The following is a 144,179-nucleotide window of genomic DNA, read 5'->3' as shown; positions in this document are numbered from 1 at the left end:
GTTTTATTTGCTGTAAACCGTTTTTTTTCTGCATTTTGGCCTCAGTCCAAAACTAAAAGTGATAATTACAATGAACGTATTCATTAAGACTTATGCATAAATGAGTCAGGTTCGAATGAACATGTTATTGGCTGGGAGATAGGTGGAATGGGAGCAGTGGCTGTGGAGACTGCATGGGGAGTACAATGATAATCCCCAGTCATCATCACTCTTTCTGACAGATAGAATTAAATCTAATGCATAACAAGGAAACAGCCAACATTTGGGAGGTGCAATGCTGAATGACAGTGTGAACTAAAAGGATAATATTAAATGTGATAAATTGAATTATATTGTATATACAAGCCATTTAATCATTGGGAATACAGATTGAGTAAGGTCACCGGACCTAAAACATTAACTCTGATTTCTCTTTACAGATACTGCCAGACCTGTTGAGCTTGCCCTTAAGTTCTGTTTTTTTTTGTTTGAGATTGATCATATTGTTCATATCTGGCAGGATACTTACAATTAAAAGCAGCCGCTAAAAACAAAATGTGGAGGGCTATGGGGACAGTAAAGGAGACTAACAGTAGCGATATATTCATTCCAAGCTGGAAGAGACAATGGGCTGAGTTTCCCCCACTTCTGCTGTAAATAATTCTGTGATATGAAACCAAAGCCTTTGCAGAAGTGGTAAACAAGCTAGTTCAACGAAGGTCACAGAGTGCTCCACCATCAATAACCTATTCCTATTACCTTATGAAATGTCAGCTGCCTCTAAAATGTCTTTTCAAACAAAGTGGAGTTCCTGAGATTTGCAGGATAATCAGAAAAATATTCTTTTTTCCTTTGACTCTTAAAGAAGAAACAGATTTCGGCCGTGACACAGACACACCAACTATAATAGGAACAGAAAAGGGCTACATTGTCCATATGTAACCGAATTCAGCATGTAGCCCTGTCAAGAAACATGAAATATAGTGATACGAAACATGAAATGCAAACAGAGAATGATGGTAGAAGCGCAACAGATGAGGAAGTATCTGCAGAGAGAAACAGAGTTAACATATCGAATATGATGTGACACTGCTCTGAAAAAGTCATATTGAAATCAAAGGTAATTCTGTGTATCTCTGCTCAGAGGGTGCCAGACCTGCTGAGTTTCCCTCTATCGATTACTTTTTCTTTCTGAACTGTGACAAATTGACTGATCTGAACGATATAAGCAAAGCTGCTATCTCAGTTGAATCTCGAGGATTTTATATGGACATTAAATAAGAAATTACAAAGTTCCTATGTTTAACAGAGCTCTAAATATCCATGATGTGTTGTATTGCGATACAAAAACATTGTGAGATATTGTTGAAACAAAAACCGACGTTGCTGCAAAGGATCTGCAGCTTTTGTGCAGAGAAATCAGAGTTAACGTTTCTAGTTCAGTGGCCCTTCCTCAGAACGGATGGTAGCCCTTAAAAGTTGATTAATATACAGAAGAGACTGAATAGCTGTTAACGGAGACTGTTAGTAGCTAACAATAGGGGATGATGATTTGGAGATACCGGTGTTGGACTGGAGTGTACAAAGTTAAAAATCACATAAGACCAGGTTATAGTCCAACAAGTTTAATTGGAAGCACACTAGCTTTCGGAGTGACGCTCCTTCATCAGGTGATTGATCAAGGAGCTAGTGTGCTTCCAATTAAACCTGCTGGACTATAACCTGGTGTTGTGTGATTTTTAACTTTGTACACCCGAGTCCAACACCGGCATCTCCAAATCATGACTACTATCGACACCACTAACTGCCGGCTTAAAGTGGAGAGGATCTCCAAGAAGATTACACATATCGATACAGACATCCATTTTCTACAGGAATGCAGGCAAGCAGGAAAGATCCCGAAATGATTACGGATCACGAACCCACTTAGGTCGACCTACAACACAGACTATGCAGAGAGACTTTGCCACCACACCACTCGTAAACTTCTCAATCATCTCATGCACCAACTCTGCAGCAGGCGCCACAACCTTAAAATTCAGATGGAGTCCACACTCTCAGCCTGCACACAGGATACATCAGTACAATTACGTGACATTGCCAAACAGACAAGGCGACAAAACTACACCACGTACATGCACGCCAAGAACAAAAAACTGGAGAAGCTTGGCATTCTTACCAGTAATAGCAAAGCCCGCCCTGGAACCAGAGTAGACAACATTATCACTGCGTGGAAGTCTATTGTCAACGTATTGGACCAGACCCTATGACCGGAAGAGATTGAAGCCCTGAGTAGGGGTCTCAACTTCTGCCCCACCACCAAAATGGACCGATTGGTTCTGGCAGCAGACACAGAGGAGTTCATCAGATGAATGAGACTCCAGGAATTCTTTCAAGGTGCCAGCAGTGATCCCACTGAGCCCACTGATGAACTTGAACAGTCATCACAGGGATCTGTAGAGGAGCGACCAAAGAACCTCAACGGAGGGCCGCTGCCCTGGGCTTGACATGTATGCTCAAACTGTCAGGGAATATATAAATGCCAGATTCATCAGCCGTACCCACAAGGTAGAGCAAAACATCACCCGTTCACAATGCAATGCCAACCAGGCTCTCAAAACCAATGACAACATTGTCATCAAACCAGCAGATAAAGGAGGAGCCATTGTCATTCAGAATAGAACAGATTACTGCAAGGAAGTGTACCGACAACTTAGACAATCACCTGATGAAGGAGCGTCGCTCCGAAAGCTAGTGTGCTTCCAATTAAACCTGTTGGACTATAACCTGGTGTTGTGTGATTTTTAACTTAATAGGGGGTGAGTAATTGAAGGCTATGTGAGAACTAGGCCTGGTGTATGTGTAGGGTGTATTGAGGAGTTCAGTCCCTAAAATTATTGAACATTATTTTGAGTCTGAAGGGCTGCAGGGTCCACCCGGGGAAAATGAGGTGTTGTCCTTCCAGCTTGCGATGAAATGTCCTGGAACACTGCAGCAAGTCTGACGCAGAGATATTGACCAGGGAGCAGGATGGGGTATTAAACTGGCAGGAATCTGGAAATTCAGGGTCTTTGGTATAGGTACATCTTGGTTATTCTGTGAAGTGGTCACCCAGTCTACTTTTAGCTTCCCCAATGAAGAGCAGACCACAATGTGAGCAGCAAATGTCGTAGACCGGATTGTGGGGAATGTTGCTGCTTCACCTGGAAGGTATGTTTGGGCCCTTGAATTGTGACGAGGGATGAGGTAAAGTGTTACACCTCCGGCAGGGGAATGTGAAGTATACCTGTGGTGGAGTGGGGGGGTGGGTGGATGTGTGGGTAGTGAATAATGAGCGGACCAGGGTGTCCTGGAGGAAATGGTCACTTCAGAAGGCAGAAAAGAAAGAGGAATAAATATGTGTCTGGTGGTGGCATCTCGCTGGAGGTGGGGGAAAATGCAGACTGATGATCTTCTGCATGTGAATGCTGCTGGGATGGTCGGTAAGGACCAGGAGAACTCTAATACTGTTACAGGAGGGAGGAGAGAGGGTGAGGGTAGAATCGCAGCAAGTGGGTCAGAACTAGTTGGGGGCCTTATCGACAACAGTGCTGGGGAATTCTCGGTTGAGGAAGAAGGTGGACATTTCAGAGGCCACATTTCTGAAGTTGACATCATCAGAAGCACTGTGGTGGAGACGGAGGATCTGGGGGAATGGAATGGAGCCTTTGTAAGAAACACGGTGTGAGAATATATACTCCAGGTAGCTGTGGGAGTCGGTGTGTTAATACTGGATATCAGTGACCAGTCTATCCCCAGAAATGGAAGCAGAGGTGTCAAGGAAAGGAAGGGAGGAGTCAGAGATAGAGCTTGTGAAATTGAGGGAGGGGTGCAAATTGGAAACGAAACCTTTTCAATTTCTGGACAAGAGAGAGGTGCAGCAGCTATGATATCATCTACGTATCGGAGAAAGTGTTGTGGATGGGAGGTGGAAAGAACTGGAACAAGGAATGGTCTACGTACCCCATGAAGGAACAGGTATAACTTGAGCCCACATATGTATCCATGTGCACCCCTCTGTGTGGCAGGAGCTGGCAGAAGCAATGGGTTGCCCAGGCAGTTCTGTTTATGGATTTTCAGGAGAAGATAAAAGCGAGCCCTGCTATCAGAGGACCATCACCTTTGGGGCGAGTGGGTGGGAATCTCCAGATGAAATGTCGTCAGATTTAGTTCATAAAATGGCCTGATGTGCCATGGAAAGGTTATAGACCACCAGTTGATATGTGGAGTTATCTGAGAGCTGGAAATCAGCCTCTGAAATGGAGAAGTGAGTCCACCACCCTTATCGACACAGGCTGAATAACACAGTCAGGGTTGGATCAAAGCATACAGCGTACAGTATGTTCAGAGGGTGATAGGTTGGATAAAGTGAGGTGGATGCAGAGAAATTAAGACAACGACTGGAAGTTCTCAATGAACAGATTGAGTTCAAGTAAACGCCAGTGGAATGTGCCCAGGTGGACGGACAGTGTTGGAGCTGGGTGAAGGGTCTGTGGGATGGGGAGTGGACTCTTGTCCAAAGAAATGGACACCGAGGAGAACACGGTGGAAGAGGAGTTCAACATTATGTCGTTCCTGAAATTCATTAAAGTGGGGGCACAGCGGGATAAAGCTGAGACTTTTGCTGAGTACAGAACATTCAGCATTAGAGCGTGGAAGTTTAGCAGGAATATTGAATACACAACAAGAGGTGGACTTTTGAGAGGGGATGGACTCAGATGAAATGCAAGAAGGAGAGATTCAGATGTGCATCATCTAGGTCCCCAAATGTGAGAAATGTGAAAAGGAGACGGGGTGGACTCAGAGCGCAGGGCATGGGTGGGGTGGCGTGTTCCAGAGGCTCATAGGCATCTCTAAGTTACTCCATCTTGTGGGCCTCATATATCTGGCGAACATGGCAAATGAGCTGGAGAATGAAGTAGAATTGGAGAATGTTGCAGCCTTGAGCCAATGTGATGAGATGCTGTTGGACAGAGAAAATGTTGATCTCAGTGGCACTGACATCGTACGATCAGTCCTCAGAAAGTAACTGATTGAAAATAATCGGAATCATTATCTTATTATAAACTTCTGATTTTATTGGGGTGACACTCAACCAGCAACGTCTTACTGTTCTGAGAATTTAGACCAAACTGTGAAAACAGATTTGTCTTCATGTTATTAATAAGACAAATCCATCCATGGTTTTGGAAGGCACTAGCAAAGGCTGAGTTTATTTGTCATTCCCAACAGCTCGAGGGAAGGTGTCATTTTTCAATGAGGAAATTACCAGCACAGAATTTCGTCTGATTCCCATTAACCACAGTTTGCTGAGGGGTAATGATGCTACGTGAGATAAATATTGCTTTCATGCGAGGGAAATTACTCTGATCTCACTTCAAATGACATTGGAAAATGAGTTAAAATGGTAAAGAGCAAAATGATCGAACATGGCTTTTTGAACAATATGGTCACTGTCCTCACAACGTTTTAGGAAAAACTGATGCATGGACGTCTGATTCTGAGGAGAGGTTTGTCCTATGTGTGATGAGGCTGTTTGCTTAAGCGCTGTGACACAGAGACAGACAAAAAGTTCCATTCTGGATGGGGAACAGAACCATCCTTTTCATTTTGTATTGGACAGTGACAGACATACACTATTGTCTGTTCCTCTTGGACATTGATCATCCCAATCTCATTGTTGACAGATGACCAATCGCAGCACGAAACTAGCAGTTCCCATCTCCCTAGTTGGAAAGCAAAAAGGGCAAGTGATGGCCAGTGGAAGTGAGAGTAACTAGGGAACTGGTGTAACTTACAGTGGGAATGGGAGAAGAAAGATGTGAAGAGATATCATCCGTGGAAGGGTATGTAGCATCAGAAGGGGTAATGCAAGGGAGGTAGGAGTGTGAAAAAAGAGTAGGAAGGCGGAGGAAGAATGCCTAATGAAGTTTTAGTGACTGAGAAAAACTTTCTTTCGCAAAAGTGAGGTTGGGTGAAAAAACATCACTGTTCAGGAAAATTGGGATCTGGTACCATTGAAAATTATGATTTGATGTATTTCTTTTTCTATCACTTGATTCTTGTTCAGATTGCACATTCACTTTGTATTTCTGCATCTCCATCAAAATCAGATGAAATGTATTTTTTTCCCTGGTATGGTGTCTCAACATGTTTGATTTTTTTAACAGTATGTATTTGCTTCCAATTCAAGGTAGACATGAGAATATGATTTGAACTCCTGCAGTTTGTCCATAACGTAGAAGTGAATTGAGTATTTATCCTCATCACATTAGCTGATTCAAGCAATGAGTTTGCGTCCATCCTGCAGATGAAAAATTCTTCAGTTCTGACTATTATTACAAAGAACAGTGCCACACAAAAGGCGAATGTTCCACCGCAAGGTGCCAAACCATTGTTCATTCTAAATTAGGTACACACTTTATGAATAAGACATGCTGAGGGGCAGAGTTTAAAAGGTGAATTCAACTCTATGTTGAAAGTGCAATTTGCAGCTCCCTCATGATAGGTATTAACTACATCACTTTGTAAATTCCCAAAAATAAGAATAGCAACTGACTGGAATTCTTAATTCTTCTACTGTGAATAACATCTGGAGAATAGGAAGGAAATCAAGATTTGTTTGTGATATTCATAAATGATGATGGTGAGAATGTGGAAGATGGGGGCAGTGGAATGATAACTAATGTTGGGGATGACACAAAGATTAGCTGGGTGGTTCACAGTGAGGAGGAAATGGTTAGGCTACAGGACGATATAAACAGATGATTTCTATATCCAGATTAATGGCCGATGAAGTTTAACACTGATAAATGTGAGATGATGCACATCTGAATTAACAAGACAAATGAGTACTCAGACTTTGAAGGGCGAGGGATAGCTTTACTCCTTTTTTCATTGCAGTAGGGAAGGTTGAGGAGGAAACCTGGTACAGGTGTACAAGAGCATAACGGGAATGGAGATGATGAACAGACAGCAAATGGTTCCCTTACTCGAAAGGTCAAAACCAAAGGGATACATACTTAAATTGAAAGGCAGGGGATTCAGAGAGGATTTGTGAGTGTGTTTTGAACTGAGAGGGTGGCACAGACATAGAATATAAAATCCCTACTGTGCGAACTTAGGCTCTTTTGCCCGAAAATCCACACTGACCCTTCAAAGACTAACCTACCCAAACATTTTCCTCCTATATTTACCAATGACTAATGCACCTAACCTACACATCCCTGAACACTATTGGCAATTAAGCATGGCCAATTCACCTGAGATGCACATCATCGTATTGTGGGAAGGAACTGGATTACCTCAAGGAAACCACGCAGACACAGGGAGAATGCACAAAATCCATACAGGCAGTCACCCGAGGCTGGAATCAAACCTGGGTCCCCAGCGCTCTCAGGCAAAATTGCTAATCACGAATCTGCCATTCTGCCCCTGGTGACATGTGTCTGGAGTGCATTCCCTCGGTGGGTGATTGAGCAGGTAATCTCACAAACTGTCTAAAAACCCTTTGGATATGCACTTGGTGGTGCAGGCTCGCATTTTCATTCAATGATTCTATGTGGTGGCAGCCATGAGCACTCTGATGTAATCTGAAGCAATAGCTAATGGCAGTTCCTGGTTTGTTCCATTGACTGTACTCAATAAGTGAGCCTCCAGTGAAGTGCTGGTGTTATCATCCACTTTCTATTCGAGTGTTTTGGTTTCCTTGAATTGGGATTGTAATTTCCTGTGTCGATGATGTAATTTCCGGCCCTTTTTCTCAGAGAGTGGTACATGGAGTCAAACTTGATATGTTTGTTTTTGTAGTTCCGGTTGGAATGCCGTGCGTCTAGGAATTCTTGTGCTTGTCTTTGTTTGGCCTGTCCTAGAATGATAATGCAGACCGAGTCAAAGTTACTCGAAAACAAGTATACTATTTTGGATTGTTGGGGCCGATGACCGTTCAGGGGAAAGCAGCAGTAGACAGGTTGGTCGTACTACCACTGGCTCTGGGGCACAGCGGGAAAGAATAAAAGTAAACAGGACGTTAAAGATAGGAGGGTCGATTGTTTGAGGGACAGATCGGAGATTCTGTGGCCACAGACGGGAATCCAGGATGGTGGGTTACTTCCCAGGTGCTAGGGTCCAGGATATCTACAAGTGGCTGCAGAACATTCTCAAGGGGGAGGGGGAGGAGCCAGAAACCATTATGCACGTTGACACAAATAATACCCGTAGAAATAGGGACGAGGCTCTGCAGTGTGATTTCAGAGAGCTAGGAGAAACATTTTTTAAAAAGAAACCTTGACAGTGGTAAGCTCCTGAGAGGGAGATTACCGTCAGAAACTTGCACTGGAGGGAGCACCAATATCTTGGCAGCCAGATTTGCTAGTGTTACAAGGGAGTGCTTAAATTAGATTGGCAGGGGGTGGTATCCTCAGGAGCAGGGAGGAAATTGCGAGGCTGGAAGGAGATACAGTAATCAGAAATCTGTAAGATTAGGCTGGAAAACGACAGAGAGAAAGTCCTGCCTTTTGGATTAAATTTCATCTATTTCAATTCAAGGCGGCCTACAGGTAAGGCCAATGGACTCAGGGCATGGATAGGTAGGTGGGAATGGTACATTATAGCCATTACAGAAACATGGCTAAGTGATGGATAGGACTGACAGCTTAATGTACCAGGGTAAATGTGCTTTAAACAGAGATGACAGAAGGAGGAGATGGGAGTTGCACATCTGATTAAGGGGAGTACAACAGCAGTAATCAGAGATAAAATAACTGATGGATCACCCAGTGAGGCTTTGGTGGAGGTAAGAAATAGGAAGGGGATGGTGACGTCATTGGGGTTGTACTATAGGCCCCCAAATAGTCAACAAGAATAAGAGTAACAAATATGCAGGGAGAAAGGGGAGACCTGCAGGAGCAATAGGGTTATCATAATAGGGGATTTTAATTTTTCCAACATAGACTGGAACTGCCTGAGCGTTAAGGGATTGATGAGATAGAATCTGTAAATGCGTCAGGAAAGTTTCCTCAAGCAGTGTATAGAGTGTCCAACTTTGGAAGTGGCAAAACTCAAACTTTTCTCAGGAAATAGGGCAGGACAGGTGACTGAGTTAATACTGGGGAGCACTTTGGGACCAGTAACCATAATTCTATTAATTTTCAAATAGTTATGGGGAAAGACAAAACTGGTCCTCAGATTCATGTTCGAACTTGGGGCGTGGCTCAGGTCCAGGAAGCTGGGATCAAGGGAATCCCTGGAGATATATAAGAGATACAGGAGTTTACTGAAGAAGGAAATCAGTAGGGTGAAAAGGGGGCAAGAAAGAGCCTTGGCGGAGAAGATTAGAATAAATCCAAAAAGGTTCTTTAAAAATATTAAAAGAAAAAGCAATAGCTACAGTGAAAATAGGACCCCTCGAAGATCAAAGTGGACAAGTACGTGTGAAACTATTAGAGATGGGTGAAGTCCTCAATGAATATTTCTACACTATATTTACCGTGGAGAAATACATGAATACTTGGGAACTTGAGGAAGTTAGTAGTGATATCTCAGCGACAACCAATATCATAGTAGAGAAGATTTTGGACGCAATTGCTCTTTCATGCATTGTAGTCCTCGACTCTCTGATGTGTCAAAATCCATTGACACCCACTCGCACCCACCAAACATTTCAGTGATGTAGCCTCCCCTAACTGTCTAGTCCCAACCCTCACTATCCTCTGAGAGAAGGAAACACGTCCCACACATATACCTTGGCCAATTGACATGAACAAAAGATATGAACATACAATCAGAGTGATTGTCCCTGATATCATGGCAGTAATTGACTGAGCAAGGTGTCAAGGAGACTGAACAAAATTGAACTTGATCGAAATCAGTTGTAAAGTCCCCACTGGTTGGATCATTCAGAACACAATGGGGCGGGTGGACATCAATCCTCTCAGTCCCTAGATATCTCTGTGGACAATCGTAGGATAGCTTCTTCGGCACAAACATCGTCAGATGCTAGATCAATGTCTTTCACTCTATCATACGATCTGAGGTGGGGATGTTCTGTGAAGATTATATAATTTTCAGAACAATGAGTCACCTCCTCGGGTATGAAAGTATCAAATCTGACCAACATTCAAGCTTGTGCTGTTAATATATAGGTAACATTAATCAAAAGCACTGCTGGGCACGAAACATTTCCACGGTTAAAAAGAAGGAACCCTTACAGCAACTCTAGCTGCTTTAACAATAATATAAGAAAGCCATTCAGCCCATCAAAACTATTGGATAAAAACAGGTGCAACGCATTCCCTCTCTCCTGCCTATTCCACAAGAAGACAATTAAAAAAAATACAGAAGCTATTGGAATCCAAAATAGACACGCAGGAGACTGGAAGTACAGAATAATCAAGGCAGCGTCAAGACGTTGAGAAGTCAACACCTAGGATATAACCCTTCATCAGGACTGGGGTTAGGAGTAAAGGGGTCTATAGATAAAGGGGCGGGTGAAGGAGGAGGAGGCAGAGTGGCGAGATGGGCATAAATGAACACAGATAAAGTGTATTAGCCGGTTGGTGATGGGGGGACTGAATCCAGTTGGTAGCTGGATCAAGTGTTGATCAGAGGAAGGCAAGGAGGACAAGGCCTGGGAAGGGAATCGTAGGATTAGAAGGAAGGTTATTTGAAATTGGAGAATTCAATGTTGAGTCCCCGGGGTGTAGGCTGCACAAGTGACATATGAGGTCTTGTTCCTCCAGTTTTTGGTTTGGTTCATTGTGGCAATGGAGGAGGCCAAGGATGGCCATGTCAGAAAGGGATTGGCGGGGGTTGGGGGGAGAGAATTGAAATACGAAGTGATTGGGAGGTCAGATCAGCCCTTAGAAGCCTGACTGCAACACTCTCAAATCATTCACTTCATTTACATTTGGTCTTCCTGATGCAGTGAGACCACATCGGGTGCATCAGATGCAGGAAACTAGATTTGGATCCCACCACCTGGCACATCTCCCACAAGACTGTCCCCTTCGTTATCGTGCAACACTCCCCACCAATCTCCCCCATAACCCCAGGTACCTTCTCCTGCAACCGCAAAAGATGCATCAACTGCTGGCACACCATCTCCTCCACCTCCTTATAGGGCTTCAATCAGTACTTGCTGGTTAGACAGAGGTTCACCTGCCTCTCTTCCAACCGAGTTTACTGCATCAGATGCTCCCGATGTGGTCTTTTCTACATTGGGGAGACCGAACATAAACTAAGTGCACATTTCACCGAGCATCACAGCCGGGCCTGCAGGGGCCAACCTGACCTCCCAGTCACCGCCCGTTTGAATTCCCCTTCCCACTCCCTTTCCGACATAATCACCCCTGGCCTCCTCTGTTGCCTTGGTGAGGCAGACCGCAAATTGGAGGAACAACTGCTCATCTGCCTGGCAATCCTACCACCTGGAAGATGTAACATTGAGTTCTCTAGTTTGAAGTAACCTTACTACCCATCTCCTTACTCCATTTTCTTCCCATACTCCTCCCTTCCATTCCATCTAACGACTCCGCCATCCAGCTCCCAACTGGATTCTTCCCTCCCATCGCCCAACCAGGTTGCATCCATCACCTGTGTCCACGTAGCCGTACCTCACCATCCCGCTGCTCTCCCGATCCCAACCACTCCCTTTCCTCTTCATCTGCAGCTCCCACTACCTCCCACTCCCAGTCCTGAAGAACTGTTTTACCTTAAATTTTTACTTTCATACCTCATGATGCTGCCTGGCTTGCTGTGTTCTTCCCTCCCCCTGTTTGTCTCCTATAATTTAGGAAGATAGAGTCGAGTCAGCACAACATGCTGGTAGGCAGGAACCATGGGTTAAAACAAGGTAAAAACAATGACTGCAGATGCTGAAAATCAAATACTGGATTAGTGGTGCTGGAAGAGCACAGCAGTTCAGGCAGCATCCAACGAGCAGCGAAATCAACGTTTCGGGCAAAAGCCCTTCATCAGGAATAAAGGCAGTGAGCCTGAAGCGTGAAGAGATAAGCTAGAGGAGGGTGGGGGTGGGGAGAGAGTAGCATAGAGTACAATGGGTGAGTGGGGGAGGAGATGAAGGTGATAGGTCAGGGAGGGGAGGGTGGAGTGGATAGGTGGAAAAGAAGATAGGCAGGTCGGACAAGTCAAGGAGACAGTAACTGAGCTGGAAGTTTGAAACTAGGATGAGGTGGGGGAAGGGGAAATGAGGAAGCTGTTGAAGTCCACATTGATGCCCTGGGGTTGAAGTGTTCCGAGGCGGAAGATGAGGTGTTCTTCCTCCAGGCGTCGGGTGGTGAGGGAGCGGCGGTGAAGGAGGCCCAGGACCTCCATGTCCTCGGCAGAGTGGGAGTGGGAGTTGAAATGTTGGGCCACGGGGCGGTTTGGTTGATTGGTGCGGGTGTCTCGGAGATGTTGCCTAAAGTGCTCTGCTAGGAGGCGCCCAGTCTCCCCAATGTAGAGGAGACCACATCGGGAGCAACGGATACAATAAATGATATAGGTGGATGTGCAGGTGAAACTTTGATGGATGTGGAAGGCTCCTTTAGGGCCTTGGATAGAGGTGAGGGAGGAGGTGTGGGCACAGGATTTACAGTTCCTGCGGTGGCACGGGAAAGTGCCAGAATTGGAGGGTGGGTCGTAGGGGGGTGTGGACCTGACCAGGTAGTCACGGAGGGAACGGTCTTTGCGGAAGGCGGAAAGTGGTGGGGAGGGAAATATATCCCTGGTGGTGGGGTCTTTTTGGAGGTGGCGGAAATGTCGGTGGATGATTTGGTTGATGCGAAGGTTTGTAGGGTGGAAGGTGAGCACCAGGGGCGTTCTGTCCTTGTTACGGTTGGAGGGGTGGGGTCTGAGGGCGGAGGTGCAGGATGTGGACGAGATGCGTTGGAGGGCATCTTTAACCACGTGGGAAGGGAAATTGCGGTCTCTAAAGAAGGAGGCCATCTGGTGTGTCCTATGGTGGAACTGGTCCTCCTGGGAGCAGATACGGTGGAGGCGGAGAAATTGGGAATACGGGATGGCATTTTTGCAAGAGATAGGGTGGGAAGAGGTGTAATCCAGGTAGCTGTGGGAATCGGTGGGTTTGTAAAAAATGTCAGTGTCAAGTCGGTCGTCACTAATGGAGATGGAGAGGTCCAGGAAGGGGAGCGAGGTGTCAGAGATAGTCCAGGTAAATTTAAGGTCAGGGTGGAATGTGTTGGTGAAGTTGATGAATAGCTCAACCTCCTCACGGGAGCACGAGGTGGCGCCAATGCAGTCATCAATGTAGCGGAGGAAGAGGTGGGGAGTGGTGCCGGTGTAATTACGGAAGATCAACTGTTCGACATAGCCAACAAAGAGACAGGCATAGCTGGGGCTCATACGTGTGCCCATGGCTACGCCTTTGGTCTGGAGGAAGTGGGAGGATTCAAAGGAGAAATTGTTAAGGGTGAGGACCAGTTCGGCCAAACGAATGAGAGTGTCAGTGGAAGGGTACTGTTGGGGACGTCTGGTGAGGAAAAAACAGAGTGCTTGGAGGCCCTGGTCATGGCGAATGGAGGTGTAGAGGGATTGGATATCCATGGTGAAGATAAGGCGTTGGGGGCCAGGGAAACGGAAGTCTTGGAGGAGGTGGAGGGCGTGGGTGATGTCTCGAACGTATATGGGGAGTTCCTGGACTAGAGGGGATAGGACAGTGTCAAGGTAGGTAGAGATGAGTTCAGTGGGGCAGGAGCATGCTGAGACAATGGGTCGGCCAGGGTGGTCAGGCTCGTGGACCTTGGGAAGGAGGTAGAACCGGGCAGTGCGGGGTTCCCGGACTATGAGGTTGGAAGCTGTGGGTGGGAGAGCTCCTGAGGTGATGAGGTTCTGTATGGTCTGGGAGATGATGGGTTGGTGATGGGGGGTGGGGTCATGGTCGAGGGAGCAGTTGCCCCCGTTTCACCACAGCAACTGATGCCCGAGCCCGATTCTACCATTTAAGGGTGCGCTACTCTAATTCTCCCATTTACTGTTGCCATGCACCAATTCTCTAATTTAGCTCCACTGTGCTCCAGGTCTCTCATTTACGGATGGCCCGCACCAAATCTCCAATTCAGTGTTGGTTAGCACCATTCCCCTCAATTACAGAAGCCCACTCAGTGTTGCCTCACTCAAATCCCCATACTGACTTATGCCCTCGCCCAATTTAGGGGTGCCGTACACTAAGTCTGCCAAAAAGATATTGTCCTGCCCCAATTCTCCCATTTAGTGCAACACAGCATAACTCACCCATTTCGTGCTGAACTGCACTAATTCACCCAGTATCTGATGCCCTGTTGCAAATTCTCACATTTCGATAAGTCCTTTCCCAATTGTTTCCATTTTGTAGTTCCTTCCAATGATTCTCCAATTTCGTGGAGAGCTGCCAGGATTCTTAAATTTAGGTGTGGACAAGTTGGATCGAAGGGTCTGTTTCCGTTCTGTACATCTCTAAGGCTGTAATTACTGCTCCACTTCCCTGCACCAATTCTCCCATTTCCCAATCCTGCACTAATTCGGGAATTTCACCAACTCACCTATTGAGGTTATCCTGCCCCAGTCCTCCCACTTAGAATTTAATGGCACCTGCATGAATTCTCCAATTATTGTTGTCCTACATCAATTCCTCACATTTAGTTGTTCCCTGATACACATCTTCCACGTACGGGTGATCTGCTGATTTTTTTTATCATTTAGTGATGCACTGAACTGAATATCCAATTTACCGATGCTTGCAACATTTCTTCTTTTTATTGATTCCCTGGACCCTATTCCCCAATTTCAAAATGCTTTGCTTGAATTTTCTAATATATTGACATTCCCACCACTTTTCCAATGTAATGGCACCGTGCACCGAATCTCCCATTTATTGATTCACATCAAATCTCCCATTTACACATATCCCTGTACTAATTCTTCCATTTACTGGTGCCCGAGCCCGATTCTACCATTTAAGGGTGCGCAACTCTAATTCTCCCATTTACTGTTGCCATGCACCCACTCTCTAATTTACCTCCACTGTGCACCAAGTCTCCCATTCAGTATTTCTCTGCAACAATTCTCTCATTTAGTAACCAGCTGCCAGAATTCTCTAATCTTGGCGATCCCTGCATCAAATCTCCTAATTACTGATCCTACACATATCTTCCCTTTAGTGGTGAACAGCACCAACTCCCCCATTTCGTGGTGCACTGCATTGATTCTAGACCCTTAATCCTTTGCAACATTTGTCCTATTTACTGATTCACTGCCCGTGTTCTCCCATTTGCTCCAATTCTCGAAGTTATCAGCACCCTGCACCAGGTCTCTCATTTACTGATACCCCACACCAATTCTTCAATTCAGTGTTGCTGAGCACCACTTTCCCCAATTACTGAAGTCCTGAACCAGTTCTCCTCACAGTGCTGCCTTGCACAATCATCATATTGACTGAGAACGTCGAACGTTTTTTGGGTGCCCTACTCTAAATCTCCCATCAAGTATTGTCCTACCCGAATTCTCCCATTTAGTGTTACACTGCACCAATTCTTCCATGAAGGTCCTCAATAGGTTAAAAAGGCAAGGTGATTGCCCTGTGGTGGGGGAGTCCTGAAGCAGATGGTACATGTTAACGTTGAGAGGGGAAACATAAAAGGGACCTAAGAGGAACATTTTTCATGCAGAGGGCCCTGTGTGCATGAGCTGCCAGAGGAAGTAGTGGAGGCTGGTCCAATTACATTTTAATAAGACCTTGCCCAATTCTCCCGTTAAGTTGTTCCTTGCAATGGTTCAATTTAGTGGAGTTCTGCCAGAATTCTTAAATTGTGGCATGGACAAGTTAGACCGAACGATCTTTTTCTGTGTTGTAAATCTCTATGATTGTATGACTCTATTTATGGTGATTTCCCCCGTTTCCCTATCCTGCACAAATCCTGGAAGTGCACCAACTCTCCCATTGAGTGTTGTCCTGCCCCCGTTCTCCCACTTCGAATTTAATGGCATCTGAACGAATTCTCCAATTATTGGCAACCTGCATTTTTTTTTATTTGATGGTGCACTGAACTGAATCTCCGATTAACTGATGCTTGCAACAACAATTCTTCTTATTGATTTCCTGCCCCTATTTCCCAATTTAGACATGCTCTGCTCTAATTCTCTCATATATTGACACTCACACCAGTTTTCCAATGTAATGGCGCTGTACACCGAATCTCCCATTTATTGTTTCCCACCAAATCTCCCATTTACTCATACCCCTGTACTAATTCTTCCACTTACTGATGCCCTAGCCCGATTCTACCATTTAGCAGGATCCTCAGCTTTGGTAAGTGTGACTAGACCACGAAACCAGAAGGAACAGAAAGCCAATCAAGTGAGAGAACCTAAAAGCAATGGAGTTGTCATAGGGAGATCACAGGAAGAGACACCTTTTCCTACAGCGACGAACCTAAGACCAGGAGGCAGTGTTTCCTCCCCTTTGCTGGGTTTCAGGAAATATGGTCAGAGCTGAAGCTGGGTTTGCAATGGGACAGGCAGGATACCATTTTACTGACCATGTAGGTGTGAACAACATACAAGGGTCTGCCTCGTCGCTCTCAGGAACTCACTGTTTAACTAAGAAGCTGACCCACTGGATTAATATCTGTGTGCAGTGTTAATTATCACAGAGCCAATCAGATCAGGGAGCTCCCTTGGTGCCTTGCAGACTGCTGTGGGAGAAATGGGTTCTTGTTCCCTTCTCACAGATGCTGCCTGACCTGCTGAGGTTAGATTTCAGATCCCCAGGAACAGCACGGTGTTTCCCTTTATGTATTTTCTTTCTCCTTACTCAATGGGTCATTTGTGATGCTTCAGATCCCACATGTTTTCTATTTCCCCCTTCAGCAGATCTTGTCACAGTAAAAGACCTGTGCACATGAACACCAAGATAACTCTATCCATGTTCACATTTCACACTCTGTAGTTCGGTCGAGTTTGTCTCTCTTTAGCCTTTTATACCAAACTCCATCACATCGGGCTTCAGTCTGTTCATTTCCCTCCACAACCTTCTGCTATTTCCTGGAGACATTATTATTCACCTGCCTGTACAAACAATCCTGTTGGCTGGTATCATCGTCAGTATCATCTCCAAATCCAAGTTAGATGACAAAGAAAATATTGATTGTCTTTTCTTTCTGGATAATAAATGACCATCTGTATCATTCGTAGAGAAAGAACAACAGGATTAAAATATTCATCCTTACAGTAAAAAAACAAGTTGGATTTTAATTCTGCTGTTTGCAACTTGCAGCAATTTATGATCACTCAGCATTTTTCCGTCCTAGCACATTAATTCTCCATGGTGAGCTGGAGCCATTTATTACAATAGCTTCAGTTTTTATCCAGCCCCTTATGTAATAAGTTGTGAACCAGTTTGGACGGCCTTACCTTCATTGATCTTTGATTTTATTCCATCACATTTGTTGAATTTTATTTCCACCTGACTCTCCTTATACAGAGCCACCCTCTCCAGTTGGGTTTGTGTTGTTCTGCTCCAGGTATATTCCAAGTGTAAACAGCACCGGTGGCAAACTGACCCGCCTGTTGGTATCAGGAATAGATTGGTGTCATATTTTCAAACTCGTATGTTGGGGCAGTAGAATTACCCTTTGGGGAGAGAACTGGCTCGAAGGTAGAAGACAGAAAGTGGTGGGGAGAGTTGCTTTTCAGACTGGAGGCCTGTGACCAGCGGTGTGCCCCAAGGATCGGTGCTGGGTCCACTGTTGTTTTGTCATTTTATATAAATGATTTGGATGTGAACATAGGACGAATGGTTAGTAAGTTTGCAGATGACAGTAAATTTGGAGGTGTGGAGGAAAGTGAAGATGGTTACCTCAGAGTACAATGGGATCTTGATCAGATGGGCCAATGGGCCGAGGAGTGGCAGATGGAGATTAATTTAGATAAATGTGAGGTGCTGCATTTTGGAAAGGCAAAAGAGAGCAGGACATTTACACTGAATGGACAAGGTACTGGGGTGTTGGTAAACAAATAGATCTGGAGTGTAGCATCATAGATCGTTGAAGGTGTACTGATATTTCGATAGGATAGCGAAGAAAGTGTTTGTCATTTTTGTCTTTATTGCTCAGTTAATTGTGTAAAGGAGTTGGGAGGTCATGTTGCAGTATTGGTTCAGCCCCTTTTGCTACATAATGTGCAATTCTGGACTCGCTCCTAAAAGAAGGGTGTTGTGAAACTTTAAAGGATTCAGAAAAGATTTACAAGGATGTTGCCAAGGTTGGAGGGTGTGTGCTGGAGGTTAAGACTGTATAGATTGAGGCTATTATCCCTGGAGCGTCAGTGGCTGAGGGGTAACCTTATAGAGGTTCACAAAATCATGAAGGACCCTCAATAGGGTAAAAAGGCAAGGTGATTTCCCTGTGGTGGGGGAGTCTAGAAGCAGATGGCATGTGTTAAAGATGAGAGGGGAAACATAAAAGGGACCTAAGGGGAACATTTTTCAAGCAGAGGGCACTGTATCCATGAGCGGCCCGAGGAAGTAGTGGAGGCTGGTACAATTACAACATTTAAAAGGTATCTGGGTGGGTGTAGGAATTAAAAAGGGTTCAGAGGAACATGGGCCAAATTAGAACATAGAACATAGAACATAGAACAATACAGCACAGAACAGGCCCTTCGGCCCACGATGTTGTGCCGAAATTCTATCCTAGATTAAGCACCCATCCATGTACCTATCCAAATGCCGCTTAAAGGTCGCCAATGAATCTGACTCTACCACTCCCACGGGCAGCGCATTCCATGCCCCCACCACTCTCTGGGTGAAGAACCCACCCCTGACATCTCCCCTATACCTTCCACCCTTCACCTTAAATTTATGTCCCCTTGTAACACTCTGTTGTACCCAGGGAAAAAGTTCTGACAAATAGGATGGGATTGACATCGGATATCAGTTCAGCATGGATGTGTTGGACTGAATGATTTGTTTCTGAGCTTATATTGCTCTGAGTTGGTTTAGCTCCGGATTGTAGCTCTATGAAGCAAAAATAAAGTATGGTACAGAGTTAGACCGAGAAATCCTGCTGATCTCATCAGGTTTATCCTGTTTTCCTGATCCTTTTCCTTCAATCTATGCATTTTTCCGATCCTCATGCAGAATTCCTGGAGCTCTGTAACTGGCCTGGAACAATGTGTTGAAACTCCTATTGCAGTCCACACGAGGTACCTTTCCCACTGCCCTGCTCCCACGGCCTGCAATGCTGCAGACTGAGCAGACAACCCGAAGCACAATGATGAGCTCCTTCTGGCCCACGGCCCTCCTTCTCACTGAATGAAGACAATCACCAGAAGCAGAATCCAGCTCTTGTTGGAGCCTTGAATACCTGACTCTGTCTCACTGAGTGAAGATTGGACAAAGAAACAGAAATGAAATCAACTTCCTATCTGCATTGTGTCACTCTTTAAGATCTCTGTGTGTCTGAGTTCAGGTCATTTGATTGGAGACTGTGGATAGTGGGTCCCCAGTGAAATGGAAAGAATGGTGGAGGAGCTCACTGAGGGACATTTCTCAAAGTGAGAGTCAGAAAGATGGTATTCCGCATTGGAAGGGTTTAAGGGGAATTGATGGTTCAGAAAAACGTTATAGTGATGTTTGTAAAACTTAGGAACTCTGAGTGTTTTGTGGCTGGAGTTTATTTTATCCTTGTGTAGATTTGACACATTAATCCTCCCTCCCCACCACTACAGAAGCTGTTGGGACTGTTCAGTGTTTCCAGCGTCTTCTGTAATTATTTCAGGTTCCTGACAGGAGCAGTTCTCACTTTTCGAACAAAACAAACCCATCCTTGTGGTGCAACCAATATTTCAATAAGAAATGGGAAGCAGCAGAGGGGAAAGCTTCCGAGATGCCGAGCAATGCTGCCCGGTTCCACACTGTAATTCACAGGAACCATCACCAGGATATCAAGGAGCAATCTGACAGATCCGTTTTACCACAGAATGAAAGATTTATTAGATGACATTACAGTGTGGAAACAGGCCCTTCGGCTCAACAAGTCCACACCGACCCGCCGAACTGCAACCCACCCATACCCCTAACCTAACACTACGGGCAATTTAGCATGGCCAATTCACCTGACCTGCACATCTTTGGACTGTGGGAGGAAACCGGAGCACCGGGAGGAAACCCACGCAGACACGGGGAGAATGTGCAAACTCCACACAGTTAATCGCCTGAAGCGGGAATTGAACCCGGGTCTCCGCCGCTGCGAGGCAGCAGTGCTAACCACTGTGCCACCGTGCCACCCATCCGAGGGCCTTACCTTTAAAAGGCTGTTTACAAACCACAACACTGTAATGGCCGGGAATCGAACCCGGATCAACTGCTTGGAATGCAGCTCTGCTCCCCACTATCCCACCATCACCCTGCTCCCAGCTCCCTCCCCATTCCCAAACACACTTAACAAGGCCGTGATCATCACCAACTGGATTGGGTCTGAAATCCAAACAAGAAATTGCTGGGGAAGCTCAGCAGGTCTGACAGCACCAGAATCAGAAACCTTCAGTTCTGAAGACCAATCCCTGGATCCGAAAGGTTCCCTCCCCACAGATGCTGCCAGACCTGCTGAGTTTCCCCAGCAATTTCTGTGCTGTCTCTCAGATCTGCAGCATCTGCAGTTCTTTGTTGGAAACAAAGCAAATGTTGAGCCACCGAAGGGGATATTGGGTCAGGTGATAGTCTCCCTCATCCATAGAGGCAGATGGGAAGGAGCATGGAATCATAGAGTCCCATCATGCAGCCCACCAAGACACCCCCCCCCAACTCCCACCACCTACCCTATCCCTGTAACCCCGCGTTCCCATGGCTAATCCACCTCACCTACACATCTCTGTGTACTACAGATAGTTGACCATGGCCAACCCACCCTAACCTGCACGTGTCTGGACTGTGGGAGGAAACCGGAGAACCAAGAGGGAACCCACACAGACCCGGGGAGAATGTAGAAACCCCACACAGACAGTCTTCAATCAGACAGGGATCTGGGGAATTGGAGAGGTTTAGAGAGGGAGTTCAGGCGGTTAGACTGGTGTGTGAATGATGGGCCGAACAGCCTGATCTCAGTGCTGTAAACACTCTACAGTAACATGCCTCCCTACATGCAGCATTCATCACAGTTTGTATTGTGTTTTAATCCGTCCTGTTATTGACCTTATTCTGAATGAAATGGATGGAGAGGGGTTGTTTGTGCATTCAGTCAGATCTGTGTATTGGTGGGTCAGGAGCATCATACCCAATAACAACAGGGGGAGGGCGGTTTGAATTCCTGCCCCTTTCAGATCCCATTGCAACCTGCCATTTCCTCATGGATTTCATTTGGTTTAAGATGTTTTATTGTTTACACCACCGCAACATATTGATGCCCTTCTGTGCGTGTTATGAATTTGGACAGAGCGATCCCTCTTTTCTCTGTGAACAAACGGAATATCAAGGAGTCGGATTGGGGAATGTATCCTCTCACAGAAACAGGAACAGGGAGATGTCATTCCCTCTGAAATAAACACAGTCCATGCTGAGAAATCTGATAAGGTCAGGCAGCATCTATAGGGAGAAGGGAAAGGTTAACCCGTGTGTTATGAGGGTGGGGGGATTCAGCAGACCGGAAGGAAGTTAGAAAAGTAATGATTTCTGAGCAATTGGAATGGGGGGAAACGCTGAAGAAAGAATGAGATGGTTTGAAATAGGGTGAGGGCTGCAGAGATTTAATGATAAACGGTTTCATGGAAACAAATCCAAAGGGATTGGGAGTTGTTTCAGTAAACATCTAAGATCTCAGGAAATGTGAGCAAGAGGAGGCTATACAGCCTGTTTAAACTGTTCAGTCTGTTCTGGCAGTCAATCCAATCAGAGCTGGTTTGAGATTTCAAATCCGGTTTCCTATCCACTCCCCATATTCCGTGACTCACTGAGACCCCGGCAATCTGTCTATTCCAATCTGAAATGTACTCAGTGAGGGAGCATCCACAATCCTCAGGGAGAGAGAAAATTAAAGACTCAGAGGCCTTAGAGTGAAGCGCTGTCTCCTCATCTTAGTCCCAAATAACCTGCCCCTTACCCTGAGAGGGTGGCAATCAAACCCGAATGAACTGCGGATGCTGTAACATTAACGCTGATTTCTCTGCACAGATGCTGCCTGACCTGCTGAGCTTTTCCAGCAACTCCTGAGACTATGTTATTGTGTTTCAGATTCCCAGACCCACAGGATTAATTTCTCAGCATCTCCCCTCTCAAGCATCTTCACAATCTGAGACACTGAAATGAAATCGTCTTTCTATTTTCTAGAATATAGACCCTATTTATTCAGATACTCAGCCCTGGAGCACACGGGTCCCAAATACTGAGCTTTATTGTTGTGGTTCTGTTCGCCGAGTTGGGAATTTGTGTTGCAGACATTTCGTCCCCTGACTAGGGGACACCCTCAGTGCTTGGGAGCCTCCTGTGAAGCGCTTCGGTGATGTTTCCTCCAGCCTTTATCGTGGTTTGAATCTGCTGCTTCCGGTTGTTAGTTCCAGCTGTCCGCTGCAGTGGTCGGTATATTGGGTCCAGGTCGATGTGATTATTGAATGAATCTGTGGATGAGTGCCATGCCTCTAGGAATTCCCCGGCCGTTCTCTGTTTGGCTTGTCCGAAAATAGTTGTGTTGCCCCAGTCGAACTCACGTTGCTTGTCATTGCGTGTGTGGCTACTAAGGATAGCTGGTCGTGTCGTTTTGTGGGTAGTTGGTGTTCATGGATGCGGATCGTTAGCTGTCTTCCTGTTTGTCCTATGTCGTGTTTTGTGCAGTCCTTGCATGGGATTTTGTACACTACATTGGTTTTGCTCATGCTGGGTATCGGGTCCTTCATTCTGGTGAGTTGTTGTCTGAGAATGGCTGTTGGTTTGTGTGCTGTTATGAGTCCTAGTGGTCGCAGTAGTCTGGCTGTCAGTTCAGAAATTCTCTTGATGTATGGTAGTATGGATTTGGGTTGTGGCATGTCCTCATTCCGTTGTCTTTCCCTTAGGCATCTGTTGATGAAATTGCGGGGGTATCCGTATTTGGCGAATACATTGTATAGGTGTTCTTCTTCCTCTTTTTGCAGTTCTGGTGTACTGCAGTGTGTTGTGGCCCTTTTGAATAGTGTCTTGATGCAACTTATTTTGTGTGTGTTGGGGTGGTTGCTTACGTAGTTTAGGACTTGGTCTGTGTGTGTGGCTTTCCTGTAAACCTTTGTGGTGAATTCTCTGTTCGGTGTTCTCTGTACCATCACGTCTAGGAATGGGAGTTGGTTGTCCTTTTCTTCCTCTCTAGTGAATCGGATTCCTGTGAGTGTGGTGTTGATGATCCGGTGTGTGTTCTCTATTTCTGTGTTTTTAATGATTACAAAGGTGGCATCTACATATCTGACCCAGAGTTTGGGTTGAATTTGTGGTAAGACTGTTTGTTCTAATCTTTGCATTACAGCTTCTGCTATGAGTCCAGAGATGGGTGAGCCCATGGGTGTGCCGTTGATTTGTTCATATATTTGGTTCTTGAATGTGGTGTGTTGTCAGGCACAGGTCCAGTAGTTTGAGTATACCGTCTTTGTTGATAGTTTCACCGTCTTGTTGTCTGTTCTCTATGTCCAGCAGGTTGGCTATTGTTTCTCTGGCTAGGGGTTTGTCGGTAGAGGTGAACAGTGCCGTTACATCGAATGAGACCATAGTTTCTTCCTTGTCTATGTGTATATTTCTGAGGATGTCCAAGAATTCCTGTGTCGATTGTGTAGATTGTCTGGTTCCGCTGATCAGGTGTTTCAGTTTCTGCTGTAATTCTTTAGCCAGTTTGTGTGATGGTGTCCCTGGTAGTGATACTATGGGTCTGAGTGGGATGTCTGGTTTGTGCACTTTAGATAGTCCATAGAATCTGGGGGTGTTGTTGCTTTCAGGTTTCATTCTCTGTCGGTCAAACCTGGTTATCTGTCCGTTTTATTTGTAGGTTCCTCAGTGCGTTGTTTATCCTATTGATGGGCTGTGGGGTGGGGTCAAACTCCCTCTTTTGGTAGGTGTTGTGCTTTTTGGATGTAGTCTGCTTTGTCCAGGGTGACGAACACCAACTCGCCACGAAACGAGACGACCAGCTATCCTCAGTAGCTACACATGCAGATGACAACCAACATCAATTCGACTAGGACAACGCTACTAGTATAGGATAAGCCAAACAGCGAACAACCAGGGAATTCCTAGAGGCATGGCACTCATCCACAGATTCAATCAATAAGCACATCGACCTGGACCCAATATACCGGCCACGACAGCGGTTAGCTCGAACTGACAACGGGAAGCGGCAGATTCAAATCACGACAAATGCCGGAGGAAAGATCACAGAAGTGCTTCACAGGAGGCTCCCAAGCACTGAGGATCTCACCTAGAGAGGGGGCAAAGTCTGCAACACAAATTCCCAGTTCGGCAAACAGACCCCAGCAGATTAGATGAGATTCCCTACAGTGTGGAAACAGGCCCTTTAGTCCAACCAGCCCACACCGACCCCCCGAAGAGTAACCCACCCAGACCCATTTCCCTCTGACTAAACACTATGGATAATTTACCAAGGCCAATTCACCGAACCTGCACATTTTTGGACTGTGGGAAAAAGCCGGAGCACCCGGAAGAAACCCACACAAACATGGGGAGAATGTGCAAACTCCACACAGACAGTCGCCTGAGGCTGGAATTGAACCTGGGACCCTGGTGTTAACCACTGAGACACCTTGCCGCCCAAATTCTGGTGCTGTCAGACCTGCTGAGATCCCCCAGCAATTTCTTGTTTGGATTTCAGCGCCGATCCAGTTGGTGATGATCACGGACTTGTTAAGTGTGTTTGGGAATGGGGAGGGGGCTGGGAGCAGGGTGATGGTGGGATAGTCGGGAGTATAGCTGCCTTCCAAGCAGCTGACCCAGGTTCTATTCCCGGCCATCGCAGTGTTGTGGTTTCTAAGTCGACTTTTAAAGGTAAATTACCAGGATGGAACCGGGTCGGTCAGATTGCTCCATGCTTTTCCAGGCGATGGATCCTGTGAATTACAGTGTGGAACCGGGCAAAATTGCTCGGCATCTCGGAAGCTTTCCCCTCTGCTGCTTCCCATTTCTTATTGAAATATTGGGTACAGCACAAAGATGGGTTTGTTTTGTTTGAAAAGTGCGAGACTGCTCCCGTCAGGAACCTGAACAAATTACAGAAGCTGCTGGAAACACTGAACAGTTCCAACAGCTTCTGTAGTGGTGGGGAGGGAGGGTTAATGTGTCAAATCTATACAAGGAGAAAATAAACTCCAGCCACAAAACAGAGTTCCTAAGTTTTACAAACATCCGTATGTCATTATTCTGAGCAATCAATTCCCCTTAAACACTTCCAATGTGGAATACCATCTTTCTGATTCTCACTTTGAGAGATGTCCCTCAGTGAGCTCCTCCACCAATCTTTCCATTTCACTGGGGACCCACTATCCACAGTCTCCAATCAAATGACCTGAACTCAGACACACAGAGATCTTAAAGAGTGACACAATGCAGATAGGAAGTTGATTTCATTTCTGTTTCTGAGTCCAATCTTCACTCAGTGAGACAGAGTCAGGTATTCAAGGCTCCAACAAGAGCTGGATTCTGTTTCTGGTGATTGTCTTCATTCAGTGAGAAGGAGGGCCGTGGGCCAGAAGGAGCTCATCATTGTGCTTCGGGTTGTCTGCTCAGTCTGCAGCATTGCGGGCCGTGGGAGCAGGGCAGTGGGAAAGGTACCTCGTGTGGACTGCAATAGGACTTTCAACACATTGTTCCAGACCAGTTACAGAGCTCCAGGAATTCTGCATGAGGATCGGTAAAATGCATTGATTGAAGGAGGAGGATCAGGAAAACAAGATAAAGCTGATGGGATCAGCAGGATTTCTCGGTCAAACTCTGTACCATACTTTATTTTCTGCTTTATAAATCTACAATCCGGAGCTCAACCCACTCAGAGCATATAAGCACAGAAACAAATCGTTCAGTCCAACACATCCATGCTGAACTGATAGCCGATGTAAATCTCATCCTATTTGTCAGAATTTGGCCCATGTTCCTCTGAACCCGTTTTAATTTCTACACCCACCCAGATACCTTTTAAATGTTGTAATTGTACCAGCCTCCACTACTTCCTCTGGCAGCTCATGCACACAGTGCCCTCTGCATGAAAAATGTTCCCCTTAGGTCCCTTTTATGTTTCCCCTCTCAACTTTAACACATGCCATCTGCTTCTGGACTCCCCCACCACAGGGAAATCACCTTGTCTTTTTACCCTTTTGAGGGTCCTTCATGGTTTTGTGAACCTCTATAAGGTTACCCCTCAGCTACTGACGCTCCAGGGAGAATAACCTCAACCTATACAGTCTTAACCTCCAGCACAAACCCTCCAACCTTGGCAACATCCATGTAAACCTTTTCTGCACCCATTAAACTTTCACAACATCCTTCTTTAGGAGGGAGTACAGAATTGCACGATATACCAAAAGTGGCTGAACCAATACTGCAACATCACCTCCCCACTGCTTTACACAATTAACTGAGCAATAAAGACAAAAACGACAAACGCTTTCTTCACTATCCTATCGCAATTTTAGTCCACCTTCAATGCTCTATGATGCTACACTCCAGGTATATTTGTTTAGCATCATCCCTAGTACCTTGTCATTCAGTATATATGTCCTGCTCTCTTTTGCCTTTCCAAAATGCAGCACCTCACATTTATCTAAATTAATATCCAACTGCCACTCCTCGGCCCATTGGCCCATCTGATCAAGATCACATTGTCCTCTGAGATAACCATCTTCACTGTCCTCCACACCTCCAAATTTACTGTCATCTGCAAACTTACTAACCATTCGTCCTATGGTCACATCCAAATCATTTATATAAATGACAAAACAACAGTGGACCCAGCACTGATCCTTGTGACACACCGCTGGTCACAGGCCTCCAGTCTGAAAAGCAACCCTCCCCCACCACCCTCTGTCTTCTACCTTCGAGCCAGTTCTCTACCCAAAGGGTAATTGTACTGCCCCAACATACAAGTTTGACAATATGACACCAGTCTCAAAAGTACAACAAGAATCTATTCCTGATGACAACAGGTGGATCAGTTTGCCACCGGTGCTGTTTACACTTGGAATATACCTGGACCAGAACAACACAAACCCAACTGGAGAGGGTGGCTCTGTATTAGGAGAGTCAGGGTGGAGTTAAAATTCAACAAATGTGATGAAATAAAATCAAAGATTAATGAAGGTAAGGCCCTCCAATCTGTTTCACAAATTATTACATGAGAGGCTGGATAAAAACTGAAGCTATTGTAATAAATGACTCAGGTTCACCATGGAGAATTAATGTGCTTGGACAGAAAAATGCTGAGAGTTCATAAATTACTGCAACTTGCAAATAGCAGAATTAAAATCCAATTATTTTTTTTACTGCAAGGCTGAATATTTTAATCATGTTGTATTATATATATAAAAATGATACAGACGGTTATTTATTATCGAGAAAGAAAATACAATCAATATTTTCTTTGTCATCTAACTTGGATTTGGAGAAGATACTGTGGATGATACCAGCCAACAGGATTGTTTTGTACAGACAGGTGAATAATAATGACTCCAGGAAATAGCGGAAGGTTGTGGAGGGAAATGAACAGACTGAAGCCGCTGTGATGGAGTTTGGGATAAAAGGCTAAAGGGAGACAAACTCGACCAAACTACAGAGTGTGAAATGTGAACATGGATAGAGTTACCTTGGTGTTCATGTGCACAGGTCTTTTACTGTGACAAGATCTGCTGAAGGGGGAAATAGAAAACATGTGGGATTTTAAGCATCACAAATGACCCATTGAGTAAGGAGAAAGAAAATACATAAAGGGAAACCCCGTGCTGTTCCTGGGGATCTGAAATCTAACCTCAGCAGGTCAGGCAGCATCTGTGAGAAGGGAACCAGAATCCATTTCTCCCACAGCAGTCTACAAGGCACCAAGGGAGCTCCCTGATCTGATTGGCCCTGTGCTAATTAACACTGCACACAGATATTAATCCAGTGGGTCAGCTTCTTAGTTAAACAGTGAGTTCCTGAGAGTGACGAGGCAGACCCTTGTGTGTTGTTCACACCTACATGGTCAGTAACATGGTATCCTGCCCGTCCCATTGCAAACCCAGCTTCAGCTCTGACCATATTTCCTGAAACCCAGCATGGGGAGGAAATACTGCCTCCTGGTCTTAGGTTCTTCGCTGTAGGAAAAGGGGTCACTTCCTGTGATCTCCCTCTGACAACTCCATTGCTTTTAGTTTCTCTCACTTGGTTAGCTTTCTGTTTCTTCTGGTTTCATGGTCTAGTCACACTTCCCAAAGCTGAGGCTCCTGCTAAATGGTAGAATCGGGCTAGGGCATCAGTCAATGGGAGAATTAACCAGGGGTATGAGTAAATGGGGGATTTGGTTGGAAACAATAAATGGGAGATTCGGTGTACAGCGCCATTACATTGGAAAACTGGTGTGAGTGTCAATATATGAGAGAATTGGAGCAGAGCATGTCTAAATTGGGAAATAGGGGCAGGAAATCAATAAGAAGAATTGTTGTTGCAAGCATCAGTTAATCGGAGATTCAGTTCAGTGCACCATCAAATTAAAAAAAATTGCAGGTTGCCAATAATTGGAGAATTCATTCAGGTGCTATTAAATTCGAAGTGGGAGAACGGGGGCAGGATAACACTCAATGGGAGAGTTGGTGCAGTTCCAGGATTTGTGCAGGATAGGGAAACGGGGGAAATCACCATAAATAGAGTCATACAATCATAGAGATTTACAACACAGAAAAAGATCTTTCGGTCTAACTTGTCCATGCCACAATTTAAGAATTCTGGCAGCACTCCACTAAATTGAACCATTGCAAGGAACAACTTAACGGGAGAATTGGGCAAGGTCTTATCAAAATGTAATTGGACCAGCCTCCACGACTTCCTCTGGCAGCTAATACACACAGTGCCCTCTGCATGAAAAATGTTCCTCTTAGGTCCCTTTTATGTTTCCCCTCTCAACGTTAACATGTACCATCTGCTTCAGGACTCCCCCACCACAGGGAAATCACCTTGCCTTTTTAACCTATTGAAGACCTTCATGGAAGAATTGGTGCAGTGTAACACTAAATGGGAGAATTCGGGCAGGGCAATACTTGATGGGAGATTTAGAGTAGGGCACCCAAAAAGCGTTCAACGTTCTCAGTCAATATGATGATTGTGCAAGGCAGCACTGTGAGGAGAACTGGTTCAGGACTTCAGTAATTGGGGAAAGTGGTGCTCAGCAACACGGAATTGGAGAATTAGTGTGGGGTATCAGTAAGTGAGAGACCTGGTGCAGGGTGCTGATAACTTCGAGAATTGGAGCAAATGGGAGAACACGGGCAGTGAATGAGTAAATAGGACAAATGTTTGAAAGGATTAGTGGTCTAGAATCAATGCAGTGCACCACGAAATGGGGGAGTTGGTGCAGTTCACCACTAAAGGGAAGATATGTGTAGGATCAGTAATTCGGGGATTTGATGCAGGGATCGCCAAGATTAGAGAATTCTGGCAGCTGGTTACTAAATGAGAGAATTGTTGCAGTGAAATCCTGAATGCGAGACTTGGTGCACAGTGGAGCTAAATTCGAGAGTGGGTGCATGGCAACAGGAAATGGGAGAATTAGAGTAGCGCACCCTTAAATGGTAGAATCAGCTAGGGCATCAGGAAATAGAAGAATTAGTACAGGGATATGTGTAACAGGGAGATTTGGGGGGAATCAATAAATGGGAGATTCGGTGCACGGTGCCATTACATTGGAAAAGTGGTGTGAATGTCAATATATTAGAAAATTCAAGCAAAGCATTTTGAAATTGGGGAATAGGGTCCAGGGAATCAATAAAAAGAAATGTTGCAAGCATCGGTAAATTGGAGAGTCTGTTCAGTGCATCACTAAATGATAAAAAAAATCAGCAGGTCACCCGTACGTGGAAGATGTGTATCAGGGAACAGGTAAATGGAAGGAATTGATGTAGGTAAACTATAATTGGAGAATTCATGCAGGTGCCATTAAATTCTAAGTGGGAGGACTGGGGCAGGATAACCTCAACGGGTGAGTTGGTGAAATTCCCGAATTAGTGCAGGATTGGGAAATGGGAGAATTGGTGCAGGGAAGCGGAGCACTAATTACAGCCTTAGAGATGTACAGCACGGAAACAGACCCTTCGATCCAACTTGTCCACGCCTAAATTTAAGAATCCTGGCAGCTCTCCACGAAATTGGAGAATCATTGGAAGGAACTACAAAATGGAAACAATTGGGAAAGGACTTATCGAAATGTGAGAATTTGCAACGGGGCATCAGATACTGGGTGAATTAGTGCAGTTCAGCACTAAATGGGTGCGTTATGCTGTGTTGCACTAAATGGGAGAATTGGGGCAGGACAATATCTTTTGGGAGACTTAGTGTACCACACCCCTAAATTGGGCGAGGGCATCAGTCAGTATGGGGATTGGAGTGAGGCAACACTGAGTGGGCTTCAGTAATTGAGGGTAATGGTGCTAACCAACACTGAATTGGAGATTTGGTGCTGGCCATCTGTAAATGAGAGACCTGGAGCACAGTGGAGCTAAATTAGAGAATTGGTGCATGGCAACAGTAAATGGGAGAATTAGAGTAGCGCACCCTTAAATGGTAGAATCGGGCTCGGGCATCAGTTGCTGTGGTGAAACGGTGGGCAATCACGGTGTGAAACGTTGTTCTAGCTCTCTGGTTTCCTTCATTCCTGTCCTGGTCAGGGAGGCTGGGGATTGGTCCTCTCCATCAGATGGAGGGACCAGCGCATTGTTGACCCAATTTCATCAAGAATGGAATTGGTCATCTTCACTTCTCATGGTTCATTGTTGTTCTGTTTTGTTGTATGTTACTTGATCACTTTCTGGGACTTGACAATGCATTCAAGCTCCAGTCTGTTTGGAAGCACGGTTTGGAATTGTCTCGCTGCAGTACATGACATAGACGACTCGCACTACCTCAAAGTCAGCATGCCAGTGTGTCTGGCAATGGTTCCACCTTTTCTGTTTTGCTTCAGTCCCACGCTAAGAGCTGTCAGTTTTTAGATTCGCTGGAGTGCTGAGGGGGTAACACAATTTGTGTGGTATTTTTCTTCAGGCCAAACTCACCCTCCAGGAAAAATAGCCCAACGCGCTGAGTAACAAACAGAATGCGTTTTTAGCAAATGGTCTATTCAAGCTGGTGTCAGCTTCTGGAGCGTCTCAGAGTTGCCAAGCACGGAAACAGACCCTGCTATCTAACTTGCCACTGCTAAACAGATAACCGAAATTAATCTAAACAATATTTGCCAAAATTTGTCCCTTATCTCTCCGAACCCTTTCAGCTGCCTTTGAAATGTTGTGAGCGCACCAGTCTCTGACACTAAATATGACAATTCATTCTGTACACACGGAAATGTCTGTGTTCAAAACAAGTGTCCCTCATATCCCCTTTAAATGTTACTGTTCTCACATTCAACCAATGTTATCTCGCTTTGAACTCATGTGCCTTGTGAAAAATTACTCCCTGACTCTTTTCTCTGTCCGTCTGCCTCATGTCTTTATAAAATTCTGTAAGGCCATTCCTCAGCCCTGAAGCTCCAGGGAAAACTGTCGAAGACAATTCAGCTTCGTGCTATTGTCCAAACAGTGCAAACCTTGGAAACCCTTTCAAATACTTTCGAAATTGCACCACGTTCGTTTCTGAATGTGTGATCTGTTCGTGCCTGAAGTGAAGCGACGCTGAAACACGAGTAATGAGAATTTTGATAGTCACGTTCTGTAAGACAGCGTGGCCGTGTGATCTACGGCTTTGGATTTACGTTTCAATCTCTATCGAATCGCAGGTTCGAATCCCACCGCTACCAGGGTCACCGCTGTTTTGCTGCAGGCACATGAACGTTGAAGGCCCTGTACCTTTTAGTTGTTGTGTTTGCAGCTGCCCAGGCCTCTGATCCAGACTGACTCTGAAAACAGTGTGAGTCCTTGCAGTCCAAGCCTCCTCAACCCCTCTGCTTTCGGATATATGCATGGCCAGTTTCTGTGTCTCAAATAGTCAGCTCATTTGTCTGAAAGTTTGGTGGTTCGAGCCCGCCCTTCGCACTGAGCCTCAATTATTTCAGTTCAAGCATTGAGACCAACCATGTCCCGAGACTGCAACCACGAGAACTCACCCGAGTCTGCAGCTGGATGTGGCCCCAATCTCTCCAAGGCCCCGCTGCCAACAGAAAGCGGCTACTGCAGCTTCAATCAGCGGCTTCCTGCTCAGCCCTGGGACCCAGTACATGGAAAATCCTTCCCCAGGAACGGCTCTTCCCGTGTGAAAGAGACAACCATTCCACTTTTAATTGGAAACGGCTTCAGAGGATTGTTCCTGGTCTTGGAACGTTTCATAAACAAAAATCCTGTCTCGCAAATAAGAAGTGGGAAAAGTTGTTGGCAGGAAGAATAGAGAAAGCCTGGACTGTGAGGACTCTGTCTCGATATCCGAAAGCAGAGTGGTTGAGGAGAGTCCGACAGCAAGGACTCACACTGTTTTCAGACTCAGTCGGAATGAGTTGACCTGAGCAGCGGCAAACACAACAACGAAAACGCAGACGGCCTGCAGAGGATCTGCTATGCTCAGCTGCTTGCAGCGGAGCAACCGCTGGTAGCGGTGGGATTCGAACCCACGACTCCATAGAGACTGGAGCTTAAATCCAGCGACTTAGACCACTCGGCCACGCTACCACGAAGGCGCCGAGCGCCAAAATCTCATTACTAGCGTTATAGCATCGCTTCACTTCAGTCACGAACAGATCGCGCATTCAGGAACGAGCGTGGAACAATTTCGAAAATATTTGAAAGGGTTTCCAAGGTTTGCACTGTTTGGACAATAGCACGAAGCTGAATTGGCTTCGATAGTTTTCCCTGGAGCTTCAGGGCTGAGGAATGGCCTTACAGAATTTTATAAAGACATGAGGCAGACGGACAGAGAAAAGAGTCAGGGAGTAATTTTTCTCAAGGCGCATGAGTTCAAAGTGAGATAACATTGGTTTAATGTGAGAACAGTAACATTTAAAGGGGATGTGAGGGACACTTGTTTTGAACACAGACATTTCCGTGTGTACAGAATGAATTGTCATATTTAGTGTCAGAGACTGGTGCGCTCACAACATTTCAAAGGCATCTGAAAGGGTTCGGAGAGATAAGGGACAAATTTTGGCAAATATGGTTAGATTAATTTCGGCTATTTGTTTAGCAGTGGCAAGTTAGATAACAGGGTCTGTTTCCGTGCTTGGCAACTCTGAGACGCTCCAGAAGCTGACACCAGTTTGAATAGACCATTTGCTAAACAAAACGCGTGCTGATTGTTACTCAGCGCGTTTGGCTATTTTTCCTGGAAGGTGGAGTTTGGCCTGAAGAAAAATCCACACAAATTGTGTTACCCCCTCAGCACTCCAGCGAATCCAAAAACTGACAGCTCTTAGCGTGGAACAGAAGCAAAACAGAAAAGGCGGAACCATTGCCAGACACACTGGCATGCTGACTTTACGGAGTGCGAGTCGTCTATGTCATGTACTGCAGCGAGACAATTCCAAACCGTGCTTCCAAACAGACTGGAGCTTGAATGCATTGTCAAGTCCCAGAAAGTGCTCAAGTAACATACAACAAAACAGAACAACAATGAACCATGAGAAGTGAAGATGACCAATTCCATTCTTGATGAAATTGGGTCAACAATGCGCTGGTACCTCCATCTGATGGAGAGGACCAATCCCCAGCCTCCCTGACCAGGACAGGAATGAAGGAAACCAGAGAGCTAGAACAACGTTTCACACCGTGATTGCCCACCGTTTCACCACAGCAACAAAAACCGGCGAGCAGATTCAGTGTAGGATCTGGTTTCACATCAGCAATGAAATATCAATCCCCACTCACTTTCAGGGAAAACGGTGCCCACCGTAAATTGTCTGGAATATGAATCCCCAGCACAGTCTGTTTGGGCCCCGGGTTATACTGCTGTACAGACTTTCATATGGACAAAGTCCTTTTCAAAGGGAGTGTTAGTGACTGTCCATACGACAATGGCAGCTGTTGCCCTCACTCTCACTGCCGTTCCTGGCCGTGTACGGGTTGGTATCCTCACCTTGGTCCTGGGGGTTCAGGGTACAATAATCTGCTGCAGAAAACCGGAGCGTTTAGGATCAGAAAGATGTGGAGTCCGTGTGCCTCCTGGAGTTGGTGTTGGAATGTTTGGCGGAGCTGGGAAGATGGTTTGCAGCATTTTCCTCACATTTCTGGGTGACATCCTCAGGGCTGCAGAGTCTGTTGTGAAGCGCTGCTGTCCTGGGGCAGTTGGAATTGATTTGGTTTCATTCCTGCTGCTTCCGGTTTTTGGGGTAAAGACTGGGTCCAGATGAATCTGTTTATTGATGGAATCCGCGGATGATTGCCCTGCTTCGAGAAATTCTCTGTCTGCCTTCTGTTTGCCCTGTCCTATTACTATTGTGCTGTTCTCACCAAACCTTGCCGTCTGGACGGATTGCTACTCGGGACAGCTGGTCCGTGACAATTCGGGACTGTCACACAATTTCTTTGCCAAGAATGGATATCCCCACGATTTCATTCCCAGATATCTGGCACACGAAATTCGCAACGAGGATATGCCACCAGGCAATTTGAAGAACAGGCACCCCTTTATAAAAATAAATTGCTGGGAACTGACAGTCAGACTCCTCTGAACACACTGGGTTACAACAGACACATAAACCGACAGCCTCACTCAGACAAAACTCCCCAGAACACAACACCCAATACCCATCATGTACAAACCTGGTTGTGTAGATTCCACGCAGCGACTGCATGAAACACTATATCGGAGAAACAGGCCGACAACGAGCGAGCTGCATTCACAAAGTTCAACTAACCCATAAACTCCACGGACGGCTGTTCCTTGGAGCTGTCCACAGGGCACTGAGTGTCTCGGATTCCGGGGCTTGGAACTTGGATCACATGACCGTCTGTGACACTGGTTACTTCCGGGTGTGACGTCACTCCTGATGGAACACATGGAACTCCCTATTGCTCATTGAGAAATACATCCAACATAGCAGCGCAGAGAAATATTTCTGTTGTGTTTCTGGTGCTGATCCTGACATGTCCTCTAGTGCTGAGCTTATTCTGTGTTGCCTGATGGATCGGTGCGTGTTTCCGTGATCGGATTGTGGGCAGTCATCTGCGGTTTAGCTGCAATAACGTGCGTTGGACACCCAGGTCCGCCTGTCTCTATTTTGTTTTTCACATATTATGCACCATTGCAACACAGTAAAGTATCAATTAATATTGGGAGATGGCATACAGAGGCGTGTGAAATGCAGAGGTTTTAGTGACACTTGTACAATGGTTAGAGATTACCTTCATTCCGGAGATAAGGATGCAGAATGTGTTTTGGAAGAGATTAGGAAGAGTGAGGAAAGAACTCACCGGCAGATGCAGTTTACAAGCCCACTCGCAGTAACCACAATGTGAAATAAAATGTACAAGAAATAAACACTGTGTGTGAGTGATAAAAGATAGCAATAAACATGGGTGGGTTTAATTCCCCGCTCCCACCCCCGGTTCCATTGTAAAGGAAGTTTGGAGAACAATAATCAATAAATCACATATGTCCCGTATAACAACGAGAGCCATATCTTGGCCATCGATTACTTTACAGGTGACTTAGTCTCTGTCTTTTCTTGGAAACCATCTCTTTCATTGTGAGCATCAGAAAAGGCCATGTATTTTTGCCAGAAAACAAATGTTTCATATTTGTTTCATATCTAAGAACACTCAAATCAACAGCTCCCTTGGTCAACTCTACCGCCCACTTTAGCAAAGAAATCTGGCAAATTGACAGTTTGATTTTCCTTTCAATAAATAATTGTGACTCCGTGTGTCTGCAGTCATCTCTTCCTAACTTTGTGCTTTCCTTCGTTTACAGTGGGGTTTAGCATCTTCCAACTGACAGCAAAGATATTAGAGCAGTTGGAAGCATTTTCGCCTATCAAGTCGGCGGGTTTTCAATGAGATCACGGGCTGATTTGTTTAATCCTCAACTCCCCTTCTCAGCCTTATCTCCCTGGCCCTTTTATGCGAATTGACTAAATGTCTGTCTATCTCAGCCGTCAAAATACCTAGCCTTGAGGGCCCTCTGTTGGAAAGAATTCCACTGATTTGCTACCCTCTCATAGAGAGAATATCCTCCCCATCAGAGTCTTCAATGTTTGACCCCTTCCGCTGTGATGAGGCCCTCTAGTCCCACATTATCCTGGGTGTAAATCAGAGCAGAATGAACCCCTGAAGGTAGATCTACACTCTCTACTGCCAGCTGTGAGTATTTGAAAACATTTCATACTTTGATACCTGATGAACCAATTAGAGCTGATTTTTCACATTAGATTTGCCCATGGAGAGTCTTCTTCAAGAGCACTACAATGGCTGTAATTCAGCTGGCGGTGTAAGTGCTAGTCAAACACAAGGACACTCGGTGCACTGCTGTGTTTATGAAGCTCTCTGCACATGAAAATGGATCCTTCCCATCCCCTTTACCTCTCATCAATGTGGGTGTCATTCAACTTGATCTCCCAGCATCCTCCTCCGTTCTGAACCAAGAGAGGGTGACAGTGAATACTGGAGTCATGCAGCGGACGGGACAAGCCAAATACTGGTGTTTCAGGTTACAACTCTCCATTCTAGAAGAGATATTAAGCCACTTGTACGCAAGGGTATTCGGGGCCGAGTAATTAAGGCAATGGGTTATTAATCCATTAATGTGACCCCACGCAGGGTCAAATCCTGCCGATTCCATCTTGAACAACTTCCTGTCGGGCACATTCTCGCTCAGACTTCAGAAATCGCATGTCAGCAAAGCCAGGCCAGTTATTTGATTAGACAGAGGCTGGTCGAGTTCCTAATCAGAAATATACCACACTCCAACCGTTCTTTCTGTTTCTCTTTTCACAGATACTGCTAGACCCATCGAGCTCCTGCGGTATTCTGTGAATGTACTGCACAGAAGTGCTGCTTTTCATTCGATTCCTTTAATCCCAGTCCCTCTGTTCACTGCCTCTGGTCAGGGGTAACACTTGGTCCTGCTCGTCAAAGTGCCCATGCCCACGGTTCCCACTCCCATCATTATAAACAGCCGCAGGAAATTGCCGGTTAACCATCTTTACTCCAAAGAGAAACTCACCAGCCTTGGGAATCTCTCCACAAAACGGGACTTCTCATCCCTGGACACGGTGTAAGACAGAGGATTGTGAAGAGATTTTGGGAAAATATCGTCAGTTGGCAGGTGCACAAATGTTAAAGGCGCATCCCTTATAACACAGTTTCCAGCTTTGTGAATCTTCGGGAACTCTTTGGGAAATGGAATCAGAGGAGAATGAAGAAGGGTGAACTGTCGGGCTGAGCAGAAACAGTCAAGACACCTTCCACTCCTTGAAGAGGACGCCACATAAATTGATCGGAGACATTGAAAGAATTCTCGTTCCTGTACATGAGGAATACAAATCTCATCTGGACTCTAGATCAATGAAATAACTCGGGACCACACAAGACACTGGGAGGCTCGAAGGGAGATGGTCCCGGTTGGAGGAGAGCTGGTTCCCAGTGTCATGGGTGTGTCTGTAGTGGTTGGGATCAGACTGTTCCCATGTCGCCATAATGAATGTCCCAGTCCAAATTCTGGCAAAGTAAAACTGATAGAGGACAGTTGGCGTTCTGGGAAGGGTAGACTGAAGTGGGAAGTCAGTCACAGCCTGCTTTAGAGGATCGTGCAAGGTGTTAGGTTAGAAGTTTCACCGCATTCGACTGTTAAATAAAAGGTTCCTGGTTCAAGAGCCCCCAGGGCAACAGCGATGGTTGTTCTTGCTGCATCTGTTTTGGATGCTGCACAGTTTCGTGTGTCGAGTGGGGTCAGGAAAATGTTCTCCAAACGGAACCCTTTCGTGTGAGGAACCACAAAGAAGTTTCTGCATTGCTTTAATGGTTCATGTAAAGAACTGTGGATTCTTGGAATCTGAAGCAAAAACAGAAGCTGCTGTCGAATCTAACAGGTTTGGCAGGGCCTGTGGGAGATTACCGAGTTCTGATGAAGTTTAGAAATGTTGTCTCTGATTTTCTCTGCATAGATGCTGTAAGATCTGCTGAGTTTCTCATTCAATTCCTGTTCTTGGTTTTAAATGAATGTCCGTTCCTTCTATCAGGATGATACAACCAGACCCACCATGGGCCAACATTTAACGCTTTTACAAACTGTGAAGTGATTGGATTCAAACCAACCCGATAATGATTCACTCTTTCTCAGCTCCACAATGAGAGACACCTGGAAAATGAAGAGAACAGTGTGGTTCTGTAATTGTCGATGCGTGTTTAAGGCAATGGACTTGAAATTCATTTAGCTTTACCCTCACAGCCTGGAATCCTACCGGTTGCGATTCAGTAATGTCAACAAATAAAAAGGGAGATTTCACCCTATCTTCATCTTTCACATACAAAACACAGGAGACAGGAAAAAAGACATTTCAGACAGGTTGGGAATGGAGGCAATCTCCAACCCTCTGTCTTTCAGGGTACAACACGCAGAAATCCCCAAAGAAAGTTGAGAAACTATGAATTGAACAATTCCATCCCAACTTTGTTGGAGCGACGACTCAACCGTTGGAAAACGAGATGAAAACAGTCAGGGGCCAGTCTTCGACTGGTGCAGACTTGATGGCCCGAAGGGCCTTTTCTGTGCTGCAGACCTCTTTGACCACCTGCGGTGAGCTGGTCGGAGAAACTGGCGGATGTGAAGCATATGGAACGGGACTAATCCTGAGCCCTCTGTTTGTTTCCATCTGTGGGTAAATATGAGGTGGATTTCCTCGGCGGTGATACAACATAATGTGACCATGTCCAACTTCAGTCCCATTGTTGGGTCATTTAAGGTCACAGGGAGAATCCCATTTAGATTCGCCCTGGTAACATCAGAAACGCAGGTTTATGGGAACTGGGACTAGAATAGATGGAAGTCCAATGACCCGCACTGCAGATGGGCCGAAAGGTCATTTCCACGCTGTAAAAATCGGAAGAAAGGGAGAAACTAATCTGCAGCTAAAATGATCACAGATGAAAAGACAAAAGAGGTTTCATGATGAAAACACACAGTGCCTTTTCTTTTTGCTTTCCCTGTTCGCCTCCTGGTGAGGATTCAGTTTTCTCACTGTTGCAGCAAGTGGAGTTTTCCTCGTACCATTAATCGTGGGGACAGCCTTCCCGAAGCAGGGAATTAGATTAGCTTACTTACAGTGTGGAAACAGGCCCTTCGGCCCAACAAGTCCACACCGCCCCGCCGAAGCGTAACCCACCCATACCCCTACATCTACCCCTTACCTAACACTACGGGCAATTTAGCCTGGCCAATTCACCTGACCTGCACATCTTTGGAATGTGGGAGGAAACCGGAGCACCCGGAGGAAACCCATGCAGACACGGGGAGAACGTGCAAACTCCGCACAGAGAGTCGCCTGAGGCGGGAATTGAACCCGGGTCTCTGGCGCTGTGAGGAATGAAGTATGGAGCTGACGATTGATCAAGTGTTGTCCCATACTTACTGCTGAGTAACTTTAAACAAAGCACTGCGAATGCAGGAAACCTGAATCAGAAACGGAAATTGACAGAGAAACTCGGCAGACTTGGCAGCATCTGTGGAGAGAAACAGGTTTAATGTTTTAGATCGATGGAACCAGACTAGTTATGTATTTTATTGTTTTAATGCCAGAGTAATTGTCAGTTTACTTCGCAAATCAGCATATTTATCAGAATATTATATTAGCCGAGAAATGTCAACTTTCTGAATGTCAACCGACCTTTCCGGGTGTAATGCTGATTCTGTTGCCTTGAGCTGGTGAAACACAGACCTTAAATTGTTCTTTTTTATTCCACTTTCTGTCAGTGAGCACCCATTTTAAATGGAGAGTTTCTATTTTCAGGGTCTCCCTTAATATGCGTCTCTACTCGTCTATCATTTCCTCTGTGTATCCGCCTCACTCTCTTCCACATGCTCCCACTCTCTGTCTATCAATATCCCTTATTTTCCATTTCTGCTCTTTGAAAAGTCTGACATTCGGAGATAGTTTGAGAGTAGACCTACTGACGGGCTTTCCCCGCCCCTGGGTAGAGTGTGTAGAACTGTCCTCACATTCTCCGGGTAGAGTCTATGTCACTGAGGCCTGTGGTAAGGTGACATTTCTTCACTCAAAATATGATGAGCTTTTACAATTCTTAATAGAATTCATAATCCACCAAACAAAAACACTTTCACCCCAATTATACGATTGAAGTGAAGTCTTTGCTTCAATTGAACGAATGAATGGTGACAGCAGAAAAGGAGGGGTATCATCTTGCAGTGTGTGTGCCATTGCCACAACATTGCTGGGATATCTGCAGTGTCTCCTGCCTCACCTCGTTATTCCCAACAAAGTGAGAAGGAGGGACAATAAAAGTGGAATTTAAAAGATAGAGCGTTGACTGGTGGGGCCACAGGAGGCGGTAGGACGTGGGAACATGAAATCCCAATGGGCTGAGCGCAAACACCAGAAGGATTCTGAGCCTTCTCTTTCGGTGTGGTGGATCAACAAAATGGCATTTACGGGATGGTTAAGTAACGAACCATCAATATACAGGACATGCAACGCCAGGATTTGACACCGTCCTCGTCTGGTTATTACCAGGCGCTTTAACTAATTAATCCACGGAGACAGCGCAGACACTGCTCTTCAAATCCCGATCTGCAGTTCATTAACTATTCAATCAGCGTAACTCGGACATTTGTTTCGGGTTGAAAGTTACTCAGTGAGAATTTAAATCAGCTTCCTCTTATACAGAAAAGAATAGTTCACAGCTGGACATTCCCCAGTGAAAATGCACAGAAAGAGGCAATCTCTTCTTGCATTGGGTTCAAACTGATCCCTCCATCTTCATTAAACTGACAGGATAAAGAGGATGTGTTCATCCTCCTGGAGCCCATGAACTGCGTTAATATGTACAGAGGGAATATCACCCCAAGAGAACAGGGTCATTGTGGTGAATGGATCAGGAGTGTTGTGTGAGTCAGTACAAACAGTGGGCAGTATAGGCTGATCTTTTAGTTCTAACATTGAGCCTTGCTCCACCAGCTCCTCTCTCACTTACTGATTCAAGCCTTCCAGTCGTATTCACCTTTCATTTTATTTCAATCACCCCGCTCCACGGAATCACTTCTCTCGATCACTTGCAGGTGTCCACCTTGAAACCGTCGGGGTCGCACGGTGGATCAGTGGTTAACACTGCAGCTCACAGCACTAGGGTCTCAAGTTCAACTCCAGCCTCCGGCCACTGTCTGTATGGAGTTTGCACATTCTCCCCGTGACTGCGTGGGCTTCGTTCCGCAGTTCAAAGATGTGTAGTTTAGGGTGAATTGGTCATGTTGAATTGCCAAAAGTATTTGGTGCATAATGGGTCTGGGTGGGTTATTGTCTGGAGGGACAGTGATGGGCTGAAGGGTCTGTTTCCACGCGATAGTGAATCTAATGACCCTGTTCGAAACTCGATGAGATAGGAATCACTGTCCATCCCTATTTACTCCAGAGATTGAGATGTTGAGTTATTTTACAGAACCCTGGAAGAACTCAAGGTACAGCCATGATACTGTTAGGGAGGGAGTTCCAGGATCTAGACCCAAAAGCACTGTATGAGCAGCGAGATATTTCCAACTCAGAAAGGCGAGTTCAGAGATGGGTGATTTGTGGTTACAGTTCTCTCATGTATCTATTGCTATTGTCCTTTTAGATAGATGTAAACAATCACTGGGTTGGTCTGGGTCGGTGTTCTGTGAGGAAGCAGGAGTTAGTGTTCAATCAGATAACTCGCAAGAAGATAAAAAAAATTTCATTTCCTGAGTGGGAATTGTATCCCGGTCTGGGCAGTACAAACTCAGACTCCGAACCAGTGACCCTACTGAAGCTGGCAGTAACACTTGTGACCTGATCTGTCCAGAATCTGTGCATGATCTTCACGTCATCATCTTCTTCAGCAGCAATGTTTCTCTCTCTAAGTTTCCAAACAATTCATATTGCTGCCCTGGTTTCAATGTAAAGAAAGCGGAACTGTGCTAACCTGATTTACTGCAGGAAGGTACAGAACAGTTTGATACTAACAGCGGCTCGTTTTGAGGCGTTGATCTGCGGTGATGGGGCGGCCCCAATAAAGCCTTTGTTCAAATCGTCTGATTCCAAATTCCTTGTTGGAAATGACCAGAGGATTCTCGCTGAATTTGTTCAGGATCTTGACTGGAATTGACACTAAATCCAAGTATGAAAGTACATGTCAGTGGAGTGCATCATAAGATAGCGTAGTGAATGTGAATAAAATGCTGGAGACGTCCAGCAGAAGAACAGGAGACACAGAAGCAGGTACCTGAGGACAAATGTATTTGCTTTGCCATTGACGGGCCGTGTTACACAAAGTGGATTATCTTTGCTGGTTGATCACCTTATGAATGTTATTTCCCAGATCTCCATGTTTACATCACATACGGAAAGGTGTCCAGCGTGTGTGTGTGTGTGCATCCGGATAGTGAAACAATAGATAAAACATCTGACTTTGAATCAGACGATTGTAGGTTTACATCCTACATGTCTCGAGTGTAACGTGTTAGTTCAGCCAATTGTATGTTGTAAGTTGCTATTTTCTTAGGTTCTTTCGAGCTGCAGGGATTGGATCAGTGTGTATTCAAATGGAATGTTGCTTTTGGTTCCATTACAGCTCAATGTCAGACAGGTGTATGGCTGGTCCTGTTTTGTCAGGTTCTGAGGATCTGAATGGTTTGGATCAGTGTGATGTCGAATTTAAAACTTGCATTTAGGTCTATTGTCCATTTTAAATTCCAGTTCAGCTCAACATCTCTCATTGCCTGTCAAACTGGCGAGTGTTCCATCTAAAGCTGCCTTTGTCAGAGAAGCTTTTTTGTGGACCAGAGAAGCACAAGGAGCTGGTATGATCCTGAGACCTCTGTTCCTCTCGGGATATGTTTCTGTGTGTCTCCCTCTGTGGGTGAAAATGAGGTTCAGGTCCTCAAGGTGGTTACAACACAGTGTGACCATGTCAGACCTCAGTCCCATTGTCGTGTAAACGCGTTTAAGTTCACAGTGAGAATCGCATTGATATTTGCTCTGGAAACATCACGACACATAACATTTTGAGCCAAAACTAGAAACTGGGACTGGAATACATGGATGCCTGATGAGCTGCAATGTACGATGGGCCGAACGGTCTCTTCCCACTCTGTGAAAGCTCGAAGGCAAGGAGGACCTAATCTGCAGCAAGACTAATCAGAAATGAAAAGGCAAAAGTGTTTTCATTCTGAACAAAAGCAAGGCTGCCTTCTGCCTTCCCTTGTAGTCTAATAGCTAGCTTTTGGCGCTCTCGCCGCCGTGACACGGGTTCTATTCCCGGTCAAGGAATGCGTGCTTTGTTCTGCACACACATCGTGGTAAGAATATTTCTGACCACTTTTCCAAAACTGGCAGAAAATCGCTTTTGTGTCAAGCGTTTTAAAGTTGAACAGAAAACCAAGAGATGCAGATGTTGGATATCTGAACCAAAAACAAGAATTGACGTGCAAACTGAATAGTCCTGGCAACATCTGTGGGGAGAAACAGAGACAATGATTCACAACGACAGAACCAGGTTAGTTCTTCATTTCTAGACCACAATGCTGGGATAATGGTCAGTTTTATCGGTCGAATTAAGATAGTTATCAAAATCCTTTTTTTTGCCAATTAGCAGCCATGTCGACCTGAGAATTGGTTTGTTCAGTGTCTCCCTCAAGATGGGTCTCTAATTTTCTGTCTTTATCTCTGTGTATCTCCCTCACTCTTTATCATATTCTTTGACCCTTTATTTGCCAATATCCCTCATTCCCCATTCCAACTCTATGAAAAGCCTGACGTTCTGGGATAGTTGGAGAAAGGAGCTTCTGAGAGGTTTCCTGGAACCTGGCAGGAGTCTGTAAAACTTGGCTCACATTCTACGGATAATACGTCTGCCACTTGGATGTGATACGTGGAGCTATTTCTTCCTCAAAATATTGTAACCCTTTCGAAATTAAAGTTGCATTCCTTATCCAATTGGAAAAAAAAACCTACCACTATAGGAGAACATGGAAGATTTGATAGAAAAACTCAGTAGGACAGTGGAGAGAAACAGAGTTAATGCTTCATATCGGCAGAGCGAGGTTACTTCGACATTTCTGGATTATATTTTTGGTAAAATGATCAGTTTTCGCTGTCAGGATATTTACCAAAATCTTTCATGAGTTTATAACCGTCAATGTTGAAAATTCAAAATGACTTTGTTGGCTGTAAGAATCCTTCCGTTGCCCGGAGCTGGTGAAAGGCTGTGCTTAATAGTTACCTTTTTATTCCTATTTGTTTCTGTCAGTCAGCAGCCATGTCGATTGGAGAATTGGTCCTTTCAGTATCTCCCTCAATATGTGTCTCCATATTTCTTTCTTTCTCTGTGAATGTACCTGACCCTCTTTCATATTCTCGGACTCTCGGTCTGTCCATATTCCTCATTTCCCATTTCTGCTCTTTGAAAAGTCTGACATTCGGAGACAAATTGAGAGTGGACCAGCTAACAGGCTTTCTGTCCCCTCGGTAGGATGTGTGGGATTGGGCTCACATTCTCCGAATAATGTGTCTGGCACTTATGCCTGAGGTGAGGAGTCATTCCTTCCTCCAAATATTATGATCCTTTCGAGTTCAAAATGGACTTCATAATCCACAAGAAAAGAAACCGCAATCACAGTGCAAACCACAACGACAGGCGTGCAATGAAGAATTTCCTATTGGTGTGAAATGAATGAACGTTGACAGCAGAGAATTAGGGTGAACAGCCTGCGCCATTACTGCAACATTCACCGGCGAGTCTGCCATGTCTCCTGGCTCACCTCGTTATTCCCAACAAACTGGAAATGAACGGGGCGTAATAACAGGCTATGTGGGCGGCACGGTGGCACAGTGGTTAGCACTGCTGCCTCACAGCGCCAGAGATCCGGGTTCAATTCTCGCTTCAGGCGACTAACTGTGTGGAGTTTGCACGTTCTCCCCGTGTCTGCGTGGGTTTCCTCCGGGTGCTCCGGTTTCCTCCCACAGTCCAAAGATGTGCAGGTCAGGTGAATTGGCCATGCTAAATTGGCCGTAGTTTTAGGTAAGGGGAAGATGTAGGGGTATGGGTGGGTTACGCTTCGGCGGGGCGGTGTGGACTTGTTGGGCCGAAGGGCCTGTTTCCACACTGTAAGTAATCTCATCTAATCTAAAAGGAGGAGTAGAAGCAGAAGTTCTTGTCAAACACAGGAAGGAAAGTCCAGATTGAATTAATAGTTCGGAAGAAACAATATCCCCTGGAGGAACTAAACCAGGGAGCAGACCAGGATCACCAAAACAGGCTGACACTCAAACAGGACGCATGGTTGAATGATGAGCAACACTGACTTGGGAGATGTTGAAACAACCATGCATTTGGTAAAATACACAGGCACCACTACGATTTGACATCTTGGTGGGCTGTTCATGATGTGGGCAAGTTCACAAACTGAGGCACGGCACCACACCACAAGTGGTTTTCTCATCACAATTCCTTAACCAATTGATAACAGGAACTCGGAATTGTGTTTTCTGTATTAATGTTCCTCAGTGAGAATTGCATTCAGCCCCCACTTTTGCAAAGACAGTTTATGGCTGAACGTTCTGCACTGAAATTGTACAGAAAAAGACAATCTCCTCTTCCATTGGCTTCAAACTGATATGTTCAACTGTTTAAACTGATAGGATAAAGAGAATGTATTCATCCTCTCGGGGCCCATTAACTCTGTTAATATACACAGGGAGCCTCACAAAAAGAGGAACAGGGTCATTGTGCTAAACTGACCTGAACTGCGTGTGAGTTAGTGTCAACAATATGGAGTAAAGATTTGGAGGTGCCGGTGTTGGACTGGGGTGGACAAAATTAAATAATCACACAACATCAGGTTAGAGTCCAACAGGTTTATTTGATAGTACTAGCTTTTGTAGCGCTGTTCCTTCATGGAGCATAACATCATACGACACAGAATTTATTGTAAAGGATTACAGGGTGATGCCACTGAAATGACATATTTAAAAGTAGAAGTGCACTGTCTTTTCAGTTTGTATACTTTTAGAAATATCATGTTAGATTTTGGAAACGATATGTAAAAATTGCTAACTTCCCAGGTAAATCTTTAACAATAGATGCCCACTCAGCTCAGATTCAGCCTTGAAGGTGTGAGGTTGAAATCTGCCTGTGTCCCAATGTTCTGTCGTGGTAGAAGCTGGGGGCACCCGGCCTCATGGCTTTCAAGATGTATTTGATATCGGCAGTGTGGTTCACACATCGGGTCCCATTGCCTAATCTGGTGGGACATCCTGGTGTGTTGGCTGTGTGTACCTTCGGTAGGTAGTAGAAGTCTCCTGTATGAGATGTACGTGGTATGAGGTTGATGGAACTCTGAAAGAGTGCATTTCAGAGATTAGAGCAGAGTGGTGCTGGAAAAGCACAGCAGGTCAGGCAGCATCCGAGGAGCAGGAAAATCGATGTTTTGGGCAAATGTCATTCATTAGGATTTGGAGGTGACGAGCACAGAAACAGACCCTCCATTCCAGCTCGTCCCTGCTGACCAGATAACCGAAATTAATCTAGCTATATTTACCAACATTTGTCCCTAAACCCTCCAAACCATCCCTGTTTACATCCCATCCAGATGCCATTGAAATACAAACATATAGATGTACTGCATGGAAACAGACCCATTTTTTGATTGCACCAAATAAAGCAGCAGGAGCAGCGACACTGCTTCCTCCTGTATTATAGAAAATAAAGGAGCTGGAGCAGCGTCACCGCTTCCTCCTGTATTATAGAAAATAAAGGAGCCGGAGAAGCGTCACTGCTTCCTCCTGTATTCTAGAAAATGAAGGAGCTGGAGCAGCGTCACTGCTTCCTCCTGTATTATAGAAAATAAAGGAGCTGGAGCATAGTCACTGCTTCCTCCTGTATTATAGAAAATAAAGGAACTGGAGCAGGGTCACTGCTTCCTCCTGTATTATAGAAAATAAAGGAGCCGGAGCAGCGTCACTGCTTCGTCCTGTATTATAGAAATTATAAGGAGCTGAAGCAGAGTCACTGCTTCCTCCTGTATTACAGAAAATAAAGGAGCTGGAGCAGCGTCACTGCTTCCTCCTGTATTATAGAAAATAAAGGAGCTGGAGCAGCATCACTGCTTCCTCCTGTATTATAGAAAATAAAGGAGCCGGTGCAGCGTCACTGCTTCCTCCGGTATTATAGAAAATAAAGGAGCTGGAGCAGCGTCACTGCTTCCTCCGGTATTATAGAAATTAAAGGAGCTGGAGCAGCGTCACTGCTTCCTCCTGTATTATAGAAAATAAAGGAGCTGGAGCAGCGTCACTGCTTCTTCCTGTTTTATAGAAAATAAAGGAGTTGGAGCAACGTCTCTGCTTCCTCCTGTATTATAGAAAATAAAGGAGCTGGAGCAGCGTCTCTGCTTCCTCCTGTATTATAGATAATAAAGGAGCTGGAGCAGCGTCGCTGCTTCCTCCTGTATTATAGAAAATAAAGGAGCTGGAGCATCGTCACTGCTTCCTCCAGTATTATAGAAAATAAAGGAGCTGGAGCATCGTCACTGCTTCCTCCTGTGTTATAGAAAATAAAGGAGCTGGAGCAGCGTCGCTGCTTCCTCCTGTATTATCGAAAATAAAGGTGCTGGAGCAGCGTCACTGCTTCCTCCTGTATTATAGAAAATAAAGGAGCTGGAGCAGCGTCTCTGCTTCCTCCTGTATTATAGAAAATAAAGGAGCTGGAGCAACGTCACTGTTTCCTCCTGTATTATAGAAAATAAAGGAGCTGGAGCAGCGTCACTGTTTCCTCCTGTATTATAGAAAATACAGGAGCTGGAGCAGATCCCTGCTTCCTCCTGTATTATAGAAAATAAAGGAGCCGGAGCAGCGTCACTGCTTCGTCCTGTATTATAGAAATTAAAGGAGCTGAAGCAGAGTCACTGCTTCCTCCTGTATTTTAGAAAATAAAGGAGCTGGAGCAGCGTCACTGCTTCCTCCTGTATTATAGAAAATAAAGGAGCTGGAGCAGCGTCACTGCTTCCTCCTGTATTATAGAAATTAAAGGAGCTGGAGCAGCGTCACTGCTTCCTCCTGTATTATAGAAAATAAAGGAGCTGGAGCAGCGTCACTGCTACCTTCTGTATTATAGAAAACAAAGGAGCTGGAGCAGCGTCACTGCTTCTTCCTGTATTATAGAAAATAAAGGAGTTGGAGCAACGTCTCTGCTTCCCCTTGTATGAAAGAAAATAACTGAGCTGGAGTAGCGTCACTGCTTCCTCCTGTATTATGGAAAGTAAAGGAGCTGGAGCAGCGTCACTGCTTCCTCCTGTATTATAGAAAATAAAGGAGCTGGAGCAGCGTCACTGCTTCCTCCTGTATTATGGAAAATAAAGGAGCTGGAGCAGCGTCACTGCTTCCTCCTGTATTATAGAAAATAAAGGAGCTGGAGCAGCGTCACTGCTTCCTCTTGTATTATAAAAATAAAGGAGCTGGAGCAGCGTCACTGCTTCCTCCAGTATTATAGAAAATAAATTAACTGGAGCGGAGTCACTGCTTCCTCCTGATTTATAGAAAATAAAGGAGCTGGAGCAGCGTCACTGCTTCCTCCTGTATTGTAGAAAATAAAGGAGCTGGAGCAGCGTCTCTGCTTCCTCCTGAATTATAGACAATAAAGGAGCTGGAGCAGCGTCACTGCTTCCTCCTGTATTATAGAAAATAAGGGAGCTGGAGCAGCGTCACTGCTTCCTCCTGTATTATAGAAAATAAAGGAGCCGGAGAAGCGTCACTGCTTCCTCCTGTATTCTAGAAAATGAAGGAGCTGGAGCAGCGTCACTGCTTCCTCCTGTATTATAGAAAATAAAGGAGCTGGAGCAGCGTCACCGCTTCCTCCTGTATTACAGAAAATAAAGGAGCCGGAGAAGCGTCACTGCTTCCTCCTGTATTCTAGAAAATGAAGGAGCTGGAGCAGCGTCACTGCTTCCTCCTGTATTATAGAAAATAAAGGTGCTGGAGCAGAGTCACCGCTTCCTCTTGTATTATAGAAAATAAAGGAGCTGGAGCATAGTCACTGCTTCCTCATGTATTATAGAAAATAAAGGAACTGAAGCAGGGTCACTGCTACCTTCTGTGTTATAGAAAATAAAGGAGCTGGAGCAGCGTCACTGCTTCTTCCTGTATTATAGAAAATAAAGGAGTTGGAGCAACGTCTCTGCTTCCCTTGTGTTATAGAAAATAACGGAGCTGGAGCAGCGTCACTGCTTTCTTCAGTATTAGAGAAAATATAGGAGCTGGAGCATCGTCACTGCTTCCTCCTGTATTATAGAAAATAAAGGAGCTGGAGCAGCGTCACTGCTTCCTCCTGTATTATAGAAAATTAAGGAGCTGGAGCAGCGTCACTGCTTCCTCCTGTATTATAGAAAATAAAGGAGCTGGAGCAGCGTCACTGCTTCCTCCTGTATTATAGAAAATAAAGGAGCTGGAGCAGCGTCACTGCTTCCTCCTGTATTATAGAAAATATAGGAGCTGGAGCAGCGTCTCTGCTTCCTGCTGTATTATAGAAAATAAAGGAGCCCGAGCAGCGTCACTGCTTCGTCCTGTATTATAGAAATTAAAGGAGCTGAAGCAGAGTCACTGCTTCCTCCTGTATTACAGAAAATAAAGGAGCTGGAGCAGCGTCACTGCTTCCTCCTGTATTATAGAAAATAAAGGAGCTGAAGCAGCGTCACTGCTTCCTGCTGTATTATCGAAAATAAAGGAGCTGGAGCAGCGTCTCTGCTTCCTCCTGTATTATAGAAAATAAAGGAGCTGGAGCAGCGTCTTAGCTTACTCCTGTATTATAGACAATAAAGGAGCTGGAGCAGCGTCACTGTTTCCTCCTGTATTATAGAAAATAAAGGAGCTGGAGCATAGTCACTGCTTCCTCCTGTATTACAGGAAATAAAGGAGCTGGAGCAGCGTCACTGCTTCCTCCTGTATTATAGAAAATAAAGGAGCTGGAGCAGCGTCTCTGCTTCCTCCTGTATTATAGAAAATATAGGAGCTGAAGCAGAGTCACTGCTTCCTCCTGTATACAGAAAATAAAGGAGCTGGAGCAGCGTCACTGCTTCCTCCTGTATTATAGAAAATAAAGCAGCTGGAGCAGAGTCACTGCTTCCTCCTGTATTATAGAAAATAAAGGAGCTGGAGCAGCGTCTCTGCTTCCTCCTGTATTATAGAAAATAAAGGAGCCCGAGCAGCGTCATAGCTTCGTCCTGTATTATAGAAATTAAAGGAGCTGAAGCAGAGTCACTGCTTCCTCCTGTATTACAGAAAATAAAGGAGCTGGAGCAGCGTCACTGCTTCCTCCTGTATTATAGAAAATAAAGGAGCTGGAGCAGCGTCTCTGCTTCCTCCTGTATTATAGAAAATAAAGGAGCTGAAGCAGAGTCACTGCTTCCTCCTGTATTACAGAAAATAAAGGAGCTGGAGCAGCGTCACTGCTTCCTCCTGTATTATAGAAAATAAAGGAGCTGGAGCAGCGTCTCTGCTTCCTCCTGTATTATAGAAAATAAAGGAGCTGGAGCAGCGTCTCTGCTTCCTCCTGTATTATAGACAATAAAGGAGCTGAAGCAGAGTCACTGCTTCCTCCTGTATTACAGAAAATAAAGGAGCTGGAGCAGCGTCACTGCTTCCTCCTGTATTATAGAAAATAAAGGAGCTCGAGCAGCGTCTCTGCTTCCTCCTGTATTATAGAAAATATAGGAGCTGAAGCAGAGTCACTGCTTCCTCCTGTATTACAGAAAATAAAGGAGCTGGAGCAGCGTCACTGCTTCCTCCTGTATTATAGAAAATAAAGGAGCTGGAGCAGAGTCACTGCTTCCTCCTGTATTATAGAAAATAAAGGAGCTGGAGCAGCGTCACTGCTTCCTCCTGTATTATAGAAAATAAAGGAGCTGGAGCATCGTCACTGCTTCCTCCAGTATTATAGAAAAAAAAAGGAGCTGGAGCATCGTCACTGCTTCCTCCAGTATTATAGAAAATAAAGGAGCTGGAGCATCGTCACTGCTTCCGCCTGTATTATAGAAAATAAAGGAGCTGGTGCAGCGTCTCTGCTTCCTCCTGTATTGTAGAAAATAAAGGAGCTGGAGCAGCGTCACTGCTTCCTCCTGTATTACAGAAAATAAAGGAGCTGGAGCAGCGTCACTGCTTCCTCCTGTATTATAGAAAATAAAGGAGCTGGAGCAGCGTCACTGCTTCCTCCGGTATTATAGAAATTAAAGGAGCTGGAGCAGCGTCACTGCTTCCTCCTGTATTATAGAAAATAAAGGAGCTGGAGCAGCGTCACTGCTACCTTCTGTATTATAGAAAACAAAGGAGCTGGAGCAGCGTCACTGCTTCTTCCTGTATTATAGAAAATAAAGGAGTTGGAGCAACGTCTCTGCTTCCCCTTGTATGAAAGAAAATAACTGAGCTGGAGTAGCGTCACTGCTTCCTCCTGTATTATAGAAAATAAAGGAGCTGGAGCAGCGTCACTGCTTCCTCCTGTATTATGGAAAATAAAGGAGCTGGAGCAGCGTCACTGCTTCTCTCTGTATTATAGAAAATAAAAGAGCTGGAGCAGCGTCACCGCTTCCTCCTGTATTATAGAAAATAAAGGAGCCGGAGAAGCGTCACTGCTTCCTCCTGTATTCTAGAAAATGAAGGAGCTGGAGCAGCGTCACTGCTTCGTCCTGTATTATAAAAATAAAGGAGCTGGAGCAGCGTCACTGCTTCCTCCTGTATTACAGAAAATAAAGGAGCTGGAGCAGCGTCACTGCTTCCTCCTGTATTATAGAAAATAAAGGAGCTGGAGCAGCGTCACTGCTTCCTCCGGTATTATAGAAATTAAAGGAGCTGGAGCAGCGTCACTGCTTCCTCCTGATTTATAGAAAATAAAGGAGCTGGAGCAGCGTCACTGCTTCCGACTGTATTATAGAAAATAAAGGAGCTGGAGCAGCGTCTCTGCTTCCTCCTGTATTATAGACAATAAAGGAGCGGGAGCAGCGTCACTGCTTCCTCCTGTATTATAGAAAATAAAGGAGCCGGAGAAGCGTCACTGCTTCCTCCTGTATTCTAGAAAATGAAGGAGCTGGAGCAGCGTCACTGCTTCCTCCTGTATTATAGAAAATAAAGGAGCTGGAGCAGCGTCACTGCTTCCTCTTGAATTATAGAAAATAAATTAGCTGGAGCAGCGTCTCTGCTTCCTCCTGTATTATAGAAAGTAAAGGAGCCGGAGCAGCCTCACTGCTTCGTCCTGCATTATAGAAATTAAAGGAGCTGAAGCAGAGTCACTGCTTCCTCCTGTATTTCAGAAAATAAAGGAGCTGGAGCAGCGTCACTGCTTCCTCCTGTATTATAGAAAATAAAGGAGCTGGAGCAGCGTCACTGCTTCCTCCGGTATTATAGAAATTAAAGGAGCTGGAGCAGCGTCACTGCTTCCTCCTGTATTATAGAAAATAAAGGAGCTGGAGCAGCGTCACTGCAACCTTCTGTATTATAGAAAACAAAGGAGCTGGAGCAGCGTCACTGCTTCTTCCTGTATTATAGAAAATAAAGGAGTTGGAGCAACGTCTCTGCTTCCACTTGTATGAAAGAAAATAACTGAGCTGGAGTAGCGTCACTGCTTCCTCCTGTATTATAGAAAATAAAGGAGCTGGAGCAGCGTCACTACTTCCTCCTGTATTATCGAAAATAAAGGAGCCGGAGCAGCGTCACTGCTTCCTCCTGAATTATGGAAAATAAAGGAGCTGGAGCAGCGTCACTGCTTCTCTCTGTATTATAGAAAATAAAAGAGCTGGAGCAGCGTCACTGCTTCCTCCTGTATTATAGAAAATAAAGGAGCTGGAGCAGCGTCACTGCTTCCTCTTGTATTATAGAAAATAAAGGAGCTGGAGCAGCGTCTCTGCTTCCTCCTGTATTATAGACAATAAAGGAGCTGGAGCAGCGTCTCTGCTTCCTCCTGTATTATAGAAAATAAGGAGCTGGAGCAGCGTCTCTGCTTCCTCCTGTATTATAGACAATAAAGGAGCTGAAGCAGAGTCACTGCTTCCTCCTGTGTTACAGAAAATAAAGGAGCTGGAGCAGCGTCACTGCTTCCTCCTGTATTATAGAAAATAAAGGAGCTGGAGCAGCGTCTCTGCTTCCTCCTGTATTATAGAAAATATAGGAGCTGAAGCAGAGTCACTGCTTCCTCCTGTATTACAGAAAATAAAGGAGCTGGAGCAGCGTCACTGCCTCCTCCTGTATTATAGAAATTAAAGGAGCTGGAGCAGCGTCACTGATTCCTCCTGATTTATAGAAAATAAAGGAGCTGGAGCAGCGTCACTGATTCCTCCTGTATTATAGACAATAAAGGAGCGGGAGCAGCGTCACTGCTTCCTCCTGTATTATAGAAAATAAAGGAGCTGGAGCAGCGTCTCTGCTTCCTCCTGTATTATAGACAATAAAGGAGCGGGAGCAGCGTCTCTGCTTCCTCCTGTATTATAGAAAATAAAGGAGCTGAAGCAGAGTCACTGCTTCCTCCTGTATTACAAAAAATAAAGGAGCTGGAGCAGCGTCACTGCTTCCTCCTGTATTATAGAAAATAAAGGAGCTGGAGCATCGTCTCTGCTTCCTCCAGTATTATAGAAAATAAAGGAGCTGGAGCATCGTCACTGCTTCCTCCAGTATTATAGAAAATAAAGGAGCTGGAGCATCGTCACTGCTTCCTCCTGTATTATAGAAAATAAAGGAGCTGGAGCAGAGTTTCTGCTTCCTCCTGTATTATAGAAAATAAAGGAGCTGGAGCAGCGTCACTGCTTCCTCCTGTATTATAGAAATTAAAGGATCTGGAGCAGCGTCACTGCTTCCTCCTGTATTATAGAAAATAAAGGAGCTGGAGCAGCGTCACTGCTTCTCTCTGTATTATAGAAAATAAAGGAGCTGGAGCAGCGTCACTGCTTCCTCCTTTATTATGGAAAATAAAGGAGCTGGAGCAGCGTCACTGCTTCTTCCTTTATTATAGAAAATAAAGGAGCTGGAGTAGCGTCTCTGCTTCCTCCTGTATTATGGAAAATAAAGGAGCCGGAGCAGCGTCACTGCTTCCTCCTGTTTTATAGAAAATAAAATAGCTGGAGCAGCGTCACTGCTTCCTCCTGTATTATGGAAAATAAAGGAGCCGGAGCAGCGTCACTGCTTCCTCCTGTTTTATAGAAAATAAAGGAGCTGGAGCAGCGTCACTGCTTCCTCTTGTATTATAAAAATAAAGGAACTGGAGCAGCGTCACTAATTCCTCCTGTATTATAGAAAATAAATTAACTGGAGCGGAGTCACTGCTCCCTCCTGATTTATAGAAAATAAAGGAGCTGGAGCAGCGTCACTGCTTCCTCCTGTATTATAGAAAATAAAGGAGCTGGAGTAGCGTCTCTGCTTCCTCCTGTATGAAAGACAATAAAGGAGCTGGAGCAGCGTCACTGCTTCCTCCTGTATTATAGAAAATAAAGGAGCTGGAGCAGCGTCACTGCTTCCTCCTGTATTATAGAAAATAAAGGAGCTGGAGCAGCGTCACCGCTTCCTCCTGTATTATAGAAAATAAAGGAGCTGGAGCAGCATCACTGCTTCCTCCTGTATTATAGAAAATAAAGGAGCCGGAGAAGCGTCACTGCTTTCTCCTGTATTCTAGAAAATGAAGGAGCTGGAGCAGCGCCACTGCTTCCTCCTGTATTATAGAAAATAAAGGAGCTGGAGCAGAGTCACCGCTTCATCTTGTATTATAGAAAATAAAGGAGCTGGAGCATAGTCACTGCTTCCTCCTGTATTATAGAAAATAAAGGAACTGGAGCAGGGTCACTGCTACCTTCTGTGTTATAGAAAATAAAGGAGCTGGAGCAGCGTCACTGCTTCTTCCTGTATTATAGAAAATAAAGGAGTTGGAGCAACGTCTCTGCTTCCCTTGTGTTATAGAAAATAACGGAGCTGGAGCAGCGTCACTGCTTCCTCCTGTATTATAGAAAATATAGGAGCTGGAGCATCGTCACTGCTTCCTCCGGTATTATAGAAAATACAGGAGCTGGAGCAGCGTCACTGCTTCCTCCTGTATTATAGAAAATAAAGGAGCTGGAGCAGCGTCTCTGCTTCCTCCTGTATTATAGAAAATAAAGGAGCCGGAGCAGCGTCACTGCTTCGTCCTGTATTATAGAAAATAAAGGAGCTGAAGCAGAGTCACTGCTTCCTCCTGTATTACAGAAAATAAAGGAGCTGGAGCAGCGTCACAGCTTCCTCCTGTATTATAGAAAATAAAGGAGCTGGAGCAGCGTCACTGCTTCCTCCTGTATTATAGAAAATAAAGGAGCTGGAGCAGCGTCTCTGCTTCCTCCTGTATTATAGAAAATAAAGGAGACGGAGCAGCGTCACTGCTTCGTCCTGTATTATAGAAATTAAAGGAGCTGAAGCAGAGTCACTGCTTCCTCCTGTATTACAGAAAATAAAGGAGCTGGAGCAGCGTCACTGCTTCCTCCTGTATTACAGAAAATAAAGGAGCTGGAGCAGCGTCACTGCTTCCTCCGGTATTTTAGAAATTAAAGGAGCTGGAGCAGTGTCACTGCTTCCTCCTGTATTATAGAAAATAAAGGAGCTGGAGCAGCGTCACTGCTTCTTCCTGTATTATAGAAAATAAAGGAGTTGGAGCAACGTCTCTGCTTCCTCCTGTATTATTGAAAATAAAGGAGTTGGAGCAGCGTCTCTGCTTCCTCCTGTATTATAGATAATAAAGGAGCTGGAGCAGCGTCACTGCTTCGTCCTGTATTATAGAAATTAAAGGAGCTGAAGCAGAGTCACTGCTTCCTCCTGTATTACAGAAAATAAAGGAGCTGGAGCAGCGTCTCTGCTTCCTCCTGTATTATAGAAAATAAAGGAGCCGTTGCAGCGTCACTGCTTCGTCCTGTATTATAGAAAATAAAGGAGCTGGAGCAGCGTCACTGCTTCCTCCTGTATTACAGAAAATAAAGGAGCTGGAGCAGCGTCACTGCTTCCTCCGGTATTTAAAAATTAAAGGAGCTGGAGCAGTGTCACTGCTTCCTCCTGTATTATAGAAAATAAAGGAGCTGGAGCAGCGTCACTGCTTCTTCCTGTATTATAGAAAATAAAGGAGTTGGAGCAACGTCTCTGCTTCCTCCTGTATTATAGAAAATAAAGGAGCTGGAGCAGCGTCTCTGCTTCCTCCTGTATTATAGAAATTAAAGGAGCTGGAGCAGCGTCTCTGCTTCCTCCTGTATTATAGAAAATAAAGGAGCTGAAGCAGAGTCACTGCTTCCTCCTGTATTACAGAAAATAAAGGAGCTGGAGCAGCGTCTCTGCTTCCTCCTGTATTATAGAAAATAAAGGAGCTGAAGCAGAGTCACTGCTTCCTCCTGTATTACAGAAAATAAAGGAGCTGGAGCAGCGTCACTGCTTCCTCCTGTATTATACAAAATAAAGGAGCTGGAGCAGAGTCACTGCCTCCTCCTGTATTACAGAAAATAAAGGAGCTGGAGCAGCGTCTCTGCTTCCTCCTGTATTATAGACAATAAAGGAGCTGAAGCAGAGTCACTGCTTCCTCATGTATTACAGAAAGTAAAGGAGCAAGAGCAGCGTCACTGCTTCCTCCTGTATTATAGAAAATAAAGGAGCTGGAGCAGCTTCTCTGCTTCCTCCTGTATTATAGTAAATAAAGGAGCTGAAGCAGAGTCACTGCTTCCTCTTGTATTACAAAAAATAAAGGAGCTGGAGCAGCGTCACTGCTTCCTCCTGTATTATAGAAAATAAAGGAGCTGGAGCATCGTCTCTGCTTCCTCCAGTATTATAGAAAATAAAGGAGCTGGAGCAGCGTCACCGCTTCCTCCTGTATTATAGAAAATAAAGGAGCCGGAGAAGCGTCACTGCTTCCTCCTGTATTCTAGAAAATGAAGGAGCTGGAGCAGCGTCACTGCTTCCTCCTGTATTATAGAAAATAAAGGAGCTGGAGCATAGTCACTGCTTCCTCCTGTATTATAGAAAATAAAGGAACTGGAGCAGGGTCACTGCTTCCTCCTGTATTATAGAAAATAAAGGAGCCGGAGCAGCGTCACTGCTTCGTCCTGTATTATAGAAATTAAAGGAGCTGAAGCAGAGTCACTGCTTCCTCCTGTATTATAGAAAATAAAGGAGCCGGTGCAGCGTCACTGCTTCCTCCGGTATTATAGAAAATAAAGGAGCTGGAGCAGCGTCACTGCTTCCTCCGGTATTATAGAAATTAAAGGAGCTGGAGCAGCGTCACTGCTTCCTCCTGTATTATAGAAAATAAAGGAGCTGGAGCAGCGTCACTGCTTCTTCCTGTTTTATAGAAAATAAAGGAGTTGGAGCAACGTCTCTGCTTCCTCCTGTATTATAGAAAATAAAGGAGCTGGAGCAGCGTCTCTGCTTCCTCCTGTATTATAGATAATAAAGGAGCTGGAGCAGCGTCGCTGCTTCCTCCTGTATTATAGAAAATAAAGGAGCTGGAGCATCGTCACTGCTTCCTCCAGTATTATAGAAAATAAAGGAGCTGGAGCATCGTCACTGCTTCCTCCTGTGTTATAGAAAATAAAGGAGCTGGAGCAGCGTCGCTGCTTCCTCCTGTATTATCGAAAATAAAGGTGCTGGAGCAGCGTCACTGCTTCCTCCTGTTTTATAGAAAATAAAGGAGCTGGAGCAGCGTCTCTGCTTCCTCCTGTATTATAGAAAATAAAGGAGCTGGAGCAACGTCACTGTTTCCTCCTGTATTATAGAAAATAAAGGAGCTGGAGCAGCGTCACTGTTTCCTCCTGTATTATAGAAAATACAGGAGCTGGAGCAGATCCCTGCTTCCTCCTGTATTATAGAAAATAAAGGAGCCGGAGCAGCGTCACTGCTTCGTCCTGTATTATAGAAATTAAAGGAGCTGAAGCAGAGTCACTGCTTCCTCCTGTATTTTAGAAAATAAAGGAGCTGGAGCAGCGTCACTGCTTCCTCCTGTATTATAGAAAATAAAGGAGCTGGAGCAGCGTCACTGCTTCCTCCTGTATTATAGAAATTAAAGGAGCTGGAGCAGCGTCACTGCTTCCTCCTGTATTATAGAAAATAAAGGAGCTGGAGCAGCGTCACTGCTACCTTCTGTATTATAGAAAACAAAGGAGCTGGAGCAGCGTCACTGCTTCTTCCTGTATTATAGAAAATAAAGGAGTTGGAGCAACGTCTCTGCTTCCCCTTGTATGAAAGAAAATAACTGAGCTGGAGTAGCGTCACTGCTTCCTCCTGTATTATGGAAAGTAAAGGAGCTGGAGCAGCGTCACTGCTTCCTCCTGTATTATAGAAAATAAAGGAGCTGGAGCAGCGTCACTGCTTCCTCCTGTATTATGGAAAATAAAGGAGCTGGAGCAGCGTCACTGCTTCCTCCTGTATTATAGAAAATAAAGGAGCTGGAGCAGCGTCACTGCTTCCTCTTGTATTATAAAAATAAAGGAGCTGGAGCAGCGTCACTGCTTCCTCCAGTATTATAGAAAATAAATTAACTGGAGCGGAGTCACTGCTTCCTCCTGATTTATAGAAAATAAAGGAGCTGGAGCAGCGTCACTGCTTCCTCCTGTATTGTAGAAAATAAAGGAGCTGGAGCAGCGTCTCTGCTTCCTCCTGAATTATAGACAATAAAGGAGCTGGAGCAGCGTCACTGCTTCCTCCTGTATTATAGAAAATAAAGGAGCCGGAGAAGCGTCACTGCTTCCTCCTGTATTCTAGAAAATGAAGGAGCTGGAGCAGCGTCACTGCTTCCTCCTGTATTATAGAAAATAAAGGAGCTGGAGCAGCGTCACCGCTTCCTCCTGTATTACAGAAAATAAAGGAGCCGGAGAAGCGTCACTGCTTCCTCCTGTATTCTAGAAAATGAAGGAGCTGGAGCAGCGTCACTGCTTCCTCCTGTATTATAGAAAATAAAGGTGCTGGAGCAGAGTCACCGCTTCCTCTTGTATTATAGAAAATAAAGGAGCTGGAGCATAGTCACTGCTTCCTCATGTATTATAGAAAATAAAGGAACTGAAGCAGGGTCACTGCTACCTTCTGTGTTATAGAAAATAAAGGAGCTGGAGCAGCGTCACTGCTTCTTCCTGTATTATAGAAAATAAAGGAGTTGGAGCAACGTCTCTGCTTCCCTTGTGTTATAGAAAATAACGGAGCTGGAGCAGCGTCACTGCTTTCTTCAGTATTATAGAAAATATAGGAGCTGGAGCATCGTCACTGCTTCCTCCTGTATTATAGAAAATAAAGGAGCTGGAGCAGCGTCACTGCTTCCTCCTGTATTATAGAAAATTAAGGAGCTGGAGCAGCGTCACTGCTTCCTCCTGTATTATAGAAAATAAAGGAGCTGGAGCAGCGTCACTGCTTCCTCCTGTATTATAGAAAATAAAGGAGCTGGAGCAGCGTCACTGCTTCCTCCTGTATTATAGAAAATATAGGAGCTGGAGCAGCGTCTCTGCTTCCTGCTGTATTATAGAAAATAAAGGAGCCCGAGCAGCGTCACTGCTTCGTCCTGTATTATAGAAATTAAAGGAGCTGAAGCAGAGTCACTGCTTCCTCCTGTATTACAGAAAATAAAGGAGCTGGAGCAGCGTCACTGCTTCCTCCTGTATTATAGAAAATAAAGGAGCTGAAGCAGCGTCACTGCTTCCTGCTGTATTATCGAAAATAAAGGAGCTGGAGCAGCGTCTCTGCTTCCTCCTGTATTATAGAAAATAAAGGAGCTGGAGCAGCGTCTTAGCTTACTCCTGTATTATAGACAATAAAGGAGCTGGAGCAGCGTCACTGCTTCCTCCTGTATTATAGAAAATAAAGGAGCTGGAGCATAGTCACTGCTTCCTCCTGTATTACAGAAAATAAAGGAGCTGGAGCAGCGTCACTGCTTCCTCCTGTATTATAGAAAATAAAGGAGCTGGAGCAGCGTCTCTGCTTCCTCCTGTATTATAGAAAATATAGGAGCTGAAGCAGAGTCACTGCTTCCTCCTGTATACAGAAAATAAAGGAGCTGGAGCAGCGTCACTGCTTCCTCCTGTATTATAGAAAATAAAGCAGCTGGAGCAGAGTCACTGCTTCCTCCTGTATTATAGAAAATAAAGGAGCTGGAGCAGCGTCTCTGCTTCCTCCTGTATTATAGAAAATAAAGGAGCCCGAGCAGCGTCATAGCTTCGTCCTGTATTATAGAAATTAAAGGAGCTGAAGCAGAGTCACTGCTTCCTCCTGTATTACAGAAAATAAAGGAGCTGGAGCAGCGTCACTGCTTCCTCCTGTATTATAGAAAATAAAGGAGCTGGAGCAGCGTCTCTGCTTCCTCCTGTATTATAGAAAATAAAGGAGCTGAAGCAGAGTCACTGCTTCCTCCTGTATTATAGAAAATAAAGGAGCTGGAGCAGCGTCACTACTTCCTCCTGTATTACAGAAAATAAAGGAGCTGGAGCAGCGTCACTGCTTCCTCCTGTATTATAGAAAATAAAGGAGCTGGAGCAGCGTCTCTGCTTCCTCCTGTATTATAGAAAATAAAGGAGCTGGAGCAGCGTCTCTGCTTCCTCCTGTATTATAGACAATAAAGGAGCTGAAGCAGAGTCACTGCTTCCTCCTGTATTACAGAAAATAAAGGAGCTGGAGCAGCGTCACTGCTTCCTCCTGTATTATAGAAAATAAAGGAGCTCGAGCAGCGTCTCTGCTTCCTCCTGTATTATAGAAAATATAGGAGCTGAAGCAGAGTCACTGCTTCCTCCTGTATTACAGAAAATAAAGGAGCTGGAGCAGCGTCACTGCTTCCTCCTGTATTATAGAAAATAAAGGAGCTGGAGCAGAGTCACTGCTTCCTCCTGTATTATAGAAAATAAAGGAGCTGGAGCAGCGTCACTGCTTCCTCCTGTATTATAGAAAATAAAGGAGCTGGAGCATCGTCACTGCTTCCTCCAGTATTATAGAAAAAAAAAGGAGCTGGAGCATCGTCACTGCTTCCTCCAGTATTATAGAAAATAAAGGAGCTGGAGCATCGTCACTGCTTCCGCCTGTATTATAGAAAATAAAGGAGCTGGTGCAGCGTCTCTGCTTCCTCCTGTATTGTAGAAAATAAAGGAGCTGGAGCAGCGTCACTGCTTCCTCCTGTATTACAGAAAATAAAGGAGCTGGAGCAGCGTCACTGCTTCCTCCTGTATTATAGAAAATAAAGGAGCTGGAGCAGCGTCACTGCTTCCTCCGGTATTATAGAAATTAAAGGAGCTGGAGCAGCGTCACTGCTTCCTCCTGTATTATAGAAAATAAAGGAGCTGGAGCAGCGTCACTGCTACCTTCTGTATTATAGAAAACAAAGGAGCTGGAGCAGCGTCACTGCTTCTTCCTGTATTATAGAAAATAAAGGAGTTGGAGCAACGTCTCTGCTTCCCCTTGTATGAAAGAAAATAACTGAGCTGGAGTAGCGTCACTGCTTCCTCCTGTATTATAGAAAATAAAGGAGCTGGAGCAGCGTCACTGCTTCCTCCTGTATTATGGAAAATAAAGGAGCTGGAGCAGCGTCACTGCTTCTCTCTGTATTATAGAAAATAAAAGAGCTGGAGCAGCGTCACCGCTTCCTCCTGTATTATAGAAAATAAAGGAGCCGGAGAAGCGTCACTGCTTCCTCCTGTATTCTAGAAAATGAAGGAGCTGGAGCAGCGTCACTGCTTCGTCCTGTATTATAGAAAATAAAGGAGCTGGAGCAGCGTCACTGCTTCCTCTTGTATTATAAAAATAAAGGAGCTGGAGCAGCGTCACTGCTTCCTCCTGTATTACAGAAAATAAAGGAGCTGGAGCAGCGTCACTGCTTCCTCCTGTATTATAGAAAATAAAGGAGCTGGAGCAGCGTCACTGCTTCCTCCGGTATTATAGAAATTAAAGGAGCTGGAGCAGCGTCACTGCTTCCTCCTGATTTATAGAAAATAAAGGAGCTGGAGCAGCGTCACTGCTTCCTACTGTATTATAGAAAATAAAGGAGCTGGAGCAGCGTCTCTGCTTCCTCCTGTATTATAGACAATAAAGGAGCGGGAGCAGCGTCACTGCTTCCTCCTGTATTATAGAAAATAAAGGAGCCGGAGAAGCGTCACTGCTTCCTCCTGTATACTAGAAAATGAAGGAGCTGGAGCAGCGTCACTGCTTCCTCCTGTATTATAGAAAATAAAGGAGCTGGAGCAGCGTCACTGCTTCCTCTTGTATTATAGAAAATAAATGAGCTGGAGCAGCGTCTCTGCTTCCTCCTGTATTATAGAAAGTAAAGGAGCCGGAGCAGCCTCACTGCTTCGTCCTGCATTATAGAAATTAAAGGAGCTGAAGCAGAGTCACTGCTTCCTCCTGTATTTCAGAAAATAAAGGAGCTGGAGCAGCGTCACTGCTTCCTCCTGTATTATAGAAAATAAAGGAGCTGGAGCAGCGTCACTGCTTCCTCCGGTATTATAGAAATTAAAGGAGCTGGAGCAGCGTCACTGCTTCCTCCTGTATTATAGAAAATAAAGGAGCTGGAGCAGCGTCACTGCAACCTTCTGTATTATAGAAAACAAAGGAGCTGGAGCAGCGTCACTGCTTCTTCCTGTATTATTGAAAATAAAGGAGTTGGAGCAACGTCTCTGCTTCCACTTGTATGAAAGAAAATAACTGAGCTGGAGTAGCGTCACTGCTTCCTCCTGTATTATAGAAAATAAAGGAGCTGGAGCAGCGTCACTACTTCCTCCTGTATTATCGAAAATAAAGGAGCCGGAGCAGCGTCACTGCTTCCTCCTGAATTATGGAAAATAAAGGAGCTGGAGCAGCGTCACTGCTTCTCTCTGTATTATAGAAAATAAAAGAGCTGGAGCAGCGTCACTGCTTCCTCCTGTATTATAGAAAATAAAGGAGCTGGAGCAGCGTCACTGCTTCCTCTTGTATTATAGAAAATAAAGGAGCTGGAGCAGCGTCTCTGCTTCCTCCTGTATTATAGACAATAAAGGAGCTGGAGCAGCGTCTCTGCTTCCTCCTGTATTATAGAAAATAAGGAGCTGGAGCAGCGTCTCTGCTTCCTCCTGTATTATAGACAATAAAGGAGCTGAAGCAGAGTCACTGCTTCCTCCTGTGTTACAGAAAATAAAGGAGCTGGAGCAGCGTCACTGCTTCCTCCTGTATTATAGAAAATAAAGGAGCTGGAGCAGCGTCTCTGCTTCCTCCTGTATTATAGAAAATATAGGAGCTGAAGCAGAGTCACTGCTTCCTCCTGTATTACAGAAAATAATGGAGCTGGAGCAGCGTCACTGCCTCCTCCTGTATTATAGAAATTAAAGGAGCTGGAGCAGCGTCACTGATTCCTCCTGATTTATAGAAAATAAAGGAGCTGGAGCAGCGTCACTGATTCCTCCTGTATTATAGACAATAAAGGAGCGGGAGCAGCGTCACTGCTTCCTCCTGTATTATAGAAAATAAAGGAGCTGGAGCAGCGTCTCTGCTTCCTCCTGTATTATAGACAATAAAGGAGCGGGAGCAGCGTCTCTGCTTCCTCCTGTATTATAGAAAATAAAGGAGCTGAAGCAGAGTCACTGCTTCCTCCTGTATTACAAAAAATAAAGGAGCTGGAGCAGCGTCACTGCTTCCTCCTGTATTATAGAAAATAAAGGAGCTGGAGCATCGTCTCTGCTTCCTCCAGTATTATAGAAAATAAAGGAGCTGGAGCATCGTCACTGCTTCCTCCAGTATTATAGAAAATAAAGGAGCTGGAGCATCGTCACTGCTTCCTCCTGTATTATAGAAAATAAAGGAGCTGGAGCAGAGTTTCTGCTTCCTCCTGTATTATAGAAAATAAAGGAGCTGGAGCAGCGTCACTGCTTCCTCCTGTATTATAGAAATTAAAGGATCTGGAGCAGCGTCACTGCTTCCTCCTGTATTATAGAAAATAAAGGAGCTGGAGCAGCGTCACTGCTTCTCTCTGTATTATAGAAAATAAAGGAGCTGGAGCAGCGTCACTGCTTCCTCCTTTATTATGGAAAATAAAGGAGCTGGAGCAGCGTCACTGCTTCTTCCTTTATTATAGAAAATAAAGGAGTTGGAGCAATGTCTCTGCTTCCCCTTGTATGAAAGAAAATAACTGAGCTGGAGTAGCGTCACTGCTTCCTCCTGTATTATAGAAAATAAAGGAGCCGGAGCAGCGTCACTGCTTCCTCCTGTATTATGGAAAATAAAGGAGCCGGAGCAGCGTCACTGCTTCCTCCTGTTTTATAGAAAATAAAATAGCTGGAGCAGCGTCACTGCTTCCTCCTGTATTATGGAAAATAAAGGAGCCGGAGCAGCGTCACTGCTTCCTCCTGTTTTATAGAAAATAAAGGAGCTGGAGCAGCGTCACTGCTTCCTCTTGTATTATAAAAATAAAGGAGCTGGAGCAGCGTCACTAATTCCTCCTGTATTATAGAAAATAAATTAACTGGAGCGGAGTCACTGCTCCCTCCTGATTTATAGAAAATAAAGGAGCTGGAGCAGCGTCAATGCTTCCTCCTGTATTATAGAAAATAAAGGAGCTGGAGTAGCGTCTCTGCTTCCTCCTGTATGAAAGACAATAAAGGAGCTGGAGCAGCGTCACTGCTTCCTCCTGTATTATAGAAAATAAAGGAGCTGGAGCAGCGTCACTGCTTCCTCCTGTATTATAGAAAATAAAGGAGCTGGAGCAGCGTCACCGCTTCCTCCTGTATTATAGAAAATAAAGGAGCTGGAGCAGCATCACTGCTTCCTCCTGTATTATAGAAAATAAAGGAGCCGGAGAAGCGTCACTGCTTTCTCCTGTATTCTAGAAAATGAAGGAGCTGGAGCAGCGCCACTGCTTCCTCCTGTATTATAGAAAATAAAGGAGCTGGAGCAGAGTCACCGCTTCATCTTGTATTATAGAAAATAAAGGAGCTGGAGCATAGTCACTGCTTCCTCCTGTATTATAGAAAATAAAGGAACTGGAGCAGGGTCACTGCTACCTTCTGTGTTATAGAAAATAAAGGAGCTGGAGCAGCGTCACTGCTTCTTCCTGTATTATAGAAAATAAAGGAGTTGGAGCAACGTCTCTGCTTCCCTTGTGTTATAGAAAATAACGGAGCTGGAGCAGCGTCACTGCTTCCTCCTGTATTATAGAAAATATAGGAGCTGGAGCATCGTCACTGCTTCCTCCGGTATTATAGAAAATACAGGAGCTGGAGCAGCGTCACTGCTTCCTCCTGTATTATAGAAAATAAAGGAGCTGGAGCAGCGTCTCTGCTTCCTCCTGTATTATAGAAAATAAAGGAGCCGGAGCAGCGTCACTGCTTCGTCCTGTATTATAGAAAATAAAGGAGCTGAAGCAGAGTCACTGCTTCCTCCTGTATTACAGAAAATAAAGGAGCTGGAGCAGCGTCACTGCTTCCTCCTGTATTATAGAAAATAAAGGAGCTGGAGCAGCGTCACTGCTTCCTCCTGTATTATAGAAAATAAAGGAGCTGGAGCAGCGTCTCTGCTTCCTCCTGTATTATAGAAAATAAAGGAGACGGAGCAGCGTCACTGCTTCGTCCTGTATTATAGAAATTAAAGGAGCTGAAGCAGAGTCACTGCTTCCTCCTGTATTACAGAAAATAAAGGAGCTGGAGCAGCGTCAAATCTTCCTCCTGTATTACAGAAAATAAAGGAGCTGGAGCAGCGTCACTGCTTCCTCCGGTATTTTAGAAATTAAAGGAGCTGGAGCAGTGTCACTGCTTCCTCCTGTATTATAGAAAATAAAGGAGCTGGAGCAGCGTCACTGCTTCTTCCTGTATTATAGAAAATAAAGGAGTTGGAGCAACGTCTCTGCTTCCTCCTGTATTATTGAAAATAAAGGAGTTGGAGCAGCGTCTCTGCTTCCTCCTGTATTATAGATAATAAAGGAGCTGGAGCAGCGTCACTGCTTCGTCCTGTATTATAGAAATTAAAGGAGCTGAAGCAGAGTCACTGCTTCCTCCTGTATTACAGAAAATAAAGGAGCTGGAGCAGCGTCTCTGCTTCCTCCTGTATTATAGAAAATAAAGGAGCTGGAGCAGCGTCTCTGCTTCCTCCTGTATTATAGAAAATAAAGGAGCCGTTGCAGCGTCACTGCTTCGTCCTGTATTACAGAAAATAAAGGAGCTGGAGCAGCGTCACTGCTTCCTCCGGTATTTAAAAATTAAAGGAGCTGGAGCAGTGTCACTGCTTCCTCCTGTATTATAGAAAATAAAGGAGCTGGAGCAGCGTCACTGCTTCTTCCTGTATTATAGAAAATAAAGGAGTTGGAGCAACGTCTCTGCTTCCTCCTGTATTATAGAAAATAAAGGAGCTGGAGCAGCGTCACTGCTTCTTCCTGTATTATAGAAAATAAAGGAGTTGGAGCAACGTCTCTGCTTCCTCCTGTATTATAGAAAATAAAGGAGCTGGAGCAGCGTCTCTGCTTCCTCCTGTATTATAGATAATAAAGGAGCTGGAGTAGCGTCACTGCTTCCTCTTGTTTTGTAGAAAATAAAGGAGCTGGAGCAGCGTCACTGTTTCCTCCTGTATTATAGAAAATAAAGGAGCTGGAGCAGCGTCTCTGCTTCCTCCTGTATTATAGAAATTAAAGGAGCTGGAGCAGCGTCTCTGCTTCCTCCTGTATTATAGAAAATAAAGGAGCTGAAGCAGAGTCACTGCTTCCTCCTGTATTATAGAAAATAAAGGAGCTGGAGCAGCGTCACTGCTTCCTCTTGTATTATAGAAAATAAAGGAGCTGGAGCAGCGTTACTGCTTCCTCCTGTATTATAGAAAATATGTTGGCATTCTGACCAATGTTCTGATGGAATGGCACTCTGCACTGATTCTCCCATTTCGTGTTTCCATCAAATCTCCCTTTTACTCTTAAACCTGTATTTATTCCTTCATTCACTGATGTCCGACCCCAATTCTCCCATTTCAGGGTGTGCTACTCTAATTCTATCATTTCCTGGTGCCATGCCCCCATTCTCTAATTCAACTCCACTTAGCACCAGGTCTTCCATTCAGTATTTCCCTGCAACAAATCTCCCATTTAGTAGTCTGCTGCCAGAATTCTCTCATCTTGGAGATCCCTGCATCAAATCTTCAATTTACCGAACCTTCACATATCTTCCCTTTATTGGTGAACTGCATCAACTCCCCCAATTCGTGGTGCACTGCATTGAATCTGGACCACTCATCGTTTGCAACATTTGTCCTAGTTACTGATTCACTGCCCAGGGTCTCCCAGTTGCTCCAATTCTCAGTTATTGGCACCCTCCACCAGGTCTTTAATGTACTGATACCCCGCACCAATTCTCCAATTCAGTGTTGCTTAGCACCATTTCCCCCAATTACTGAAGTCCTGAACAAGTTCTCCACTCAGTGTTGCCTTAAACCCTTCCTATACTGACTGTTGCCCTCGCCCAATTTTGGGGTGCGCTACTCTAAATCTTCCAAAAGGTATTGTCCTGCCCCAATTCTCCCATGCAGTTGCAACACAGCTTAACTCACCCATTTCGCACTGAACTGCACTAATTCACCCATTACTTGATATCCTGTTGAAAATTCCCTCATTTCGATAAGCCCTTGCGAAATTTATACATTTTGTATTTTATTGCAATGATTCTCCAATTTAGTGTAGAGCTTACAGAATTCTTAAATTTGGGCGTGAACAGGTTGGACTGAGGGATCTGTTTCCGTGCTGTACATCTCTAAGGCTGTAATTAGTGCTCTGCTTCCCTGCACCAATTCTCCCATTTACCAATCCTGCACTAATTCGGGAATTTCACCAACTCACCCATTGAGGTTATCCTGCCCCAATCCTCCCACTTAGAATTTAACGTCACCTGCATGATTTCTCCAATTATTGTTGATCTGCATCAATTCCTTCCATTCAGTTGTTCCCTGATACACATTTTCACCGTACGGATTCCCTGCTGATTATATTTGTTCATTTAGTGGTGCACTGAACTGACTCTCCAATTTTCCGATGCTTCCAACATTTATTTTTATTGATTCCCTGGCCCCTATATCCCAAATTAGACATGCTCTGCTCCAATTTTCTCATGTATAGACACTCCCACCAATTTTCCAATGTAATGGCACTGTGCACCGAATCTCCCATTTTTTGAATCCCACCAAATCTCGAATTGACTCATACTCCTGTACTACCTCGTCACCTTACTGATGCCCGACCCCGATTTTACCATTTAAGGGTGCGCTACCCTAATTCTCCCATTTCCTGTTGCCATACACCCATTCTGTAATTGAGCTCCACTGTGCACCAGGTCTTCCATTCAGTATTTCCTTGCAACAATTCTCCCATTTAGTAGACCGCTGACAGAATTCTCTAATCTTGGCAATCCCTGCATCATATCTCCAAATTCCCCAAACTGCAAATATCCCCCCTTTCGTGGTGAACTGCACCAACTCCCCCATTTTGTGGTGCACTGTATTGAATCTCGACCACTAACCCTTTGCAACATTTGTCCTACTTCCTGATTCACTGCCCGTGTTCTCCCATTTGCTCCAATCTCGAAGTTATCAGCACCATGCACCAGGTCCTTCTTTTACTGATACCCCACACCAATTCTCCAATTCAGTTTTGCTTAGCATCATTTCCCCCAATTACTGATGTCCTGAACAAATTCTCCATCCAGTTTTGCTTTACCCCAATCCCCATACTGACTGATGCTTTCGCCCAATTTAGGGGTGCGCTACTCTAAATCTCCCTGTCCCAATTCTCCCATTTAGTGCAACATAACGCACCCATTTCGTGCTGAAATGCACTAATTCACCCATTATCTGATGCCCTGTTGCAAATTCTCACATTTCGATAAGCTCTTTCCCAACTTTTCCATTTAGTAGTTTCTTGCAATGATTCTCCAATTTCGTGGAGACCTGCCAGAATTCTTAAATTTGGGCGTGGAAATGTTGGACTGAAGGGTCTGTTTCCGTGCTATACATCTCTAAGGCTGTAATTAGTGCTCCGCTTCCCTGCACCAATTCTCCCATTTTCCAATCCTGCACTAATTCGGGAATTTCACCAACTCACCCATTGAGGTTATCCTGTCCCAGTCCTCCCACTTCGAATTTAATGGCACCTGCATGAATTCTCCAATTAATGTTGCCTGCATCCATTCCTTCCATTTAGTTGTTCTCTGATACACATCATCCACGAAAGGATGTCTTGCTGTATTTTTTTCATTTAGTGATGCACTGAACTAAATCTTCAGTTTACCAATGCTTGCAACATTTCTTCTTTTTATTGATTCCCTGGCCCCTATTCCCCAATTTAGACATGCTTTGCTCCAATTTTCCAAAAAATTGGCACTCCAATCAATTTTCTCATGCAACGGCACTGTGCACCAATCTCCCATTTATTGTTTCCACCAAATCTCCAATTTACTCATATCCTGTAGTAATCCTTCCATTTACTGATGCCTGAGCCCGATTCTACCATTTAAGGGTGCGCGACTCTAATTCTCCCATTTACTGCCGCCATGCACCAATTCTCTAATTTAGCTCCACTTTGCACCAGGTCTCTCATTTACTGATGTCCCGCATCAATTCTTCAATTCTTTGTTTCCTCGCACCATTTCCCCCAATTACTGATGTCCTGAACAAGTTCTCCGTTCAGTTTTGCCTTACACCAATCCTCATACTGACTGATGCTCTCGCCCAATTTAGGGGTGCCCTCCTCTCATTCCCGCATCAAGTATTGTAATGTCCCAATTCTCCCATTTACTGCTAAACTGAAACTCTCCCATTCGGTTCTAACTGCACTAATTTGACAATATCAGATGCCCCATTCCAAATTCTCTTATTTCGATAAGCCCTTGCCCAATCCTTCCATTTAGTAGTTCCTTGGAATGATTCTCCAATCTCGTGGAGCGCTGCCAGTATTCTAAAATTGACCCACAGACAAGTTGGACTGAAGTGTCTGTTTCCATGTTGTACATCTCTATGATTGTACGACTGTTTATGGCTCCGCTGCTCTGCACCGTTTATCCCATTTACCAATCCTGCACAAACCCTGAAACTGCACCAACTCTCCCATTGAGTATTAACCTGCCAAATATAAAGGCCGCTGCATAAAATCTCCAATTCCTGTTGCCCTGCCTCCATTCTTTCCATTTAATTGTTCCCTGAATCACTTCTTCCACGTACGAGTGCCCTGCTGAATTGTTTTCATTTAGTGATGCACTGAACTGAATCTCCAACTTAACGAACCTTGCAACATATCTTTTTATTGACTCCCTGGCCCCGATTCCCCAATCAGGAATAGGTTCTTGTTGTACTTTTGAAACTGGTGTCATAATTCAAACTTTTATGTTGGGGCAGTAGAATTACTCTTTGGGGAGAGAACTGGCTCGAAGGTAGAAGACAGAGGGTGGTGGGGGAGGGCTGCTTTTCAGACTGAAGGCCTGTGACCAGCGGTGTGCCCCAAGGACCGGTGCTGGGTCCAATGTTGTTTTGTCATTTATATAAAAGATATGGATGTGACCATCGGACGAATGGATAGTAAGTTTGCAAATGACAGTAAAATTGGAGGTGTCGAGGACAGTGAAGATGGTTACCTCAGAGGACAACGGGATCTTGATCAGAATGACCAATGGGCAGAGGAGTGGCAGATGGAGATTAATTAAGATAAATGTGAGGTGCTGCATTTTGGAAAGGCAAAAGAGAGCAGGATTTATACACTGAATGACAAGGTACTAGAGGTATTGCTAAACAAATAGACCTGGAGTATAGCTTCATAGATCGTTGAAGGTGGACTAACATTTCGATAGGATAGTGAAGAAAGCGTTTGTCATTTTTGTCTTTATTGCTCAGTTAATTGTGTAAAGGAGTTGGGAGGTCATGTTGCAGTATTGGTTCAGCCACTTTTGGTATATAGTGCAATTCTGGACTCCCTCCTATAAGAAGGGTGTTGTGAAACTTTAAAGGGTTCAGAAAAGATTTACATGGATGTTGTCAAGGTTGGAGGGTTTGTGCTGGAGGGTAAGACTGTAGAGGTTGGGGCTATTATCCCTGGAGCGTCAGTAGCTGAGGGCTAACCTTATAGAGGTTCAAAAAATCATGAAGGACCCTCAATAGGGTAAAAAGGCAAGGTGATTTTCCTGTAGTGGGGGAGTCCAGAAGCAGATGGCATATGTTAAAGTTGAGAGGGGAAACATAAAAGGGACCTAAGGGGAACATTTTTCAAGCAGAGGGCACTGTGTGCATGAGCTGCCAGAGGAAGTAGTGGAGGCTGGTACAATTACAACATTTAAAAGGTATCTGGGTGGGTGTAGGAATTAAAAAGGGTTCAGAGGAACTTGGGCCAAATTCTGACAAATAGGATGAGATTGACATCGGATATCAGTTCAGCATGGATGTGTTGGACCGAATGATTTGTTTCTGAGCTTATATTGCTCTGAGTGGATTGAGCTCCGGATTTTAGATTTATGAAGCAGAAAATAAAGAATGGCACAGAGTTAGACCGAGAAATCCTGCTGATTTCAGCAGCTTTATCCTGTTTTCCTGCTCCTCCTCCTTCAATCAATGCATTTTTCCGATCCTCATTCAGAATTCCTGGAGCTCTGTAACTGGTCTGGAACAATGTGTTGAAAATCCTATTGCAGTCCACACAAGGTACCTTTCCCACTGCCCTGCTCCCACGGCCCGCAATGCTGCAGACTGAGCAAACAACCCGAAGCACAATGATGAGCTCCTTCCGGCCCACGGCCCTCCTTCTCACTGAATGAAGACAATCACCAGAAGCAGAATCCAGCTCATGTTTGAGCCTTGAATACCTGACTCTGTTTCACTGAGTGAAGATTGGACTCAGAAACAGAAATGAAATCAACTTCCTATCTGCATTGTGTCACTCTTTAAGATCTCTGTGTGTCTGAGTTCAGATCATTTGATTGGAGACTGCGGACAGTGGGTCCCCAGTGAAATGGAAAGAATGGTGGAGGAGCTCACTGAGGGACATCTCTCAAAGTGAGAGTCAGAAAGATGCTATTCAGCATTGAGAGAGTTTAAGGAGAATTGATGGCTCAGAAAAATGTTATGCGGATGTTTGTAAAACTTAGGAACTCTGACTGTTTTGTGGCTGGAGTTTATTTTATCCTTGCAGAGATTTGACACATGAATCCTCCCTCCCCACCACGACAGAAGCTGTTGGGACTGTTCAGTGTTTCCAGCGGCTTCTGTAATTATTTCAGGTTCCTGACGGTATCAGTCTCTCACTTTTCGAACAAAACAAACCCATCCTTGTGGTGCAACCAATATTTCAATAAGAAATGGGAAGCAGCAGAGGGGAAAGCTTCCGAGATGCCGAGCAATGCTGCCCGGTTCCACACTGCAGTTCACAGGAACCATCGCCAGGAAAAGCAAGGAAGAATCTGACAGATCCGGTTATATTCTGGGACAGTGTAAATCTCTTGGTTATATATATTTAACCAGCCAGCACAGAGTCAGTGCCCGAAACTGACGAGAGTGTAAATCTGCTGGTTATATATATTTAACCAGCCAGCACAGAGTCAGTGCCCGAAACTGAGGACAGTGTAAATCTCCTGGTTATATATATTTATCCAGCCAGCACAGAGTCAGAGTCCTAAACTGAGGAGAGCATAAATCTCCTGGTTAAAAATAGTTAAACAGCCAGCACCGAGTCAGTGCCCGAAACTGAGGAGAGCGTAAATCTCCTGGTTATATATATTGAAGCAGCCAACACAGTGTCAGTGCCCGAAACTGACGAGAGTGTAAATCTCCTGGTTATATATATTTATCCAGCCAGCACAGAGTCAGTGACCTAAACTGAGAAGAGTGTAAATCTCCTGGTTATATAAATTTAGCCAGCCAGCACAGAGTCATTGCCTTAAACTGAGGAGAGTGTAAACTCCTGGTTTTATATATTTTTAACCAGCGAACACAGAGTCAATACCCAAAACTGAGGAGAGCGTAAATCACCTGAATATATATATTGAACCAGCCAGCACAGAGTGAATGCCCTAAACTGAGGAGATTGCAAATCACCTGGTTATATATATGTTTAACTAGTCAGCATAGAGTCAGTGCCCAAAACAGAGGAGAGTGTAAATCTCCTGGTTATATAAATTTGAACAGCCAGCACAGATCATGTTCCTAAACTGAGAAGAGGGTAAATCTCCTGGTTATATATAATTAACCAGCCAGGACAGAGACAGTGCCCAAAACTAAGGACAGTGTAAATCTCTTATTTATATATATTTAACGAGCCAGTATAGGGTCGGTGCCCTAAACTGAGGAGAGTGTAAATCTCCTGGCTTGATATATTCAAACAGCCAGCACAGATTTAGTGCCCTAAACTGGGGAGAGGGAAAATCCCCTGGTTATATATATTTAACCAGCCAACACGGAGTCAGTGCCCGAAACTGAGGAGAGTGGAAATCTCCAGGCTACATATATTCAACCAGGCAGAACAGACTCAGTGCCTTAAACAGAGGAGAGTGTAAATCTCCATGTTGTATATATATAAACAGCCAGCGCAGATCATGTCCCTAAACTGAGGAGAGGGTAAATCTCCTGGTTATATATTTTGCACCAGCCAGGACAGAAACAGTGCCCAAAACTAAGGAAAGTGTACATTTACTATTTATATATATTTAAAGAGCCAGTATCGAGTCGGTGCCCAAAACTGAGGAGAGTGTAAATCTCCTGGTTATCTATATTAAACCAGCCAGCACAGAGCCAGTGCCCTAAACTGAGGAGAGGATAAATCTCCTGGTTATATATATTTAAACAGCCAGCACAGCGACAGTGCCCTAAACTGAGGAGAGTGTAAACCTCCTGGTTATATATATTTAAACAGACAGAGCAGGGTCAGTGCCCTAAATTGAGGAGAGTGTAAATCTCCTGGTTATATAGATTTAACCAGCAAGCACGGATTCAGTGCCCTAAACTGAGGAGAGTATAAATCGCCTGGTTTTATAAATTCAACCAGCCAGCACTGAGTCGGTGCCCTAAACTGATGCAAGGTTAAATCTCCTGGTTATATATATATTTAACCAGCCAGCACAAGTAAGTGTCCAAAACTGAGGAGAGTTTAAATCTGCTGGCTATAAATATTTAACCAGCCTGCACATAGTCAGTGCCGAAAACTGAGGAGAGGGTAAATCTCCTAACTAGATATATTCAACCAGCCAGAACAGACTCAGTGCCCGAAACAGAGGAGAGTGTAAATATCCTGGTTATGTATTTTCAACCAGCAAGCACAGAGTCAGTGCTCGAAACTGAGGAGAGTGTAAATCTCCTGATTAAATATATTTAACCAGCCAGCACGGACTCAGTGCCCTAAACTAACGAGAGTGTAAATCTCCTGGTTATATATATTTAACCAGCCAGCGCAGGGTCAGTGTCCTAAACTGAGGTGAGGGTAAATGTCCTGGTTATATATATTTAAGCAGCCAGCACCGATTCAGTGCACTAAACTGAGGAGCGTGTAAATCTCCTGGTTATGTATATTCAACCAGCCAGCACAGAGTCAGTGCCCTAAACTGAGGAGAGTGTAAATCTCCTCGTTATTTATATTAAAGCAGCCAGCACAGAGTCAGTGCCATAAACTAAGGACAGTGTACATCAGCTATTTATATATACTTAACCAGCCAGCAAAGAGTAAGTTCCCTAAACTGAAGAGAGTATAAATCTCCTGGTTATGTATTTATTTAAACAGCAAGCACAGTGTCATTGCCTTAAACTGAGGAGAGTGTAAATCTCCGGGTTATATATATTTAACGAGCCTGACAGAGTCAGTGCCCTAAACTGAGAAAAGTGAGGATCTCCTGGTTATATATATTTAAACAGGGAGCGCAATGTCAGTGCGCGAAACTGAGGAGAGTGTAATCCTCCTGGTTATATATATTCAACCAGCCAGTACAGTGTCAGCGCCCTAAACTGAGGAGAGAGTAAATCTACTGGTTCTATATATTCAACCAGAAAGCACAGATTCAGTGTCCTAAACTAAGGAGAGGGTAAATCTCCTGGATTTATATATTTAAGCAGCCAGCATAGCGTCAGTGCCCTCAACTGAGGAGAGTGTAAATCTCCTGGTTATCTGTATTAAACCAGCCAGCACAGAGCCAGTGCCCAAAACTGAGGAGAGCGTAAATCTCCTGGTTAAAAATATTTAAACATCCAGCACAGAGTCAGTGCCATAAACTGAGGAGGGTGTAAATCTCCTGGTTATATATATATTTAACCATCCTGACATAGTCAGCTCTCTAAACTGAGGAGAGTGTAAATCTCGTGGTTATACATATTTTATCAGCCAGCTAAGAATTAGTGCACTAAACTGAGTAGAGTGCAAATCTTTTGGTTATATATGTTCAACCAGCCAGCAACGAGTCAGTGCCCTAAACTGAGGAGAGTGTAAATCTCCTGGTTATATATATTTAACCATCCTGACATAGTCAGCTCTCTCAACTGAGTAGAGTGCAAATCGTTTGGTTATATATGTTCAACCAGCCAGCACAGAGTCAGTGCCCTAAACTGAGGAGAGTGTAAATATCCTGGTTATAAATATTTAACAAGCCAGTACAGAGTCAGTGCCCTAAACTGAGGAGAGTGTAAATCTCGTGGCTAGGTATATTCAACCAGCCAGCGCAGACTCAGTGCCCTAAACTGAGGAGAGTGTTAATCTCCTGGTTATATATATATTTAAACAGCCAGCACAGATTCACTGCCCTAAACTGAGGAGAGGGAAAATCCCCAGGTTATATATACTTAACCAGCCAGCATAGAGTCAGTGCCCGAACTGAGGAGAGTGTCAATCTCCTGGTTGTGTATTTTCAAACAGCAAGCACAGAGTCAGTGTTCTAAACTGAGGAGAGTGTAAATCTCCTGATTAAATATATTGAACTAGCCAGCACGGACTCAGTGCCCTAAACTGACGAGAGTGTAAATCTCCTGGTTATATATATTTAACCAGCCAGTGCAGAGTCAGTGTCCTAAACTGAGGTGAGGGTAAATGTCCTGGTTATATATATTTAAGCAGCCAGCACAGAGTCAGTGCCCTAAACTGAGGAGAGTGTAAATCTCCTGGTTATATATATTTAACCAGCCTGAGATAGTCAGTGTCCTAAACTGAGAAAAGTGAAGATCTCCTGGTTATATATATTTAAACATGGAGTGCAATGTCAGTGCGCTAAACTGAGGAGAGTGTAAATCTCCTGGTCATTAATATTCAACCAGCCAGCACAGTGTCAGTGCCCTAAACTGAGGAGAGAGTAAATCTACTGGTTCTATATATTCAACCAGAAAGCACAGATTCAGTGTCCTAAACTGAGGAGAGGTGAAATCACCAGGATTTATATATTTAAGCAGCCAACATAGGGTCAGTGCCCTCAACTGAGGAGAGTGTGCATCTCCTGGTTGAATATATTTAACCAACCAGCACCGAGTCAGTGCCCAAAACTGAGGAGAGCGTAAATCTCCTGGTTAGAAATAATTAAACACCCAGCACAGGGTCAGTGCCCTAAACAGTGGAGAGGGGACATCTTCTGCTTATATATATTTAACCAGCTAGCACAGATTCAGTGCCCTGAAATGAGGAGAGGGAAAATCCCCAGGTTATATGTATTTAACCAGCCAGCACGGAGTCAGTGTCCAAAACTGAGGAGAGTGTAAATCTCAGGGTTATAAATATTTCCCCAGCCAGTGCAGAGTCTGTGCCCGAAACTGAGGAGAGTGTAAATCTCCTGGCTATATTTATTGAAACAGCCAGCACAGACTCAGTGCCCTAAACGGAGGAGAGTGTTCATTTCCTGGTTATATATATTTAACCAACCAGCACAGAGTCAGTGCCCAAAACTGAGGAGAGCGTAAATCTCCTGGTTAAAAATATTTAAACATCCAGCACAGAGACAGTGCCCTAAACTGTGGAGAGGCAAAATCCCCAGGTTAGATATATTTAACCAGCCAGCACAGATTCAGTGCCCTGAACTGAGGAGAGGGAAAATCCCCAGATTATATATATTTAACCAGCCAGCACAGACTCATTGCCCTAAACTAAGGAGAGTGTAAATCTCCTGGTTATATATATTTAACCATCCTGACATAGTCAGCTCTCTAAACTGAGGAGAGTGTAAATCTCCTGGTTCTGTATATTCAACCAGCCAGCACCGTGTCAGTGCCCTAAAATGAGGACAGTGTAAATCTCCTGGTTATGTATATTCAACCAGCCAGCACAGAGTCAGTGCCCTAAACTGAGGAGAGTGTAAATCTCCTCGTTATTTCTGTTAAAGCAGCCAGCACAGAGTCAGTGCCATAAACTAAGGGCAGTGTACATCTGCTATTTATATATATTTAACCAGCCAGCAAAGAGTCAGTTCCCTAAACTGAAGAGAGTATAAATCTCCTGGTTATGTATTTATTTAAACAGCAAGCACAGCGTCATTGCCTTAAACTGAGGAGAGTGTAAATCTCCTGGTTATATATATTTAACCAGCCAGCGCAGAAGTAGTGCCCTAAACTGAGTAGAGTGCAAATCGTTTGGTTATATATGTTCAACCAGCCAGCACAGAGTCAGTGCCCTAAACTGAGGAGAGTGTCAGTCTCCTGGTTATATATATTTAACCAGCCAGCATGGAGTCAGTGTCCATAACTGAGGAGAGTGTAAATCTCCTGGCTATATTTATTGAAACAGGCAGCACAGACTCAGTGCCCTAAACGGAGGAGAGTGTTAATCTCCTGGTTATATATATTTAACTCGCCCCCACAGATCCAATGCCCTAAACTGAGGAGAGGGAAAGTCCCCAGGTTATATATATTTAACCAGCCAGGACAGAGACAGTGCCCTCAACTAAGGACAGTGTAAGTCTCCTGTTTATATATATTAAACCAGCCAGTATAGAGTCGGTGCCCTAAACTGAGGCGAGTGTAAATTTCCTGGCTTGATATATTCAACCAGCCAGCACAGACTCAGTGCCCTAAACTGAGAAGTGGGAAAATCTTCTGGTTATATATATTTGACCAGCCAGCACAGAGTCAGTGCCCGAACTGAGGAGAGTGTCAATCTCCTGGTTATGTATTTTCAACCAGCAAGCACAGAGTCAGTGCCCTAAACTGACGAGAGTGTAAATCTCCTGGTTATATATATTTAAGCAGCCAGCACAGAGTCAGTGCCCGAAACTGAGGACAGTGTAAATCTCCTGGTTATATATATTTATCCAGCCAGCACAGAGTCAGAGTCCTAAACTGAGGAGAGCATAAATCTCCTGGTTAAAAATAGTTAAACAGCCAGCACCGAGTCAGTGCCCGAAACTGAGGAGAGCGTAAATCTCCTGGTTATATATATTGAAGCAGCCAACACAGTGTCAGTGCCCGAAACTGACGAGAGTGTAAATCTCCTGGTTATATATATTTATCCAGCCAGCACAGAGTCAGTGACCTAAACTGAGAAGAGTGTAAATCTCCTGGTTATATAAATTTAGCCAGCCAGCACAGAGTCATTGCCTTAAACTGAGGAGAGTGTAAACTCCTGGTTTTATATATTTTTAACCAGCGAACACAGAGTCAATACCCAAAACTGAGGAGAGCGTAAATCACCTGAATATATATATTGAACCAGCCAGCACAGAGTGAATGCCCTAAACTGAGGAGATTGCAAATCACCTGGTTATATATATGTTTAACTAGTCAGCATAGAGTCAGTGCCCAAAACAGAGGAGAGTGTAAATCTCCTGGTTATATAAATTTGAACAGCCAGCACAGATCATGTTCCTAAACTGAGAAGAGGGTAAATCTCCTGGTTATATATAATTAACCAGCCAGGACAGAGACAGTGCCCAAAACTAAGGACAGTGTAAATCTCTTATTTATATATATTTAACGAGCCAGTATAGGGTCGGTGCCCTAAACTGAGGAGAGTGTAAATCTCCTGGCTTGATATATTCAAACAGCCAGCACAGATTTAGTGCCCTAAACTGGGGAGAGGGAAAATCCCCTGGTTATATATATTTAACCAGCCAACACGGAGTCAGTGCCCGAAACTGAGGAGAGTGGAAATCTCCAGGCTACATATATTCAACCAGGCAGAACAGACTCAGTGCCTTAAACAGAGGAGAGTGTAAATCTCCATGTTGTATATATATAAACAGCCAGCGCAGATCATGTCCCTAAACTGAGGAGAGGGTAAATCTCCTGGTTATATATTTTTCACCAGCCAGGACAGAAACAGTGCCCAAAACTAAGGAAAGTGTACATTTACTATTTATATATATTTAAAGAGCCAGTATCGAGTCGGTGCCCAAAACTGAGGAGAGTGTAAATCTCCTGGTTATCTATATTAAACCAGCCAGCACAGAGCCAGTGCCCTAAACTGAGGAGAGGATAAATCTCCTGGTTATATATATTTAAACAGCCAGCACAGCGACAGTGCCCTAAACTGAGGAGAGTGTAAACCTCCTGGTTATATATATTTAAACAGACAGAGCAGGGTCAGTGCCCTAAATTGAGGAGAGTGTAAATCTCCTGGTTATATAGATTTAACCAGCAAGCACGGATTCAGTGCCCTAAACTGAGGAGAGTATAAATCGCCTGGTTTTATAAATTCAACCAGCCAGCACTGAGTCGGTGCCCTAAACTGATGCAAGGTTAAATCTCCTGGTTATATATATATTTAACCAGCCAGCACAAGTAAGTGTCCAAAACTGAGGAGAGTTTAAATCTGCTGGCTATAAATATTTAACCAGCCTGCACATAGTCAGTGCCGAAAACTGAGGAGAGGGTAAATCTCCTAACTAGATATATTCAACCAGCCAGAACAGACTCAGTGCCCGAAACAGAGGAGAGTGTAAATATCCTGGTTATGTATTTTCAACCAGCAAGCACAGAGTCAGTGCTCGAAACTGAGGAGAGTGTAAATCTCCTGATTAAATATATTTAACCAGCCAGCACGGACTCAGTGCCCTAAACTAACGAGAGTGTAAATCTCCTGGTTATATATATTTAACCAGCCAGCGCAGGGTCAGTGTCCTAAACTGAGGTGAGGGTAAATGTCCTGGTTATATATATTTAAGCAGCCAGCACCGATTCAGTGCACTAAACTGAGGAGCGTGTAAATCTCCTGGTTATGTATATTCAACCAGCCAGCACAGAGTCAGTGCCCTAAACTGAGGAGAGTGTAAATCTCCTCGTTATTTATATTAAAGCAGCCAGCACAGAGTCAGTGCCATAAACTAAGGACAGTGTACATCAGCTATTTATATATACTTAACCAGCCAGCAAAGAGTAAGTTCCCTAAACTGAAGAGAGTATAAATCTCCTGGTTATGTATTTATTTAAACAGCAAGCACAGTGTCATTGCCTTAAACTGAGGAGAGTGTAAATCTCCGGGTTATATATATTTAACGAGCCTGACAGAGTCAGTGCCCTAAACTGAGAAAAGTGAGGATCTCCTGGTTATATATATTTAAACAGGGAGCGCAATGTCAGTGCGCGAAACTGAGGAGAGTGTAATCCTCCTGGTTATATATATTCAACCAGCCAGTACAGTGTCAGCGCCCTAAACTGAGGAGAGAGTAAATCTACTGGTTCTATATATTCAACCAGAAAGCACAGATTCAGTGTCCTAAACTAAGGAGAGGGTAAATCTCCTGGATTTATATATTTAAGCAGCCAGCATAGCGTCAGTGCCCTCAACTGAGGAGAGTGTAAATCTCCTGGTTATCTGTATTAAACCAGCCAGCACAGAGCCAGTGCCCAAAACTGAGGAGAGCGTAAATCTCCTGGTTAAAAATATTTAAACATCCAGCACAGAGTCAGTGCCATAAACTGAGGAGGGTGTAAATCTCCTGGTTATATATATATTTAACCATCCTGACATAGTCAGCTCTCTAAACTGAGGAGAGTGTAAATCTCGTGGTTATACATATTTTATCAGCCAGCTAAGAATTAGTGCACTAAACTGAGTAGAGTGCAAATCTTTTGGTTATATATGTTCAACCAGCCAGCAACGAGTCAGTGCCCTAAACTGAGGAGAGTGTAAATCTCCTGGTTATATATATTTAACCATCCTGACATAGTCAGCTCTCTCAACTGAGTAGAGTGCAAATCGTTTGGTTATATATGTTCAACCAGCCAGCACAGAGTCAGTGCCCTAAACTGAGGAGAGTGTAAATATCCTGGTTATAAATATTTAACAAGCCAGTACAGAGTCAGTGCCCTAAACTGAGGAGAGTGTAAATCTCGTGGCTAGGTATATTCAACCAGCCAGCGCAGACTCAGTGCCCTAAACTGAGGAGAGTGTTAATCTCCTGGTTATATATATATTTAAACAGCCAGCACAGATTCACTGCCCTAAACTGAGGAGAGGGAAAATCCCCAGGTTATATATACTTAACCAGCCAGCATAGAGTCAGTGCCCGAACTGAGGAGAGTGTCAATCTCCTGGTTGTGTATTTTCAAACAGCAAGCACAGAGTCAGTGTTCTAAACTGAGGAGAGTGTAAATCTCCTGATTAAATATATTGAACTAGCCAGCACGGACTCAGTGCCCTAAACTGACGAGAGTGTAAATCTCCTGGTTATATATATTTAACCAGCCAGTGCAGAGTCAGTGTCCTAAACTGAGGTGAGGGTAAATGTCCTGGTTATATATATTTAAGCAGCCAGCACAGAGTCAGTGCCCTAAACTGAGGAGAGTGTAAATCTCCTGGTTATATATATTTAACCAGCCTGAGATAGTCAGTGTCCTAAACTGAGAAAAGTGAAGATCTCCTGGTTATATATATTTAAACATGGAGTGCAATGTCAGTGCGCTAAACTGAGGAGAGTGTAAATCTCCTGGTCATTAATATTCAACCAGCCAGCACAGTGTCAGTGCCCTAAACTGAGGAGAGAGTAAATCTACTGGTTCTATATATTCAACCAGAAAGCACAGATTCAGTGTCCTAAACTGAGGAGAGGTGAAATCACCAGGATTTATATATTTAAGCAGCCAACATAGGGTCAGTGCCCTCAACTGAGGAGAGTGTGCATCTCCTGGTTGAATATATTTAACCAACCAGCACCGAGTCAGTGCCCAAAACTGAGGAGAGCGTAAATCTCCTGGTTAGAAATAATTAAACACCCAGCACAGGGTCAGTGCCCTAAACAGTGGAGAGGGGACATCTTCTGCTTATATATATTTAACCAGCTAGCACAGATTCAGTGCCCTGAAATGAGGAGAGGGAAAATCCCCAGGTTATATGTATTTAACCAGCCAGCACGGAGTCAGTGTCCAAAACTGAGGAGAGTGTAAATCTCAGGGTTATAAATATTTCCCCAGCCAGTGCAGAGTCTGTGCCCGAAACTGAGGAGAGTGTAAATCTCCTGGCTATATTTATTGAAACAGCCAGCACAGACTCAGTGCCCTAAACGGAGGAGAGTGTTCATTTCCTGGTTATATATATTTAACCAACCAGCACAGAGTCAGTGCCCAAAACTGAGGAGAGCGTAAATCTCCTGGTTAAAAATATTTAAACATCCAGCACAGAGACAGTGCCCTAAACTGTGGAGAGGCAAAATCCCCAGGTTAGATATATTTAACCAGCCAGCACAGATTCAGTGCCCTGAACTGAGGAGAGGGAAAATCCCCAGATTATATATATTTAACCAGCCAGCACAGACTCATTGCCCTAAACTAAGGAGAGTGTAAATCTCCTGGTTATATATATTTAACCATCCTGACATAGTCAGCTCTCTAAACTGAGGAGAGTGTAAATCTCCTGGTTCTGTATATTCAACCAGCCAGCACCGTGTCAGTGCCCTAAAATGAGGACAGTGTAAATCTCCTGGTTATGTATATTCAACCAGCCAGCACAGAGTCAGTGCCCTAAACTGAGGAGAGTGTAAATCTCCTCGTTATTTCTGTTAAAGCAGCCAGCACAGAGTCAGTGCCATAAACTAAGGGCAGTGTACATCTGCTATTTATATATATTTAACCAGCCAGCAAAGAGTCAGTTCCCTAAACTGAAGAGAGTATAAATCTCCTGGTTATGTATTTATTTAAACAGCAAGCACAGCGTCATTGCCTTAAACTGAGGAGAGTGTAAATCTCCTGGTTATATATATTTAACCAGCCAGCGCAGAAGTAGTGCCCTAAACTGAGTAGAGTGCAAATCGTTTGGTTATATATGTTCAACCAGCCAGCACAGAGTCAGTGCCCTAAACTGAGGAGAGTGTCAGTCTCCTGGTTATATATATTTAACCAGCCAGCATGGAGTCAGTGTCCATAACTGAGGAGAGTGTAAATCTCCTGGCTATATTTATTGAAACAGGCAGCACAGACTCAGTGCCCTAAACGGAGGAGAGTGTTAATCTCCTGGTTATATATATTTAACTCGCCCCCACAGATCCAATGCCCTAAACTGAGGAGAGGGAAAGTCCCCAGGTTATATATATTTAACCAGCCAGGACAGAGACAGTGCCCTCAACTAAGGACAGTGTAAGTCTCCTGTTTATATATATTAAACCAGCCAGTATAGAGTCGGTGCCCTAAACTGAGGCGAGTGTAAATTTCCTGGCTTGATATATTCAACCAGCCAGCACAGACTCAGTGCCCTAAACTGAGAAGTGGGAAAATCTTCTGGTTATATATATTTGACCAGCCAGCACAGAGTCAGTGCCCGAACTGAGGAGAGTGTCAATCTCCTGGTTATGTATTTTCAACCAGCAAGCACAGAGTCAGTGCCCTAAACTGACGAGAGTGTAAATCTCCTGGTTATATATATTTAAGCAGCCAGCACAGAGTCAGTGCCCTAAACTCAGGAGAGTGTAAATCTCCTGGTTATATATATTTAAGAAGCCTGACATCGTCAGTGCCCTAAACTGAGAAAAGTGAAGATCTCCTGGTTATATATATTTAAACATGGAGTGCAATGTCAGTGCGCTAAACTGAGGAGAGTGTAAATCTCCTGGTCATTAATATTCAACCAGCCAGCACAGTGTCAGTGCCCTAAACTGAGGAGAGAGTAAATCTACTGGTTCTATATATTCAACCAGAAAGCACAGATTCAGTGTCCTAAACTGAGGAGAGGTGAAATCTCCTGGTTTTATATATTTAAGCAGCCAGCATAGGGTCAGTGCCCTCAACTGAGGAGAGTGTACATCTTCAGGTTATAGATATTTAACCAACCAGCACAAAGTCAGTGCCCAAAACTGAGGAGAGCGTAAATCTCCTGGTTAAAAATATTTAAACATCCAGCACAGTGTCAGTGCCCTAAACTGTGGAGAGGGGACATCTTCTGCTTATATATATTTAACCAGCTAGCACAGATTCAGTGCCCTGAAATGAGGAGAGGGAAAATCGCCAGGTTAGATATATTTAACCAGCCAGCACAGAGTCAGTGCCCGAAACTGAGGAGAGTGTAAATCTCCTGGGTATATATATTTAACCATCCTGACACAGTCAGCTCCCGAAACTGAGGGGAGTGTAAATCTCCTGGTTATGTATATATAAACATTCTGACACAGTCAGCTTCCTAAACTGAGGGGAGTGTAAATCTCCTGGTTATGTATATTTCACCATCCAGCACAGGGTCAGTGCCCTAAAATGAGGACAGTGTAAATTTCCTCTTTATATATATTCAACCAGCCAGCACAGAGTCAGTGCCCTAAACTGAGGAGAGCGTAAATCTCCTGGTTAAAAATATTTAAACATCCAGCACAGAGTCAGTGCCCTAAACTGTGCAGAGGGAAAATCCCCAGGTTAGATATATTTAACCAGCCAGCACAGTCAGTGTTCTAAACTGAGGAGAGTGGAAATCTCCTGATGAAATGTAACGAACCAGCCAGCACAGAGTCAGTGCCCTAAACTGAGGAGAGTGTAAATCTCCTGGTTATATATATTTAACCATCCTGACATAGACAGTTCCCTAAACTGAAGAGAGTATAAATCTGCTGGTTATGTATTTATTTAAACGGCAAGCACAGTGTCATTGCCTTAAACTGAGTAGAGTGCAAATCGTTTGGTTATATATGTTCAACCAGCCAGCACAGAGTCAGTGCCCGAAACTGAGAAAAGTGAAGATCTCCTGGTTATATATATTTAAACTGGGAGCGCAATGTCACTGCGCTATTCAGAGGAGAGTGTTAATCTACTGGTTATATATATTTAACCAGCCAGCACAGTGTCAGTGCCCTAAACTGAGGAGAGAGTAAATCTACTGGTTCTATATATTCAACCAGAAAGCACAGATTCAGTGTCGTAAACTGAGGAGAGGTGAAATCTCCTGGATTTATATATATAAGCAGCCAGCTTAGGGTCAGTGCACTCAACTGAGGAGAGTGTATATCTCCTGGTTATATGTATTTAACCAGCCAGAACAGATTCAGTGCCCTTAACTGAGGAGAGGGTAAATCCCTTGGTTATATATATTTAACCGGCCAGCACAGAGTCATTACCCTAAACTGAGGAGAGTTTATATCTCCTGGTTATATATATTTAACCAGCCAGAACAGATTCAGTGCCCTCAACTGAGGAGAGGGTTAATCCCCTGGTTATATGTATGTAACCAGCCAGAACAGATTCAGTGCCCTCAACTGAGGAGAGGGTTAATCCCCTGGTTATATATAGTTAACCAGCCAGCACAGAGTCAGTGCCCGAAACTGATGAGAGTGTAAACCTCCTGGTTATATATATTTAAACACACAGAGCAGGTTCAGTGCCCGAAAATGAGGACAGTGTAAATCTCCTGGCTATGTATATTGAACCAGCCAGCACAGAGTCAGTGCCCTAAACTGAGGAGAGTGTAAAACTCCTCGTTATTTATATTAAATCAGCCAGCACAGTCAGTGCCATAAACTAAGGACAGTGTACATCTGCTATTTATATATGTATTTAACCAGGCAGCAAAGAGTCAGTTCCCTAAACTGAAGAGAGTATAAATCTCCTGGTTACGTATTTATTTAAACATCAAGCACAGTGTCATTGCCTTAAACTGAGGAGAGTGTAAATCTCCTGGTTATATATATTTAACCAGCCAGCGCAGAATTAGTGCCCTACACTGATTAGAGTGCAAATCGTTTGGTTATATATGTTCAACCAGCCAGTGCAGAGTCAGTGCCCGAAACTGAGGAGAGGGTAAATCTCCTGGCTATATTTATTGAAACAGCCAGCACAGACTCAGTGCCCTAAACGGAGGAGAGTGTTAATCTCCTGGTTATATATATTTAACTCGCCCCCACAGATCCAATGCCCTAAACTGAAGAGAGGGAAAGTCCCCAGGTTATATATATTTAGCCAGCGAGGACAGAGACAGTGCCCTCAACTAAGGACAGTGTAAATCTCCTGGTTATATATATTAAGCCAGCCAGTATAGAGTCGGTGCCCTAAACTGAGGCGAGTGTAAATTTCCTGGATTGATATATTCAAACAGCCAGAACAGGCTCAGTGCCCTAAACTGAGAAGAGGGAAAATCTTCTGGTTATATATATTTGATCAGCCAGCACAGAGTCATTGCCTAAACTGAGGAGAGTGTAAATCTCCTGGTTATATATAATTAACCAGCCAGCACAGAGTCAGTGCCCTAAACAGAGGAGAGAGTAAATATCCTGGTTATAAATATATAGCAAGCCAGTACAGAGTCAGTGCCCTCAACTGAGGAGAGTGAGAATCTCCTGGCTAGGTATATTCAACCAACCAGCACAGACTCAGTGCCCTAAACTGAGGAGATTGTTAATCTCCTGGTTATATATATTTAACCAGCCAGCACAGATTCACTGCCCTAAACTGAGGAGAGGGAAAATCCCCAGGTTATATATACTTAACCAGCCAGCATCGAGTCAGTGCCCGAACTGAGGAGAGTGTCAATCTCCTGGTTATGTATTTTCAACCATCAAGCACAGAGTCAGTGCTCTAAACTGAGCAGAGTGTAAATCTCCTGATTAAATATATTGAACCAGCCAGCACGGACTCAGTGCCCTAAACTGACGAGAGTGTAAATCTCCTGGATATATATATTTAACCAGCCAGCGCAGAGTCAGTGTGCTAAACTGAGGTGAGGGTAAATGTCCTGGTTATGTATATTTAAGCAGCCAGCACAGAGTCAGTGCCCTAAACTGAGGAGAGTGTAAATCTCCTGGTTAGATATATTTAACTAGCCTGACATAGTCAGTGCCCTAAACTGAGAAAAGTGAAGATCTCCTGTATATATATATATTTAAACATGGAGTGCAATGTCAGTGCGCTAAACTGAGGAGAGTGTAAATCTCCTGGTTATATATATTCAACCAGCCAGCACAGTGTCAGTGCCCTAAACTGAGGAGAGAGTAAATCTACTGGTTCTATATATTCAACCAGAAAGCACAGATTCAGTGTCCTAAACTGAGGAGAGTTGAAATCTCCTGGATTTCTATATTTAAGCAGCCAGCATAGGGTCAGTGCTCTCAACTGAGGAGAGTGTAAATTTCCTGGTTCTATATATTTAAACAGCCAGCACGGAGTCAGTGCCCTAAACTGAGGAGCGTCGAAATCTCCTTGTTATATATAATTAACCATCCAGCACAGGGTCAGTTCCCTAAACTGAGGAGAGGTTACATTTCCTGGATATATATATTGAACCAGCCAAGACAGAGTCAGTGCCCTAAACTGTTGAGAGTGTAAATCTCCTGGTTATATATTTTTAACCAGCCAGTGCAGAGTCACTACCCTAAACTGAGGAGAGTGTAAATCTGCTGGTTATATATATATTTAACAGAGTCAGTGCCCTAAACTGAGGAGAGGGAAAATCTCCAGGTAATATATATTTAGACACTCAGCACAGAGTTATGCCCGAATCTGTGGAGAGTGCAAATCTCCGGGTTAAAAATATTTAAACAGCCAGCACAGAGTCAGTGCCCTAAAGTGGTAGAGGGGAAATCTTCTCGTTATATATATTTAACCAGCTAGCACAGAGTCAGAGCCCTAAATTGAGGAGAGTGTAAATCTCCTGGTAATATATATATATTTAACCAGCCAGCACAGACTCATTGCCTTAAACTGAGGAGGGTGTAAATTTCCTGGTTATATATATTTAAACAGCCAGAGCAGAGTCAGTGCCCAAAACTGAGGAGAGTGTAAATCTCCTTGTTATCTATAATTAACCAGCCAGCACGGAGTCAGTGCCCTAAACTGATGAGAGGTTAAATTTCCTGGATATATATATTTAACAAGCCAAGACAGAGTCAGTGCCCTAAACTGTTGAGAGTGTAAATCTCCTGGTTATATACATTTAACCATCCAACATAGACTCAGTGCCCTAAACCGAGGAGAGTGGAAATCTCCTGGAAACATATATTCAGCCAGTCAGCACAGAGTTAGTGCCCAAAACTGTGGAGAGCGCAAATCTCCTGTTAAAAATTTAAACAGCCAGCACAGAGACAGTGCCCTAAACTGAGGAGAGGGGTAATCTCCTGGTTATATATATTTAAGCAGCCAGCACAGATTCAGTGCCCTAAACTGAGGAGAGTGTAAATCTCCTGGTTATATATAATTACCCAGCCAGTACGGAGTCAGTGCCCTAAACTGAGGAAAATGTAAATCTCCTGGTTAAAAAAATTGAACCAGCCAGCACCGAGTCAGTGCCCTAAACTGAAGAGAGTGTAAATCTCCTGGTTATATATATTTAACCAGCCAGCACAGAGTCAGTGCCCTAAACTGAAGAGAGTGTAAATCTCCTGGTTATATATTTGTCACCAGGCAAGACAGAGTCAGTGCCCTAAACTGAGGAGATTGTAAATCTCCTGGCTCAATATATTCAACCAGCCAGAACAGTGCCCTAAACTGAGGAGAGGGTAAATCCCCTGGTTATATATATTTAACCAGCCAGGACATCGTCATTGCCCTAAACTGAAGAGAGTGTAAATTTCCTGGTTATATATATTTAAACAGCCAGCGCAGAGTCAGTGCCCTGAACTGAGGAAAGTGTAAATCTCCTGGTTATATACATTTAACCAGACAACAGAGAGTCAGTGCCATATACGGAGGAGAGTGTAAATCTCCTGGTAATATATATTTAACCAGCCAGGACAGAGACAGTGCCCGAAACTAATGACAGTGTAAAACTCCTGGTTATATATATTTAACCAGCCAGAACAGATTCAGTGCCCACAACTGAGGAGAGGGTAAATTCCCTGGTTATATATATTTAAGCAGCCAGCACAGAGTCATTGCCCGAAACTGAGGAGAGTTTTAATCTCCTGGTTATATATATTTAACCGGCCAGAACCGATTCAGTGCCCTAAACTGGGGAGAGGGAAAATCCCCTGGTTATATAAATTTAGCCAGCCAGCACAGAGTCATTGCCTTAAACTGAGGAGAGTTTTAATCTCCTGGTTATATAAATTTAACCAGCGAACACAGAGTCAATGCCCAAAACTGAGGAAACCATAAATCACCTGAATATATATATTTAACCAGCCTCAGTTTAGGGCACTGACTCTGTGCTGGCTGGTTGAATATATATAAACAGGAAATTTACACTGTCCTCATTTTAGGGCACTGACCCTGTGCGGGCTAGTTAAATATACATAACCAGGAGATTTACACTCCCCTCAGTTTAGGGAGCTGACTGTGTCAGAATGTTTATATATACATAACCAGTAGATTTACTCTCTCCTCAGTTTAGGGCACTGACACTGTACTGGCTGGTTGAATATATATAACCAGGAGATTTACACTCTCCTCAGTATAGCGCACTGCCATTGCGCTCCCTGTTTAAATATATATAACCAGGAGATCCACACTTTTCTCAGTTTAGTGCACTGACGATGTCAGGCTTCTTAAATATATATAACCAGGAGATTTACACTCTCCTCAGTTTAGGGCACTGACTCTGTGCTGGCTGCTTAAATATATATAAACAGGAGATTTACACTCTCGTCAGTTTAGGGCACTGACTCTGTGCTTGCTGGTTTAAAATACATAACCAGGAGATTGACACTCTCCTCAGTTAAGGCACTGACTCTGTGCTGGCTGGTCAAATATATATAACCAGAAGATTTTCCCACTTCTCAGTTTAGGGCACTGAGTCTGTGCTGGCTGGTTGAATATATCAAGCCAGGAAATTTACACTCGCCTCAGTTTAGGGCACCGACTCTATACTGGCTGGTTTAATATATATAAACAGGAGATTTACACTGTCCTTAGTTGAGGGCACTGTCTCTGTCCTGGCTGGTTAAATATATATAACCTGGGGACTTTCCCTCTCCTCAGTTTAGGGCATTGGATCTGTGGGGGCGAGTTAAATATATATAACCAGGAGATTAACACTCTCCTCCGTTTAGGGCACTGAGTCTGTGCTGGCTGTTTCAATAAATATAGCCAGGAGATTTACACTCTCCTCAGTTTTGGACACTGACTCCGTGCTGGCTGGTTAAGTATATATAACCTGGGGATTTTCCCTCTCCTCAGTTTAGGGCAGTGAATCTGTGCTGGCTGGTTAAATATATATAACCAGGACATTAACAATCTCCTCAGTTTAGGGCACTGAGTCTGTGCTGGCTGGTTGAATATACCGAGCCAGGAGATTCTCACTCTCCTCAGTTTAGGGCACTGACTCTGTACTGGCTTGTTAAATATTTCTAACCAGGATATTTACTGTCTCCTCTGTTTAGGGCACTGACTCTGTGCTGGCTGGTTAATTATATATAACCAGGAGATTTACACTCTCCTCAGTTTAGGCAATGACTCTGTGCTGGCTGGTCAAATATATATAACCAGAAGATTTTCCCTCTTCTCAGTTTAGGGCACTGAGTCTGTTCTGGCTGGTTGAATATATCAATCCAGGAAATTTACACTCGCCTCAGTTTAGGGCACCGACTCTATACTGGCTGGTTTAATATATATAACCAGGAGATTTACACTGTGCTTAGTTGAGGGCACTGTCTCTGTCCTCGCTGGTTAAATATATATAACCTGGGGACTTTCCCTCTCTTCAGTTTAGGGCATTGGATCTGTGGGGGCGAGTTAAATATATATAACCAGGAGATTAACACTCTTCTCCGTTTAGGGCACTGAGTCTGTGCTGACTGTTTCAATAAATATAGCCAGGAGATTTACACTCTCCTCAGTTTCGGGCACTGACTCTGTGCTGGCTGGTTGAACATATATAACCAAACGATTTGCTCTCTAATCAGTGTAGGGCACTAATTCTGCGCTGGCTGGTTAAATATATATAACCAGGAGATTTACACTCTCCTCAGTTTAAGGCAATGACACTGTGCTTGATGTTTAAATAAATACATAACCAGGAGATTTATACTCTCTTCAGTGTAGGGAACTGACTCTTTGCTGGCTGGTTAAATATATATAAATAGCAGATGTACACTGTCCTTAGTTTATGGCACTGACTGTGCTGGCTGCTTTAATATAAATAACGAGGAGATTTACACTCTCCTCAGTTTAGGGCACTGACTCTGTGCTGGCTTGTTCAATATACATAGCCAGGAGATTTACACTGTCCTCATTTTCGGGCACTGAACCTGTGCTGGCTGGTTGAATATACATAACCAGGAGATTTACACTCTCCTCAGTTTAAAGAGCTGACTATATCAGGATGGTTAAATATATATAACCAGGAGATTTACACTCTCCTCAGTTTAGGGCAATGACTCTGTGCTGGCTGGTTAACTATATGTAACCAGGGGATTAACCCTCTCCTCAGTTGAGGGCACTGAATATGTGCTGGTTGGTTAAATATATATAACCAGGAGATATACACTCTCCTCAGTTGAGTGCACTGACCCTAAGCTGGCTGCTTATATATATAAATCCAGGAGATTTCACCTCTCCTCAGTTTACGACACTGAATCTGTGCTTTCTGGTTGAATATATAGAACCAGTAGATTTACTCTCTCCTCAGTTTAGGGCACTGACACTGTACTGGCTGGTTGAATATATATAACCAGTAGATTAACACTCTCCTCAGAATAGCGCACTGACATTGCGCACCCAGTTTAAATATATATAACCAGGAGATCTTCACTTTTCTCATTTTAGGGCACTGACTCTGTGCTGGCTGGTTGAACATATATAAACATGAAAGTTACACTGTCCTCATTTTATGGCACTGACCCTGTGCTGGCTGGTGAAATATACATAACCAGGAGATTTACACTCTCCTCATTTTAGGGCACTGATCCTGTGTTGGCTGGTTGAATATACATAACCAGGAGATTGACACTCTCCTCAGTTTAGAGAGCTGACTATGTCAGGATGGTTAAATATATATAACCAGGAGATTTACACTCTCCTCAGTTTAGGGCACTGACTCTGTGCTGGCTTGTTAGTTACATATAATCAGGAGATTTCCACTCTCCTCAGTTTAGAACATTGACTCTGTGCTGGCTGGTTAAATATATCTAACCTGGGGATTTTCCCTCTGAACAGTTTAGGGCACTGACTCTGTGCTGGATGTTTATATATTTTTAACCAGGAGATTTACGCTCTCCTCAGTTTAGGGCACTGACTCTGTGCTGGCTGGTTCGTTACATATAATCAGGAGATTTCCACTCTCCTCAGTTTAGAACACTGACTCTGTGCTGGCTGGTTACATATATCTAACCTGGGGATTTTCCCTCTGCACAGTTTAGGGCACTGACTCTGTGCTGGATGTTTAAATATTTTTAACCAGGAGATTTACGCTCTCTTCAGTTTAGGGCACTGACTCTGTGCTGGCTGGTTGAATATATATAAACAGGAAATTTACACTGTCCTCATTTTAGGCCACTGACCCTGTGCTGGATGGTGAAATATACATAACCAGGAGATTTACACTCTCCTCAGTTTAGAGAGCTGACTGTGTCAGGATTGTTAAATATATATAACCAGGAGATTTACACCCTCCTCAGTTTAGGGCACTGACTCTGTGCTGGCTGGTTGAATATATATAAACAGGAAATTTACACTGTCCTCATTTTAGGGCACTGACCCTGTGCGGGCTAATTAAATATACATAACTAGTAGATTTACTCTCTCCTCAGTTTAGGGCACTGACACTGTACTGGCTGGTTGAATATATATAACCAGGAGATTTACACTCTCCTCAGTATAGCGCACCGACATTGCGCTCCCTGTTTAAATATATATAACCAGGAGATCCACACTTTTCTCAGTTTAGGGCACTGACTATGTCAGGCTTCTTAAATATATATAACCAGGAGATTTACACTCTCCTCAGTTTAGGGCACTGACTCTGTGCTGGCTGCATAAATATATATAAACAGGAGATTTACACTCTCGTCAGTTTAGGGCACTGACTCTGTGCTTGCTGGTTGAAAATACATAACCAGGAGATTGACACTCTCCTCAGTTTAGGCAATGACTCTGTGCTGGCTGATCAAATATATATAACCAGAAGATTTTCCCACTTCTCAGTTTAGGGCACTGAGTCTGTGCTGGCTGGTTGAATATATCAAGCTAGGAAATTTACACTCGCCTCAGTTTAGGGCACCGACTCTATACTGGCTGGTTTAATATATATAAACAGGAGATTTACACTGTCCTTAGTTGAGGGCACTGTCTCTGTCCTCGCTGGTTAAATATATAGAACCTGGGGACTTTCCCTCTCCTCAGTTTAGGGCATTGGATCTGTGGGGGCGAGTTAAATATATATAACCAGGAGATTTACACTCTCCTCAGTTATGGACACTGACTCCGTGCTGGCTGGTTAAATATATATAACCAGGAGACTGACACTCTCCTCAGTTTAGGGCACTGACTCTGTGCTGGCTGTTTGAACATATATAACCAAACGATCTGCACTCTACTCAGTTTAGGGCACTAATTCTGCGCTGGCTGGTTAAATATATATAACCAGGAGATTTACATTCTCCTCAGTTTAAGGCAATGACACTGTGCTTGCTGTTTAAATAAATACATAACCAGGAGATTTATACTCTCTTCAGTTTAGGGAACTGACTCTTTGCTGGCTGGTTAAATATATTTAAATAGCAGATGTACACTGTCCTTAGTTTATGGCACTGACTCTGTGCTGGCTGCTTTAACATAAATAACGAGGAGATTTACACTCTCCTCAGTTTAGGCCACTGACTCTGTGCTGGCTGGTTGAATATACATAACCAGGAGATTTACACTGTCCTCATTTTAGGGCACTGACACTGTGCTGGCTGGTTGAATATACATAACCAGGAGATTTACACTCTCCTCAGTTTAGAGAGCTGACTATGTCAGGATGGTTAAATAGATATAACCAGGAAATTTACACTGTCCTCATTTTAGGGCACTGACCCTGTGCTGGCTGGTTAAATATACATAAACAGGAGATTTACACTCTCCTCAGTTTAGAGAGCTGACTATGTCAGGACGGTTAAATATATATAAAACCAGGAGATTTACACTCTCCTCAGTATGGGGCACTGACTTTATGCTGGCTGGTTAAATACATCTAACCTGGGGATTTTCCCTCTCCTCATTTCAGGTCACTGAATCTGTGCTAGCTGGTTAAATATATATAACCAGAAGTTGTCCCCTCTCCACAGTTTAGGGCACTGTCTCTGTGCTGGATGTTTAAATATTTTTAACCAGGAGATTTACGCTCTCCTCAGTTTTGGGCACTGACTCTGTGCTGGTTGGTTAAATATATATAACCAGGAAATGTACACTCTCCTCTGTTTAGGGCACTGAGTCTGTGCTGGCTGTTTCAATAAACATAGCCAGGAGATTTACACTCTCCTCAGTTTCGTGCACTGACTCTGCACTGGCTGGGGAAATATTTATAACCCGGAGATTTACAGTCTCCTCAGTTTTGGACACTGACTCCGTGCTGGCTGGTTAAATATATATAACCAGGAGATTTACACTCTCCTCAGTTTAGGGCACTGACTCTGTGCTGGCTGGTTGAACATATATAACCAAAAGATTTGCACCCAACTCAGTTTAGGGCACTAATTCTGCGCTGGCTGGTTAAATATATATAACCAGGAGATTTACACTCTCCTCAGTTTAAGGCAATGACGCTGTGCTTGCTGTTTAAATAAATACATAACCAGGAGATTTATACTCTCTTCAGTTTCGAGAACTGACTCTTTGCTGGCTGGTTAAATATATATAAATAGCAGATGTACACTGTCCTTAGTTTATGGCACTGACTCTGTGCTGGCTGCTTCAATATAAATAACGAGGAGATTTACACTCTCCTCAGTTTAGGGCACTGACTCTGTGCTGGCTGGTGAAATATATATATAAACATGAACTTTACGCTGTCCTCATTTTATGACACTGACCCTGTGGTGGCTGGTTAAATATACATAGCCAGGAGATTTACACTCTCCTCAGTTTAGAGAGCTGACAATGTCAGGATGGTTAAATATATATACCCAGGAGATTTACACTCTCCTCAGTTTAGGGCACTGACTCTTTGCTGTCTGGTTAAATATATATAACCTGGGGATTTTCCCTCTCCTCATTTCAGGGCACTGAATCTGTGCTAGCTGTTTAAATAGATACACGCAGAAGATGTCCCCTTTATTTTCTATAAAGCAACCTTTACCCCAATTACTGATGCCCTGAACAAGTTCTCCACAGTGTTGCCTTCCACCAATCCTCATACTGACTGGTGCCCTCTCCCAATTTAGGGGTGCTCTAACTCTCAATCTCCTAAAATGTATCGTCCTGCCCCAAATCCCCCATTTCGTGCAACACAGCATAACTCATCCATTTAGTGCTGAAATGCTCTAATTCACCCATTATCTGATGCCCTGTTGCAAACTCACATTTCGAGAAGCAGTTTCCCAATTTTTCCATTCAGTAGTTCCTTGCAAAGATTCTCCACTTTCGTGGAGAGCTGCCAGAATTCTTACATTTAGGCACGGATAAGTTGGACTCAGGGATCTGTTTCCATGCTGTACATCTCTAAGGCTGTAATTAGTGCTCCGCTTCCCTGCACCAATTCTCCCATTTACCATTCCTGCTCTAATTCGGGAATTTCACCAACTCACCCATTGAGGTTATCCTGCCCCAATCCACTCACTTAGAATTTAATGACACCTGCATGAACTCTCCAATTATTGTTGCCCTACATCAATTCCTTACATTTATTTGTTCCCTGATACCCATCATCCACGTGCGGATGTCTTGCTGATTTTTTTCCCTTTTAGTGATGCACTGAACTGAATCTCCAATTTCCCAATTCTGGCAACATTTCATCTTTTCATTGATTCCCTGGCCCCTATTCCCCAATTTAGACATGGTCTGCTCCAATTTTCCAACATATTGGCACTCACACCAATATTCTCATGTAACGGCACTGTGCAGCAGATTTCCCACTTTTTTGTTTCCACCAAATCTCCCATTTACTCATATCCCTGTACTAATTCTTCCATTTATGATGCCTTATCCCGATTCTACTATTAAGTATGCGCTATGCTAATTCTCCCATTTACTGTTGTCCTGCACCAATTCTCTAATTTCGCTCCACTGTGCACCAGGTCTTTAATTTACTGATACCCCACACCAATTCTCCAATTCAGTGTTGCTAAGCACCATTTCCCCCAATTACTGATGTCCTGAACAAGTTCTCCACTCAGTTTTGTCTTACAGCAATCCTCATACTGACTGATGCACTCGCCCAATTTATAGGTGCCCTACACTAAGTCTCCCAAAAGGTATTGTCGTGCCTCAATTCTCCCATTTAGTGCAACACAGCATAATGCACCCATTTAGTGCTGAACTGCAGTAATTCTCCCATTTTCTGATGCCCTCTTGCAAACTCTTACATTTCGATAAGCTCTTTCCAATTGTTTCCATTTAGTCGTTCCTTCCAATAATTCTCCAATTTCGTGGAGAGCTGCCAGAATTCTTAAATTTAGGCATGGACAAGTCGGACTGAAGGGTCTATTTTCGTGCTGTACATCTCTAAGGCTGTAATCACTGCTCCCTTTCCCTGCACCAATCCTCCCATTTCCCAATCCTGCTCTAATTCGGGAATTTCACCAACTCACCCGTTGAGGTTATCCTGCCCCAGTCCTCCCACTTAGAATTTAATGGCACCAACATGAATTCTCAAATTATTCCTTACACTTAAATGTTCCCTGAAACACTTTTTCCACGTACGGATGCCCTGCTGAAGTGTTTTCATTTAATGATGCATTCAACTGAATCTCCAGTTTCCCGATGTTTGCAACATTTCTTTTTATTGATTCCCTGGCCCCTATTCCCCAATTTAGACATGATCTCCTCCAATTTTCCAACACATTGGCACTCACATCAATTTTCTAAAGTAATGGTAATGTTCACCAGATCTCCTATTTGTTGTTTCATACCAAATCTCCCATTTACTCACACCCCTGTCCCAATCCTTCCATTTACTGATGCCCTAGCTGATTCTACCATTTAAGGGTGCGCTACTCTAATTCTCCCATTTCCTGGTGCCATGCACCAATTCTCTAATTTAGCTCCACTGTGCACCAGGTCTTCCATTTAGTGTTTCTCTGCAACAATTCTCTCATTTAGAAACCAGCTGCCAGAATTCTCTAATCTTGGCGATCCCTGCATCAAATCTCCAAACTACAGATCCTACACATATCTTCCCTTTAGTAGTGAACAGGACCAACTCCCCCATTTCGTGGTACACTGTATTGAATCTCGACCATTAATCCTTTGCAGCGTTTGTCCTATTTCCTGATTCACTGCCCGTGTTCTCCCATTTGCTCCAATTCTCGAAGTTATCTGCACCCTGCACCAGGTCTCTCATTTACTGATACCCCACGCCAATTCTCCAATTCAGTGTTGCTGAGCACCACTTTCCCCAATTAGTGAAGTCCTGAACCAGTTCTCGTCACAGTGTTGCCTTACACCAATCTTCATATTGACTGAGGCACTTGAACGCTTTTTGGGTGCCCTACTCTAAATCTCCCATCAAGTATTGTCCTGCCCGAATTCTCCCATCTTGTGTTACACTGCCCCAAATCTCCCATTATCTTATGCCCTGTTACATTTCTCACATTCCGATAAGCCCTTGCCCAATTCTCCCATTAAGTAGTTCCATGATTCTTCAATTTACTGGAGTGCTGCCAGAATTCTTAAATTGAGGTATGGACAAGTTGGACCGAAGGATCTGTTTCTGTGTTGTAAATCTCTATGATTGTATGACTCCATTTATGGCTATTCCTCCCAATTTCCAAACATGCACAAATCCTGGAACTGCACCAACTCTCCCATTGAGTGTTAACCCCACCCCGTTCCCCCACTTCGAATTTAACGACACCTGAATGAATTCGCCAATTATTGGCGACCTGCATTTTTTTTTCATTTGACGGTGCACTGAACTGAATCTCCAATTAACTGATGCTAACAACAACAATTCTTCTTATTAATTTTGTGCCCCTATTTCCCAATTTAGACATGCTCTGCTCCAATTCTCTCATATATTGACACTCACAGCAGTTTTCCAATGTAATGGCGCTGTGCATCGAATCTCCCATTTATTGATTCCCACCAAATCCCCCATTTACTCATACCCCTGTACTAATTCTCCCATTTACTGATGCCCGAGCCCGATTCTACCATTTAGCAGGAGCCTCAGCTTTGGGAACTGTGACTAGACCATGAAACCAGAAGGAACAGAAAGGCAATCAAGTGAGAGAAACTAAAACCAATGGAGTTGTCAGAGGGAGATCACAGGAAGCGACCCTTTTTCCAACAGCAAAGAACCTAAGACCAGGAGGCAGTGTTTCCTCCCCATGCTGGGTTTCAGGAAATATGGTCAGAGCTGAAGCTGAGTTTTCAATGGGACGGGCAGGATACCATTTTACTGACCATGTAGGTGTGAACAACATACAAGGGTCTGCCTCGTCACTCTCAGGACCTCACTGTTTAACTAAGAAGCTGACCCACTGGATTAATATCTGTGTGCAGTGTTAATTAGCACAGAGCCAATCAGATCAGGGAGCTCCCTTGGTGCCTTGCAGACTGCTGTGGGAGAAATGGGTTCTGGTTCCCTTCTCACAGACGCTGCCTGACCTGCTGAGGTTAGATTTCAGATCCCCAGGAACAGCAGGGGTTTCCCTTTATGTATTTTCTTTCTCCTTACTCAATGGGTCATTTGTGATGCGTAAGATCCCACATGTTTTCTATGTCCCCCTTCAGCAGATCTTGTTACAGTAAAAGACCTGTGCACATGAACACCAAGGTAACTCTATCCATGTTCACATTTCACACTCTGTAGTTCGGGTTTGTCTCTCTTTAGCCTTTTATACCAAACTCCATCACAGCGGGCTTCAGTCTGTTCATTTCCCTCCATAACCTTCTGCTATTTCCTGGAGACATTATGATTCACCTGTCTGTACAAACAATCATAATAATGCGTGACTGGAAAAGCGGTGCAGGTCAGGCAGCCTCCATGGAGCAGGAGAATCGACGTTTTGGGCATGAGCCCTTCTTCAGGAATGTGCAAACAATCCTGTTGGCCAGAATCATACACAGTATCTTCTCCAAATCCAAGTTAGATGTCAAAGAAAATATTGTTTGTCTTTTCTTTCTCGATAATAAATGACCATCTGTATCATTCGTATATAGAGAACAACAGGATTAAAATATTCATCCTTACAGTAAAAAAGCAAATTGGATTTTAATTCTGCTGTTTGCAAGTTTTCGTAATTTATGATCTCTTTGCATTTTTCCGTCCGAGCGCATTAATTCTCCATGGCGAGCTTGAACCATTTATTACAATAGCTTCAGTTTTTTATCCAGCCTCTTATGTAATAAGTTGTGAAACAGATTGTACGGCCTTACCTTCATTTATCTTTGATTTTATTTCATCACATCTGTTGAATTTTAACTCCACACTGACTCTCCTTATACAGAGCCACCCTCTCCAGTTGGGTTTGTGTTGTTCTGCTCCAGATATATTCCAGTGTAAACAGCACCGGTGGCCTGTTGTCATCAGGAATGGATTCTTGTTGTACTTTTGAGACTGGTGTGTTGTATGTTGGGGCAGTAGAATTAGCCTTTGGGTAGAGAACTGGCTCGAAGGTAGAAGACAGAGGGTAGTGGGGGAGAGTCAGAAAGATGCTATTTCACATTGGAAGTGTTTAAGGGGAATTGATTGCTCAGAATTATGTTATACAGCTGTTTGTAAAACTTAGGAACTCTGACTGTTTTGAGGCTGGAATTTATTTTATCCTTGTGTAGATTTGACACATTAACCCTCCGTCCCCACCACTACAGAAGCTGTTGGAACTGTTCAGTGTTTCCAGCGGCTTCTGTAATTATTTCAGGTTCCTGACGGGAGCAGTCTCTCACTTTGCGAACATAACAAACCCATCTTTGTGCAGCAAACAATATTTCAATAAGAAATGGGAAGCAGCAGAGGGGAAAGCTTCTGAGATGCAGAGCAATTCTACCCGGTTCCACACTTCAATTCACAGGAACCATCGCCAGGAAAAGCAAGGAGTAATCTGACAGACACATTTTACCACAGAATGAAAGATTTATTTTCTCGGTTCATTCTCGTGCGTTTCCTGTTAAAAGGAAGTTACAAACCACAACAGTGCGATGGCCGGGAATCGAACCTGGGTGAACGACTTGGAAAGCAGCTATGCTCATCACTACACCACCATCACCTTGGTAGGAGCGCCCTGCCCATCCCAAGCACACTTAACAAGGCCGTTACCATCACCAACTGGATTGGGGCAAAAATCCAAACAAGAAATTGCTGCGGAAGCTCAGCAGGTCTGACACCACTGGAATCAGAAGCCTTCAGTTCTGAAGACCAATCCCTGGATCTGAAAGGTTCCCTCCCCACAGATGCTGCCAGACCTGCTGAGTTTCCCCAGCAATTTCTGTGCTGTCTCTCAGATCTGCAGCATCTGCAGTTCTTTGTTGGAAACAAAGCAAACGTTGAGCCACCGAAGGGGATATTGGGTCAGGTGATAGTCTCCCTCATCCATAGAGACAGATGGGAAGGAGCATGGAATCATAGAATCCCTACAGTGTGGAAACCGGCCATTCGGCCCATCATGCATCCCACCAAGACTCACCCCCGCCCCCACCTCTCCCTGTAACCCCGCATTTCCCTGGGTAATCCACATCACCTACACATCTCTGTATACAACGGATAGTTTACCATGGCCAACACACCCGAACCTGCAAGTGTCTGGACTGTGGGAGGAAACCGGAGAACCAAGAGAGAACCCACACAGACCCGGGGAGAATGTGCAAACCCCAACAGACAGTCCAGCTCCTTTATTTTCTATAATACAGGAGGAAGCAGTGACGCTGCTCCAGCTCCTTTATTTTCTATAATACAGGAGGAAGTAGTGACGCTGCTCCAGCTCCTTTATTTTCTATAATACAGGAGGAAGCAGTGACGCTGCTCCAACTCCTTTATTTTCTATAATACAGGAGGAAGAAGTGACACTGCTCCAGCTCCTTTATTTTCTATAGTACAGGAGGAAGCAGAGACACTGCTCCATCTCCTTTATCTTCTATAATACAGGAGGAAGCAGTGACGCTGCTCCAGCTCCTTTATTTTCAATAATACAGGAGGAAGCAGTGACGCTGCTCCAGCTCCTTTATTTTCTCTGATACAGGAGGAAACGGAGACGCTGCTCCAGCTCCTTTATTTTCTGTAATACAGGAGGATGCAGTGACGCTGCTCCAGCTCCTTCATTTTCTCTGATACAGGAGGAAGCAGTGATGCTGCTCCAGCTCCTTTATTGTCTATAATACAGGAGGAAGCAGTGACGCTGCTCCAGCTCCTTTATTTTCTATTATACAGGAGGAAGCAGTGACACTGCTCCAGCTCCTTTATTTTCTATAGTACAGGAGGAAGCAGAGACGCTGCTCCAGCTCCTATATTGTCTATAATACAGGAGGAAGCAGTGACGCTGCTCCAGCTCCTTTATTTTCTATTATACAGGAGGAAGCAGTGACGCTGCTCCAGCTCCTTTATTTTCGATAATACAGGAGGAAGCCGTGACGCTGCTCCAGCTCCTTTATTTTCTATAATACCGGAGGAAGCAGTGACGCTGCTCCAGCTCCTTTATTTTCTATAATACAGGAGGAAGCGGTGACGCTGCTCCAGCTCATTTATTTTATATAATACAGGAGGAAGCAATGACGCTGCTCCAGCTCCATTACTTGCTATAATACAGGAGGAAGCAGTGACTCTGCTCCAGTTCCTTTATTTTTTATAATACAGGAGGAAGCAGTGACACTGCTCCAGCTCCTTTATTTTCTATAATACAGGAGGCAACGGAGACGCGGCTCCAGCTCCTGTATTTTCTATAATACAGGAGGAAGCAGTGACACTGCTCCAGCTCCATTATTTTCTATAATACAGGGCGAAGCAAAGACACTGCTCCAGCTCCTTTATTTTCTGTAATATAGGAGGAAGCAGTGACGCTGCTCCAGCTCCTTTCGCTCCTTTATTTTCTATAATACAGGAGGAAGCAGTGACGCTGCTCCAGCTCCATTATTTTCTATAATACACGAGGAAGCAGTGACGATGCTCCAGTTCCTTTATTTTCTATAATACAGGAGGAAGCAGTGACACTGCTCCAGCTCCATTATTTTCTATAATATAGGACGAAGCAAAGACACTGCTCCAGCTCCTTTATTTTCTGTAATATAGGAGGAAGCAGTGACGCTGCTCCAGCTCCTTTCGCTCCTTTATTTTCTATAATACAGGAGGAAGCAGTGACGCTGCTCCAGTTCCTTTATTTTCTATAATACAGGAGGAAGCAGTGACGCTGCTCCAGTTCCTTTATTTTCTATAATACAGGAGGAAGCAGTGACGATGCTCCAGCTCCTTTATTTTCTATAATACAGGAGGAAGCAGTGACGCTGCTCCAGTTCCTTTATTTTCTATAATACAAGAGGAAGCAGTGACGCTGCTCCAGCTCCTTTATTTTCTATAATACAGGAGGAAGCAGTGACGATGCTCCAGTTCCTTTATTTTCTATAATACAGGAGGAAGCAGTGACACTGCTCCAGCTCCTTTATTTTCTATAATACAGGAGGAAACGGAGACGCTGCTCCAGCTCCTGTATTTTCTATAATACAGGAGGAAGCAGTGACACTGCTCCAGCTCCTTTATTTTCTATAATACAGGAGGAAGCAGAGACGATGCTCCAGCTCCTTTATTTTCTGTAATACAGGAGAAAGCAGAGACGCTGCTCCAGCTCCTTTATTTTCTATAATACAGGAGGAAGCAGTGACGCTGCTCAAGCTCCTTTATTTTCTATAATACAGGAGGAAGCAGAGACGCTGCTCCAGCTCCTTTCTTTTCTATAATACAGGAGGAAGCAGAGACACTGCTCCAACTCTTTTATTTTCTATAATACAGGAGGAAGCAGTGACGCTGCTCCAGCTCCTTTATTATCTATAATACAGGAGGAAGCAGAGACGCTTCTCCAGCTCCTTTATTTTCTATAATACAACCATATATAACCAGGAGATTTACACCCTCCTCAGTTTATGGAACTGACTCTGTGCTGGATGTTTAAATATTTTTAACCAGGAGATTTACGCTCTCCTCAGTTTTGGACACTGACTCTGTCAGGCTGGTAAAATATATATAACCAGGAGATTTACACTCTCCTCAGTTTAAGGCAATGACACTGTGCTTGCTGTTTAAATAAATACTTAACCAGGAGATTTATACTCTCTTCAGTTTAGGGAACTGTCTCTTTGCTGGCTGGTTAAATATATATAAATAGCTGATGTACACTGTCCTTAGTTTATGGCACTGACTCTGTGCTGGCTGCTTTAATATAAATAACGAGGAGATTTACACTCTCCTCAGTTTAGGGCACTGACTCTGTGCTGGCTGGTTGAATATACATATCCAGGAGATTTACACGCTCCTCAGTTTAGAGCACTGAATCGGTGCTGGCTGCTTAAATATATATAACCAGGACATTTACCCTCACCTCAGTTTAAGACACTGACTCTGCGCTGGCTGGTTAAATATATATAACCAGGAGATTTACACTCTCGTTAGTTCAGGGCACTGAGTCCGTGCTGGCTTGTTATATATATTTAATCAGGAGATTTACACTCTCCTCAGTTTCCAGCACTGACTCTGTGCTTGCTGGTTGAAAATACATAACCATCGATATTTACACTCTCCTCTGTTTCGGGCACTGAGTCTGTTCTGGCTGTTTGAATATATCTAGTTAGGAGATTTACACTCTCCTCAGTTTTCGGCACTGAGTATGTGCTGGCTGCTTGAATTTATAAAACCAGACGATTTATACTCTCCTCAGTTTAGGGCACTGAATCCGTGCTTGCTTGTTAAATCTATATAACCTAGCGATTTTCACTCTGCTCAGTTTAGGGCACTCACTCTGCACTGGCTGGTTAAATATATATAACCAGGAGATTTACACTCTCCTCAGTTTAGGGCACTGACCCTGCTCTGTCTGTTTAAATATATATAACCAGGAGGTTTACACTCTCCTCAGTTTAGGGCACTGTCGCTGTGCTGGCTGTTTAAATATATATAACCAGGAGATTTATCCTCTCCTCAGTTTAGGGCACTGGCTCTGTGCTGGCTGGTTTAATACAGATAACCAGGAGATTTACACTCTCCTCAGTTTTGAGCACCGACTCTATACTGGCTCTTTAAATATATATAAATAGTAAATGTACACTTTCCTTAGTTTTGGGCACTGTTTCTGTCCTGGCTGGTGAAAAATATATAACCAGGAGATTTACCCTCTCCTCAGTTTAGGGACATGATCTGTGCTGGCTGTTTAAATTTATATAACCAGGAGATTTACACTCTCCTGCGTTTAGGGCACTGAGTCCGTGCTGGCTGGTTGAATATATATAGCCAGGAGATTAACACTCTCCTCTGTTTTGGGCACTGACTCTGTGCTGGCTGGTTAAATATATCTATAACTAGGTGCTTTGCAATCTCCTCAGTTTCGGGCACTCAGTCTGCGCTGGCTGGTTAAATATATATAACCAGGAGATTGTCACTCTCCTCAGTTTTGGCCACTGACTCTGTTTTCGCTGGTTAAATATATATAACCAGGAGATGTAAACTCTCCTCAGTTGAGGGCACTGACACTGCGCTTGTTGTAAAAATATATAAAACCAGGAGATTTACAGTCTCCTCAGTTTAGGGCTCTGACTCTGTGCTGGCTGGTTAAATAAATATATCACCAGGCGATTTATCGTCTCCTCAGTTTAGGGCACTGACTCTGTGCTGGCTGGCTAAATATGTATATAACCTGGAGATTTACACTCTCCTCACGTTAGGGCACTGACTCTGCGCTACCTGATTAAATATATATAACCGGGAGATTTACACTCTCCTCAGTTTGGGGCTCTGTCTCTGTGCTGTCTGTTTAAATATATATGACGAGGAAATTTTATTCTCTCCTCCGTTTAGGGCACTGGTGAGCTGACTGTTTAAATATACATAAAGAGGAGATTTACACTCTCCTCACGTTAGGACAATGTCTCTGCGCTGGCTGGTTAAATATATATATTCAGGTGATTTACGCTCTCCTCAGTTTTGGGAATTGACTCTGTGTTCGCTGGTTAAATATACATAAAACCAGGAGTTTACACTCTCCTCAGTTTAAGGCAATGACTCTGTGCTGGCTGGCTAAATTTATATAACCAGGAGATTTACACTCTTCTCAGATTAGGTCACTGACTCTGTGCTGGCTGGATAAATATATATAACCAGGAAATTTACGCTCTCCTCAGTTTCGGGCACTGACTCTGTGCTGGCTGTTTAACTATTTTTAACCAGGAGATTTATGCTCTCCTCAGTTTAGGACTCTGACTCTGTGCTGGCTGGATAAATATATATAACCAGGAGATTTACACTGTCCTCAGTTTCGGGCACTGACTCTGTGCTGGCTGTTTAACTATTTTTAACCAGGAGATTTATGCTCTCCTCAGTTTAGGACTCTGACTCTGTGCTGGCTGGATAAATATATATAACCAGGAGATTTACACTGTCCTCAGTTTCGGGCACTGACTCTGTGCTGGCTGGTTAAATATATATAACCAGCAGATTTACACTCTCGTCAGTTTCGGGCACTGACTCTGTGCTGGCTGGTTAAATATATATAACCAAGAGATTTACACTGTCCCAGAATATAACCGGATCTGTCAGATTCTTCCTTGCTTTTCCTGGCGATGGTTCCTGTGAATTGCAGTGTGGAACCGGGCAGCATTGCTCGGCATCTCGGAAGCTTTCCCCTCTGCTGCTTCCCATTTCTTATTGAAATATTGGTTGCACCACAAGGATGGGTTTGTTTTGTTCGAAAAGTGAGAGACTGATACCGTCAGGAACCTGAAATAATTACAGAAGCCGCTGGAAACACTGAACAGTCCCAACAGCTTCTGTAGTGGTGGGGAGGGAGGATTCATGTGTCAAATCTCTGCAAGTATAAAATAAACTCCAGCCACAAAACAGTCAGATTTCCTAAGTTTTACAAACATCCGCATAACATTTTTCTGAGCCATCAATTCTCCTTAAACTCTCTCAATGCTGAATAGCATCTTTCTGACTCTCACTTTGAGAGATGTCCCTCAGTGAGCTCCTCCACCATTCTTTCCATTTCACTGGGGACCCACTGTCCGCAGTCTCCATTCAAATGACCTGAACTCAGACACACAGAGATCTTAAAGAGTGACACAATGCAGATAGGAAGTTGATTTCATTTCTGGTTCTGAGTCCAATCTTCACTCAGTGAAACAGAGTCAGGTATTCAAGGCTCAAACAAGAGCTGGATTCTGCTTCTGGTGATTGTCTTCATTCAGTGAGAAGGAGGACCGTGGGCCGGAAGGAGCTCATCATTGTGCTTCGGGTTGTCTGCTCAGTCTGCAGCACTGCGGGCCGTGGGAGCAGGGCGGTGGGAAAGGTACCTTGTGTGCACTGCAATAGGATTTTCAACACATTGTTCCAGACCAGTTACAGAGCTCCAGGAATTCTGAATGAGGATCGGAAAAATGCATTGATTGAAGGAGGAGGATCAGGAAAACAGGATAAAGCTGCTGAGATCAGCAGGATTTCTCGATCTAACTCTGTGCCATTCTTTATTTTCTGCTTCATAAATCTAAAATCCGGAGCTCAATCCACTCAGAGCAATATAAGCTCAGAAACAAATCATTCAGTCTAACACATCCATGCTGAACTGATATCCGATGTCAATCTCATCCTATTTGTCAGAATTTGGCCCAAGTTCCTCTGAACCCTTTTTAATTCCTACACCCACCCAGATACCTTTTAAATGTTGTAATTGTACCAGCCTCCACTACTTCCTCTGGCAGCTCATGCACACAGTGCCCTCTGCTTGAAAAATGTTCCCCTTAGGTCCCTTTTATGTTTCCCCTCTCAACTTTAACATATGCAATCTGCTTCTGGACTCCCCCACCACAGGGAAATCACCTTGCCTTTTTACCCTATTGAGCGTCCTTCATGATTTTGTGAACCTCTATAAGGTTAACCCTCAGCTACTGACGCTCCAGGGATAATAGCCCCAACCTATACAGTCTTAACCTCCAGCACAAACCCTCCAACCTTGACAACATCCATGTAAATCTTTTCTGAACCCTTTAAAGTTTCACAACACCCTTCTTATAGGAGGGAGTCCAGAATTGCACTATATACCAAAAGTGGCTGAACCAATACTGCAACAAGCCCTCCCACCTCCTTTACACAATTAACTGAGCAATAAAGACAAAAATGACAAACGCTTTCTTCACTATCCTATCGAAATGTTAGTCCACCTTCAACGATCTATGAAGCTACACTCCAGGTCTATTTGTTTAGCAATACCTCTAGTACCTTGTCATTCAGTGTATAAATCCTGCTCTCTTTTGCCTTTCCAGAATGCAGCACCTCACATTTATCGAAATTAATCTCCATCTGCCACTCCTCAGCCCATTGGTCATTCTGATCAAGATCCCGTTGTCCTCTGAGGTAACCATCTTCACTGTCCTCGACACTTCCAATTTTACTGTCATTTGCAAACTTACTATCCATTCGTCCGATGGTCACATCCAAATCTTTTATATAAATGACAAAACAACAGTGGACCCAGCACCGGTCCTTGGGGCACACCGCTGGTCACAGGCCTTCAGTCTGAAAAGCAGCCCTCCCCCACCACCCTCTGTCTTCTACCTTCAAGCCAGTTCTCTCCCCAAAGGGTAATTCTACTTCCCCAACATAAAAGTTTGAATTATGACACCAGTTTCAAAAGTACAACAAGAACCTATTCCTGATTGGGGAATCGGGGCCAGGGAGTCAATAAAAAGATATGTTGCAAGGTTTGTTAAATTGGAGATTCAGTTCAGTGCATCACTAAATGAAAACAATTCAGCAGGGCACTCGTACGTGGAAGAAGTGATTCAGGGAACAATTAAATGGAAAGAATTGAGGCAGGGCAACAGGAATTGGGGAGTTTATGCAGCGGCCTTTATATTTGGCAGGATAATACTCAAAGGGAGAGTTGGTGCAGTTTCAGGGTTTGTGCAGGATTGGTAAATGGGATAAATGGTGCAGAGCAGCGGAGCCATAAACAGTCGTACAATCATAGAGATGTACAACATGGAAACAGACACTTCAGTCCAACTTGTCTGTGGGTCAATTTTAGAATACTGGCAGCGCTCCACGAGATTGGAGAATCATTCCAAGGAACAAGTCTTATTGAATTCTTCGAGGAGGTGACCAAGCATGTGGATGAGGGTAGAGCAGTGGATGTAGTGTACATGGATTTTAGTAAGGCATTTGATAAGGTTCCCCATGGTAGGCTTATGCGGAAAGTCAGGAGGCATGGGATAGAGGGAAATTTGGCCAATTGGATAGAAAACTGGCTAACCGGTCGAAATCAGAGAGTGGTAGTAGATGGTAAATATTCAGCATGGAGTCCAGTTACAAGTGGAGTTCCGCAGGGATCAGTTCTGGGTCCTCTGCTGTTTGTAATTTTTATTAATGACTTAGATGAGGGAGTCGAAGGGTGGGTCAGTAAATTTGCAGATGATACAAAGATAGGTGGAGTTGTGGACAGTGAGGAGGGCTGTTGTCGGCTGCAGAGGGACTTAGATATGATGCAGAGCTGGGCTGAGGAGTGGCAGATGGAGTTCAACCCTGCCAAGTGTGAAGTTGTCCATTTTGGAAGAACAAATAAGAATGCGGAATACAGGGTTAATGGTAGGGTTCTTGGTCAGGTGGAGGAACAGAGGGATCTTGGGGTCTATGTACATAGATCTTTGAAGGTTGCCACTCAGGTGGATAGAGTTTGTAAGAAGGCCTATGGAGTATTATCGTTCATTAGCAGAGGGATTGAATTCAAGAGTCGTGAGGTGATGTTGCAGCTGTACAGGACTTTGGTTAGGCCACATTTGGAGTACTGTGTGCAGTTCTGGTCGCCTCACTTTAGGAAAGATGTGGAAGCTTTGGAGAGGGTGCAGAGAAGATTTACCAGGATGTTGCCTGGAATGGAGAGTAGGTCATACGAGGATAGGTTGAGAGTTCTCGGCCTTTTCTCGTTGGAACGGCGAAGGATGAGGGGTGACTTGATAGAGGTTTATAAGATGATCAGAGGAATAGATAGAGTAGACAGTCAGAAACTTTTTCCCCGGGTACAACAGAGTGTTACAAGGGGACATAAATTTAAGGTGAAGGGTGGAAGGTATAGGGGAGATGTCAGGGGTGGGTTCTTCACCCAGAGAGTGGTGGGGGCATGGAATGCGCTGCCCGTGGGAGTGGTAGAGTCAGATTCATTGGCGACCTTTAAGCGGCATTTGGATAGGTACATGGATGGGTGCTTAATCTAGGATAGAAGTTCGGCACAACATCGTGGGCCGAAGGGCCTGTTCTGTGCTGTATTGTTCTATGTTCTATGTTCTATGTTCTATGAACTACTAAATGGAAGGATTGGGCAAGGGCTTATCGAAATAAGAGAATTTGGAATGGGGCATCTGATATTGTCAAATTAGTGCAGTTAGAACCGAATGGGAGAGTTTCAGTTTAGCAGTAAACGGGAGAATTGGGACATTACAATACTTGATGCGGGAATGAGAGGAGGGCACCCCTAAATTGGGCGAGAGCATCAGTCAGTATGAGGATTGGTGTAAGGCAAAACTGAATGGAGAACTTGTTCAGGACATCAGTAATTGGGGGAAATGGTGCGAGGAAACAAAGAATTGAAGAATTGATGCGGGACATCAGTAAATGAGAGACCTGGTGCAAAGTGGAGCTAAATTAGAGAATTGGTGCATGGCGACAGTAAATGGGAGAATTAGAGTCGCGCACCCTTAAATGGTAGAATCGGGCTCAGGCATCAGTAAATGGAAGGATTACTACAGGATATGAGTAAATTGGAGATTTGGTGGAAACAATAAATGGGAGATTGGTGCACAGGGCCGTTGCATTAGAAAATTGATGGGAGTGCCAATATATTGGAAAATTGGAGCAGAGCCTGTCTAAATTGGGGAATAGGGGCCAGGGAATCAATAAAAAGAAGAAATGTTGCAAGCATTGGTAAACTGAAGATTCAGTTCAGTGCATCACTAAATGAAGAAAATACAGCAAGACATCCGATCGTGGAAGATGTGTATCAGGGAACAACGAAATGGAAGGAATTGATGCAGGCAACATTAATTGGAGAATTCATGCAGGTGCCATTAAATTCGAAGTGGGAGGACTGGGACAGGATAACCTCAATGGGTGAGTTGGTGAAATTCCTGAATTAGTGCAGGATTGGGAAATGGGAGAATTGGTGCAGGGAAGCGGAGCACTAATTACAGTCTTAGAGATGTACAGCACGGAAACAGACCCTTCAGTCCAACATGTCCACGCCCAAATTTAAGACTTCTGGCAGGTCTCCACGAAATTGGAGAATCATTGCAAGAAACTACTAAATGGAAAGGTTGCGAAAGAGCTCATCGAAATGTGAGAATTTGCAACAGGGCATCAGATCATGGGTGAATTAGTGCATTTCAGCACGAAATGGGTGGGTTATGTTGCACTAAATGGGAGAATTGGGACAGGGAGATTTAGAGTAGCGCACCCCTAAATTGGGCGAAAGCATCAGTCAGTATGGGGATTGGGGTAAAGCAAAACTGTATGGAGAATTTGTTCAGGACATCAGTAATTGGGGGAAATGATGCTAAGCAAAACTGAATTGGAGAATTGGTGTGGGGTCTCAGTAAAAGAAGGACCTGGTGCATGGTGCTGATAACTTCGAGATTGGAGCAAATGGGAGAACACGGGCAGTGAATCAGGAAATAGGACAAATGTTGCAAAGGGTTAGTGGTCGAGATTCAATACAGTGCACCACAAAATGGGGGAGTTGGTGCAGTTCACCACGAAAGGGGGGATATTTGCAGTTTGGGGAATTTGGAGATATGATGCAGGGATTGCCAAGATTAGAGAATTCTGTCAGCGGTCTACTAAATGGGAGAATTGTTGCAAGGAAATACTGAATGGAAGACCTGGTGCACAGTGGAGCTCAATTACAGAATGGGTGTATGGCAACAGGAAATGGGAGAATTAGGGTAGCGCACCCTTAAATGGTAAAATCGGGGTCGGGCATCAGTAAGGTGAAGAGGTAGTACAGGAGTATGAGTCAATTCGAGATTTGGTGGGTTTCAAAAAATGGGAGATTCGGTGCACAGTGCCATTACATTGGAAAATTGGTGGGAGTGTCTATACATGAGAAAATTGGAGCAGAGCATGTCTAATTTGGAATATAGGGGCCAGGGAATCAATAAAAAGAAATGTTGGAAGCATCGGAAAATTGGAGAGTCAGTTCAGTGCACCACTAAATGAACAAATATAATCAGCAGGGAATCCGTACGGTGAAAATGTGTATCAGGGAACAACTGAATGGAAGGAATTGATGCAGATCAACAATAATTGGAGAAATCATGCAGGTGACGTTAAATTCTAAGTGGGAGGATTGGGGCAGGATAACCTCAATGGGTGAGTTGGTGAAATTCCCGAATTAGTGCAGGATTGGTAAATGGGAGAATTGGTGCAGGGAAGCAGAGCACTAATTACAGCCTTAGAGATGTACAGCACGGAAACAGACCCTTCAGTCCAACATGTCCGCGCCCAAATTTAAGAATTCTGGCAGGTCTCCACGAAATTGGAGAATCATTGCAAGAAACTACTAAATGGAAAAGTTGCGAAAGAGCTTATCGAAATGTGAGAACTTGCAACAGGGCATCAGATAATGGGTGAATTAGTGCAGTTCAGCACTAAATGGGTGAGTTATGTTGCACTAAATGGGAGAATTGGGACAGGGAGATTTAGAGCAGCGCACCCCTAAATTGGGCGAAAGCATCAGTCAGTATGGGGATTGGGGTAAAGCAAAACTGTATGGAGAATTTGTTCAGGACATCAGTAATTGGGGGAAATGATGCTAAGCAAAACTGAATTGGAGAATTGGTGTGGGGTATCAGTAAAAGAATTAGAGAATCATTGCAATAAAATACAAAATGTATAAATTTCGCAAGGGCTTATCGAAATGAGGGAATTTTCAACAGGATATCAAGTAATGGGTGAATTAGTGCTGTTCAGTGAGAAATGGCTGAGTTATGCAGTGACGCTGCTCCAGCTCCTTTATTTTCTATAATACAGCAGGAAGCAGTGACGCTGCTCCAGCTCCTTTATTTTCTATAATACAGGAGGAAGCAGTGACGCTGCTCCAGCTCCTTTATTTTCTATAATACAAGGGGAAGCAGTGACGCTTCTCCAGCTCCTTAATTTTCTATAATACAGGAGGAAGCAGTGACGCTGCTCCAGCTCCTTTATTTTCTATAATACAGGAGGAAGCAGTGACGCTGCTCCAGCTCCTTTATTTTCATTAATACAGGAGGAAGCAGTGACGCTGCTCCAGCTCCTTAATTTTCTATAATACAAGAGGAAGCAGTGACGCTGCTCCAGCTCCTTTATTTTCTATAATACAGTAGGAGGCAGTGACGCTGCTCCAGCTCCTTTATTTTCATTAATACAGGAGGAAGCAGAGACGCTGCTCCAGCTCCTTTATTTTCGATAATACAGGAGGAAGCAGTGACGCTGCTCCAGCTCCTTTATTTACTATAAATCAGGAGGAAGCAGTGACGCTGCTCCAGCTCCTTTATTTTCTATAATACAGGAGGAAGCAGTGACGCTGCTCCGGCTCCTTTATTTTCTATAATACAGGAGGAAGCAGTGACGCTGCTCCAGCTCCTTTATTTTCTATAATACAGGAGGAAGCAGTGACGCTGCTCCGGCTCCTTTATTTTCTATAATACAAGGGGAAGCAGTGACGCTGCTCCGGCTCCTTTATTTTCTATAATACAGGAGGAAGCAGTGACGCTGCTCCAGCTCCTTTATTTTCTATAATACAGGAGGAAGCAGTGACGCTGCTCCAGCTCCTTTATTTTCTATAATACAGGAGGAAGCAGTGACGCTGCTCCAGCTCCTTTATTTTCAATAATACAGGAGGAAGCAGTGACGCTGCTCCAGCTCCTTTATTTTCTATAATACAGCAGGAAGCAGTGACGCTGCTCCAGCTCCTTTATTTTCTATAATACAGGAGGAAGCAATGACGCTGCTCCAGCTCCTTTATTTTCTGTAATACAGGAGGAAACAGTGACACTGCTCCAGCTCCTTTATTTTGTATAATACAAGAGGAAGCAGTGACTCTGCTCCAGCTCCATTATTTTGTATAATACAGGAGGAAGCAGTGACGCTGCTCCTGCTCCTTTATTTTCTATAATACAGGAGGAAGCAGAGACGCTGCCCCAGCTCCTTTATTTTCGATAATACAAGGGGAAGCAGTGACGCTACTCCAGCTTCTTTATTTTCGATAATACAGGAGGAAGCAGTGACACTGCTCCAGCTCCTTTATTTTCTATAATACAGGAGTAAGCAGTGACGCTGCTCCAGCTCCTTTATTTACTATAAATCAGGAGGAAGCAGTGACGCTGCTCCAGCTCCTTTATTTTCTATAATACAGGAGGAAGCAGTGACGCTGCTCCAGCTCCTTTATTTACTATAAATCAGGAGGAAGCAGTGACTCTGCTCCAGCTCCTTTATTTTGTATAATACAGGAGGAAGCAGTGACGCTGCTCCTGCTCCTTTATTTTCTATAATACAGGAGGAAGCAGAGACGCTGCCCCAGCTCCTTTATTTTCGATAATACAAGGGGAAGCAGTGACACTGATCCAGCTCCTTTATTTTCTATAATACAGGAGGAAGCAGTGACGCTGCTCCAGCTCCTTCATTTTCTATAATACAGGAGGAAGCAGTGACGCTGCACCAGCTCCTTTATTTTCTATAATACAGGAGGAAGCAGAGACGCTGCCCCAGCTCCTTTATTTTCGATAATACAAGGGGAAGCAGTGACACTGATCCAGCTCCTTTATTTTCTATAATACAGGAGGAAGCAGTGACGCTGCTCCAGCTCCGCTATTTTCTATAATACAGCAGAAAGCAGTGACGCTGCTCCAGCTCCTTTATTTTCTATAATACAGGAGGAAGCAGTGACGCTGCACCAGCTCCTTTATTTTCTATAATACAGGAGGAAGCAGTGACGCTGCTCCAGCTCCTTTATTTTCTATAATACAGGAGGAAGCAGTGACCCTGCTCCAGCTCCATTATTTTCTATAATACAGGAGGAAGCAGTGACGCTGCTCCAGCTCCTTTATTTTCTATAATACAGGAGGAAGCAGTGACGCTGCTCCAGCTCCTTTATTTTCTATAATACAGGAGGAAGCAGTGACGCTGCTCCAGCTCCTTTATTTTCTATAATACAGGAGGAAGCAGTGACGCTGCTCCAGCTCCTTTATTTTCTATAATACAGGAGGAAGCAGTGACGCTGCTCCAGCTCCTTTATTTTCTATAATACAGGAGGAAGCAGTGACGCTGCTCCAGCTCCTTTATTTTCTATAATACAGGAGGAAGCAGTGACGCTGCTCCGGCTCCTTTATTTTCTATAATACAGGAGGAAACAGTGACGCTGCTCCGGCTCCTTTATTTTCTATAATACAAGGGGAAGCAGTGACGCTGCTCCAGCTCCTTTATTTTCTATAATACAGGAGGAAGTAGTAACTCTGCTCCAGCTCCTTTATTTTCTTTCATACAGGAGAAAGCAGTGAATCTGCTCCAGCTCCTTTATTTTCTATAATAATGGAGGAAGCAGTGACTGCTCCAGCTCCTTTATTTTCTTTAATACAGGGGGAAGCAGTGACTCTGCTCCAGCTCCTTATAATACATGAGGAAGCAGTGACGCTGCTCCAGCTCCTTTATTTTCTGTAATACAGGAGGAAGCAGTGACGCTGCTCCGGCTCCTTTATTTTCTATAATACAAGGGGAAGCAGTGACGCTGCTCCGGCTCCTTTATTTTCTATAATACAGGAGGAAGCAGTGACGCTGCTCCAGCTCCTTTATTTTCTATAATACAAGGGGAAGCAGTGACGCTGCTCCGGCTTCTTTATTTTCTATAATACAGGAGGAAGCAGTGACGCTGCTCCAGCTCCTTTATTTTCTTTAATACAGGACGAAGCAGTGACGCTGCTCCGGCTTCTTTATTTTCTATAATACAGGACGAAGCAGTGACGCTGCTCCAGCTCCTTTATTTTATATAATGCAAGGGGAAGCAGTGACGCTGCTCCAGCTCCTTTATTTTCTATAATACAAGGGGAAGCAGTGACGCTTCTCCAGCTCCTTAATTTTCTATAATACAGGAGGAAGCAGTGACGCTGCTCCAGCTCCTTTATTTTCTATAATACAAGAGGAAGCCGAGACGCTGCTCCAGCTCCTTTATTTTCTATAATACAGTAGGAGGCAGTGACGCTGCTCCAGCTCCTTTATTTACTATAAATCAGGAGGAAGCAGTGACGCTGCTCCAGCTCCTTTATTTTCTATAATACAGGAGGAAGCAGTGACGCTGCTCCAGCTCCTTTATTTTCTATAATACAGGAGGAAGCAGTGACGCTGCTCCAGCTCCTTTATTTTCTATAATGCAGGAGGAAGCAGTGACGCTGCTCCAGCTCCTTTATTTTCTATAATACAGGAGGAAGCAGTGACGCTGCTCCAGCTCCTTTATTTTCTATAATACAGGAGGAAGCAGTGATGCTGCTCCAGTTCCTTTATTTTCTATAATACAGGAGGAAGCGGTGACGCTGCTCCAGCTCCTTTATTTTCTATAATACAGGAGGAAGCAGTGACGCTGCTCCAGCTCCTTTATTTTCTATAATACAGGAGGAAGCAGTGACGCTGCTCCAGCTCCTTTATTTACTATAAATCAGGAGGAAGCAGTGACGCTGCTCCAGCTCCTTTATTTTCTATAATACAGGAGGAAGCAGTGACGCTGCTCCAGCTCCTTTATTTTCTATAATACAGGAGGAAGCAGTGACGCTGCTCCAGCTCCTTTATTTTCTATAATACAAGGGGAAGCAGTGACGCTGCTCCGGCTCCTTTATTTTCTATAATACAAGGGGAAGCAGTGACGCTGCTCCCGCTCCTTTATTTTCTATAATACAGTAGGAGGCAGTGACGCTGCTCCAGCTCCTTTATTTTCATTAATACAGGAGGAAGCTGTGACGCTGCTCCAGCTCCTTTATTTTCTTTAATACAGGAGGAAGCAGTTACGCTGCTCCAGCTCCTTTATTTTCTATAATACAGGAGAAAGTAGTAACTCTGCTCCAGCTCCTTTATTTTCTTTCATACAGGAGGAAGCAGTGAATCTGCTCCAGCTCCTTTATTTTCTATAATACAGGAGGAAGCAGTGACTCTGCTCCAGCTCCTTTATTTCCTATAATACATGAGCAAGCAGTGACGCTGCTCCAGCTCCTTTATTTTCTGTAATACAGGAGGAAGCAGTGACGCTGCTCCAGCTCCTTTATTTTCTATAACATAGGAGGAAGCAGTGACGCTGCTCCGGCTCCTTTATTTTCTATAATACAGGAGGAAGCAGTGACGCTGCTCCAGCTCCTTTATTTTCTATAATACAAGGGGAAGCAGTGACGCTGCTCCGGCTTCTTTATTTTCTATAATACAGGACGAAGCAGTGACGCTGCTCCAGCTCCTTTATTTTCTATAATACATGAGGAAGCAGTGACGCTGCTCCAGCTCCTTTATTTTATATAATGCAAGGGGAAGCAGTGACGTTGCTCCAGCTCCTTTATTTTCTATAATACAGGAGGAAGCAGTGACGCTGCTCCAGCTCCTTTATTTTCTATAATACAGGAGGAAGCAGTGACGCTGCTCCAGCTCCTTTATTTTCTATAATACAGTAGGAGGCAGTGACGCTGCTCCAGCTCCTTAATTTTCTTTAATACAGGAGGAAGCAGTGACGCTGCTCCAGATCCATTATTTTCTGTAATACAGGAGGAAGTAGTAACTCTGCTCCAGCTCCTTTATTTTCTTTAATTCAGGAGGAAGCAGAGACTCTGCTCAAGCTCCTTTATTTTCTATAATACAGGAGGAGGAAGTGACGCTGCTCCGGCTCCTTTATTTTCTATAATACAGGAGGAAGCAGTGACGCTGCTCCAGTTCCTTTATTTTCTATAATACAGGAGGAAGCAGTGACGCTGCTCCAGCTCCTTTATTTTCTATAATTCAAGAGGAAGCAGTGACGATACTCCAGCTCCTTTATTTTCTTTAATACAGGAGGAAGCAGAGACGCTGCTCCAGCTCCTTTATTTTCTATAATACAGGAGGAAGCAGTGACGCTGCTCCAGCTCCTTTATTTTCTATAATACAAGGGGAAGCAGTGACGCTGCTCCGGCTCCTTTATTTTCTATAATACAGGAGGAAGCAGTGACGCTGCTCCAGCTCCTTTATTTTCTATAATACAAGGGGAAGCAGTGACGCTGCTCCAGCTCCTTTATTTTCTATAATACAGGAGGAAGCAGTGACGCTGCTCCAGCTCCTTTATTTTCTTTAATACAGAAGGAAGCAGTGACGCTGCTCAAGCTCCTTTATTTTCTTTAATACAGGAGGAAGCAGTGACGCTGCTCCAGCTCCTATATATTCTATAATACAGGAGGAAGCAGTGACGCTGCTCCAACTCCTTTATTTTGTATAATACAGGAGGAAGCAGTGACGCTGCTCCAGCTCCTTTATTTTCTGTAATACAGGAGGAAGCAGTGACTCTGCTCCAGCTCCTTTATTTTCTATCATACAGGAGGAAGCAGTGCCGCTGCTCCAGCTCCTTTATTTTCTAAAATACAGGAGGAAGCAGTGACGCTGCTCCAGCTCCTTTATTTTCTATAATACAGGAGGAAGCAGTGACGCTGCTCCGGCTCCTTTGTTTTCTATAATACAGGATGAAGCAGAGACGCTGCTCCAGTTCCTTTATTTTCTATAATACAGGAGGAAGCAGTGACGCTGCTCCGGCTCCTTTATTTACTATAAATCAGGAGGAAGCAGTGACGCTGCTCCGGCTCCTTTATTTTCTATAAATCAGGAGGAAGCAGTGACGCTGCTCCAGCTCCTTTATTTTCTATAATACAGGAGGAAACAGTGACGCTGCTCCAGCTCCCTTATTTTCTATCATACAGAAGGAAGCAGTGAAGCTGTTCCAGCTCCGCTATTTTCTATAATACAGCAGGAAGCAATGACGCTGCTCCAGCTCCTTTATTTTCTACAATACAGGAGGAAGCAGAGACGCTGTTCCAGCTCCTATATTTTCTATAATACAGGAGGAAGCAGAGACGCTGCTCCAGCTCCTTTATTTTCGATAATAGAGGAGGAAACAGTGTCGCTGCTCCAGCTCCTTTATTTTCTATAATACAGGAGGAAGCAGTGACGATGCTCCAGCTCCTATATTTTCTATAATACAGGAGGAAGCAGTGACGCTGCTCCGGCTTCTTTATTTTCGATAATAGAGGAGGAAACAGTGACGCTGCTCCGGCTTCTTTATTTTCTATAATACAGGACGAAGCAGTGACGCTGCTCCAGCTCCTTTATTTTATATAATGCAAGGGGAAGCAGTGACGCTGCTCCAGCTCCTTTATTTTCTATAATACAAGGGGAAGCAGTGACGCTTCTCCAGCTCCTTAATTTTCTATAATACAGGAGGAAGCAGTGACGCTGCTCCAGCTCCTTTATTTTCTATAATACAAGAGGAAGCCGAGACGCTGCTCCAGCTCCTTTATTTTCTATAATACAGTAGGAGGCAGTGACGCTGCTCCAGCTCCTTTATTTACTATAAATCAGGAGGAAGCAGTGACGCTGCTCCAGCTCCTTTATTTTCTATAATACAGGAGGAAGCAGTGACGCTGCTCCAGCTCCTTTATTTTCTATAATACAAGGGGAAGCAGTGACGCTGCTCCAGCTCCTTTATTTTCTATAATACAGGAGGAAGCAGTGACGCTGCTCCAGCTCCTTTATTTTCTATAATACAAGGGGAAGCAGTGACGCTCCTCCAGCTCCTTTATTTTCTGTAAAACAGGAGGAAGCAGTGACGCTGCTCCAGCTCCTTTATTTTCTATAATACAGGAGGAAGCAGTGACGCTGCTCCAGCTCCTTTATTTTCTATAATACAGGAGGAAGCAGTGACGCTGCTCCAGCTCCTTTATTTTCTATAATACAGGAGGAAGCAGTGATGCTGCTCCAGTTCCTTTATTTTCTATAATACAGGAGGAAGCGGTGACGCTGCTCCAGCTCCTTTATTTTCTATAATACAGGAGGAAGCAGTGACGCTGCTCCAGCTCCTTTATTTTCTATAATACAGGAGGAAGCAGTGACGCTGCTCCAGCTCCTTTATTTACTATAAATCAGGAGGAAGCAGTGACGCTGCTCCAGCTCCTTTATTTTCTATAATACAGGAGGAAGCAGTGACGCTGCTCCAGCTCCTTTATTTTCTATAATACAGGAGGAAGCAGTGACGCTGCTCCAGCTCCTTTATTTACTATAAATCAGGAGGAAGCAGTGACGCTGCTCCAGCTCCTTTATTTTCTATAATACAGGAGGAAGCAGTGACGCTGCTCCAGCTCCTTTATTTTCTATAATACAAGGGGAAGCAGTGACGCTGCTCCGGCTCCTTTATTTTCTATAATACAGGAGGAAGCAGTGACGCTGCTCCAGCTCCTTTATTTTCTATAATACAGCAGGAAGCAGTGACGCTGCTCCAGCTCCTTTATTTTCTATAATACAGGAGGAAGCAGTGACGCTGCTCCAGCTCCTTTATTTTCTATAATACAGGAGGAAGCAGTGACGCTGCTCCAGCTCCTTTATTTTCTATAATACAGGAGGAAGCAGTGACGCTGCTCCAGCTCCTTTATTTTCTATAATACAGGAGGAAGCAGTGACGCTGCTCCAGCTCCTTTATTTTCAATAATACAGGAGGAAGCAGTGACGCTGCTCCAGCTCCTTTATTTTCTATAATACAGCAGGAAGCAGTGACGCTGCTCCAGCTCCTTTATTTTCTATAATACAGGAGGAAGCAATGACGCTGCTCCAGCTCCTTTATTTTCTGTAATACAGGAGGAAACAGTGACACTGCTCCAGCTCCTTTATTTTGTATAATACAAGAGGAAGCAGTGACTCTGCTCCAGCTCCATTATTTTGTATAATACAGGAGGAAGCAGTGACGCTGCTCCTGCTCCTTTATTTTCTATAATACAGGAGGAAGCAGAGACGCTGCCCCAGCTCCTTTATTTTCGATAATACAAGGGGAAGCAGTGACGCTACTCCAGCTTCTTTATTTTCGATAATACAGGAGGAAGCAGTGACACTGCTCCAGCTCCTTTATTTTCTATAATACAGGAGGAAGCAGTGACGCTGCTCCAGCTCCTTTATTTACTATAAATCAGGAGGAAGCAGTGACGCTGCTCCAGCTCCTTTATTTTCTATAATACAGGAGGAAGCAGTGACGCTGCTCCAGCTCCTTTATTTACTATAAATCAGGAGGAAGCAGTGACTCTGCTCCAGCTCCTTTATTTTGTATAATACAGGAGGAAGCAGTGACGCTGCTCCTGCTCCTTTATTTTCTATAATACAGGAGGAAGCAGAGACGCTGCCCCAGCTCCTTTATTTTCGATAATACAAGGGGAAGCAGTGACACTGATCCAGCTCCTTTATTTTCTATAATACAGGAGGAAGCAGTGACCCTGCTCCAGCTCCATTATTTTCTATAATACAGGAGGAAGCAGTGACGCTGCTCCAGCTCCTTTATTTTCTATAATACAGGAGGAAGCAGTGACGCTGCTCCAGCTCCTTTATTTTCTATAATACAGGAGGAAGCAGTGACGCTGCTCCAGCTCCTTTATTTTCTATAATACAGGAGGAAGCAGTGACGCTGCTCCAGCTCCTTTATTTTCTATAATACAGGAGGAAGCAGTGACGCTGCTCCAGCTCCTTTATTTTCTATAATACAGGAGGAAGCAGTGACGCTGCTCCGGCTCCTTTATTTTCTATAATACAGGAGGAAGCAGTGACGCTGCTCCGGCTCCTTTATTTTCTATAATACAAGGGGAAGCAGTGACGCTGCTCCAGCTCCTTTATTTTCTATAATACAGGAGGAAGTAGTAACTCTGCTCCAGCTCCTTTATATTCTTTCATACAGGAGAAAGCAGTGAATCTGCTCCAGCTCCTTTATTTTCTATAATAATGGAGGAAGCAGTGACTGCTCCAGCTCCTTTATTTTCTTTAATACAGGGGGAAGCAGTGACTCTGCTCCAGCTCCTTATAATACATGAGGAAGCAGTGACGCTGCTCCAGCTCCTTTATTTTCTGTAATACAGGAGGAAGCAGTGACGCTGCTCCGGCTCCTTTATTTTCTATAATACAAGGGGAAGCAGTGACGCTGCTCCGGCTCCTTTATTTTCTATAATACAGGAGGAAGCAGTGACGCTGCTCCAGCTCCTTTATTTTCTATAATACAAGGGGAAGCAGTGACGCTGCTCCGGCTTCTTTATTTTCTATAATACAGGAGGAAGCAGTGACGCTGCTCCAGCTCCTTTATTTTCTTTAATACAGGACGAAGCAGTGACGCTGCTCCGGCTTCTTTATTTTCTATAATACAGGACGAAGCAGTGACGCTGCTCCAGCTCCTTTATTTTATATAATGCAAGGGGAAGCAGTGACGCTGCTCCAGCTCCTTTATTTTCTATAATACAAGGGGAAGCAGTGACGCTTCTCCAGCTCCTTAATTTTCTATAATACAGGAGGAAGCAGTGACGCTGCTCCAGCTCCTTTATTTTCTATAATACAAGAGGAAGCCGAGACGCTGCTCCAGCTCCTTTATTTTCTATAATACAGTAGGAGGCAGTGACGCTGCTCCAGCTCCTTTATTTACTATAAATCAGGAGGAAGCAGTGACGCTGCTCCAGCTCCTTTATTTTCTATAATACAGGAGGAAGCAGTGACGCTGCTCCAGCTCCTTTATTTTCTATAATACAGGAGGAAGCAGTGACGCTGCTCCAGCTCCTTTATTTTCTATAATGCAGGAGGAAGCAGTGACGCTGCTCCAGCTCCTTTATTTTCTATAATACAGGAGGAAGCAGTGACGCTGCTCCAGCTCCTTTATTTTCTATAATACAGGAGGAAGCAGTGATGCTGCTCCAGTTCCTTTATTTTCTATAATACAGGAGGAAGCGGTGACGCTGCTCCAGCTCCTTTATTTTCTATAATACAGGAGGAAGCAGTGACGCTGCTCCAGCTCCTTTATTTTCTATAATACAGGAGGAAGCAGTGACGCTGCTCCAGCTCCTTTATTTACTATAAATCAGGAGGAAGCAGTGACGCTGCTCCAGCTCCTTTATTTTCTATAATACAGGAGGAAGCAGTGACGCTGCTCCAGCTCCTTTATTTTCTATAATACAGGAGGAAGCAGTGACGCTGCTCCAGCTCCTTTATTTTCTATAATACAAGGGGAAGCAGTGACGCTGCTCCGGCTCCTTTATTTTCTATAATACAAGGGGAAGCAGTGACGCTGCTCCCGCTCCTTTATTTTCTATAATACAGTAGGAGGCAGTGACGCTGCTCCAGCTCCTTTATTTTCATGAATACAGGAGGAAGCTGTGACGCTGCTCCAGCTCCTTTATTTTCTTTAATACAGGAGGAAGCAGTTACGCTGCTCCAGCTCCTTTATTTTCTATAATACAGGAGAAAGTAGTAACTCTGCTCCAGCTCCTTTATTTTCTTTCATACAGGAGGAAGCAGTGAATCTGCTCCAGCTCCTTTATTTTCTATAATACAGGAGGAAGCAGTGACTCTGCTCCAGCTCCTTTATTTCCTATAATACATGAGGAAGCAGTGACGCTGCTCCAGCTCCTTTATTTTCTGTAATACAGGAGGAAGCAGTGACGCTGCTCCAGCTCCTTTATTTTCTATAACATAGGAGGAAGCAGTGACGCTGCTCCGGCTCCTTTATTTTCTATAATACAGGAGGAAGCAGTGACGCTGCTCCAGCTCCTTTATTTTCTATAATACAAGGGGAAGCAGTGACGCTGCTCCGGCTTCTTTATTTTCTATAATACAGGACGAAGCAGTGACGCTGCTCCAGCTCCTTTATTTTCTATAATACATGAGGAAGCAGTGACGCTGCTCCAGCTCCTTTATTTTATATAATGCAAGGGGAAGCAGTGACGTTGCTCCAGCTCCTTTATTTTCTATAATACAGGAGGAAGCAGTGACGCTGCTCCAGCTCCTTTATTTTCTATAATACAGGAGGAAGCAGTGACGCTGCTCCAGCTCCTTTATTTTCTATAATACAGTAGGAGGCAGTGACGCTGCTCCAGCTCCTTAATTTTCTTTAATACAGGAGGAAGCAGTGACGCTGCTCCAGATCCATTATTTTCTGTAATACAGGAGGAAGTAGTAACTCTGCTCCAGCTCCTTTATTTTCTTTAATTCAGGAGGAAGCAGAGACTCTGCTCAAGCTCCTTTATTTTCTATAATACAGGAGGAGGAAGTGACGCTGCTCCGGCTCCTTTATTTTCTATAATACAGGAGGAAGCAGTGACGCTGCTCCAGTTCCTTTATTTTCTATAATACAGGAGGAAGCAGTGACGCTGCTCCAGCTCCTTTATTTTCTATAATTCAAGAGGAAGCAGTGACGATACTCCAGCTCCTTTATTTTCTTTAATACAGGAGGAAGCAGTGACCCTGCTCCAGCTCCATTATTTTCTATAATACAGGAGGAAGCAGTGACGCTGCTCCAGCTCCTTTATTTTCTATAATACAGGAGGAAGCAGTGACGCTGCTCCAGCTCCTTTATTTTCTATAATACAGGAGGAAGCAGTGACGCTGCTCCAGCTCCTTTATTTTCTATAATACAGGAGGAAGCAGTGACGCTGCTCCAGCTCCTTTATTTTCTATAATACAGGAGGAAGCAGTGACGCTGCTCCAGCTCCTTTATTTTCTATAATACAGGAGGAAGCAGTGACGCTGCTCCGGCTCCTTTATTTTCTATAATACAGGAGGAAGCAGTGACGCTGCTCCGGCTCCTTTATTTTCTATAATACAAGGGGAAGCAGTGACGCTGCTCCAGCTCCTTTATTTTCTATAATACAGGAGGAAGTAGTAACTCTGCTCCAGCTCCTTTATATTCTTTCATACAGGAGAAAGCAGTGAATCTGCTCCAGCTCCTTTATTTTCTATAATAATGGAGGAAGCAGTGACTGCTCCAGCTCCTTTATTTTCTTTAATACAGGGGGAAGCAGTGACTCTGCTCCAGCTCCTTATAATACATGAGGAAGCAGTGACGCTGCTCCAGCTCCTTTATTTTCTGTAATACAGGAGGAAGCAGTGACGCTGCTCCGGCTCCTTTATTTTCTATAATACAAGGGGAAGCAGTGACGCTGCTCCGGCTCCTTTATTTTCTATAATACAGGAGGAAGCAGTGACGCTGCTCCAGCTCCTTTATTTTCTATAATACAAGGGGAAGCAGTGACGCTGCTCCGGCTTCTTTATTTTCTATAATACAGGAGGAAGCAGTGACGCTGCTCCAGCTCCTTTATTTTCTTTAATACAGGACGAAGCAGTGACGCTGCTCCGGCTTCTTTATTTTCTATAATACAGGACGAAGCAGTGACGCTGCTCCAGCTCCTTTATTTTATATAATGCAAGGGGAAGCAGTGACGCTGCTCCAGCTCCTTTATTTTCTATAATACAAGGGGAAGCAGTGACGCTTCTCCAGCTCCTTAATTTTCTATAATACAGGAGGAAGCAGTGACGCTGCTCCAGCTCCTTTATTTTCTATAATACAAGAGGAAGCCGAGACGCTGCTCCAGCTCCTTTATTTTCTATAATACAGTAGGAGGCAGTGACGCTGCTCCAGCTCCTTTATTTACTATAAATCAGGAGGAAGCAGTGACGCTGCTCCAGCTCCTTTATTTTCTATAATACAGGAGGAAGCAGTGACGCTGCTCCAGCTCCTTTATTTTCTATAATACAGGAGGAAGCAGTGACGCTGCTCCAGCTCCTTTATTTTCTATAATGCAGGAGGAAGCAGTGACGCTGCTCCAGCTCCTTTATTTTCTATAATACAGGAGGAAGCAGTGACGCTGCTCCAGCTCCTTTATTTTCTATAATACAGGAGGAAGCAGTGATGCTGCTCCAGTTCCTTTATTTTCTATAATACAGGAGGAAGCGGTGACGCTGCTCCAGCTCCTTTATTTTCTATAATACAGGAGGAAGCAGTGACGCTGCTCCAGCTCCTTTATTTTCTATAATACAGGAGGAAGCAGTGACGCTGCTCCAGCTCCTTTATTTACTATAAATCAGGAGGAAGCAGTGACGCTGCTCCAGCTCCTTTATTTTCTATAATACAGGAGGAAGCAGTGACGCTGCTCCAGCTCCTTTATTTTCTATAATACAGGAGGAAGCAGTGACGCTGCTCCAGCTCCTTTATTTTCTATAATACAAGGGGAAGCAGTGACGCTGCTCCGGCTCCTTTATTTTCTATAATACAAGGGGAAGCAGTGACGCTGCTCCCGCTCCTTTATTTTCTATAATACAGTAGGAGGCAGTGACGCTGCTCCAGCTCCTTTATTTTCATGAATACAGGAGGAAGCTGTGACGCTGCTCCAGCTCCTTTATTTTCTTTAATACAGGAGGAAGCAGTTACGCTGCTCCAGCTCCTTTATTTTCTATAATACAGGAGAAAGTAGTAACTCTGCTCCAGCTCCTTTATTTTCTTTCATACAGGAGGAAGCAGTGAATCTGCTCCAGCTCCTTTATTTTCTATAATACAGGAGGAAGCAGTGACTCTGCTCCAGCTCCTTTATTTCCTATAATACATGAGGAAGCAGTGACGCTGCTCCAGCTCCTTTATTTTCTGTAATACAGGAGGAAGCAGTGACGCTGCTCCAGCTCCTTTATTTTCTATAACATAGGAGGAAGCAGTGACGCTGCTCCGGCTCCTTTATTTTCTATAATACAGGAGGAAGCAGTGACGCTGCTCCAGCTCCTTTATTTTCTATAATACAAGGGGAAGCAGTGACGCTGCTCCGGCTTCTTTATTTTCTATAATACAGGACGAAGCAGTGACGCTGCTCCAGCTCCTTTATTTTCTATAATACATGAGGAAGCAGTGACGCTGCTCCAGCTCCTTTATTTTATATAATGCAAGGGGAAGCAGTGACGTTGCTCCAGCTCCTTTATTTTCTATAATACAGGAGGAAGCAGTGACGCTGCTCCAGCTCCTTTATTTTCTATAATACAGGAGGAAGCAGTGACGCTGCTCCAGCTCCTTTATTTTCTATAATACAGTAGGAGGCAGTGACGCTGCTCCAGCTCCTTAATTTTCTTTAATACAGGAGGAAGCAGTGACGCTGCTCCAGATCCATTATTTTCTGTAATACAGGAGGAAGTAGTAACTCTGCTCCAGCTCCTTTATTTTCTTTAATTCAGGAGGAAGCAGAGACTCTGCTCAAGCTCCTTTATTTTCTATAATACAGGAGGAGGAAGTGACGCTGCTCCGGCTCCTTTATTTTCTATAATACAGGAGGAAGCAGTGACGCTGCTCCAGTTCCTTTATTTTCTATAATACAGGAGGAAGCAGTGACGCTGCTCCAGCTCCTTTATTTTCTATAATTCAAGAGGAAGCAGTGACGATACTCCAGCTCCTTTATTTTCTTTAATACAGGAGGAAGCAGAGACGCTGCTCCAGCTCCTTTATTTTCTATAATACAGGAGGAAGCAGTGACGCTGCTCCAGCTCCTTTATTTTCTATAATACAAGGGGAAGCAGTGACGCTGCTCCGGCTCCTTTATTTTCTATAATACAGGAGGAAGCAGTGACGCTGCTCCAGCTCCTTTATTTTCTATAATACAAGGGGAAGCAGTGACGCTGCTCCAGCTCCTTTATTTCCTATAATACAGGAGGAAGCAGTGACGCTGCTCCAGCTCCTTTATTTTCTTTAATACAGAAGGAAGCAGTGACGCTGCTCAAGCTCCTTTATTTTCTTTAATACAGGAGGAAGCAGTGACGCTGCTCCAGCTCCTATATATTCTATAATACAGGAGGAAGCAGTGACGCTGCTCCAACTCCTTTATTTTGTATAATACAGGAGGAAGCAGTGACGCTGCTCCAGCTCCTTTATTTTCTGTAATACAGGAGGAAGCAGTGACTCTGCTCCAGCTCCTTTATTTTCTATCATACAGGAGGAAGCAGTGCCGCTGCTCCAGCTCCTTTATTTTCTAAAATACAGGAGGAAGCAGTGACGCTGCTCCAGCTCCTTTATTTTCTATAATACAGGAGGAAGCAGTGACGCTGCTCCGGCTCCTTTGTTTTCTATAATACAGGATGAAGCAGAGACGCTGCTCCAGTTCCTTTATTTTCTATAATACAGGAGGAAGCAGTGACGCTGCTCCGGCTCCTTTATTTACTATAAATCAGGAGGAAGCAGTGACGCTGCTCCGGCTCCTTTATTTTCTATAAATCAGGAGGAAGCAGTGACGCTGCTCCAGCTCCTTTATTTTCTATAATACAGGAGGAAACAGTGACGCTGCTCCAGCTCCCTTATTTTCTATCATACAGAAGGAAGCAGTGAAGCTGTTCCAGCTCCGCTATTTTCTATAATACAGCAGGAAGCAATGACGCTGCTCCAGCTCCTTTATTTTCTACAATACAGGAGGAAGCAGAGACGCTGTTCCAGCTCCTATATTTTCTATAATACAGGAGGAAGCAGAGACGCTGCTCCAGCTCCTTTATTTTCGATAATAGAGGAGGAAACAGTGTCGCTGCTCCAGCTCCTTTATTTTCTATAATACAGGAGGAAGCAGTGACGATGCTCCAGCTCCTATATTTTCTATAATACAGGAGGAAGCAGTGACGCTGCTCCGGCTTCTTTATTTTCGATAATAGAGGAGGAAACAGTGACGCTGCTCCGGCTTCTTTATTTTCTATAATACAGGACGAAGCAGTGACGCTGCTCCAGCTCCTTTATTTTATATAATGCAAGGGGAAGCAGTGACGCTGCTCCAGCTCCTTTATTTTCTATAATACAAGGGGAAGCAGTGACGCTTCTCCAGCTCCTTAATTTTCTATAATACAGGAGGAAGCAGTGACGCTGCTCCAGCTCCTTTATTTTCTATAATACAAGAGGAAGCCGAGACGCTGCTCCAGCTCCTTTATTTTCTATAATACAGTAGGAGGCAGTGACGCTGCTCCAGCTCCTTTATTTACTATAAATCAGGAGGAAGCAGTGACGCTGCTCCAGCTCCTTTATTTTCTATAATACAGGAGGAAGCAGTGACGCTGCTCCAGCTCCTTTATTTTCTATAATACAAGGGGAAGCAGTGACGCTGCTCCAGCTCCTTTATTTTCTATAATACAGGAGGAAGCAGTGACGCTGCTCCAGCTCCTTTATTTTCTATAATACAAGGGGAAGCAGTGACGCTCCTCCAGCTCCTTTATTTTCTGTAAAACAGGAGGAAGCAGTGACGCTGCTCCAGCTCCTTTATTTTCTATAATACAGGAGGAAGCAGTGACGCTGCTCCAGCTCCTTTATTTTCTATAATACAGGAGGAAGCAGTGACGCTGCTCCAGCTCCTTTATTTTCTATAATACAGGAGGAAGCAGTGATGCTGCTCCAGTTCCTTTATTTTCTATAATACAGGAGGAAGCGGTGACGCTGCTCCAGCTCCTTTATTTTCTATAATACAGGAGGAAGCAGTGACGCTGCTCCAGCTCCTTTATTTTCTATAATACAGGAGGAAGCAGTGACGCTGCTCCAGCTCCTTTATTTACTATAAATCAGGAGGAAGCAGTGACGCTGCTCCAGCTCCTTTATTTTCTATAATACAGGAGGAAGCAGTGACGCTGCTCCAGCTCCTTTATTTTCTATAATACAGGAGGAAGCAGTGACGCTGCTCCAGCTCCTTTATTTACTATAAATCAGGAGGAAGCAGTGACGCTGCTCCAGCTCCTTTATTTTCTATAATACAGGAGGAAGCAGTGACGCTGCTCCAGCTCCTTTATTTTCTATAATACAAGGGGAAGCAGTGACGCTGCTCCGGCTCCTTTATTTTCTATAATACAGGAGGAAGCAGTGACGCTGCTCCAGCTCCTTTATTTTCTATAATACAGCAGGAAGCAGTGACGCTGCTGCAGCTCCTTTATTTTCTATTATACAGGAGGAAGCAGTGACGCTGCTCCGGCTCCTTTATTTTCTATAATACAAGGGGAAGCAGTGACGCTGCTCCAGTTCCTCTATTTTCTATAATACAGGAGGAAGCAGTGACGATGCTCCAGCTCCTTTATTTTCTATAATACAGGAGGAAGCAGTGACGCTGCTCCGGCTCCTTTATTTTCTATAATGCAAGGGGAAGCAGTGACGCTGCTCCAGCTCCTTTATTTTCTATAATACAGGAGGAAGTAGTAACTCTGCTCCAGCTCCTTTATTTTCTTTCATACAGGAGAAAGCAGTGAATCTGCTCCAGCTCCTTTATTTTCTATAATACTGGAGGAAGCAGTGACTGCTCCAGCTCCTTTATTTTCTTTAATACAGGGGGAAGCAGTGACTCTGCTCCAGCTCCTTTATTTCCTATAATACATGAGGAAGCAGTGACGCTGCTCCAGCTCCTTTATTTTCTGTAATACAGGAGGAAGCAGTGACGCTGCTCCGGCTCCTTTATTTTCTATAATACAAGGGGAAGCAGTGACGCTGCTCCGGCTCCTTTATTTTCTATAATACAGGAGGAAGCAGTGACGCTGCTCCAGCTCCTTTATTTTCTATAATACAAGGGGAAGCAGTGACGCTGCTCCGGCTTCTTTATTTTCTATAATACAGGACGAAGCAGTGACGCTGCTCCGGCTTCTTTATTTTCTATAATACAGGACGAAGCAGTGACGCTGCTCCAGCTCCTTTATTTTATATAATGCAAGGGGAAGCAGTGACGCTGCTCCAGCTCCTTTATTTTCTATAATACAAGGGGAAGCAGTGACGCTTCTCCAGCTCCTTAATTTTCTATAATACAGGAGGAAGCAGTGACGCTGCTCCAGCTCCTTTATTTTCTATAATACAAGAGGAAGCCGAGACGCTGCTCCAGCTCCTTTATTTTCTATAATACAGTAGGAGGCAGTGACGCTGCTCCAGCTCCTTTATTTACTATAAATCAGGAGGAAGCAGTGACGCTGCTCCAGCTCCTTTATTTTCTATAATACAGGAGGAAGCAGTGACGCTGCTCCAGCTCCTTTATTTTCTATAATTCAGGAGGAAGCATGGACGCTGCTCCAGCTCCTTTATTTTCTATAATACAAGGGGAAGCAGTGACGCTGCTCCAGCTCCTTTATTTTCTGTAAAACAGGAGGAAGCAGTGACGCTGCTCCAGCTCCTTTATTTTCTATAATTCAGGAGGAAGCAGTGACGCTGCTCCAGCTCCTTTATTTTCTATAATACAGGAGGAAGCAGTGACGCTGCTCCAGCACCTTTATTTTCTATAATACAGGAGGAAGCAGTGATGCTGCTCCAGTTCCTTTATTTTCTATAATACAGGAGGAAGCGGTGACGCTGCTCCAGCTCCTTTATTTTCTATAATACAGGAGGAAGCAGTGACGCTGCTCCAGCTCCTTTATTTTCTATAATACAGGAGGAAGCAGTGACGCTGCTCCAGCTCCTTTATTTACTATAAATCAGGAGGAAGCAGTGACGCTGCTCCAGCTCCTTTATTTTCTATAATCCAGCAGGAAGCAGTGACGCTGCTGCAGCTCCTTTATTTTCTATAATACAGGAGGAAGCAGTGACGCTGCTCCAGCTCCTTTATTTTCTATAATACAGGAGGAAGCAGTGACGCTGCTCCGGCTCCTTTATTTTCTATAATACAAGGGGAAGCAGTGACGCTGCTCCAGTTCCTTTATTTTCTATAATACAGGAGGAAGCAGTGACGATGCTCCAGCTCCTTTATTTTCTATAATACAAGAGGAAGCAGTGACGCTGCTCCGGCTCCTTTATTTTCTATAATACAGTAGGAGGCAGTGACGCTGCTCCAGCTCCTTTATTTACTATAAATCAGGAGGAAGCAGTGACGCTGCTCCAGCTCCTTTATTTTCTATAATACAGTAGGAGGCAGTGACGCTGCTCCAGCTCCTTAATTTTCTTTAATACAGGAGGAAGCAGTGACGCTGCTCCAGATCCTTTATTTTCTGTAATACAGGAGGAAGTAGTAACTCTGCTCCAGCTCCTTTATTTTCTTTAATTCAGGAGGAAGCAGAGACTCTGCTCAAGCTCCTTTATTTTCTATAATACAGGAGGAGGAAGTGACGCTGCTCCGGCTCCTTTATTTTCTATAATACAGGAGGAAGCAGTGACGCTGCTCCAGTTCCTTTATTTTCTATAATACAGGAGGAAGCAGTGACGCTGCTCCAGCTCCTTTATTTTCTATAATTCAAGAGGAAGCAGTGACGATACTCCAGCTCCTTTATTTTCTTTAATACAGGAGGAAGCAGAGACGCTGCTCCAGCTCCTTTATTTTCTATAATACAGGAGGAAGCAGTGACGCTGCTCCAGCTCCTTTTTTTTCTATAATACAAGGGGAAGCAGTGACGCTGCTCCGGCTCCTTTATTTTCTATAATACAGGAGGAAGCAGTGACGCTGCTCCAGCTCCTTTATTTTCTATAATACAAGGGGAAGCAGTGACGCTGCTCCAGCTCCTTTATTTTCTATAATACAGGAGGAAGCAGTGACGCTGCTCCAGCTCCTTTATTTTCTTTAATACAGAAGGAAGCAGTGACGCTGCTCAAGCTCCTTTATTTTCTTTAATACAGGAGGAAGCAGTGACGCTGCTCCAGCTCCTATATATTCTATAATACAGGAGGAAGCAGTGACGCTGCTCCAACTCCTTTATTTTGTATAATACAGGAGGAAGCAGTGACGCTGCTCCAGCTCCTTTATTTTCTGTAATACAGGAGGAAGCAGTGACTCTGCTCCAGCTCCTTTATTTTCTATCATACAGGAGGAAGCAGTGCCGCTGCTCCAGCTCCTTTATTTTCTAAAATACAGGAGGAAGCAGTGACGCTGCTCCAGCTCCTTTATTTTCTATAATACAGGAGGAAGCAGTGACGCTGCTCCGGCTCCTTTGTTTTCTATAATACAGGATGAAGCAGAGACGCTGCTCCAGTTCCTTTATTTTCTATAATACAGGAGGAAGCAGTGACGCTGCTCCGGCTCCTTTATTTACTATAAATCAGGAGGAAGCAGTGACGCTGCTCCGGCTCCTTTATTTTCTATAAATCAGGAGGAAGCAGTGACGCTGCTCCAGCTCCTTTATTTTCTATAATACAGGAGGAAACAGTGACGCTGCTCCAGCTCCCTTATTTTCTATCATACAGAAGGAAGCAGTGAAGCTGTTCCAGCTCCGCTATTTTCTATAATACAGCAGGAAGCAATGACGCTGCTCCAGCTCCTTTATTTTCTACAATACAGGAGGAAGCAGAGACGCTGTTCCAGCTCCTATATTTTCTATAATACAGGAGGAAGCAGAGACGCTGCTCCAGCTCCTTTATTTTCGATAATAGAGGAGGAAACAGTGTCGCTGCTCCAGCTCCTTTATTTTCTATAATACAGGAGGAAGCAGTGACGATGCTCCAGCTCCTATATTTTCTATAATACAGGAGGAAGCAGTGACGCTGCTCCGGCTTCTTTATTTTCGATAATAGAGGAGGAAACAGTGACGCTGCTCCGGCTTCTTTATTTTCTATAATACAGGACGAAGCAGTGACGCTGCTCCAGCTCCTTTATTTTATATAATGCAAGGGGAAGCAGTGACGCTGCTCCAGCTCCTTTATTTTCTATAATACAAGGGGAAGCAGTGACGCTTCTCCAGCTCCTTAATTTTCTATAATACAGGAGGAAGCAGTGACGCTGCTCCAGCTCCTTTATTTTCTATAATACAAGAGGAAGCCGAGACGCTGCTCCAGCTCCTTTATTTTCTATAATACAGTAGGAGGCAGTGACGCTGCTCCAGCTCCTTTATTTACTATAAATCAGGAGGAAGCAGTGACGCTGCTCCAGCTCCTTTATTTTCTATAATACAGGAGGAAGCAGTGACGCTGCTCCAGCTCCTTTATTTTCTATAATACAAGGGGAAGCAGTGACGCTGCTCCAGCTCCTTTATTTTCTATAATACAGGAGGAAGCAGTGACGCTGCTCCAGCTCCTTTATTTTCTATAATACAAGGGGAAGCAGTGACGCTCCTCCAGCTCCTTTATTTTCTGTAAAACAGGAGGAAGCAGTGACGCTGCTCCAGCTCCTTTATTTTCTATAATACAGGAGGAAGCAGTGACGCTGCTCCAGCTCCTTTATTTTCTATAATACAGGAGGAAGCAGTGACGCTGCTCCAGCTCCTTTATTTTCTATAATACAGGAGGAAGCAGTGATGCTGCTCCAGTTCCTTTATTTTCTATAATACAGGAGGAAGCGGTGACGCTGCTCCAGCTCCTTTATTTTCTATAATACAGGAGGAAGCAGTGACGCTGCTCCAGCTCCTTTATTTTCTATAATACAGGAGGACGCAGTGACGCTGCTCCAGCTCCTTTATTTACTATAAATCCGGAGGAAGCAGTGACGCTGCTCCAGCTCAGTTATTTTCTATAATACAGGAGGAAGCGGTGACGCTGCTCCAGCTCCTTTATTTTCTATAATACAGGAGGAAGCAGTGACGCTGCTCCAGCTCCTTTATTTACTATAAATCAGGAGGAAGCAGTGACGCTGCTCCAGCTCCTTTATTTTCTATAATACAGGAGGAAGCAGTGACGCTGCTCCAGCTCCTTTATTTTCTATAATACAAGGGGAAGCAGTGACGCTGCTCCGGCTCCTTTATTTTCTATAATACAGGAGGAAGCAGTGACGCTGCTCCAGCTCCTTTATTTTCTATAATACAGCAGGAAGCAGTGACGCTGCTGCAGCTCCTTTATTTTCTATAATACAGGAGGAAGCAGTGACGCTGCTCCGGCTCCTTTATTTTCTATAATACAAGGGGAAGCAGTGACGCTGCTCCAGTTCCTTTATTTTCTATAATACAGGAGGAAGCAGTGACGATGCTCCAGCTCCTTTATTTTCTATAATACAGGAGGAAGCAGTGACGCTGCTCCGGCTCCTTTATTTTCTATAATGCAAGGGGAAGCAGTGACGCTGCTCCAGCTCCTTTATTTTCTATAATACAGGAGGAAGTAGTAACTCTGCTCCAGCTCCTTTATTTTCTTTCATACAGGAGAAAGCAGTGAATCTGCTCCAGCTCCTTTATTTTCTATAATAATGGAGGAAGCAGTGACTTCTCCAGCTCCTTTATTTTCTTTAATACAGGGGGAAGCAGTGACTCTGCTCCAGCTCCTTTATTTCCTATAATACATGAGGAAGCAGTGACGCTGCTCCAGCTCCTTTATTTTCTGTAATACAGGAGGAAGCAGTGACGCTGCTCCGGCTCCTTTATTTTCTATAATACAAGGGGAAGCAGTGACGCTGCTCCGGCTCCTTTATTTTCTATAATACAGGAGGAAGCAGTGACGCTGCTCCAGCTCCTTTATTTTCTATAATACAAGGGGAAGCAGTGACGCTGCTCCGGCTTCTTTATTTTCTATAATACAGGACGAAGCAGTGACGCTGCTCCGGCTTCTTTATTTTCTATAATACAGGACGAAGCAGTGACGCTGCTCCAGCTCCTTTATTTTATATAATGCAAGGGGAAGCAGTGACGCTGCTCCAGCTCCTTTATTTTCTATAATACAAGGGGAAGCAGTGACGCTTCTCCAGCTCCTTAATTTTCTATAATACAGGAGGAAGCAGTGACGCTGCTCCAGCTCCTTTATTTTCTATAATACAAGAGGAAGCCGAGACGCTGCTCCAGCTCCTTTATTTTCTATAATACAGTAGGAGGCAGTGACTCTGCTCCAGCTCCTTTATTTACTATAAATCAGGAGGAAGCAGTGACGCTGCTCCAGCTCCTTTATTTTCTATAATACAAGGGGAAGCAGTGACGCTGCTCCAGCTCCTTTATTTTCTGTAAAACAGGAGGAAGCAGTGACGCTGCTCCAGCTCCTTTATTTTCTATAATACAGGAGGAAGCAGTGACGCTGCTCCAGCTCCTTTATTTTCTATAATACAGGAGGAAGCAGTGACGCTGCTCCAGCACCTTTATTTTCTATAATACAGGAGGAAGCGGTGATGCTGCTCCAGTTCCTTTATTTTCTATAATACAGGAGGAAGCGGTGACGCTGCTCCAGCTCCTTTATTTTCTATAATACAGGAGGAAGCAGTGACGCTGCTCCAGCTCCTTTATTTTCTATAATACAGGAGGAAGCAGTGACGCTGCTCCAGCTCCTTTATTTACTATAAATCAGGAGGAAGCAGTGACGCTGCTCCAGCTCCTTTATTTTCTATAATACAGGAGGAAGCAGTGACGCTGCTCCAGCTCCTTTATTTTCTATAATACAGGAGGAAGCAGTGACGCTGCTCCAGCTCCTTTATTTACTATAAATCAGGAGGAAGCAGTGACGCTGCTCCAGCTCCTTTATTTTCTATAATACAGGAGGAAGCAGTGACGCTGCTCCAGCTCCTTTATTTTCTATAATACAAGGGGAAGCAGTGACGCTGCTCCGGCTCCTTTATTTTCTATAATACAGGAGGAAGCAGTGACGCTGCTCCAGCTCCTTTATTTTCTATAATACAGCAGGAAGCAGTGACGCTGCTGCAACTCCTTTATTTTCTATAATACAGGAGGAAGCAGTGACGCTGCTCCAGCTCCTTTATTTTCTATAATACAGGAGGAAGCAGTGACGCTGCTCCGGCTCCTTTATTTTCTATAATACAAGGGGAAGCAGTGACGCTGCTCCAGTTCCTTTATTTTCTATAATACAGGAGGAAGCAGTGACGATGCTCCAGCTCCTTTATTTTCTATAATACAAGAGGAAGCAGTGACGCTGCTCCGGCTCCTTTATTTTCTATAATACAGTAGGAGGCAGTGACGCTGCTCCAGCTCCTTTATTTACTATAAATCAGGAGGAAGCAGTGACGCTGCTCCAGCTCCTTTATTTTCTATAATACAGTAGGAGGCAGTGACGCTGCTCCAGCTCCTTAATTTTCTTTAATACAGGAGGAAGCAGTGACGCTGCTCCAGATCCTTTATTTTCTGTAATACAGGAGGAAGTAGTAACTCTGCTCCAGCTCCTTTATTTTCTTTAATTCAGGAGGAAGCAGAGACTCTGCTCAAGCTCCTTTATTTTCTATAATACAGGAGGAGGAAGTGACGCTGCTCCGGCTCCTTTATTTTCTATAATACAGGAGGAAGCAGTGACGCTGCTCCAGTTCCTTTATTTTCTATAATACAAGGGGAAGCAGTGACGCTGCTCCAGCTCCTTTATTTTCTATAATACAGGAGGAAGCAGTGACGCTGCTCCAGCTCCTTTATTTTCTATAATACAAGGGGAAGCAGTGACGCTCCTCCAGCTCCTTTATTTTCTGTAAAACAGGAGGAAGCAGTGACGCTGCTCCAGCTCCTTTATTTTCTATAATACAGGAGGAAGCAGTGACGCTGCTCCAGCTCCTTTATTTTCTATAATACAGGAGGAAGCAGTGACGCTGCTCCAGCTCCTTTATTTTCTATAATACAGGAGGAAGCAGTGATGCTGCTCCAGTTCCTTTATTTTCTATAATACAGGAGGAAGCGGTGACGCTGCTCCAGCTCCTTTATTTTCTATAATACAGGAGGAAGCAGTGACGCTGCTCCAGCTCCTTTATTTTCTATAATACAGGAGGAAGCAGTGACGCTGCTCCAGCTCCTTTATTTACTATAAATCAGGAGGAAGCAGTGACGCTGCTCCAGCTCCTTTATTTTCTATAATACAGGAGGAAGCAGTGACGCTGCTCCAGCTCCTTTATTTTCTATAATACAGGAGGAAGCAGTGACGCTGCTCCAGCTCCTTTATTTACTATAAATCAGGAGGAAGCAGTGACGCTGCTCCAGCTCCTTTATTTTCTATAATACAGGAGGAAGCAGTGACGCTGCTCCAGCTCCTTTATTTTCTATAATACAAGGGGAAGCAGTGACGCTGCTCCGGCTCCTTTATTTTCTATAATACAGGAGGAAGCAGTGACGCTGCTCCAGCTCCTTTATTTTCTATAATACAGCAGGAAGCAGTGACGCTGCTGCAGCTCCTTTATTTTCTATTATACAGGAGGAAGCAGTGACGCTGCTCCGGCTCCTTTATTTTCTATAATACAAGGGGAAGCAGTGACGCTGCTCCAGTTCCTTTATTTTCTATAATACAGGAGGAAGCAGTGACGATGCTCCAGCTCCTTTATTTTCTATAATACAGGAGGAAGCAGTGACGCTGCTCCGGCTCCTTTATTTTCTATAATGCAAGGGGAAGCAGTGACGCTGCTCCAGCTCCTTTATTTTCTATAATACAGGAGGAAGTAGTAACTCTGCTCCAGCTCCTTTATTTTCTTTCATACAGGAGAAAGCAGTGAATCTGCTCCAGCTCCTTTATTTTCTATAATAATGGAGGAAGCAGTGACTGCTCCAGCTCCTTTATTTTCTTTAATACAGGGGGAAGCAGTGACTCTGCTCCAGCTCCTTTATTTCCTATAATACATGAGGAAGCAGTGACGCTGCTCCAGCTCCTTTATTTTCTGTAATACAGGAGGAAGCAGTGACGCTGCTCCGGCTCCTTTATTTTCTATAATACAAGGGGAAGCAGTGACGCTGCTCCGGCTCCTTTATTTTCTATAATACAGGAGGAAGCAGTGACGCTGCTCCAGCTCCTTTATTTTCTATAATACAAGGGGAAGCAGTGACGCTGCTCCGGCTTCTTTATTTTCTATAATACAGGACGAAGCAGTGACGCTGCTCCGGCTTCTTTATTTTCTATAATACAGGACGAAGCAGTGACGCTGCTCCAGCTCCTTTATTTTATATAATGCAAGGGGAAGCAGTGACGCTGCTCCAGCTCCTTTATTTTCTATAATACAGGAGGAAGCAGTGACGCTGCTCCAGCTCCTTTATTTTCTATAATACAGGAGGAAGCAGTGACGCTGCTCCAGCTCCTTTATTTACTATAAATCAGGAGGAAGCAGTGACGCTGCTCCAGCTCCTTTATTTTCTATAATACAGGAGGAAGCAGTGACGCTGCTCCAGCTCCTTTATTTTCTATAATACAAGGGGAAGCAGTGACGCTGCTCCGGCTCCTTTATTTTCTATAATACAGGAGGAAGCAGTGACGCTGCTCCAGCTCCTTTATTTTCTATAATACAGCAGGAAGCAGTGACGCTGCTGCAACTCCTTTATTTTCTATAATACAGGAGGAAGCAGTGACGCTGCTCCAGCTCCTTTATTTTCTATAATACAGGAGGAAGCAGTGACGCTGCTCCGGCTCCTTTATTTTCTATAATACAAGGGGAAGCAGTGACGCTGCTCCAGTTCCTTTATTTTCTATAATACAGGAGGAAGCAGTGACGATGCTCCAGCTCCTTTATTTTCTATAATACAAGAGGAAGCAGTGACGCTGCTCCGGCTCCTTTATTTTCTATAATACAGTAGGAGGCAGTGACGCTGCTCCAGCTCCTTTATTTACTATAAATCAGGAGGAAGCAGTGACGCTGCTCCAGCTCCTTTATTTTCTATAATACAGTAGGAGGCAGTGACGCTGCTCCAGCTCCTTAATTTTCTTTAATACAGGAGGAAGCAGTGACGCTGCTCCAGATCCTTTATTTTCTGTAATACAGGAGGAAGTAGTAACTCTGCTCCAGCTCCTTTATTTTCTTTAATTCAGGAGGAAGCAGAGACTCTGCTCAAGCTCCTTTATTTTCTATAATACAGGAGGAGGAAGTGACGCTGCTCCGGCTCCTTTATTTTCTATAATACAGGAGGAAGCAGTGACGCTGCTCCAGTTCCTTTATTTTCTATAATACAAGGGGAAGCAGTGACGCTGCTCCAGCTCCTTTATTTTCTATAATACAGGAGGAAGCAGTGACGCTGCTCCAGCTCCTTTATTTTCTATAATACAAGGGGAAGCAGTGACGCTCCTCCAGCTCCTTTATTTTCTGTAAAACAGGAGGAAGCAGTGACGCTGCTCCAGCTCCTTTATTTTCTATAATACAGGAGGAAGCAGTGACGCTGCTCCAGCTCCTTTATTTTCTATAATACAGGAGGAAGCAGTGACGCTGCTCCAGCTCCTTTATTTTCTATAATACAGGAGGAAGCAGTGATGCTGCTCCAGTTCCTTTATTTTCTATAATACAGGAGGAAGCGGTGACGCTGCTCCAGCTCCTTTATTTTCTATAATACAGGAGGAAGCAGTGACGCTGCTCCAGCTCCTTTATTTTCTATAATACAGGAGGAAGCAGTGACGCTGCTCCAGCTCCTTTATTTACTATAAATCAGGAGGAAGCAGTGACGCTGCTCCAGCTCCTTTATTTTCTATAATACAGGAGGAAGCAGTGACGCTGCTCCAGCTCCTTTATTTTCTATAATACAGGAGGAAGCAGTGACGCTGCTCCAGCTCCTTTATTTACTATAAATCAGGAGGAAGCAGTGACGCTGCTCCAGCTCCTTTATTTTCTATAATACAGGAGGAAGCAGTGACGCTGCTCCAGCTCCTTTATTTTCTATAATACAAGGGGAAGCAGTGACGCTGCTCCGGCTCCTTTATTTTCTATAATACAGGAGGAAGCAGTGACGCTGCTCCAGCTCCTTTATTTTCTATAATACAGCAGGAAGCAGTGACGCTGCTGCAGCTCCTTTATTTTCTATTATACAGGAGGAAGCAGTGACGCTGCTCCGGCTCCTTTATTTTCTATAATACAAGGGGAAGCAGTGACGCTGCTCCAGTTCCTTTATTTTCTATAATACAGGAGGAAGCAGTGACGATGCTCCAGCTCCTTTATTTTCTATAATACAGGAGGAAGCAGTGACGCTGCTCCGGCTCCTTTATTTTCTATAATGCAAGGGGAAGCAGTGACGCTGCTCCAGCTCCTTTATTTTCTATAATACAGGAGGAAGTAGTAACTCTGCTCCAGCTCCTTTATTTTCTTTCATACAGGAGAAAGCAGTGAATCTGCTCCAGCTCCTTTATTTTCTATAATAATGGAGGAAGCAGTGACTGCTCCAGCTCCTTTATTTTCTTTAATACAGGGGGAAGCAGTGACTCTGCTCCAGCTCCTTTATTTCCTATAATACATGAGGAAGCAGTGACGCTGCTCCAGCTCCTTTATTTTCTGTAATACAGGAGGAAGCAGTGACGCTGCTCCGGCTCCTTTATTTTCTATAATACAAGGGGAAGCAGTGACGCTGCTCCGGCTCCTTTATTTTCTATAATACAGGAGGAAGCAGTGACGCTGCTCCAGCTCCTTTATTTTCTATAATACAAGGGGAAGCAGTGACGCTGCTCCGGCTTCTTTATTTTCTATAATACAGGACGAAGCAGTGACGCTGCTCCGGCTTCTTTATTTTCTATAATACAGGACGAAGCAGTGACGCTGCTCCAGCTCCTTTATTTTATATAATGCAAGGGGAAGCAGTGACGCTGCTCCAGCTCCTTTATTTTCTATAATACAAGGGGAAGCAGTGACGCTTCTCCAGCTCCTTAATTTTCTATAATACAGGAGGAAGCAGTGACGCTGCTCCAGCTCCTTTATTTTCTATAATACAAGAGGAAGCCGAGACGCTGCTCCAGCTCCTTTATTTTCTATAATACAGTAGGAGGCAGTGACGCTGCTCCAGCTCCTTTATTTACTATAAATCAGGAGGAAGCAGTGACGCTGCTCCAGCTCCTTTATTTTCTATAATACAGGAGGAAGCAGTGACGCTGCTCCAGCTCCTTTATTTTCTATAATTCAGGAGGAAGCATGGACGCTGCTCCAGCTCCTTTATTTTCTATAATACAAGGGGAAGCAGTGACGCTGCTCCAGCTCCTTTATTTTCTGTAAAACAGGAGGAAGCAGTGACGCTGCTCCAGCTCCTTTATTTTCTATAATACAGGAGGAAGCAGTGACGCTGCTCCAGCTCCTTTATTTTCTATAATACAGGAGGAAGCAGTGACGCTGCTCCAGCACCTTTATTTTCTATAATACAGGAGGAAGCAGTGATGCTGCTCCAGTTCCTTTATTTTCTATAATACAGGAGGAAGCGGTGACGCTGCTCCAGCTCCTTTATTTTCTATAATACAGGAGGAAGCAGTGACGCTGCTCCAGCTCCTTTATTTTCTATAATACAGGAGGAAGCAGTGACGCTGCTCCAGCTCCTTTATTTACTATAAATCAGGAGGAAGCAGTGACGCTGCTCCAGCTCCTTTATTTTCTATAATACAGGAGGAAGCAGTGACGCTGCTCCAGCTCCTTTATTTTCTATAATACAGGAGGAAGCAGTGACGCTGCTCCAGCTCCTTTATTTACTATAAATCAGGAGGAAGCAGTGACGCTGCTCCAGCTCCTTTATTTTCTATAATACAGGAGGAAGCAGTGACGCTGCTCCAGCTCCTTTATTTTCTATAATACAAGGGGAAGCAGTGACGCTGCTCCGGCTCCTTTATTTTCTATAATACAGGAGGAAGCAGTGACGCTGCTCCAGCTCCTTTATTTTCTATAATACAGCAGGAAGCAGTGACGCTGCTGCAGCTCCTTTATTTTCTATAATACAGGAGGAAGCAGTGACGCTGCTCCAGCTCCTTTATTTTCTATAATACAGGAGGAAGCAGTGACGCTGCTCCGGCTCCTTTATTTTCTATAATACAAGGGGAAGCAGTGACGCTGCTCCAGTTCCTTTATTTTCTATAATACAGGAGGAAGCAGTGACGATGCTCCAGCTCCTTTATTTTCTATAATACAAGAGGAAGCAGTGACGCTGCTCCGGCTCCTTTATTTTCTATAATACAGTAGGAGGCAGTGACGCTGCTCCAGCTCCTTTATTTACTATAAATCAGGAGGAAGCAGTGACGCTGCTCCAGCTCCTTTATTTTCTATAATACAGTAGGAGGCAGTGACGCTGCTCCAGCTCCTTAATTTTCTTTAATACAGGAGGAAGCAGTGACGCTGCTCCAGATCCTTTATTTTCTGTAATACAGGAGGAAGTAGTAACTCTGCTCCAGCTCCTTTATTTTCTTTAATTCAGGAGGAAGCAGAGACTCTGCTCAAGCTCCTTTATTTTCTATAATACAGGAGGAGGAAGTGACGCTGCTCCGGCTCCTTTATTTTCTATAATACAGGAGGAAGCAGTGACGCTGCTCCAGTTCCTTTATTTTCTATAATACAGGAGGAAGCAGTGACGCTGCTCCAGCTCCTTTATTTTCTATAATTCAAGAGGAAGCAGTGACGATACTCCAGCTCCTTTATTTTCTTTAATACAGGAGGAAGCAGAGACGCTGCTCCAGCTCCTTTATTTTCTATAATACAGGAGGAAGCAGTGACGCTGCTCCAGCTCCTTTTTTTTCTATAATACAAGGGGAAGCAGTGACGCTGCTCCGGCTCCTTTATTTTCTATAATACAGGAGGAAGCAGTGACGCTGCTCCAGCTCCTTTATTTTCTATAATACAAGGGGAAGCAGTGACGCTGCTCCAGCTCCTTTATTTTCTATAATACAGGAGGAAGCAGTGACGCTGCTCCAGCTCCTTTATTTTCTTTAATACAGAAGGAAGCAGTGACGCTGCTCAAGCTCCTTTATTTTCTTTAATACAGGAGGAAGCAGTGACGCTGCTCCAGCTCCTATATATTCTATAATACAGGAGGAAGCAGTGACGCTGCTCCAACTCCTTTATTTTGTATAATACAGGAGGAAGCAGTGACGCTGCTCCAGCTCCTTTATTTTCTGTAATACAGGAGGAAGCAGTGACTCTGCTCCAGCTCCTTTATTTTCTAAAATACAGGAGGAAGCAGTGCCGCTGCTCCAGCTCCTTTATTTTCTAAAATACAGGAGGAAGCAGTGACGCTGCTCCAGCTCCTTTATTTTCTATAATACAGGAGGAAGCAGTGACGCTGCTCCGGCTCCTTTGTTTTCTATAATACAGGATGAAGCAGAGACGCTGCTCCAGTTCCTTTATTTTCTATAATACAGGAGGAAGCAGTGACGCTGCTCCGGCTCCTTTATTTACTATAAATCAGGAGGAAGCAGTGACGCTGCTCCGGCTCCTTTATTTTCTATAAATCAGGAGGAAGCAGTGACGCTGCTCCAGCTCCTTTATTTTCTATAATACAGGAGGAAACAGTGACGCTGCTCCAGCTCCCTTATTTTCTATCATACAGAAGGAAGCAGTGAAGCTGTTCCAGCTCCGCTATTTTCTATAATACAGCAGGAAGCAATGACGCTGCTCCAGCTCCTTTATTTTCTACAATACAGGAGGAAGCAGAGACGCTGTTCCAGCTCCTATATTTTCTATAATACAGGAGGAAGCAGAGACGCTGCTCCAGCTCCTTTATTTTCGATAATAGAGGAGGAAACAGTGTCGCTGCTCCAGCTCCTTTATTTTCTATAATACAGGAGGAAGCAGTGACGATGCTCCAGC

The 144,179-nt window shown here is 44.2% G+C and overlaps 1 non-coding gene across 1 annotated transcript; it reads right to left on the bottom strand.

The window, feature by feature from the left end:
* Positions 1–32,774: 32,774 nt before the first annotated feature.
* trnal-uaa (transfer RNA leucine (anticodon UAA)) lies at positions 32,775–32,856 on the bottom strand. Its single transcript has one exon. It is a non-coding gene; the product is annotated as a tRNA-Leu (tRNA).
* Positions 32,857–144,179: the final 111,323 nt, after the last annotated feature.

Source organism: Chiloscyllium punctatum, unplaced genomic scaffold (assembly GCF_047496795.1).
Source record: "Chiloscyllium punctatum isolate Juve2018m unplaced genomic scaffold, sChiPun1.3 scaffold_79, whole genome shotgun sequence".
Classification (NCBI taxonomy): Eukaryota; Metazoa; Chordata; class Chondrichthyes; order Orectolobiformes; family Hemiscylliidae; genus Chiloscyllium; species Chiloscyllium punctatum.
The sequence above is the reverse complement of the archived record's forward strand: the minus strand, read 5'-3'. Positions and strand labels throughout refer to the sequence as shown.